We start from the raw sequence: 141,827 nt of genomic DNA on the forward strand, positions 1-141,827 counted from the left end.
ATTACTTTTCCTAGAAATGAAGGCATTAGAAGGCTCAAGACTGCCAATTATTTTATTGTGTCCCCAAAAGATGCAAAGAATCCTGTTGTAAAATCAGTTGGTGATTCATGAGCATCTCATCTTCTAACTGAACTACCAGAAAAAAAAGTCCCTGAATTATTAAAAATCTAACAGAAGAAAGTGAAAGTTCAGTGTTCAGTCTTCCCACTGAAATTCACAGGGAAACACTGATAGGCATTTCACACACCCAGCTTTGCGCTTGATCATTCTTTAAATACCTGTAAGAACCACAAATATATAGCGATATTCTAGACAGGTTGATGCTGAGGTACCAAAAAGTGCATCACAAATACTGACCCTTCATTTCACTGTCGGGACTATGACTACTGTCAGTAGCCTAAACCAAGTCTAAATTCTAATTTAGGGACCCTGTAAGAGCCCTCCTGAGGCTCTACAAGGTACAGCTGAGAGGTAAAAGGTGACCACACATAGCTCTTGTACAGGGAAATAACCCTAAAAAGGTGAGTTATCCCTTTAGGATGAATAATTCTGAAAGGCACAGCAGCAGGACCTTGTTCTTCCATTTCAACTCAACCATTTAATGAGCTCACATCGACTCATTTTTAATGGAACTGGGGCACAGGAGGGGAAAGGGGACAACTCCACACCAACACCCACAGAGCAAAAGAGCCCCAAGGTCAAGCATCCACTTGCTACAACCATACCAGAGACCACAGGAACAGGGTTTTTGGCACCAAGACCACTATCAGGAGAGCAGTGGACTCCACAGCTTCTACCTGCAGCAACTGCTGCTACTCAAACAGCGACCCACATGGATGGGACCACCTCAGGGCAGCGGGGAAGGGGTTAACTTCCCTCCACACCAAGCCTCAGGGCCACCCAGCCAGAAGCCTTGCCCTGCTGGGGCCACACTGGCGCCCACTGGGCCCTTTGGAATCCCCCTGGGGCAGGAGGACCTCATGAGGAGAGGACCCCCGAACACGCCACCCCACTGCCCCCCACAGAGCACACTGCAGGCCCCCCACCCACACCTCCTTATATACCCTCCGCGGCCATTAACAGCCAATCCGAAGACGGGGTGCGACGCCCCCTCCCCTAACTAGGCCAATAGGAGACAGGGGCGCGAGGCACGCGCCCAATCAGCAGGCGCGAGTGCCCCCCGCCTCCGCTCACAACGCCCGCTTCCCGCCGCCGCGCCCCAGCGCGAGGCGCCGCCGCGCCCCCCCGCCCCCGCCTGAGGGCAGCGGCGCCATCAGCCCCCCTTGAGAGCGCCTGGCGGCCAGCCGGCCCCAACCACTGAGGGCTTAGGGGGGACACGTGCGGGCGGCCAGGGCAGAGGCTGAGCGGATCGGATGGGATGGAATGGGCCGGGCCGGGCCGGCCGCCGAGGGCGGGGGAGTTGGGCTGAGCGCGGGGCGAATGGCCCAGAGTAATGGTGGAGGGATGAGACCCCCCACAATGCTGGGGGGGGGGCAAAAAGATGGCTCCGGCACCCCCCTCCAGCCGCTCAGGTGCAGGGGTCCGGACCGTACCACGCAAGACGGGGGGGAGCAAGGGTGGGCAGCCCCTTCTCCCCGTGTCCGGGGTGGGTGGGGGATCCCGGCTGAGGCGGGGAGGGGGGGAAGCGGACTGTACCTCTCCTGCGGGGTGGGGGGGGGGAAGGGGAATGAGTACGCCCTGCTTCCCCTCCCCCCCCCCCCCCCCCACTGGCGGGAGCGAACGGTTTATCCCGGCCCCGCACCGCCAGCTCCGGGCGCCATCTTGGGTGCGACTAAAACAACAAGTCCAAAACCCCCGGCGGGTCCCTGCAGCATCCCCGGGCCGCGCTGCCCTCCCGGACCGTCCCATCGCGTTACCTGAGGGGGTCTCGTGCGGGCGCCGCGCCCCGGCCGCCGCCGCCGGCCCCGCGGCGGCCCCGAACCCCCCCACCTGTCCTCACCTCACAATGGTAGCTGCAGAGCGGGAGGGGGGGCGGCCGCCCGGGCCTCATTACCATAATCTGCCTGGCAACAAGCCGCGGCGTCGCGCGCTGATTGGCTGAAACTCCTCCGCCAGCCACGATGGGGCACAGAACTCCTAAAGCAAAGGCTCGGAGCGTCCAGGTCAGGGGACCGGGGCGCGGGGGGGGATCCCGATCCGCGGGGAGGGGAGCGGGGGGGGGTCTTCTGCCCGGGTTTTTACTCCCCTCTTCGGGTGCTGGTGGCCAATCAGAGCCCCGCTCTCATCCCCGCCAGCGGTATCTCCGCCAATCAGGGCGCGCCTTTCATCGCGGCGCTCCGCCCCCCCACTGGGGGAGGCTGTGTGGGCGCCGCGGGCAGTGCCCCCTACTGGCGGGGCGGGGGAGCGCCAGGCGCCCCCTGGTGGCGGGAAGGGGCGGGGCGGCGACACCTCTCACACCCCTCGCTCCGAATTTTCCAGGACAGGTAGCGCCAGGCCCATCCCCCGCTCCGTCCTGGATAAGGAGGTGACTCCCAAACTGTTTGTGGGCTCCCAGCCATGATGCTCTGCAGCCCCTTCAGCCCCATCTTGCAGCCACTTGGAGCATGATTACCTACAATTGTGTCAAAACCAGTGGATTCCACTAGAATTTTACTTAAAGCTAATAAACTAAAAGCTGAAACGTGAGCTAGTAATATCTGTCGAAGGTCCACCCATGAGAAAATACCCACAAAAGGGCTCCCTCTGCCTAAAATGACCCTAAATGGTGCTATAACTTAATATTTTTCATGGTACGTGTGTCTGAATCCTAAATGTCTGCTCAAAGAAGGATAATAATTACTACCGTTCAAAAATGTAACTAATTGGTCATTCCAATGACCATTCCAACTCTAAACAAGTATGGTTACTGCCATACTTGTTTTGAGTATTTCTCTATTTGTATTATGGTGGCAAGGAAAAACATCCCTTTGTTAGCCCTCATTTGCCATTAGCACACACTCAGATAGCTCTTTAATCTAGTAGGTCAGTGCATATTTGTTAAGCCAGACAATCCCTGTGTTTAGGACCTTTTAGGTTTATTCTAAATGGTTTCATGGACTGTGTGTAAACCACTATTCACTGCAGTGTGGGCAGCTACAGATCTCACAATGGGCCATTGTGGCCAACTGACCTAAGCTCAGGAGGACAGGAAGGGGAAATTTGGGTTAAAAATGAATCACTACTTTTACAGAACTGGTTCTGCTCCGTCTCTACGTTGGGAGAACAGCAAGGGGGTCAGATCTTGGTGCCATTAAGTGTAACTCTTCATTAGGTCTGTCCTTTTAAAGCCTGGACTAGTCTTTCAAATTAAGAGCTGCTGTTGTATATTGAAATCATCCCCTGTTGTACTGACCCAGCCCCTTCCGTGAACAATCAAAATTTCAAAAACAGCCCACAGAAATACAAATTTTCTAAATTCTGTTTATGAACCTCACCTTAAAATGTTAGATATGGGTGTTAACCTCAAGTGAGCAGTATTAGTTTAATTTAGAAGTTTGTTGGTTTTTTTCCCCCTTAACTATACTTTACACTTCTGGGCAGTTCTCTTAATTTAAATTATGGGAGTCATGGAGCCAATTTATTTCACCGTCCCATAAAACCAGTTTCAATTTTGTTATACCATGCTGAAACTTTAGGAGAACAAGTACTACAAGGAAATACATAAGAGCAAACAAAACTGCTTTATTTCTTGTAAATTTTAACAGCTCCCTGCTGTGTTACTTTTTAAAAAATCAAAGTGCATTTTTATTTGGAGTTTCCAAGAGTCTCCCTAACAGTTTTGAAGAGTTGCTGGCTTCACCACAAGAGCTGTAGTCCCAGGATGTGATACAGAACAGTGCCCTTTCCTGAAACAGGGTTCATATTGAAAGTTGTTCCAGAGGTTATTTTTTTCCCCTTGTGGTCAAATCAGTGCAAGTTCACCATGGATGCAGCAAGGTGCCAGATGCTGGTCTGATTCATCCCCTGCAGTGTCCGGCATCTGATGTAATGCTTATTCCCACATTTCATGTGTTGTTTCTGATGCTCCAGTACAGGCTTTGTTTCCCCCACAGCCTTGTGCTGGCAGAGAGAGAGCTTATGTATTCCACATTTCATGTGTTGTTTCTGATGCTCCAGTACAGGCTTTGTTTCCCCCACAGCCTTGTGCTGGCAGAGAGAGAGGCCTTCACATGAGGCTAATTTATTTTTCTAATCTGCATAGTTCAAGTGAACTACACGAAATACCCCTCCCCCCCCCCTTCACCTCCAGTCTGGAATGTGCTGTAACCCTCCTGAAAATCCTCCTTTCCCCATTCAGCTCCTAGGTCATCAGATCCATGTCTCCATCCCTGCATCATCTCATTTGGATGCTGCTGTTGCAACAATTTCTCCCATCTTGCCTGTTCTGACTCTTCCCTCTGGCCACGCCAAGGTTCATTTTTCCACTAGTTCCCACATGGAAGCAAGTGTACTGACTGTCTTCTCCCCTCTTTCAGATTCCAGGTGGAAAAGCACACTGGAATTCCACCCTATTTAATTTACTCATGAGTATCTATTTGCCCTCTTTCCCTTGGTTCTCCTCACTTCTTCCTTTCACCCAGAAAAACCACTCCTAAGTCTCTGCCTCAAAAACAAGCCTCCCACACCCAGACCCACTCCCTAAAGCTGCTCCCCGACCCTCTCTTAGATCCCCTAGAAAGAGTTCCTCGTTTTTCCCCATCTATATGAATGTTTCAGGTTGTGTTGGGGTTATTGGATTTTTCTCCATGACATAATCCCATTTTGAGGAGCACATAGATTAAACATGACAAAGAAAAATGCTCAAGTGCTCTAAACTCATTTGAGTTATAGAAGCAGCCACTGGCTCCCCAGCCCTGGTGACCTCCCAGTCTCATTCTGTGCATGACAAGTAGGTACTTAGGCCTAGATTCCCAAATTAAACTGCACATGGAATTGGGCTATGCTTTGTGGCACCCACCTCCCGCCCCTTGTGCAAGTCAGCAGCTGGCTGTGATTTAAAACTCCAATCTAGAAGATGGAAAAACTTCAACTCTGTCCCTGTGTCTGTTAGAACCTGCTAAATTGTAATGCAACTGAAATGTAATTACTTTTCATCCTGCACAGAGAATATGAAACATGAATTCACTAGTTTAGAGTAAGCCACAATAAATTTAATTAAAGCAGCCTCATGTAAAACACATACAAGTACAATAAAGTTATTTTATTTTGGTTCTCAGGATCACTCCTCCCTCAAAAAATTAGTGGGTTTTTTTTAACATACTGAATTAATTCCTTTAACTGCAAGAAAAAAAACTGACTAAAACAAGTTTGAGGGTGTTGTAATAGCATCTGCATCAACTCAGATTTTTAAATTTTATTTTAAATTAAAATCATACCATTAGCTGAGACATTTTACCTCACACATTCACTATTGGCTCTTTTTTCCTGATTTGTCCCCAACTAAGTGGCATTTATCCCCCAATATTTAATAATAAAGAAGCACAGAAATAAGCCAGGAAACAACTTGCATCGCCCCCCAGCTCCCTAATCTTCACTGGGCATTGGTAAAAGATACAGCAAGTTTTAGGAAAGGGCAGCTTTTCAGTTCACTGGAAATCTATTTAGCAAAGCCCTGCTGGCGTGTAGGGATAGGAAGAGTGCATCCTGATGCCAAAATGCCTGCAGGGAAAATACTTTGCCACTCACACACCAATATCTCCCTGACTCCATCAGAACAATATTTATAAAGGCAGCTACTGGTCCTGTGATGCCTTGAGATCCCACGGTTTAAGAAGACAGAAATCAACTGGGAGTTCGGCATTTCACAGCTTTTGCTGCAAACTGTCTCTTTGCAAGATTCTGCAGGGTGAGAAGGGGATTTTTCCTTCTTGTGCGCAGCCTCTCCTGTGGAGTCCCAGCCTTTCAGCAGGCAGTGTGTTGTGGTTCCAGTCAGCCCAGTTTAGGCAAGTACAGGAACTCCAGTGCAACCCAGTTCTTCTTTCCATTGCCAGACTTCCTCATTCTTGGAGCATTTCCCAGAAATCTGTGCTGGACAGATGTAGTTCAACTTCAAATCCAGGTCAGCTCCTTCTTTAGCTGGGATTACTGTTGATTTAGTGCATACATGTCTTCTCTGGGAAGGATCTCAGCTACCATGATCCTGCCAGCACCCAACACCACTGGCTGATTTCCCACTGGAGTTCAGGTGTCCCCATGGCCCAGCCCTGGTTGTGTAGAAGCATTGCCATTAGTAAGAAATCATTTGTGCATTAACTGCAAAGTAAACACAGAGGGTGTTTGGGTTTCCTTTCCATTAAGCAGGCCAGAATGACTCAGGAAGCTCTCCATGCTTTGGGATATTTCTCAGTTCAGTAGGAAGTTAAATAAAGGTTTAATATTCTCTATTAAAATTATTCCTATAGTGCATTACACAAGATTTCTAATTTTCTTCCTCCTACTTCTGCATATTTGGTAGATGAATAAAAGAGGCAACATAAAAACACATTCAGTGATAACTTATGGTAGATGTTTAGACAGCAGCCACATTTTTGTTGAAAAAAAGTCATATTTTAAGACTTAATTTAGTACATATACTAAATCTATACTCTATCTTGGCTTTTTATAGAACAGCTAAAAGTAAGTCTTCTAGCTGGGAAAATTCTGTATCCTTTTTCAGTATGTATAAGGATAAAAATACTTATCTGTCAGATGGTCAACCTTCCTCCTTCTTCAGAAGTTAGAAATTAGAAGTCTGACCTTCTCATGAATGTAGGAGCTGGCAGAAGATTTCCAAGCTACCAAGTCTTCTCCATCACAGACACCTCAGTGTATAACCTGAGCAGGCTTTCCCTGATAAGAAATTGAGAATTTTATTCTTGCAGCTTTGAACAAGAGACTAAAAACATCACTGAAGACAAGCTGGGGTTTTTTTCTAAAGTTTATTTCTACTTATTTCATGCCATTTAAGTAGGGTCTTTACCCTTGCCCCAGTATTTAGTCTCCTGATGTATTTATAGACAGCAGTCACATCCTCCCTGAGGTTTGTTTTGTCAGACTACACAAACCATCTTTCTTTCATCTCCTCCTGTCCAACACATTCCTCATTCTCAGCTATCTGCCCAGCCCCTCTGCTCTAGTGGGGCAACAGGGCTTTTACAGAGAAGATTTCATCATAGATGATACAGTTTTAGAAACAGATTGATTTTAATGGTAAAAAACATCCCCTGGGATATCTCTAGCTCTTATCTAAAAGTCTGGATTTCCAAGCTTGTGGAAAGTCACCAGTTCCCATTCCATCCTTCAGCACCTATAGAAGATAACTAAAGTTAATCTAGAGATGGTATCCAGAGAGCATTCAAAAATACAGGTCTGCAGGCACATTCAAGAGGACAAGGCACACCCAAGTCCAAAATTGGACTAGAACTTACATATCGTGATATAAGCTGATAATAAAAGTAATACACAATCCATTAGTAACTTATGTAGCCCAGAGCAATAGCACAGATTCAAGAGCCACAGCCAGGTACAATTGATACTAATCTGAAGCCCAGTATTGGGGTGAGGGCCCTGAGCTCGGCTTAAATAGAACTCCTGGGCTTGGGGCAGGGGGGGAGGGAGGGGGTGGTCCCAGGTGAAGCTGCTCAGGATCAGGAGGATTTATTAGTGGCTTCGGAGGCCTAACTTGGTGCTGTACTGTTATGCAGGTCCTGAAGGTACTACTTAATCCCAACTTAGCCCTGGATTCTTGGAGAAGTTAGTATGGCTTTTTTTTTTTTTTTTTTCCCCTCCATAAAGTTGTAATCTGAGTCTGTCTTAAATCTAATATTTATATTATTACCCTATTTATTAACAGCCTGTAGGACTGGTGTAAAAAAAGAAAGTACTTGTGGTTGAGTTTTTTCTCAATTTTAAACTTTTACGTACCATGGTCTTAAGTCCTTCCTTAGTTTTCTGTCATAACGTGTTAAAGATTAGGTCTTTGAAAAGAAAAACACTGCTGACATTTTCTTACGGCATTCTGGGATTTTAAGTGGAAGAACCCCCCCTTATAGCATGTGAGTGGGGTTGTGTTGCTTGTTACCACATTGGGGACTGGGGTTTTCTGTGTGAGTCCTGACCCTGCAGCAAGAGCTGTCTGAGCAGATGCTGGGAGTGGTGTCACTTTGGACTGTATTCAAAGTATTTTTGCAGCATAGCTCTTTGCAGTTGGATGTGTCCTTCAAGAGGTGGTTGTCTGGGTAGAAGAGAGATGTTTGTTTAGTGAGTGATTAGTTTAAAGGAGGGAATGTTTTCCAACCTGAGTTGGAAGGTAAGTGTATTCCACCCACGCTATCGACAGATACCTGAATGCCTTTGAAAACAGCTGGTTTAGGAGAACGGGAGGAATCAAATGGAGCAAGTGTCAGGATTTGTCAGGGAGCTAATGCTGCCTTATCTCTGAAGCTGATAAAAACCAAATGATATCATCGAAGACAGTCATTAAGACTGCAGCTGTAGCCTCTGCCCTGATGCAGATGGCTACAAATAAGAAACTTCTGTAGTCACACAGAGAGGAAAAACCTAAGAATGTGCTACTCAGGGGAAAAGCACAGAGCTGCCCAGAGCAGGGAATGCTGGCAGGGCTTCTGCTGTGCTTCAGTGAAATGACACTGGAGGAAGGATGCAGATACTGTAGCCTGGGAAGAAATAACAAATTTGCTCCTCCAAAATCTTTTAGTGAACAAAACATAACCTAGTTATTTTGAGTCAGTCTATTTTTTTCTTTTTCCCCGGGAAATAATCCTCATTGTCAAAGCTCAGGTGATGTTATCCAGGTGCACCTGGATATGTTATGTATTGTAAATGTGATATGTAAATGTTATGTATTGCAGGTGTGCCCAGGCACCTGGCCAGCCTAAAAACAAAGGTGTTTTTTTAAAGCAGCAGATTTACACGGTGAAGCTATGATGAGACTTTGCATTTCTCTGTTATTATGGAATTGTTCAACTGTTGCTTTGAACTCCTGTAACCCCAGCCTGCACACAGTGGAAAAATTCCAGATTTGCTTGCCTGAGCATGAGGCTGCAGTTAGCAATAAAAGGTTTGCTGCAGTTCCAGCTGAGAGTGCTCATGTGTCCTGCATCATGTCAGGTTTGCTCTGCCTTCATTTTGCAGGGATCCCCTTGGAGACTTGTTTCCAGAGTTTTGCTGTTAAGAGTACAGCTGGTATTTCCCAGGGCTCTAAAATCTGTTTGCTTGGAAAGATTGTCTCTAAAGCCAGTACATCCCAGTGGGATCTCAGGTAGGATCTGGACTCTTCAGGTTTATCAAAAGATCCCAGACTTTGATCCCTGATTTCCAAATTCTGCTGCTTAGTGAATTTGCCTGAATAATAGAGGAGCGTGTTAATAACAATGGCATTTCCCAAAGCAAATTTGGAGTAATTTTAATCAAGAGACTTGCTAGCTGCAAGCCTGGCCCCTCAGTAGCTGATTTTTACACTGAAATATCTTTGCCACTGTGGTAAGATTATCTTGAAAGTTATTCTTATAGTTGCTGAGGTATTCAGGAAGGCAAAGGACAGGAATAGGCCTAAGATGACAAGGTCATTTTTCACTACTTGGATCAGCTTGATAAGGGCTGAATTCATATCCCTGGTGAGTTCTGTTTCACCCGAGAAAACCTTAAAAGTTGAATGAGCTGCTTCACATCCTTGTGGTTCTCCTCAACCTCAAAAGGTCGTAGATGCACAGAGGAGCTGTGGCTGCCCCATCCCTGGAAGTGTTCGTGGCCATGATGGATGGGGCTTGGAGCAACCTGGTCTAGTGGAGGGTGTCCCTGCCCATGGCAGGGGTGGAATGAGAGGGCTTTGAGGTCCCTTCCAATCCGAACCATTCTGGGATTCTGTGGTTTCCTGTATTCATCTTGGCACTGAATTCCACAGACTCCCCTTCTCTCCTCTTTCGTCATTAATTCCCTGCAGAACTCTTAGGAATTGTGCTGGTGATGCCTGTTTTCCTTTTTGTCCCCCATCACTTACCTAGTTTTATTTTGACCTGTTCACTTTTTCTTTTAGTGTAGAAAAAGTATTTTAAAATAATACTATTTCACTTAGTATAGAGCCACTGCAACACAGTGAACCCACATGGAAGGTGTAATTAACACTAGAAGTCAGTTCAGTATTTCTGTGACACCTGCTGGGAATTTCTCTCCTTTCAAAGTTTTTCACCAGGTTTTATTTCACAGCTGACATGTTGGTTGATAACAGAAAAATGAAATAAAAAGGAATGAAAGAGCCCTGTGCTGTACAGAATGCTGGTTTCTCTCAGCATGGAATACTCAATGGTGAATCCTGCAATTGTTGAAAAGCTATTGGCAAACACTGGAGTTGAAGGTGGAAAAAAGACATAACATGCAATATTTTTCCTTCCCTGACTTTAAAGAAACATCTTCCCAATGAAAACAACAACTTACATAGCCATAAATTCATTAGAATCATATTTTTCATTGCTGTACTTCTTGGATGTTCCTTTGGTAAATGATTTCCTGCCCTGTGCCAGATCCTGTTTCCATTCACAATGAAGTAACAGTCCTCTGTGAGTGATATCACAGTATCATACCACAGCCCTTATTGTGACTTCTCAAATTTAACACACTGAAATAAGTTCTTTGTTGATTGTTTGGGGAATTTTATCTCTAGGGTTTGACTGAAGTCACTCTAACTAAAAACAAAAAAAAAAAAAAAAGAGCAGAGCCTGGAGAACTTGGACAGTTTGCAGTGTGCAGAAAAACATGGAAACAAAAGAAGGGCAAAAAGGAAAAGTTTGACTATTTGATAAATTCTTGTACAGACAGAGGGAAAGCTTGAAATAAGGCTTGTGTAAGTCATTGTTTTTTAGGTTTTGAGGTGGTACGGATACTTAATTACTGACCCCACCAAGAGATCTACCTATGTGCTTTTGCTGGATGATCCAGCTGATGCTGGATCAGCACGTGGTGTTGGCCAGGGGAACACCTAGCTTGGGGACTGCTTCCCTTTTGCCCCCCCCCACATGTGCTCCCTGGCCACAGCTCTGCACCCATGTGCCAAAGGAAGTGTATCCAAATACTACTAATTTCTAGTTTATCAACTAGATCCTAGGTTTAGGCCCTTCTAACCATAGACCAGGAACTTTGCAGTTCCCCGTCGTGATCTGTAGTTTCCATCTCGTGCTGACGCACTTCCATCCTTTGCTGGGATAAGGTTTATGAAAACTGGTGTATGTGTCTGTGCTAGTGCCTGTGTGCGTAGAAGTGATTCTTTTGAAGGGTTATGTAAAGATATATTTTCCAGAAGACAGAACAAATACAAGGAATCTGGTTGAGCTACTTCAGGCCTGATCATGCAAGGAGTGGAGCACTCTGAATTTTAAATGCAGATTAGAGCACTTGCATCCCCAGGTCTGTGGAAGGTTGCAGGGGTGTATCTGTGTGTATATGTGTTTAAGCATCAATTGATCTATGGACATCATAATATATGCTTACTTTGGGGGGGGGGAATAAAATGGTAGTTATGAAAAAGAAAGGGAGATGGAAGACAGTCCTTTTGCAATTGGTAAGTGAATATTGATTTAACACCTTTGCTAAGCAGCTACTTTTTTGGGGGGCTTTTTAGCCTTCCCAGTCAACAAGGAGCTGGCAAATGGGTCTGTCATCCAGCTTTATTCTCAGGAAGTATGGAAAAGGTCTCGTTAGACTTCTTAACAGAAATGAGGGTGTTATTTATCATAACCAGTAGAATATTGATATGTTTAAATATGCTGATCCATGAGATTTTAAAAAATAGAAAACCTGGTCAAATTTTGCCCTTGTTGTCCACTGAGAGTGTACCAGGTAGTATGTTGAGGAAAAACTTAGCCAGAAGCAGTTTTGAGGGAAACTATTAAAATGCAGATAAATGAAGATGTCTTCTGACCCCAAGAATCTGCATTCATGTAGCGAAGGATTCATTACTCACAATGCAATGCTTTCTGAAGTGTATTTTTGTATCATCATTTCCCCTTTTAAATTCAGCTCTTAAATCCCAAAAGGGAATTAACTACCAGCCATTTGCATTTTAAAGGGAATACTCAAACCTCAATAGAGTGCTCTACTTAAGACTCCTTTTCTATAACTTAGCCAATGAGCTACATCTTGGTGGAGACCTTGGGGAGTCAACCAAGTGACTGGGACAAGGCAGGAAAGCCTAGAGGGAGGAAACCTTGTAATTTGCTTCCAAAAAACGTTGAATACACTGATATCAGTGTGAAGCTCTCCTGCAGAATGGTGTTTTTCATTATTGTGGGGCAAAATGTCTTTAATGTTGGGGGAGAAAAGAGATCTTCAAGCCTTGGCAAGTTGCAATGGCAAAAGGCACAGGCTCTTCTCTTCCCATGAGGGAATATCATGGTAAAATAAAAGGAGCAACTTCAAATTCAGCCCTTTGCAAGACATGGGGAAGAAACTGTTGGAAAGTTACAGGACAGGGGTTTTGTTAAAGATCTCTCTGGAGCTGACTCATCTTCTGAGAAAATGTGATTCAGAGAGAGGCTGTTCTCCCCCTCCGGCCACAGGTTTGGTGTGGAAGTTGTAGGTGGTCCCCTCCTTCCCTTGGAGACACTGCGATTCAGCTTCTACTCACATGTCCTAGTTCCTTTCAGCTGTGTCCTGCTCTTTGCCTTTATTCAACTGACACTGATTTCAAATACATGTTTTTCTTTATTTCTTATTGCCAAGAGAACCTGTACCCAACCTTCTTGCTGCCTTAGGAGTTTAAAAGCTGCCAAAGCACTGCTACACCTCACTTCCTTGTGGCCCTTCAAAGAACTCTGTGTCAAAGGTTATAAAAACCCTCAAACACAATATGAAGCCTCTCTCTTGAATGAGTTAGTAAGTCAATAGTGCTGTAGAGCCCTGGGTGTATTGGGGCACTGAAATAAAAAAACCTGTAGAGCAAGGTCTGCAAATATGAATGTCTGTGCCTGGGAATTCCAGTATCCCACTGATTTCCCCCTGACTCTCAGTTGAAGACCAGGCTGCTACTCAAACAAGACCCTAGAGATCCTTCCTGAGGTCGGGTCTGGTGATAGTGCCAGAAGGCAAAGCTGCAGGTCCTGTGTCTCCAGGTGTGCATTTCCAGCACCTAAAGTCACTATTCCTGTGTTGAAATAAGAAGGATGACTGGGTGTTTGGGAGCTATGAGGCCCAGTGATGATTGTAACCGGAAATGTTAATATTTGTTTAAATAGAATGATGCAAACTGCAGCCTTCTGTGCTGATACCGAATTAGAGTAAGGAGGGGATTTTTGGAGTCACTCTGCTTTTAAGTGCAACAGAAAAAAAAGCACTTAAAGGTACCGTGCAGCTGATGGAAAACTACAGTTCCCAGTAATTCATATTATCAGACATGATGTGTCTCCTGGACATTTTAAATTCCTTATTGCCTGTTCCTGTGTCATAAGTTCCTTCCTCACACACCCTGTTCTTGCAAACTGAGTAACTGCTCAAACAAGTGATTGGGGATGAAATAAAAGGCAACTTAGGTGTGCCATGAAACAGCTTGTTAGCACAGGCAATTCCATGATGCCTGATGGAACAGGTGCTGAATCAGACCTGATTGTGGAGGGAGGGATCAATTTTTTGCTGTTGAATTACACCTATCTTCAAAGCTGCAAATGATTCCACATTTATTCAGCAGGACAAGTTCTGAGGTTTTTATATTCCATGTTGTTCACTGCTGTGCCATTTGTTAAGATGATTTGGCTTTTAATCTACCAATGAATACTGAATGAAGAATTAAATCATGAATCAGATCTCTTCTTTTGCTTGCCAGTAACACAAGCCATTTTTATTTTCAATTTCAGGTTTCTTTTACAGTAGAGGCAAAAATAAATTATGAGTGAAAAGAAGTTAAAATTGTTCCTCTCAAGCAAGTCTCCTGCATCAATGCTTAATCCTTCCATTATGTCTGATGTCGTTAATCATTCTACTGTAATATTTGACACACACATTTGTGGGACAAATTAGGATCTAATGTAAAAGCTGCAATAATACTGACTTATGTGGAACTGCAGCTAATTATAACATATTTGAATTTTCATCTTTTATAAAAGACCTCTATAAAATGAACCTTTCACACTGCTGAAAAGAGACTGAGACAGGCAAGCAGAGGAGGGGCAAGAGAAGAAACATCCAAGGACAACAGGACAAATCTCAGCACCATAATGAGACAATGTCAGTTGTTTGTGGATTCTTTTTAATTGTGGGCTTTTTCTCTTTAAGATTTCAGATGGCTTCTCTATCACAGCTGTGGGGCTCAGCTTATTTAAGTTGGAATGGTTTGGTTGCCTTGATACACAAACAACTGATTCTGCCATTTTCAGAGATTAAATGTCACTTCAGTCTTCACAGGTGGACTAGAAGAGATAAAGAAGACAGGATGCCATTGCAGGAAGATATGTCTCACAGAGCAAATAGATGAGAGTTCACTAAATATTTTCTGCAAAGCAGCCTCTCCTTCCCCTCTTCCCACCGTGTCTTCACTGTGCCTTTACTTGTAGACCTCTAGACCCTCAGTCATTTGAGTTCCCTGTGTCAGGTTCAATGCTTGTGTTTAGTTCCTTGGAGAAGCATCAGGCTCTGCCTTGAGATCCTGCCAGTGCTCAAAGCCTCGGATCCATCTGGAGAGAGAAAATGAGCAGCAAAATTCCCAGTTTGTGTATTAGCTAAAAAGGTGGTTAGGCTGTTATATTTGCATTTGGGATCCTCAGTCTGAGTGTGGGCTCATTACTCATTACTGAATTATATATCAGATGTAATTTATTTTCCTGGGAAGTGAATCCTACATATGTGCAACTCTATTCCAAAATGGATTCCTTGTGTCTCTCAGATGTTGTTTTTGCCTTGGATAGTCTTCAGAAAAACAAATTTTCCAGTTAAGTTCACCATTGATTTTTCCCCCCATCTAGAAATAAGAGGAGATCATAGATATAGCACATTTTCTGGATGCTGAGATTCATATGCAGAGTGTTGAAGGAGAAGCAGCTTTCTTTAGCAGCCACTCTCTTGTGCTGCCCTTAAATATTCTGGATTGATGCATTTTTCATTTTCCAATGCATTGCACCTTTCTGTGCTGGTGCTTCATCAAAGCTGTAATATCTCCAAACCTAACAGAAGGGTTATTTTGAAGTTTTCAGTTACAGGAGTTTTAATGCCAGGCTTGTTTCCTTAACAGTCTGTTACATGCTGTAGGCAAGGATTGTGCTGTTTGAGATGAACACGGCACAAGCTGCTGTGCAGATCTGCCCACTTCAAACACCTCAGTGGAAGCTAGATGAGTGGCACTGTTTCAGGCATGGACCAGAGAAGTGGGAAAACAGCCATCAAGAGTTAAGGGCTTATTGGTATAATGAAGGGTAGATTTTCTCCCTTTCCTACCAATCCGTTTTAAAGATGTCTCTGAGCAGAAACAGAAAGGCTTGCTGTCCACCACTATCACTTCCTTTTCACAGATTCCTGGGCTGCTTTTCCTCACATCTGCAGTTATTCCTGTTTTTATGGTGTGGCCCCACTTGCAATGCATCTGTTCTTAGTTTTTCTCCATCCTTTCAGTCTTCTAAATTTCAGTGTATTCTGCTAGAAATCACCTTTTTGTTTTTAAGCTCCTGTCTGCCTCTCAAGGCTTCTGCATTTTTTGTCACCCTCTTTCTGTGGAGCATCTTCGTTCTCACTGTATATCTTAAGCCCAGTTTCTTCAGCAGTTTCCTTCATCTCACTGCTGCTGGATTTCTTATGTCTTGTCCCCAGTGTGTTGTCATTTTGAGTCACAGATGGAAGGCTAAGCTGCAAGGCTGCAGGAACCCTGGACTTTCACACAGAAGTGCTGCAGCCAAATACAGCTGTCCATTTCCAGACCAGGTTGGCAACCTTCTGATGTTATTTATGGGTCTGGAGAAATATTATTTCCCACAGGCACTTAAGTAGCTAGATGTTGGTTCAAGCTTGAGTTGGCTAATAACAGTTTTGCATTGCTTTCTGCCCCTTATAGAGCCTTGGTGACAGGTAGAGGTCTTGTCCAAAGGGCAGGATGTCTCCAGATGAGTTGGGGCAGTTAGCTGGGCATCATTTGTGCAAGTTGTGCACTATATTTTTCCTAGAAGCACTGCTTAGAATTTCTTATATTGCTGAATTGTGTTCAGCAGTAATAATATTGGAGTATGACTATGATACTCCAATAATAAGCAATAGGGAATTCATTACTTAATCCCACCACATTCTGTAGTTGTTTCTGATTTCAGTTTGCATACTACCTCCTAAAACCCAGACTGACTCAACTCTACCTCTGCAAGCTCTACCTGTCCCACAGAACTAGTACGAATGATGTGATCCCCCATTTAAATCTTCAGTCAAGTTTAGCTGTATAGGATTACAATTCACTGGCTAGACTTATTTTATGCTTTAATTTCAGGAGTTTAAGAGAGTGGTGGGAATATTCAAAGATTTCCTCACTTCTCTGAACTCATTCTCCAGGTAAGGGCAGGATCTCAATGCATCAGTTTGCTGAAGTTGCTGCTCCCGGAGATTTTAATGGTACCACATGCATTCCTTGATGACTTCTGTTTGCTCCTTTTATCTATCTTACTATCTAATAGTACTAATAGATAATATTATCTATCTAATACTACTCTTTCAGAGCGCATTTTTGCAATCATAAATATGTGCTTTCTGTTTACACAATCATGGTCTTGCAAGTGATAAGGGGCAGAGATGTTCACTTGAAACATTTCTTACAGGATAAACAGTGGCAGCCAAAGGTGAGGATGAGATTCTCGGTGCTTCAGTAGCACAGATGTCCTGGAAAAGGGCACTAAAAGCTCCAGAAGTTGGGTAAAATGGGATCCTTGGAAGTAAATGTAAGCTGTCACCTCCCTAACAGGGTTAACAGCAGGAGAGGTGTCCTAGGAAATGCTGCAGCCTTGCAGCATTGATTCAAACTGGTGCTGTTGTCACAGGCAACAGACAAGTACTAGTGCTCACCTAAAATTGAGCTGTACACTGAATTAACCATGGCTATCGTGAGTGTCACCATGCCTGCAGTGACCTGCTGCTCCTGTGTAGGCAGTAGGCACCTAAGAACAGCCATCCCCAAAGCCTTGCCATGCTGAAAGCCTTCGGGTTTTTTCCAACTGATGGAATTCTATTTGCATCTTGCTGGAGACTCTGATCTCAAACTCTCTCCTTGCCACCCTGCAGTCATATGAATTTAGTTGCATGTAGAGCTCCTGATAGTCACCAAGGAATGACCAAGATCTGGGAGATTAAACCTTTTTTTCTGGGGACTTTCTGTCCTGGGAGGACTGATCTCTGTATGAAGGGAAATGTGTTATTCTTCAAATTTTGATTTCTCACTTGCTTTTTAGGTAGTGAGCTGAGCACTGATGGCCTTGCTCTTGAAGAGGAATATCCTGTGTTGCAGTGTTGCTGCAGGACTTCAGCTTGTTATAAACATATATTATAATATTGGCTTCTCGCAAAGTATAGATATTATATAATGTTAGAAATGCTGTTTGCTGTGTGGATGTAGTTTTCTCTCTTTAGCAAGAATGTTAGCAAGTGTGAGCAAGTAAGAGAACCTCCAAGCGAGCAGAGGATGAGGCCCGAGGAGCTGCTAATCAACACTTTGTCCAGAGAACAAAAGGGCCCAAAGGCTGCTCTGCCCGGAGAACGGGGGCGGCCGGGAGGGTCCGAGAGCCGCTATCACCGCTCTGGCCGGGGGGCAAAGAGGCCCAAAGCTGCAATCAGCCCTGACTGTCTGGAGAATTAAGAGATCCACCCTACCATCGACTCTTACCTAGCGGGCCCAACCCCAAGAATCAAAAGAAGTAAAACCACAAGGCAGAAGACTACGCATGCTCTAAAAAGGCGGACCCAAGGAGTGGCCATGCAGAACAGCTCCAGGAAAAGTTTGAATATGAATAGAGAACAGACAGTAAAAATGGTATAAAAAGGACTCACCTCGGGCATCAGGTGTGCTCTTGGCAGAGCGCCGAGGCACCCGGCCGTTATCCTTTTGCTTTATTTTATGTGTCTCTTATTGTCTTTATATTAAACTCTTTAAATTCTCACAGGAGAGTGAACCTCGTTTTTCACAAGCTCTTACACCCTGGTGTATCTGCAGTGCAGGACTAGTAGCAGGAGAGAACGCAGCTGAGTTGTACCTCGTGCTTATCTGAGAGACTTCCCCAAGAGTCACCTGATTGAAAGTTTTTCAGAAAAACAAGGATAACACTGTTGGAGTCAGTGCTGTGAACATAAATTAATACTCACCAAGCACTACATAAATATAAAAGTAAATTAATTTATGTAGCACTTTAAGTACTATATAAATTCAACCTCCAATGAAAGCCCATCCCCAAAGATTTATAAAGAAACTTGTACATTCTTGGACTGGGGAGGAAGAAAAATCCCTCCTTTTTAAATAAAGGGAAGAGCCTGACTAAGAATGTCTTGTTATTTACTCATGCATTCATATTGCACAATAAAATACTTACATTAAAATGTGTCCGTTTTCAAAAGCAACTTGTTACTCCATTTTTCAACTGAACTTGGCCAGGCTAAAAAGAAAATTATATATGCCAGAGGACTGCAGTAAAAGAGATTTAAGGTTTTCAAATAGTGTAAGAAAGAGACTATAATAAGTGACCAGTGGACCAGTCAGCAATTTTAATTAAAGCTGGGCTGCTTATTGATCTATCATACAGATTTACCCCATCTGCAACATTTCAGCAATGTTCCTATTTCAGAAAATAGCACTTGTTAGAGCCAGTAAAGAATATGGAAGTTTAGAATGGAAATGTTTTATAACTGTGACATTTTGTACTAAGATCTTTTTCCATCCCATTTAAGCACCTCACCTATCTTCACACAAAGATGAAAGCAAATACATGGACTCTATAGGATATTCTATCTGGTGGAAGGTGTCCCTGCCTATGGCAGTGGCATGGAACAATGTGAGCTTTTCCAACCCAAACCATTCTGTGATTCCACAATACTGCTTTTCTAACTTAATGCCAATGGGTTCACTGCATGTCAGTGCTTAAAAAAAAAATCCAAGAAGTCTAAAATATATTGGTATTTTAAAAGATCTCATGTTCTTGAAACCAGTGGGATCTTTAGTGCTTGCATCTTCAAGGTGGGCATTTGTCATCCCTGAACTGATGAAAGTACTTTTCCATTGGAAAAACCAAGGAAAGTACTAAAAAGGGGCTAATAAATGCTCTGCACAGATGTGGAAGGTCTGTGGTAGCAGCAACTGCACTTGGTAGATCTGCTTTGGTCCTGAAGGGTTTGCTTATTTTAAAATTCTAATTATTTAAAATTTCTATTTCTAAGTAACATGGTGAAATTGAAATACCCTCAATGCAAATTTGACGCGAAAACCTGGTTTTAAAGCCAGAAATGTGTCCTGAAATAGCAGCACCAAGAGTGGCAGGACATCTGCCCTCGAAGGAACTGCTGCTGTGCTCTGGTTGAGAAGAAACACAAACTGGAGGTGGTGATGGTGATGTGTCTGTTGTTTAATTAAATATTTAATTAAATACATGCATGTTGTTTAAAGTTTATGGAGAGCTGTGCTGTGTTTACAGAGCAGCATGTGTGGCAGCACATGTGATGTCTTCTCTTCAGGTAGTGCCTGGCGAGCACCGGTGTTGGCAGCAGGATGAAGTCGTCAATGATTATCATTCTTTTCATTCAATAGCTGTATTTTAAGAAAAAAAAACAAAATAAAAAAGGACACGTGTTGAGTTACATTGCGAAACCCGAACAGCCGGGAACTTGCTGCTTGCACACGGGTCAAGGGCTTTGAGAAATCAGGGATAGATGCAGAGATGTTTTCTTTGAGTGGGAAACATTTTAGATGAGGAAAACGTCTCACTTGCCTTTTATTACCCCAGAGCGTTCCTGCTCACCGCAGTGGTGTGGTGAAGAGTTTAGCCCACAGACGGCCATACATCCCATGGTCTTTTCAGGTCCCCGCTATGCGGAGTTTTACCGGGGGCTGATTCTGTAGCAGCCGGCGGTGACAGAGGTGACAAAGAGCGGCCACACCCCCGGCCTGCCTCTCCCCCTCACGGCTCCCGTCAGCCCCGGCAGCCATTTCCCGCCGGGGGGCGGTCCCACCCACCACGCGCCTCGTCCCATTGGCTGAGAGCGGCGCGGGGGTGCGGCTACACGCCACCCTCCGATTGGCGCGCGGGGCTGTCAGTCTCGGCGGGGGCGTGGCCTGGCGAGGCGGGTCCCCGCGGGGGCGTTGCGGCCGCAGTTGCGCTCGGGCGGCGGCGGCTGATGGCGGTGGCCATGGGCTCTGCGCTTCTGCTGCTCCTGGCGCTCCTCGGGCCCGCGGCCGCGCTCGCCGGATACATCGAGGTGTGTGGGGGGTGCGGGTGCGGGTGCGGGCGGCGGGGGCTTCCCCGGGGGTACCCGATGCGCAGGTGGGAGGTAAGCGGGGTTCGGGGTGTCTCGGCTGGTGTGGAACCACCTGGAGCTTGTCCAGCCTTTCCGAGACCTTCCCGGGGTGGTGAGTTCGTGTTTTAAACGTGTTTTCGGGAAAGCCGCAACCCTCAGGCCGCGCACCTGGACGGAAGCTCCGTCTCACCGGGATGCTTGGGGCTGTTTTTTTGGGGACGTGACCTCGGCATTCTTGGCACGGGAGCAGGAGCGGCCAGCTTCAGATGGGTCCAGAAGCTTAGAAGACTGTTAGAGGGCAATTCCCTAGATAAAAATCTCGGTTAAACGAATCCATTTGGTTGCTGATGGATCCAAAATAAATCTTAGGTTGGAACTGGTACCTTGGCTTTCGGGGAGTATGCTTCAGCCGAATGTAAAGGCTATGCATTTCATATAGAAATGGCTTAGATGCCCGTAGGGGTCTGTGTGTGTATATATATATGTACATGCGCACGTATACGAGTATATATTCCTTTTGTATACACGAAATATGTATTGTGTTTGCGTATATGAAAGTAACTGGTCAGAGGAAATTCCAGCTTTATCCTAAATCCAAAAGGTCAGTGTAATCTAGCTCTCCAGACAACGAGATGGGTAGGAGAAAATCTTGCGGGTCTAAAAACTCGACACTATAAACCTGTCTTATTAGAGGGAAGCAGCAAAACAAGGAGCAAAGTACGTGCTGAGCTTCAGACATGTCATGTAAATAGAGTTTAATAATCTACGCCTGAATGTTGTTTCGAAATGCAAAACAGCTGCATCTGTCTTGTGAAGGTTCTGGGTTATTTAGGGCTGGATAAAGAAAAAGCTTGTGGCTGCTTATGAATGGCTTGATTTGAGAGTTTACAGTAAATTTTAATAAGCTTGGTTAAGCAGAACATCTACCTCAATGTGATGCATAAAGCTCTAAGCTGGTGGTAATTCCTAACTGGCAGTAAATGCAGTTCTTGGATATTTTTAATGTGTTATATGGAATTGGTTAGTCCATGATTTCTGCTTGTTTGATTGCTATTGAGGAATAGTATTCCACATACTTTGTACCAATCCTTCTGTTAAATTTCTGTAAATCAATGGAACATGGTTGATAACTGTTTGTGGAACAACTTATGCATCGGTTACCTTGCAGGAAGGATGGTGGAGCTGCTCTGAGGGCATGGAGCTAATGCCCAGATCAGATTCCTTGGCATTGCCTTGGTGGCAGGGGACTGTCCTGGCTGCTGGTGCTACATCCAATCTCTTGCACCTGTTTGGCAACTCCTCCAGCTGTAGGTCACTTCCTCTCTTACATCCGAGACAAATTTGGCTGCTATGCACATCCCTTCTGGAATCTACTGCTTAGGGATATGGGCCATGAAAAATCAGCTTGGAAAACAAATCTAGCTGTCATTTTTTTCCAAAGCCTGGTGTCTGTGTGATGAAGCAGATCCCAGGTTTTGCCCATCCCAGGATTGGCACAGAGGGGAGCAGCCGTGTCACACCTTGATGCTCCAGGAGGGGCCAGCAGCTCAGCAGCAGGAGAAGGGGGCACTGACCTTTTTGAAAAGGATTAAAATGAAAACATTCCTGCAATTCAATTTGCATCCTCTAAAGGCACGGTAGCCACCTTCATCTCCTGGCATAAATATCAACTGTGGCATTTTAATCATTATTTTTGCTGCGTCCTCTCCCATTGTCTTGTCGGTGGGGGGACTGCAGCTCTCAAGTCTTTATTGCTGCCAGATTTGCTCAAGAATAGCTCTCAATGTAGAGCTTAGGAAGTAAATGGTTACTGTTCAGGGATTTATACTGTGGTCGTTACTGGATTTTATCAGATAATGTGATGAAAAATATGCAAGCAATTGATTTTTTTTTCAATAATCAAGATGATATTTGAAAGTTATGGAAAACACGTAAAAATGTCTGCAGTTATTAGTTCAGTTGGATTGGCACGTTTGCATTAGGTAGATTTTCTGTCTCTTGATTATTTTAGCTCCCATTCCCTGTCCCTGGAACACCCGGTAATCTTCTTATCAACTACAATCTGTTTTTCTTTCTGTCCTGCACAGAGCAAGGGGAGTGGCAGTTTATTTTTTTCTCTTAAATTGGTGGTATCTGAACTCTTGACTAGGGCATTCCCAGGGGTTGGTGCTGGTGACAGTTGGTCTCCCTTTCACATCAAAGTGTGGGGATGGCTGATAACCTCTGACAGTTTCTCTTCCAAATGAATATGAATGGAAGAATTTAGAGAAATCATGGGTCCCAGCAGTTAATGTGTTTCTTTCCATAGCAGTATGTGTCTGAATTTTGCTTATTTTGCTTGTGAAGTCCCCAGGAACCTCAAACAGGACACTGATGCCAACTGGAAAAAGAAAATAAATCTATGCTAATTTGATTTGTATTCCAATGATAAACTGCTTCTGCTGTGCCCTCAAGGCCTTTAAAGGTGCAAAGTTTTTTTATCACTTGACCTTTTTGTGTAATCAAATCTGAGGCAATGGAGACCTGATACTGCTTTTTTTTAATCATGTTTGGTATTTTTCCAAAGCTCTCTTGAATGCTTACATCTGTTACCTGCCTGCTTGAAATCACCAGGAGTTGGGGGAGGGGAAAAAAAAGCGTGTGTTTTGCAGCAGAATTTCATGTTATTATTTTTGTCTTGTATTGCTTAAATTCTCCCTAACAAAAATACCAGTCTGTGCCATTTCTGCAGACCTTGGGGACTTCTAATTGCCTGCTGCATCGAACAAAGAACTCCACCTAGGGAAATTTCCACTTCGGTGTTCGAGTCCTGAGCAGAAACAGCCCAGGAAAATTCCAGTCTTGAGCCTGTGGCCTTTAGTTTCCTCTCAGTTCCTAAAACTTTGCTTCCCAGTGTTATGAAATACACCTTCCTATGAAGGTGGTTATATGCAGTGCCTCTTCTAAGCTTCAATAAAAGCTTCTCTGAAGCAAAGATATGGAAATAAAGCAAATCTGATACTGCGGAGAGGCTCTGGAATTTATGCTGTGTTGTAGGATGGCACATGAAGGTAAGTGCTCCTTTTTGGAGGAGGCCTTCAGCTCTCCTTGTTTCACCTGTGGAATAAATATCACCTCCTTAAATGTTATTTAGGCATTAATAGCTCTCCCAGGGATTGAATGACTTTTTTGTTAATGTGGTTGTTGCATCACCTGCAAGTTATTCAAAAGCTATTCTGTAGGTGGCTTTAGCTGTATTATAATTAGGCACTGCTGTTCCTCCAGCACCTGGGAGTGCAGGGAAGGATTACTGCAGTTCCCTGTGCTCTGTACCAGTTGTGCTTCTCTCTAGATGTGCCTTGTAAAACTTCTGCCTTTGCTTTTCCCTGCATGTGTGTCTTTTGGAGGCGTATGGACTCAACCTTGGAAGTATAAGTCACTTTGACTGCAGCATCTGCTTCTACACATGTACTTAAACCAAAGCCTTGTTCCTCAGCTGAAAATAGAAAGAAATACACCATCTCAAACTATTTCTTGTTAGAAGGCAAAGCCTTTCCCCTTCTTTCTACACTTGGGCATTTTACTCTCTGCTCATTAACTCCTCAGGCTTTCTAAATTGATGCCAACACCTCAGACTCTTGCTCTCTTGCTTCTTCTGTGCAGTAAAACTTGGTGTCATTGATTTTAAGTTCAGGCAGTCAGCACCTCTGAAACATGATGTTAATTTAAGATGATGCTTGCTCTTGATTGGAAGGCTTTGAATACTCACAATGGCCTAGAAACCCTTCTGGTGAGGCTCCTAACTCAGAACTGTACTTGAACTTGCAAGATTGCCCCTTTTTTTTCCCCAGAAGTGTTGTCTGCACCCATAATTAACATGTTCTGCTCTCTCTACTTGCAGTGAGTTTGTCACAGGGAAATGGCATCTCCTACCACAGGTTTTGGTTGCTGCGTATCTTAAATGGAGTACTTAGGGCTTGGTGACTATGCATTAACTATATTAATTTTGTAGTTTGCTTTTGGATATTTTCCTTTTCAGCCTTTTGCTGTAGGTGCCAATAAGTCTCAGGTTTGTGGGGAGAAATGGGTTGACAACATTGTGCAAACTCTTACAACTTTTCCATATGTAGATATATACTTATTGTATGCTTACTAGTGTGAGTTATAAAGCAGTAAGAAGGAAGATGCGAGTGGACTAAATTGTCAGGTTTCTCTTTATTGTGAATTAACCAAAATTACTTATTTTTTCTGGTTTGGGAGGACTGATGGCTCCTCCTCAGATACAATAGGATAAAAGTAACTTTAGCCTGTTAATACTGTTACTTATATGGGACAGGTGGTCGTTCATATATACACACACACACACATTTCATGTGGAGATCTGGCTTGTGAATGACACTTTTTTTTTTAACTTGTTCAGCACTAGATTTACTACTTTCACCTCCATCTGCCTTCTCAGTTGGAGTTAAATATATATTTGTGACTAAGTGTTCTTTAAGCTATACTACCTTATGTGAGAACATGGAAAACCCATGTACCAAAGAATACAGAAGTGAAACCCACCTTTTAGCCTGGCTTTCAAATGTCCGTAAGTTCTAATGCTTGCTCTAAAGGATTGGTGTTTGAAATGTAAAATTTTGTCTTTATGTGCATTTGTGGGAGTTTTAAGTTCCAACCTGAGATGAATGATCAAAACACCAATGTTCTGCAAGTGATGTTAAACTAATCTTTCTAGCAGCCAAACCCAGCCTGCTTGGCTTTATGTAATCAGGTGTCCACCTGATCAGGAGCATATTTGGCTAAGCTGCTTACCAGCTCTTCATTTGGAGGTATTGCAGGCATGTTTTGTATACAGCCAGTGGGGAAAAGGAGGTACTCCTTATTCTTGAAAGATAAACCTGTATATGGAGTAAATTGAGTTCTAACTCCTTGTTGTCATGTTTGCCTGCCGTGATAATGCTCGTGTACAAATGAATATATTGCAGACCTTCATTTTGGTTTATATCTTCAGTAGCCTCCTAGTCACTCTTAACTAGTGTGCACAGTCAAATGTTGCTGCTCTCCGTGGCATTTGGTGATTTATTTCACTTTCCGTTTCGCTGGTGACAATGGGAATTCAAATCACATGTTGGTTCTCTGTTTCCTGAGGGAGAGAACTGCTGGGTGAGGCATGGTCCAGAAAGCGTTTTGTTCTCTACAGGCAGACCTGGTTCATGTACGTATGTATGTATTCATCTGATTTAGAGATCTTTTCTGGCAAGACTGGCCCAGTAGTTTGTGAGGACTGGTGCAGCTGGGCTATGCTGATGTTGGTGTGTTTACTGCAAGGACAGTGGCTTCACTTGAGCTGTTTTTTTCCTGATGATTTGTTTCTCAAGATGACTGTGTTGGGCTGTGCAGTAACATCTGTTAGCAGTGGTTTGAAGGAATTCTTAGTGCTCAACCTGCAGATCAGTGGCTGCTTACAGAGTTCAGTCTAATCCTCTTTGCCAGTCCTTTCCTGGGGGATTCCTCCTCTGGACCTTCAAAAGTTTTACCAGTTATTTCTAGTGCCAGGATTTCCTGCACAGGTGAGCTGCGGGGTAAGATGCTGTGGTTGGACAAGGCCTTCAGTTGATGAAGCAGGGTCTGAAGTTGTTATTCCATGCAGTGTGTGACCTTCAGAGAAACTTATGGAAGAGACAAGTCATTAATTGTTTGGCTTGGATGGCTTCACTGTGCTTTGAGACAAACGGAAAATCATTAGCAAACGATGACTTTGAGCTCAAGTTTTTCAAGTTACCAAGTATGAAGGGCATTAAAATTGCCAGCATAACTTAGATGCAGCCTGAAAAAAACCCAGCGAAACCCACAGAAGGTGGGAGCTGTGCCTTGGTTCCCTGTTGTACTGGAGAAGCTTTGGGGTGAGGCCCTGAGTCATTGGTGTGTTACAGCTGTTGGCAGTGTCGCTGACCCATGGTATCGTGCCGAGGTGCAGCAGATGATAAACATGCCTCAGCACTCAGATCCCAGGCTCTGGCTCCGTGACAGGGATGCATTTAGGTAATTTCATACAGTAAGCTTCTCTCTAACAAAATTACAGCAGTGCAAAGTGTATTTTGATCCAGGTCAAGGACAGGGACAGGCAGGCACGCACAGGCACACTGAGCTGGCTGGGGCTGTACTTCCCTTGACTCTAACAGCAGGTTGATACTCAGTGAAGTTTCCATTTAAGAGTAGCTAATTATCATCTCCTTACAGATGACTTCGTGTTTAAATAAAAGCAGTGTTTAACCTTGAAAGTTCCTGTTCTCATTTAGGTCTCTTTTCCTCCAACAAACATTTTCTTGGTTATGTTACATTTTCAAATGGGAGAAGTTCTGAGATGTGGGTCAGGGGGTGGGTTGGTTTCTTTCAATTCTTGCATTAGTGAGAATTTTATTATTCTGTTAACTCTCTGCTATAGCAGGGCTTGCACTTTCTTATGAAGATGTTGTGCTTCTTTAACCCATCACCACAAAGCTCTAAATGCAGTCAGTGAGGACAACTCAAAAATCTTGCCAAGATGAAACAGAGGTTTAGCAAACTACTTGGTATTTTCTAGGAGTTGCCTTATGCTAACTTCAGTACTGAGATGCCTAAATCAAAAGCTGAACATTTGCATTTTTAATCTTTGGGCTTTTCTTTAAAGGCTCTTATGTTATTTTTAGCTCCAGCTCCCTGCCAAAAGCTTTGTTCCTTTTCTTTTGGATTTTGGGTTGATGAATCCCACTAGTTATGATGTCATTGCATAGTATGAAATGACAGTAACAAAAAGAAAAATCTTACCCATACCATCTGTTACAATAAATATTGTGCACTCCTGTTAGATTCCAAGTGGATTTGGATAGCATATTCACAACAGAAGCTGGTCTCTGCTTAGATGTGTGGTATCCTCTAGCATAAAGCTTTTAATCACCAAATTCTCTGTATGGTTTTGGATTTGACGTGACACATTGCCAGCTCTAAGTGTAGTTGGGTTTTTTATTGGTGTTTGATCTTCTCTCATTCATATCAGGCCTAGTAACTTGCCAAAAATGGAGGAATTTGCACAAATTAGGCTAATTCACTAATACCAAGCATTGGTTGACTTCTTGCACTGGTCAACTTACAGTAATTGTGGCCTGAAACAGAGAGGGGCAGATTTGCTTTAATCTCCTAAGTATTCCTCTCAAAAGATTAAATGCAAAATGTTGATTGAAACCTCTGATTGGTGTTCCCAGAGAGTGTATTGGCATTTGAATGTGAGTCTTTCCCTGCATAATTTATCAAAGCCCTCACTGAAGAAATTGAATTTGATAGCTGTTTCGTTTTACGCCGCAAGATCACAAACACGTTTAGAAACCCTGAAGAATGAAATGGTGTCAGGATCCAAGCAGAGCACGGAGCCTGCCTTAGCAGTCTCGGTCAAAGATGAATTCTGAAATGTAGGGTACAGCAGTGCTCGTGCATGGACTGAAATGTGCTGCCTGCCAGGAAAAAAGGAGACTGAGAAATTGTTGAGGGTGCATGTTATTGTGGAAACCGGTTATTACTCTTGAATGGAGCAGGATGCTTGCTCCCATTTGGACTTGGGGTAAGATTTAAGTGCCTCTAAGTAGTTTGAGTTGTAGGGTTTCAATAACCACTTCATTTCCAGAGGCTTTAAGTAGAGCCTCAGCCTCAGTGCTGGAAATGTCAGGCAGTGGAGGAGGTTTTCCCTTGGTAACCAGGCAAAAAAATTTGAGATTTTGCATTTGCAGTATATTGATGTATTAGAGCTCAGCCTTTGGGCATGGATGGACATGGTGCTGTGGCTTACCTGGGCAAGAGCCAAATCCCAGGAGAGGCTGAGGGAATTCTTGAGGGGGTCACAAAATGAAGTTGTGGTGTTCCTGTGGGTGTGTGAAGCTTGGGCTTGGGACAGAGCATCGTGTCACAGCAAGGGACACTCACTGGAGAAACAAGGGAAAAAACCCCACGTTCCTGCCCCCGTCACTCCTGATAAATGCTGTCTTGTTCAAATTGCATCAATACTTGCCCTGCAACAAAGCCAGTCAGTATGTGGATGTCCTGTTTAGGGCACAGCTGCTTTCTCGGAAACAATTTCCCAATAACAGAGGCAGAGATGAATGGCCTGCTGGGGCAAAGGCTGGATGCAGTGGAAGGTTTGCACTGCTGTATCCCTGCCTTGTCCACAGCTGACTTTGTGGGCTGGATCACAACTTGTCACCTGTTCTGTCCCTCTCCTTCTGCCTATGTGCTCATGCACTTTTTGTCTTTTTTTCCATGGTATGCACGTTTGAGTTTGTGAATAAAAACTTGTACTAATCACAAGAGCTGAAATCTATTATCTATGTTTGAATCCATAGTGCTGTGTTTTATGCATAGTGTTTTTAATTAATCCTTCATTTTAAATCCTTGCGTCTTGCTTCAGAATATATCTTTGTTTCTCAGGATAAGAGACAAAGAAATAAACCAGCTGATCACCTCGACATCCTTTTGCCTTCTCTCCCTGCACAACAGGTCCTTCCCTTTGCATCCTGGCTGCCAGGAGGAGGAACTAGAAGAGCTGGATTCCTCCTGTAGTTGGGCTTTTAAATGACAGGAAATCTTCTTTCAAATTTGCTTAAATGTAAAATCCACAGTACAGACAAAAGCTATTTTGAAGTTGAGGCTGAAATTCCTGGGTTTGGCTGGATTTGTTGCGCTCAATTATACTGAGCAAGCTTTTGCAACTTGCTTCACATGGGAATTAGCGTGATGAGGAGAATACTTTTCAAAGTATGACTGTATGGAGGCTTTCCACAGAGCATCTACAGCATGTTAATTCCCTCTTTCACTGCAGGGCCCTGAGTAGAATGCAGCATTGTAGTCCTTTTGTAATAGATGCTGATGGATTTCAGGAGCAGTGCTGTTCTGAAATGGCCACTGTCATACTTGTACTAGTGTGTGTGCAAACTGGTAAGCTGGGTGCTCCAAGGAAGAATACTGTGGAGACAGCCAGGAAAATTTTGGGCTGCAAGCTTCATGTGTGCTGTAGCAGAGACATGAGGAGCACTGCTTTCCAAGACCCTAAATGGCCTTTTGCTCCAGGCAAAAGCAAAGATGACTTTACTTCATCTGCTTTGCTTGTCCTTGGTTTCAATTTGGCTTTTTGAGCTTTATGTCACTGTCTTTAAAGATTTTTGCAAAAATTTGAATAATTGTTCCTCATTATGCAAGTGGCTGATAGCTTTCCTCATAATTTTCTGTTCTTTTATTTATTAGGCTGTGATTCTTACATTTTTTTTGATCTTATAACTGGGGGCATAACAAACATTTAGCCACAGCTGGCAGCAGCATTAGCTAAGATGGGTTTAATGTGCTAAACTTTCAGCAGCTCTTCCCCTCACGTGGACTTGGAGATGCATTGCGACTAGCAGTCCTTTGTCTTTTTTTTAAGAGGATGCTGCTGACCTACTCTAAGCTGTTTCTCAGGCCATAAAAGAGGGCTGATTTTTACTGTTTATAACAGCATGCTTTAAATACACCAGATCAAGCAAAGCAGAGATTTCTTTTTGTTTTGTAGTATTTGCTTTGGAATGATTTCTGTGCTTTGGAGTGGCTCTTCAGATAGATCTCTGAGCAGCATCCATCTCACAATCTGTATCTCCAGCATGTCCAGGATGACGCTCTTCACTGATGAAGAGGATTAAAATAGTCATTAAGCTGCAAAACACACAGTATGTCCTGTAAAATACAAAATAAAGATACACATAGATAAAAGATAAAAATACAGACAAACTGAGCATGCTGGAGTGGTACAATCTGTTGGAATGCATCAGGATGGGAACATCTTTAACTTGAGCCAGATTTGGTCTGCTCATATCACAGAAAGATGAAACCAGGGCTTAGTTTGCATATGGAGACACTTGGCCTGGTGCTGTCTGTAGACACTTTCTTGCTTTCATTTTTCTCTGCTGTGTTTGAGTGGATAGTTGGTCCCTTCTGCCCCACCTCAGATGAGGTCAGTGTCACCTGATTGACACTTAAAATGGTGTCACTACTTGTTAGGATGCTTCCTGCAGTGAATTAACTTTGGGAACAGCCCAAAGCAGGGAACTGTTCTTACTTATTCCCACCTCTCTGGGTTAACACTCACATCCTTTAATTGACGGGTGTAACTATGGGGATACAGACAGCCTCTAAAGCAGTTGTGTGACTGTGACTGAGTAGTTGCTCCATGTGCCTTTGCTGTCCAGGCTGTAGAGTTGCCCCAAAGCCTTGACACCCACAAATCCATTCATTTTGTGCTGGTTACCAAACCTGTTCTACTCCTCCAACAGGTACTACTATGAGATACACAAGTTCTCAGTGCAGTATTCTCAGAACGTTCCCAGCCTAATAACACAAATCCATGTAGTACTGGTCCCACTGCTGTCCAGGCTGGCTGGGAATTGTGCAGGGAGGGGCAGCCTCCAAGATAATTCAAATGTGGTCTGGTAAGGAACTCATTTGGGCTCTCCATGATTTTTTTTTTTTTTTTTTTTTGGTAAGATGTCCAAAGTAGGGATATGAGAATGAGGTATGTTTCTGGCTGTCTCATGCTGTTGCATCATCAGGCTATAATTTCAGCATAGCTTTTTGGGGTGCTGCTCTGTTATGATTTGAGACATCTGAATAGATTCTATAGAGCTAATCCACATCACGGATTTGCCAGATTCTGGCAGAGTTAATATTTGCAGCTGATAGCCGGGTTTCTGAATTAAAAAACACCATAGTGGGCCATGTCTGAAGTCAACCAGTGAAACAAAACCACCATTCCCCAGGGTTAGAACTTTATGCAACATTTGCATCCTTTGACTTTGAGAAAGAACTATTGAAATGACTCAGCCCATGGCTAGGAAAATGGTGAGTGGCCAATTGCATCAATAGGCAGATCAATCTACCCTCCAACTACTGTCCCAGTGATGGGATTTGCATGTTAAGTCAGCATTTCCATTGCTATCCTTGTCTGCTTGTAGGGTTAAGGAAAGCAAAACTTGTTTGCAAGGCTGACCGTTTATTTCTTTTTCATTCAAGCGTGTCTCCCAAGAGCATCTGAGCAGGCAAAAAAAAGCATCTCTAAGTAAAAGTCAATAGTCACTTCTTTCCCTGCCTGGTAGCCTTTTCCAAGCAGGAAAATAAAGAATTGTTTGGAATGCTTGTGTTCAAAATAACGTATCTTGACGGTTTTCTTTACAGTTCCTCCAGCTGGTCTTTATACCAAAAAAAAAAAAAAAAACCAAAAACCTGCTATGATGGACAGCCAGGGCAAAGGGTTCAAAAAAAAATTTAAAATACTAGTACATTTCAGAGACCTTCAAGAGGAATTTCAGTTGAGGCAATGGAAGTTCTCAGTGTATAGTGCCTCTTTAAGGCCTAACTGGATTGTTGAAAACTGTTCTGCCTGCTCTTTTTCAAGGAACGATTTCCCTTGCTGTTGCAGAACAGGCAGATTTTGCTTCCACCTTTGTAATAAAGATTTCAGCACCTGATGGCTTTGTGCTTCGAAGCCCTCAGTGAAGTGTCAGGTTACTTAAAACTCATCAAGGACCCGACCATCAGGTGGGTGCAGCTGCAGTGTGTAAATTCTTCCACTAACCTTATGGTCAATTGTATTTCAGCTAAAGCAGACGGAAAAGAACCATGTTCTCTCCCCTACCTTGAAATTTTTCAGAAAATGCATAAGGAAACATCAAGGAAATTATTATCAGTGTGCACAGGATCATTCTTCCCACTGAAACCTGGAAAAGGCTATTAACAAGTTAAAATCTCATTTTATCAAAGATAAAAATCACCTCTCCCATTTTGTTTTATTTCCATGCAGCGCTACACAATCTGATACAGCTCAGTAGAGTGAAGAGCAATAAAATTCAGCATAAGAAATTCAGGTTTTCAACATGCAAAGCCAGGTACATGTTCTGCAGTGATAGCCCTGAAATACTTCCTTCTGTGGAGGTAGTTTTACTTTCAAAAAGTAAAATCAGTGAAGGGCATCTCAGCACAGCCAGCTTGAGTCTGTTCTATAAATTACCACTTAATTTTCTAATAGCATTAAGCCGCTGTTCTAAGTAGAGCTCTGCTGCTTCCCGTGTAGGAACTGGTTAATGCATCCATTAGAGCTTGTGTGCGAGCCTGGCTGTGGGGTGGTGCTGTAACTGTTCAACCCCAGCTGATGAATTAATGCTTTGGAAATAAAATGCTGCTAAATTACTAAGGATTGCTTTTAAAGAGTGGAAAAAAGGGAAATACATTAGGCCATTGGTGAGGTTCTTTACTTTCTGTGACCCTGCTGCTGACAAGTTTTGGGGGGTGCTTCAAAAGGCTTTTTGTCACTTCTCTTGTATCAGACTGCTCAATCCAGGTGTTTTGAGTTCCAGGGAATGTATGGAAGTCCATTTTTCATCCTCTGCTTTGGAAGAAGGTAAATTGTGAGATTTGAGCCTGAATTCTGCTGATAGCCCCAGGATCTTTTGAGGACTGGTTGGCTGTGTGTGATAAGCTTAAAAACAAACAAATAAAGCTTTTGCCCTCAGACTCTTGGAAGTAAGAAATATTGCTCCAAGCCTTCTTCCTGCACTCCAGCCTCTTCCCTGCTTAACCAGAGTAGTGCTTGGCATTTTTTATCCTGCCCTTGTTTGTGGGCTTGCACTCTCACCTTCAGTTTGCCAGCTGTAGTGGAAGCCTTTCACCACTTTTATTGCTGTTTAGTGGGATCAGAAATAGCTAAAGTCAGGAAAATGAAAGACTGTTTTGGTGAAAATTTGAGATAGTTTTGCTAAGTTAGTTATCTTGTATTTGTTTTATTGCCATGAGTGGTAGGAACTTTTCCTGATGAGCAGCTAACGGTAAAGTTTTCACATTGAAGTTTTAAGGAAAACGATGTTGTTTACTGTAGCTGAAGAAACTTACAGTGTCAGTATAGGAATCTCTTTAAAGCACTGATTTTTGCACACTTAGACATTAAAGGTTCTTAAAAGATTTTGTTTTGTGTGTGAGCAGTCATGTAAGCTGCTGCCTGAAAGATGCTCCTTAACAACTCTGAATAAATAACAGGGGGAGGTGTATGGGAAGATGGTTTTGGTTTAAAATCCCAATTTTCATTATTTTCCTTATAGATTTACTAAGAGCCAGAGTTGCTACCTGTTCTCAATAACAGGTACTAACTGTTGACCATTTTGACAGACTTGAAATTTGTAGAAGTAACCTGTGGACTTAAAAAGTTTAAAGTATAAAAAGTTTTAAGTCCACTTTGGGTGGACTTAAAAAGTTTAAAGTATAAAAGTATTCTCAGTTTTTATGCTGGAAAAAACAAGGCTATTTCATAATTTTTTTGGTAACTTGTTAGTTTTGGTATGGATCAGCATAAGCTTGGCAGAGGTCAGAGAGCAGCAGCAAGGACAAAAGCAGCCCTGTATTTTAGCTGTGGTTTCCAGGTTTCAAAAGGTAGTCATTAGCATGGTTTGGAAACCCAAGACTTAAAAACCTCATGGTTTCCTCTGCAGATTTGAAGTTTCATCTGAATTGTTTGGAGAGGACAGAATTACCAATGAATTGGGTTGGGTTTTGGGGTTTTTGTACAGAAGATTGTGAATTTAGGAGTGGAAAGCAGTAAGCATGACCCGTAGACCTCCAGCGTGGTCAGAGCAGGACCTGTTGAATCATTCCCGTGTGCTGTCAGGAAGTTGCCATGTAGCCTAATTGCAGGACTTGAAAATCCCAAGTGTTTTATCATGTTCCAAAACACGTGCAGTCTGTGCACATAAATAACCAATCTGTGATACTGAACAACATCTGTAAGGGGATGGATACTTGAACCAAACTCAGGCTGCATTGCTAACTGCATTCCTGCTTGTTATCCTTCTTTATCTTGCTTTTTTCCCCCCCAGGTATTTGTCCTTGCCACTTCATATTCTCTGTGAAAATGTGCCCTTCAGTTTCCTGCTTGCCTTTTGGATCATGGTGTTTTAGAGAAAAACACAATCTCTGCAGCCCTTTTATCTGGAGTCAGCTGGGTGGTCAGACACGTGGATGGAGTGAGGAACCACAGGTTCCTGCAGTGGCTCTTTTGTGCAGTTCCCAGTGAGCTTTGCAAGATCTGTAAAACAAATGTTCATGCTGTTTTGAGGAAGGAATTTTGGTTTGTTCCCTCCTGGAATGCTAAATCACTTTGACTCAGTAGTAAAGGGTTTATTTTTCTGTCTACCTGGTGTTAACAGATTATTCTGTCTCCTTTCTGCCGGTTTTGGCCAGTAGGAAAGCTAGTGGAGAACTTGTGTGGGTGTGTGACTTGTGATGAGTTTTAGTCCAGGAGTTATTTTTGCCTTGAACAAATTGCTTTGAAGTGATGAAAGATTTTCTAAAAGTACTTTGCTGTGTATTATGGAATCTGTATCCTGGTAACTACAGTGATCATATTCCCTAATTCTTGTATAGCTAAAGTGCCTTAAGATGGCACAAACTCTCCTATCAAACTACGGAGAAGTCACTTTACAAAATAGCATCTCTCAGTATTCCTCCACATGTGCTGCTCTCAGTGATGCCTTTGTGCTATCAGCAGTGATGGTTCATATTAACAATCAGCTCAGAAATGAAAGATCTGAGAGTTAAACTTTTCAAACACTATTAAGCCATAGCTGCTGTCCTTAGGTTTTCATTTGGATTGCCCTTCCGGTTGTCCAGGAAGGCAAAATTGCTTCATGGCCATTTTTTTCAGCAGAATATTAGTGAATGTGAAAACATTAACTTGCTCTCAAGTTTTCACTTGCTGACTGGCTAACAGGACATCTTGGGTCTCTGTGCCTCAGATGCCCAAATAATTAATGTGGGAAAGCAGCAATTAGTTGGGCCTTGCAAGACAGAGTGATGACACAGATTGGAGTGAGGAGATGAGGATTAAACTGAGCTGAGCTCACTGCTGGGTGACCTTAGGCAAGTCACTTGACTTTGTGCCTCAGTTTAGCCCAGTGATAAATAGGTCTGGCTCCCTGTGCTGGGATAGGACTTCGGATGGTGCCATAAAAAGGGAACTTTAAATAGCGCCATGGCAGTGTTCTGCTGCGAGGGGAAGGAAGTGGCTGTGAGTGTCTGTCTGACACAGCTTGGAAATTGTCCCTGATGTCCTTGGGACGCGTGGAAGGCGACCTGGATGATTAAACCTATTTGGACCTACCTGTGCGTTGTGTGAGGATTATCAGTGTTTGTACTTTCCTCTTCTCTTGCCCTTGTTTTTAGGGTGGCTTTGTCTTAAACTGTTCCAGTCCCAGCCATTACATCCAAGCCATACTTTTGAAAGCTTGAGGCCCTGCAATTAATCTTTTTCAAAGGGCATAGTTCTGGGTACAGCAACATTTGTTCAGGGAATGTTCCACTGGAGTTATGAACTTTGTCTCTCCAGGGATAGAAAAGAGGATGCCAAAGGCAACCACGTTACACAAGCAACTTCAGGAAGCTGAGGCAGTGCTGACTCGTGGCTTTACCGGATTTGATCACCTCTCCCCCAGCCCGGCTGTGCACCAGCACTGCCTGCAGTGTGGCACTCCCTATGGAAATGTGGCAGTTTCCAGTGCAAATGTCTCCCAGGCAGGTTATGTGCCCATTGACTCATGTATGCCCAGTTTATGGAGCATGGATAAACTAGAGGAGGAGGGGGAAATAATCTGATACCTCCGAAGTACGAATTCCAAGGGCAGAAAGGCTGCCCACGAGTCGCAGGTACTTGGAAATCTCCCTTTTTCCTTGTAGAAAGGCAGTGGAATGTGCAGTAAGGAATGCTTCAGGCTGCAGCAGGTCTTTGTAATCCTGCGGTTGCTGTCGGCATGTATGGGAGTGCGTGGATTGTTGTCCCTGAACTTCCGAGCATTCAAGGCTTCATGTCAGCCATAAACACAGGCATCTAAATATAAACTGCACCCCAGCTACCACTGCAGCTTCTGCCTTGGCTCCCAGTTCTCTGCTGGTGCAGGCTCCTCCACCGCAAAAGTCAATAAAGGACAAGCAGATGAGGACTCCACCCCTTCCAGCAAGTTAAAGCAAGCCAAAGACTGCTTTAGTGAGATTTCTGCCATTTAAATTCAAAAGCAAACACAGGCTGGTATTATCAGCTCACACCAGATCTGCCTGCAGACAATAATTCTTCCTGTCTTGGACCCCTGCCCATGTGCATTATTGTAATTATCAGCAATTTAAAAAAAAATAAAGCAATAAAGCTAGGATGAGCTGCTAGTCTGTAGATTTACTGCCTGCTGTGTCAGGCATTCATTAGCCTTCCTGGGTTCAAGCCACCTATCTGCTGAATAAAACCCGGAAAAGAAGCTAAGTAAAACAAAGCATGAAACACCATTTGAAGCATGAATTGAGAGCTCTGCTCGTGTTTACAAGTTATAAATCCAAAACCAGGGGAGTTCTAAGTATTCTGTCCAGAAGTTCTTGTGTGTAAAGAACCTCTGCCAACATCCCTCACTTTTTAGTTGAAGTGTTGGTCTCCTGAATACTGACTTATCATTAATTCCCAGGTGAGATTCATGGCAATGAATGTGTGGCACGTTGTGACCCAGGAAGGTTGGGCTTTACAACGCCAGCCCAGCTGTTCTCCTTCCAACAGCTTCAGTTTGTGACTGCAGCTCTTCTTAATTTTTGTTTTGCCACGGCCTGGCCTCTCCATGTGGAAGGAAAAAGGCCCCCATGGATGTCAGCTGGAGGCAGTGATACTATGGAGTGTGCAGCTGAAGCAGTTGAATCCCTGCACAAACATTCATACCAATGTTTCAGTGCAGAAAGGGCAAAACATTAGAATCCTCACACATTCAAAAGCAGCAGCCACGCAGGGCTGTGTTCTTCAGAAGGCTGGTAAGGTAGCAGGGCTCATTTTTGTATCAAAGGAACTGGTAGAATTCCTCAGTGGTCTTGAAAGTGTTCAGTTTATGTCCTCCATATTTGTGGGTATTGCACTGACATGGGGGGATTTGCAGAGTTGCTCCAGATAAGAGTAGGAAATGTAATTTAAAAAAACAAACCCAGAAAAAGCTCTTCCTTTCCTTTAATTAAGGTGGGCAGTGTGATTTATCTGGATAAGGACAGTGCTGAGCAGCCTGTTCTGAAGTCCCTCAGGTTGTGGTTCATGTCCACCCTGATTTAATAACCAGTATTGGTTCTGAGGGTCTTCGCTTAATTAAAACCAAACCGTGCAAGTAATCTTTTCAAGTGCTGCATGGCTTTTTTTTTGTCAGTGTAGTAGCAACTGGTTGTGGAGTACATGTAACTCAGGAACAGGTAATCTGATCTGATCTGTCCTGTAGAGAATCCTGCAAAAGGCCCTGCCTTGTCACCTAAGGCAGGGTATGCCCTCAGCAGCCAGTAAACTCTTCTCTGGTCACCAAGTCAATGCAGTTCTCCATTGGAGCTTTCTTCAGCACCTTAAAATTCTAGAGGCTGGAGTTTCAGTCTTAAAACAGCTTAATCTTCCATGGTTTTGTGTGGAGAGCTACTCGTGTTGCTGCAGGGGAAGCCTGATGAAAAGCTTGGGCAGCGTGGGTTCTCCTCACAGGCTCTCCAAGCTTCCCAAGCTCCCTTCCACTCTGGTTTTGCTGGAATAAAGGCTCATTGTGGCTAATCTGATCAGATGGACAAGGCTACGGTCATGTTTGACCCCACCAAAAATGCAGAATTCAGTTAAATATGACATTTTGCAGATACCTTTGTGCTATTAAGGAAAGCTCTCAGGAACTAATTTGTGTGAATTATTATTATCAGCTTTTCTTCACAAGAGATAAGCTCCAATCACCCTTCAAGCCTCAAGTCCCCAGCAGCATGCCAGATGGTTTTCCAGAATAGCATTCCGTAGGGAGCTGAATGGACAGCATGTGAAATAAGTTATGTTGTGATGAGGTTTAACAGATCACAGCAATAGAAGGCAAAGGATATGGATGTGGTTTTCATGTTTAGATCTTTACAAACCAGAACTGCAATGTACTGCTTGTGTTTCAAGGGTAGATGTAAAATACTCTTTATTTTACTAAAGTCTCTAGCCTTGTGTCCCTCCTTCGGGATTGGGGATACTTGCAGGAGGAACAGATATGACCCTTTTTGGCACCTGGAGCCCAGGCCTCCAGGTGGGTTATGCTCACACATTAAACCCTGTGTCACAAGCTGAAGAGGCCAGTAGTAAATAAAATCCAGGATACTTGGGCAGACACTTCCATCAGAGAAAAGGAAAATTTAGGGTCTTGAATTCCAGTGTTTCAAGACCATAAATCAGGCACCACATGGCAGGGTGAGGAATTTAACTGACATTAACTGGCCAGAGATTTATGTGTTTATGGAATCAAAAACTTCTTTGGTCTTGGAAAGCAAACTGGATTACAGAATTATACCAAAAGGCAGAGCCCCGTTTCTCCTGAAACATCTTGTAAATTCAAGTGCTGGTGAGGAAAAAGTAACGGTTTACGGAACAGTCTTTTCCTAAATAACATTGTCTTGCTCTCATGTTATGGATATGTATTAATAGGATAATAGCTACTTTTTTAATGTTCAACAAGGATGTATACAACTGGATGAACTCTCTTCCATCATGTGTGTGTTGCCCCTCCTGATCTGTCAGGCTGCTTATTTAAAGGATTGAATAGTTGCTCCCCAGCACTAAAAGAAGCAGCTGCTTCCATTTATGGCTGGGAAATTCCCAGAGAAAAATGTGCTGTCAGTTTGTTCATCCCTTTGCAATGTGGAATGGGTGAATTCTCTGAAGTACTAAAGAGCTTAACTAAGGACATGGCTTTATCCCAAGCTTTGTGCTGGTTTGCATGTTCTGAAGCCTTCCTTTTGCAGAGTGATGTTTGAGTGTAGCCTGAGGGATCTGCTTCCAGTTTTTGATACACCGAAGGCAATTGTGGGAAGCATCAGAAAGTTTCTTGGTCCCAAAAGGCTCTTGTAGGTGACCTTTTTCTCTGTTTAAGTGTCAGTGTTAAAGATGTGGCCTCCATGAAGTTTGGAGGTGCTGTATTCTCTCATTACAGCTAAAATGAGATCAAAGTACTAGATTAAATAACTGATATGATTGAGGGCTGGAGTGGATTGCCAGTGAAGGAAAATTGAAGCCCATTGCTCAAAAATCTTGCCTTGCAGGTCCTGGGGTTAAAAAATTAACTTGTGTATCTCAAAGTTCATTAACTCACCCAACAGCGCAATTCAAGAGAAGATTTCTGCTGGTTGATTAAAAGTGATGAAATCAAGCAAGTAATTAGTCTCGTTTGTTCAGCTGTGAATTGGGGCTTAGCATGTTCTGGTAGCTACGGCAACAGCACTCGACTGATATGCAAACTATGTGAGCAATCCAAGGAGGAGGAATGATACCTTTGCAGGGATCGAGCCAGAGAGGCAGCAAAAACAAACACTGGCTCGAATCAGTATGTAAATAGGGGGTGGTCATGATTTCAGGAGGTTGGTATGTGTTTGAACAGGAGTTTTGCTCATGCAAGAGCTGTGATGAATGGATTACTTAGGGATGTTTCTGCCTCTCGATGGAGCCTGCACCTCTCCTGCCTCACGAAGTTCCCTTATTGTGCTGCAGACTTGTTAAGTTTGCTTTGAAGGAGCCAGATTTCAGGCATCAGCAGAGCCATCATAGCACATGCATTTATTCTCTTTTGGTGTCCTGTATTTTTAAAAGGGTTTAAAATGCTTCCTGGGTTCTTGATCTTGTGTTTCTTTTCGTTTTTTTCTGGGCGTGGAACTTGGATGTGGTTGTGGTGTTGTCATCAAACAAAATTGTTTTAGGGATTGTTTCCTTTAGCCTGTCAGGTCCTGTGCTCTCTGGAAAGTGGTTGTTGGTACCAAAGTGGTGTTTGTTTGGAGAGATAAAAAGAGCCTCTTAAAAAGTTTGTGTGTGTTTAGTGTTATGAAGGATCATTCTATGTTTGCCTCTTTCTTCTGAAAAGACAGCAGGGAGCAGGGTTGTGCAAGGCCTACCTATCACAGGTTCTGCTGTGTGCACTTGTAAGATGTTTATTAAAGGCTTGATTTCTGAAAGAACCGAGTTACTGCACCATATTCCCAGCCTCAGTCTATTCCTCAGAGTTCCTCCTGTACCTCCACTATGTGACTATTTTTTCCTTAGGACAGAGTACAACAAACGTACCTGCACTAAACTTGAAAATATATGTGAACTTGGCAGCATTTTGATACTGGGACATCGATGCTGCTATCTGTTACACATAGTTTGGTATTTCCTTGCTTTGTGGTCTGTGTTAAAACATGCTGTCATGAGCATCTGTTGATCAGAAGGGTCAGAGTAAATAGAAACCACTTGTATAAGACTGTTTCTCTTAAGTGATGCACGGGTGAATAGTACTTAAAATTCAAGGGGTCATTTTTCTGCAGTTAATACTTGAATTTATGCTTTTATGCCTCAGGTTGGTTTTCTCCCCCAAGCACTAGTCTCATGCTCAGCACTAAACAATCCTTGAGTTTCAGAATGTTGAAATGTCTTATCTCCAGGCAGTGAGATAAGGGGAGGGGGAGAAATGAGCTAATTATAATGGAGTTATTCTTTTTCCTAATATCCAGTAACTAGGAGCTGCACAAAGAAGTTGTCCAGTTGAATTCTACTCTTTATTCCTTTATTTGCTTTAGGCATACAAATATTGGTATGAATTGATGGGGGTCTGCAGGCAGTAGGGGATGAACAGTGACCACAGTAATTTATGCATTTTTCAGTGCACAAAAAGTTAAATATGAAGGCAGGACTGGTAGCCTGGGATTGTGTTGCCTGCCAGTGCAAAGCAGCTTAGGGCCAGCAGACTGCATTGCTGTTTCCATCTGGAGTAGTTGAAATTGATTTAATTCTCCTGAACACCTTAAAGAGCATTTGATTTAGTAATTCATCTGCTTTTTTGCCTTATGCCTCTTTCTCTTTTACAACAGGTAGTAGTTATTTAAGGAGAGCATGTTCAGCTCCCACCATCCACTCGGTCTTCTCAGAAAAAAAAAAAAAAAAAGGTCTGCAATTAATGCACTCTTCTTTTTCCTCTTTCGGTCAGCCAGCAAGATTCAGAAAGGGGCCCTGACCTTATTTTCATTGATCAGTCTGCAGTTTTGACCCAAATGTGGGCCTGGGCTGTCAGGTTTTTTGTCTGCTGGTGCAGTCTGGGAAGTGCGCAGAATACACATCTGAAACAGCTCCCCATAGGAATGCACTGAATGGGACACAACAGGCTTTGAGGAGCTGGTTGCCACAGCTATTTTTTCTGATTCAGCAGAAATCATCTTTATTTGTATGTTTGAGCAAAAATCTTGGGTATTTCTATCCCAATTATTCAATGATACTGGGATAAAATATAGCTTTTAAACTCTGAGCAGGATTCTTGCAGTGGGACGCAGTTATTTTATTAGTAGTAGTAATACCTGCTTGTGTGTAACCTCACAGAGGTCCTTCTGCCAAAAGTTATTAGTATTATTTAGTAAGTTTTTCAGACATCTGTTTTGCCCCCATATAGGTGCAGCCTTTTAGTGGGAATTATTCTTGGTTTTGGTAAGCTGTTGTTTCAGTTGTAAAAACAGAGTTTGTGAAAACAAATGCCTTGCTGGTGAAAACTTGGGGTTGGCTCAGCATCTCAAGGAATGTTGTTACAAAATAGTTTGCAAGACTCCACTGATATTCTGGATCAAGCAGGAGCTGTCTGAGAAGATGCCAGAGGGTTTCTGTTTCTGTGAGTTGTTGAGTCTTTGATCAGATAATGAATCAAGGTGTTTTGTTTTGGTTTGTCTTCACAGGCCCTTGCAGCCAATGCTGGGACAGGGTTTGCGGTGGCAGAGCCTCAAATTGCCATGTTCTGTGGGAAGCTAAATATGCATGTGAACATCCAGACTGGGAAATGGGAACCTGACACTTCTGGGACCAAGAGCTGCTTTGGAAGAAAGGAGGAGATTCTGCAATATTGCCAGGAGGTGAGATTTTCTGTGTAATCCTGACTCTTCACTGCTGTGAAGGAATTGGATTCCAATTTAGCTGCTCAGTAGCAAATTAACCCTGCAGGAGATGAGCTTGCTTTTGCCCATGTCCAATTCCCTGTACTGTCCTGCTGAGTTATTGCCCAGGAAGAGCAGGGAGGACACTGCAGTGGGATTTAGAAGCTACCTCAGATCACCTCACACTGCCACAGAAGGTCCTTGGTCTGTATGTCAGAGGTATCTTCATGTATGTTTGCAGGGCTCTACCCAAATGTTCTGCCTCTGAGCTGGTTAACCAGCATCTGCTCCCTGTTGTGTAAAATGGAACCTGACACCTATTCTAGGTAGAATGTGGCTGTGCTATTCTCAGTGATGTGTTCAGATCAGCCAGAATATTAGAAAAATATTTTAATCAAATTTTGATGGTATTTTTAAGCTCTTTATACTTTATTGCAAAAGATGTAATCGTCTTCTACTGTGTTTCAGATACTCTATAGCATATTGGCCTTGTCCAGTGTCTTTAATTGCTCCTATGAGGTGACAGGCACATAAAATACCACAAGGAATGTATTTTTTTTTTAATGGGAAAGCAACAGAATGTACCATGTCTGGACTGGAAAACTTTTTAAACTGTTTTACAAGGCTGATATAACTGGGGCTGCATTTTTTTCACGTAGTAGAAGCCTAAATATAAGCCAGTGTCTGGACTTGAGAACTTGAGCAGGGCATAAGGATCAAATTAATACATCATAAATGGACCAGGCATGAGGAAACCTGAGGAGGTGGGTGCTTTTTCTGACAAGTGTTGAGAGAGTCTGAAGACATTACTAAACCCTGTTTGTTGGTGATTGCTGTTCCAGGGGGTATTGTGTTGCTCCAGAAAGAATTAAACAGCTACATCTCCTCCAAACCTGAATACCCAGATGCTCCTCCTCCACTGCTGTGCAAATCCAGACCCCTTAGCTTAGTGCCAGTGAGGCCTCTTGCCCTGACCTGGCTTTCTCCTGCCTCAAAGCAGTGGCATATCCATTTCTGAAGCCCTGTGTGACAGACAGCTGGAGCTTTCTTTATGTCTCCAGCTGTCCTGAGTTTGATCCAGAGGAGAGCGTGTGTCCATGTGCAAACTCCAACTTGTTCCTGTGTAGAGAATCAGCCTCACTACTCTACTACACTACTAAGGTAGGGGCTGCTCTGCACATTCTCTGTCCTTTCTGGAGAAAAACCTCTGTCTGTGCTGTTCCCCAGATGTACCCAGACCTTCAGATCACCAACGTGGTGGAAGCCAACCAGCCTGTCAGCATCGACAGCTGGTGCAAGCGTGGGAAGAAGCAATGCAAGGACCACACTCACATCGTCGTGCCCTTCAAGTGCCTGGGTGAGTGTGTGCTGGGTGTGCTGTGCATTCCTGTGGGAGAAGCAAGGAATTGCCTCCTGGGTTCTTACAGAGAGAACAACTCAGTTTGTAAGACTTCTCTTGTATCAGGTTGTCATTTCCACATTCAACTTCCACTGAAACATTTTTCTTTCCACAAGATGGAACTCTGCCTTTCTGGAGCAGATCAACAGCTTGGTAACAGCTGTGGTGGAATAATGGTGCCTGGCATGAAAAACAAATCCCCATTCTCTCTGCAACTGCCATAAAAACCTGAAGGCTATTGTATCTGAGTATCACAAAGACATTGGGATTTAATATTTTGATCCTGTTTTTGTGAAGCTTTAATATTTTGTTGCCTTGGAGACTTAAATGCTCAGTGTGCTCAGGCTTCCTGCTTGGTCTTGGCAAGAGATCTCTATTCTATTTCAATGACTATATTTAAACGTTGCTGTTTCAAAGAGGCCCTGCTTCTTGCAGCTGTATCCCCTGTCCCCATTTTGAACTGTGAAAGAGTATGAGATAAACTGTGATGGATTTCATGGTGCTTTCCAGAATCTCCCCACCCACTGGAATCAGGCAGCATGTTTTAACTGGTTAACTTGTGACTTCTGACTTGTGGGTTGTGGCTGACACTGCGCTGCCCCATGCTGCCCCCAGCTTAGTTTCAGCTGGCTGACTTTCTTTTCAGTTATCCACTGGAAAAGACTTGTAGGAAGTCTTGGACGAGTCTGATTGCTGGGAGCATTCAGTAGGAACCAGTTTTCATAATTTCTATTTGTATCTTAGGTTACCATGCGTTTTGACAAGGAGAACTCCAGCAAAGAAGCAGAACCATGTGGGTGTTTTGTCCTTTATGTAATACCTTCCACTAGACAATCATAAAGCACTTCATTAAACATACAAGTTATTGTGGACACATCCTGGGAGAAAGGTGCTTGTGTTTATAGATGTGGAAATTCAGGTTTGGGAAGCAACCAAGCCCTGATCATAAGAACTTCTGATGGAAATAAGGATGAAAGCAAGATCCCTGGATTTATCAGGAGTCGTTCTTTTTTACAAATCCTCCCCAAGCCTAATCTCCAGCTGAAAAATAAACTGCTTTTACTGACACTGCCCTAAAATTTGATACTCATTAAACCATTTATTCAGGTTTTTTGTCAGTGTATTTTCACACTGTTCATGGCTTGCAGGCCCCAGCCTGTGAGGCTGCTTTGGTTTTCAGATCTGAGTTGCAAGTCTGGAGTCCATGTAATCTCTACAATCTCTTTGTCTTTAGCACTACACACATTGCTTGTTGTAAATGGATGTTTCTCTGGATTATAGTCAAACTGTGGGATTTTGTTCCCCATTCTTGGTTGTGTTTTCCTTGCGTCTTGGTTCTAAAGACAGGTGTCTGCTAAGGAAGGCAGGAGCCTCCCTGGAATGGAAAATACAGCCCCCTCCCCTCCGAATTATTATAATTTTGAAATTAATGGGCTTTCAGGCAAAGATATGAGAAAAGAAATAGCAGTTCTTTACTAGTGTGTGTATGTATAGCGAGGCAAACGACAACAACAGTGACAACAACAAACGAGAACAGCAAACCCAATGAACGGTCGGGCTCTTCCCGCTATTGAAGCGCTTTCCCCTCGGTGCAGTTCCGCTCACGGCCGGCAGGGGCGCTGGTGGCTCCCGGCCAGGCAGGGCGGGTGCGATGGTTCCCCCGCGGCTGCAGGGGGCGCTGTGGCGCGGCTCCGGCCGCCTCACTCTCACTCACTCTCACTCACTCTCACTCACTCTCACTCACTCTCACTCACTCTCACTCACTCTCACTCTCTCTCACTCTCTCTCACTCTCTCTCACTCTCTCCTCACTCTCTCTCACTCTCTCTCACTCTCTCTCACTCTCTCTCACTCTCTCTCACTCTCTCTCACTCTCTCTCACTCTCTCTCACTCTCTCTCACTCTCTCTCACTCTCTCTCACTCTCTCTCTGTGGTAAAGGTAGCGCAGCCAGCGGGGGGGATGGAGAAGGCGCTGCTTTTACAAACTCCCGGGGGAGCCGGTCCCAGTGCCCCGGCTGATAGCGAAAGCAGCTGTAGCAGGAGCCTCAGGAGAAGGAAGCTGGAACGGCAGGGTGGACTCACCCAGAGGTAGCAAGCAAGAGGCAGCAGAAACTCCGCAGCTGGGAAGGGCAGGCCCTCCTGGCAAGCAGGGGTGAAAGGTGCAGTGTAGCACAAACCTGGGAAGGGCAGAGGTACAGTGGGTGTTGGGCAGCAGCCCCCGGTGGGAAACTGAGGGCACTGAGGGGTCCCGGCAGGGCACACTCCAGCTCGGAGCTTCCCGACAGTAGAGCAGTAAAAGAAGCCAAGCTGGGAGGCTCAGTCACAGTGCTGAAGCAAAAAAACCCAAAAAAAACCAAAAAAACCCAAAAAAGCAGGCAAAACCCACAGGAACAACAGGATCCCTGGTCAGAGATACCAGCTGTGTGTGTCCAGTCGAACAGCATGCCCGAAAAAAGAAGGAGCTGTCCCCAGAAACCCCAGCCTGTCTCCCACTGCCGCAATACTCCCAGAGCCAGGGAGGATGGGGGGGGCAGCCCCCAGAAACAAGACAAAAGAAAACAGAGCAAAACCCCCCAAAATTATATGGGATAATAAACTATCCCCAAGACACCTTGATACATTAATGCAAAGCGTACCTTGAGGTAGGATCCTGCCACCATACCCTTTTAAATCTTCTCTGCCCCTCCCCCACAAAGGAAAGCTCCTTTGTATTTTAAAGGTGAAGAGAAGAATGCATGAATCTTCTGCCTTCAGCCTCCAGAACCACGGTCTCTTGGTTTTAAAGTTTGCTGAGTTTTACTTTTCTTATCAGAAGCATTGAAACCTTTCCTGATAGAGTAGGATGAAAGATTATTAACTCAAAATTCTAACTGGCCAGTTTTGAGATAAGAAAATGGGGAAAATACCATCTCTTTGTTAGTTTAAAATGTAAGTAATTGCAAAGGGATGCTTAAGGTTATTTGATTTCATTATCTTCAATTATCAGGTAATCTAACTCTAAACTATTTAACTTTTCTATACTGTATAGAAGTGTCCATAAGCTTTTAGTATCAACACTAAGGAGTTGCAAAAAAATTGGCCATGCAAACAATATTTAAAATATATTTTGAAAAATAGTGTGAAAGATTGGTTGGACAAAGAATTCTGCTTTGTGGAGACTGTGAGAAAAAGTCTTGACTTAAAAGCTTTTCTCCAGTTTTAACAAATGATGCCTAAAGCTGCTGGTCATGTGTGCTGGGAAAGTGCTTTGAAACACTTGTGCTGAAGATCTTTTTCCTGGTCTTCTTAGAGTATCTAGCTCTCTCCTTATTTTTAAAATCACTGAGTGCAGCATTTGAATCTGCAAGGAAGAAAGGAAAAACCTCAGCTTGGAGAACATCTCACATTTGGATTCCAGTGGCAGTGTTTACTGGGACTTCTGGGGTAAGAACAGGAAGTGATGCTCATTTAGTTCTGATCCTTATTCCGCATGTGTTGGTACCAAACTGAATGATGGTGGAAATTTATGGTAAATAGCTTTTAATTCCAACTAGAGTCTGTACAGTAGAGTGATTCTCTCTCTCCCATCTTCCTCAAAAGCAAATGTCTGGGTTTGGCACAAAGATTGTGCCAAAGCTTCCTCGTGCTGGTGAGCTTGTGGTTATCTAGATATTGGAATGCAGTGTATTTGCTGACTCTGGTTGTACTCTGATATTTAGGCTGTATAGTTTTTATTTTCCAGACCTCTCTGTTTTGGTTAGGGCAGTGAATGTGCTGCAGCTGATCTTGAATTAAACCATCTGGAAACAAAACAAAACCAAACAAGACTTGCTCAGATACTGAAAACATAGATAACACCCTCAGCATATAAAAATTTCCAGGCTGTTACAGCAGCAGACAGCATGAAAGAACTTTGGTATGATGCAGCTCATTTGGAAGTAGGTGATTAAGTGGTCTGAAACTTCCGAGTGCAAACACAATCTTCTCAAAGATTTGAGTGAAATCTCTTCAGTCAATCCTTCATGGAAGAACAATTGTTTATTAACTTGCACTGTAAACTCTGCCTTCAGTTCAGCTTTAGGGGTCAGCAGGATCACCCTGTGCTCCTGGTTTTACCTTGGAATCTCTGAGGCTCTGTTTTTCTTTAGATTCTCAGAGATAATTTTCACAGTTGGTGTGACTTGTCTCCTTTAAGAATATACCAAACCCTCAAGGCGCATGCACAGAGTGCTCTTTGGGGGACTTCTGATGGAGGCTTCATTTGCTGTTGGAAGCTGGACGAGTGTGAACTGTGGCCATTGTGTTTTTCAGTGGGTGAGTTTGTAAGCGATGTCCTGCTGGTTCCTGAGAAATGCCGGTTCTTCCACAAGGAGCGCATGGATGTGTGTGAGAGCCACCAGCACTGGCACACCGTGGCAAAGGAGGTAATGGAGCCACTGGGACAGGAGTTTGTTTATTCTGGATCTGTCCACTTGGATGCTTGTAGTGTTGGAGCATAGCAGTGTTTTACTCTGGGTTGCTATTCCCATGTTCCAGTCAATGAACTGAGGCAGACAGCAAGGAAATAAAAATTTAAAAGTACTCAAGTGACTTAAAAACGTGTGTAGCAGTTGAATTATTCTTTGTGAAAAGCTGTCCTAAATAGCTTATCCATATCATAGAGCTAGGAATTGAAATCAGGGCTCTGGGATACTGCTTTAACCAATGGTTCGTCCCTCTTTCTTTCCTCTTTCCAGGGAGATACTGTGGGCAGAGGATAGCTCGTATTTTTCTTGCACATTTTACTTTTATGTACCTGCTGCTGCTGAGGATTTGGCTGGGAGGGCTTGCCTGGGAGCAATCTGAGTTTCATTGGGACTGATTAGTGGAGGTTTTACATAAGAGATGGATTATATTCTCAAAATAAATCTAGCCCGTGGTTTTGGGGGGGTTTTGTGGTTTTTTATCTGACTAGCTAAACTGTTGTGAAAGCTCTGCACTCCCATTTGAAGCAGGGGTAATAGAAACAAGATCCTGACAGAATGTTCATGTTTTCCATTTTGTAGAAGCAACAATTGTAGAAACGGCAACACAAGAACCAGTTGTTAACCAGATGAGGTTAAGGATGCTCCACTTAAAATTCCTACTTTAAAATCCTGTGAGCAAAAATCTGTCTAAATAAAGCTGTACTAGAGGAATTGTCTTTTAATTGAGGGTAAACTTGTTAATGTCTAGAAAATTGAAAAATCGTTTGCTTTAAATGTAGTTGGAGAACTTTTCCAGCAATGTTTGGCTCATTTAAAATCTGTGCTGTAACAAAGCAAAGCACAAAAGTGTTCTGATGGGCGTAATAAAGCTTTTCTTCATTCTTTTCTGGGCACCTCAAAGCCAAGTATTTCCTTAGCTTAAGAGAAGTAAATAGACATAATGTCCAAGCATAGTTTACGTTTGGCTTTTTGTTGAATTATCTGATTGATTTTCATCTACAGCATGGTAAAATAATTCTGACGCAAAGTCCATCTGAGCAATTGTTCACTTGCTCTAATGTAAAGTTTAATAGATGAAGTTTAATGAAATGGCCAGCCCAGAAAAGCAAACAGCCTTTCTGGTTCTTTCAAGTGTTCTCTGTTGAGTTGGCACAAAATGTTTAGGTTTTTTTTCCTGAACTTTGCCAGGCTGACAAACCAGCAGTTGTTGGGGCTGGGGTGTGAAACGTTAACACCAGGAAGAACTGGGTGGTTCTGAATCTGGGACTTCTGTGAGGATTTTTTTGCACTGCAAGTTTCAAATCCACTTTCCTTTGATGTTCAGATTTAGGTCATATGTTGCTGTTGTTTTTGCTGTAAAATTTAAACCATTCTTGGGATCTCTGATAGGCAAACTTGAGCTTTATCCAAAGGCAGAGCATGATGCTGAGCTGACATGAATGGGCTCCCCTTTCAGGCCTGTCTGACAGAAGGGATGATCCTGCACAGCTACGGGATGCTGCTGCCCTGCGGAGTGGATCAGTTCCACGGAACAGAATATGTGTGCTGTCCTCAGACTAAGGTTGTGGATGAAGCTCTGTCCAAAGAGGAAGAGGATGAAGATGAGGATGAAGACTATGATCTTTACAAGAGGTAGAGTTCTTACTGGTGTAGATGTTGACAGCTTTGTACATGAAGCTGCTGCTTGAGAATGTTTCACAAGGCAACTCCCTTGTGGTGAGGATTGAGTGAACTTCTGTGCTTCTGAGTTTCCTAAAGGAGTGTCCTGAGCTTGAAGAAGACAAATGGCTTTGCAGTGCCCCTTTTACTGGAGGGGCTAAACACCCGCTCTCCCTTCATCCCTGCAAAGAGTTGGGGTCATTCAGCCTGGAGAAGAGAAGGCTTTAGGGAGACCTTAGAGCCCCTTCCAATTCCTAAACAGGCTCCAAGAGAGCTAGAGAGGGTCTTTGGACAAGGGCCTGTAGGGACAGGACAAAGGGGAATGGCTTTACCCTACCAGAGGGCAGGGATAGATGGATATTGGGAAAAAAAATCTTCCCTGTGAGGGTGGTGAGGCCCTGGCACAGGTTGCCCAGAGAAGCTATAGCTGCCCCATTCCTCAAAGAGTCCAACGCCAGGTTGGACAGGACTTGGAGCAGCCTGGGACAGTGGAAGGTATCCTTGTCCAGGGGAGGGGGTGGAACAAGATGGGCTTTAAGGTCCCTTCTAACCCAAACCATTCTGGGATTCTACAGTAGGAACCTGCCCCGAGGTTAGATTTTCACTTACTGAAAAATGGAAAGAGGCCGCATAAAGCCAGGGCCATGGAGAAGCTCTGCCTGTAGCAGCAGGAGTGTCTGTAATGAGGGATGTCCCATTGCTGTGGGTGATGGGATAATCAATAGTTGGTACACTTATTTTTCCCATTTCTGGTGTTTCTAGAACAGATGGAAAGAGAATCTTTATTCTGGTGCGTCCAAGTGATTAGCCTTAACTTTACCCCCTAATTTATCTGTGTCCCTCCAGTGAGTTCCCTACAGAGGCAGGTGTAGAAGACTTCACAGGAACAGCTGTGGAGGAAGATGAGGATGAGGATGATGAAGGGGAAGAGGAGGAGGACGTGGTGGAAGACCGTGATTACTACTATGACAGCTACAAGGTTGATGACTACGTTGAAGAGACCCCCACAGAGCCCAGCAGCGACAAAGCTATGGCTGAAAAAGAAGTGAGCAGCGACATGAAATGTAAGACACATCCCAGTCCACAGGCCTCCTGCTCCCTTGGAATCATTCCTGTTGGCTGTCAGTTAGTGATGGGGTTCTGATCAAGTCAATAAATGCCACTCAGAAGTTTTATGTGCCAGATAAGTTAGCAAACAGAGGAAAGCTGATGATGCTTATGTTTCAAGTATTGAAATTAACTCTCTAGAGCATGGGCCATATGTTTCCAGATAAGCAGCAGTTCTGCTGGTGGGAAGCCCAGTGTTTGGCATGTTGAACAAGCACCTCCATGAAGGTGCAGTGATGAGTCACAAAAGCCATATCTGCAAATTTTGGAAATTGTTAAAGGGACATTTGGGGTACACTGTAAATTTAAAATCTGGTGGTTTATACCAGCTTAAAATGAGGAAGCTAAAAGTGTTGGGCCATACTCTGCAGAGGTGCCATCTGGTCATTTAAGGATGAGGAACATCCTTGGTGCTGCCTTTGCATAAACACTTCCACAAAAGAAAATCAACCAGCACAACTGACCCAACTTTATTATATGTTAAGATACACTTTCTGCAGTAGTAGAATCTACTGTGCTGGTGGCAGCTTTTGTTGAGTGGTAGATGCCCTTGCAGAGGGCTCATGGTGTGGTGCCTTAGCATTATGTGATGTCCTACACTTTGAATGTAGACGTGTCTGCAGAAAAGGGAGGAGCGGAGAGGGAATGAAATTCAATTAGCTACAGATCACTGAATCATTGCCAGCAGTTCTCGCATCTTTTTGGTAAAATGCCAGCATGCTGCAGATAATTTTCCTTGCTGAAACAAGGCTTAGCTTATATGTGTACCCGGCTGTTACAGATCTGCAGGTGTTGTAAGAGGCTTGGAGGAATATGATTGGGGTGTCTGTTTTGGGGGTATACAGTCTTTTTTCCCTGGAGTACCACGAACAGTTGCTAATATATACGCTGTATCTGCTCTCTTGCCTCAAAACAGCCCAGCTGCTATTGCTGGCTCACCATGAAGCATTCCCTGTGCCATGGCTGCATGGAGTTTTAATATTTGGTGCATAGATGTTTCAAACCTTAAAACCTCAGTGTCTGAGGCTGGCATGGAGGTCACTCCCTTTGTTTAGCCTGCTTTTTCACTTACTCCTACACCTCCCCTGTAAGATGTGGAGTGTCTGTCCAGGCAGAGTGCAGTGAACAGGACATCCTTGGATGCTTTAAGCAGCCCTAATGGACTGGCTTTCCGTGCTGTTGGTTTTATAGAGTGGAGGCTCTCCCACTGGGGCACCCAGGGCATAATGCTGTGGCATCAGCAGAACAGATTCCTGCTTTCCCAGCCCCTGGCTCTGGAGAAATCTCTCACAGATGAGAGCTCCGTGTAGAGACGGAGTGAGCTGCTTGGCTAGCTCCAAAGCACCATGTGCAGGCATCTCCCTGACCAGCTTGTGATGGATGCTTTGGAGTGTTAAACCCCCCAAAACTGACAGAAGCCCTTGGGTCAGTGCAGCAGCGATGCTGCGGCTGGTGCCTCAGAGGAAGGGGTGAAGTAGAGCCACCTCTACATCATGTAAATCGCTCGGCAAGGCCTGTGCTCCTCACCAGCTCATGTTCTCACCCATCTCCACACAGCTGTCTGCTCCCAGGAGGCCATGACAGGGCCATGCCGGGCTGTGATGCCTCGTTGGTACTTCGATCCTAACAAGAGAAAATGCATTCGCTTTATATATGGAGGCTGCGGAGGCAACAGGAACAATTTTGAGTCAGAGGAGTATTGTATGGCTGTGTGTAAAAAGATGAGTAAGTCCTGCCTCCCACTGGCCTTTTGCAGCTGGCCACTGTCTGTCTGGCGTGTGGTGTCTCCTCCTCCTTGCCTTGGGCAATAGAGGACCTGTCTGTAGCTTATCCCTTTGGTTCTGGTGTCTGTCCCTTTGCAGCAGTCTCCTCCTGTCTCCACTTCCCTAGGTCTGTAGGGTGGTTGTTCCTGGGGAAAGTGGCTCTCATGATATGCTGTCTGTGCTCCCTGGTGACTTGCAGCTCTTGCTGAGGGCTCAGCTGTCCTCTTCCAGATCTACAGCAAGGACCAGGGGCTGTCTCTGACCTCTTGCCTCACTGGCCTTTTAATCAAAATATACGTAAGGAAGCCTTTGCGTTCCCCAGTCATGTTACCATGCATATGTTGGACAGTGGGTTCTGAAAAGCAGACTGTGCTGTTCTCCTGATAGTAGGCATTTTCTTGCTATTTTAATTTTGGAAAACATCGAACAAGTAGTATAGAATTCAGATTTCCATTTCCAGCTTGGTATGAAATACGAATCACAACTCAATCCCTGTGTTTTTGAGTGCTTAAGGTTTTTGGCACCAATTTCAACTGGCTTTTATGTCAGATGATAAAACTACCCAAAACCATTTTAGGCCTCCTTATTAATCTTATTGTTGAACTCCAGCACTTCCACTTCAGCTACCATTAAAGCCTTTTGAAAGGCTTTTTGTGTTATCTGGGGCTTGGCAGCCTGACTATACAGCCATAATCCTGTTTACAAAATGTGCCTCATGCAAGTGCTTTAGATTGGGCTATTCTAACTGAGGCAGTGAAAGAAAAGATGTGGATGTCAGGAGCTTTTTGTACAAAAGTTTGTCCTGTTACAGAAGGATTTGGGGCTGGGAAGAGAGTTCTCTGTGTCCAAGCCTGGTTCAGAAATGCCAGGAGCAGACCAAGAATATGGGACTGATATGACATTGTCCCTTGCACGCAACAATAGTGCCTGTGTTGTATGTTGTCATTATTTTCCCCTAGTTAGAGGGAAGGTTGGTGGATGCAGTGCATGCTAAACTCTTACCCAGTGTTCATGCTGAAGTGTCAGGTAATTTTTTTATGAAGCATGCTGTCTTTAATGATGTGTTAGAGGTTTTTTCCACCCAAATAACTAATATGGATGAGAAGTTGCCTTAACTGTCCCTTTGGGCCCTCCCTCAGGCAAAGGGCAACAACGGAGAGCATCATGTTTGCCACAGATCTTTCAGAAAGGCTCTGGGATGTGTAGTTTCTAAAACTGTAGCAAAGGAACGTGTTCAGCACGTCCTGAACTGCAGTGTATAGAATACAGAGCCCCTGATGTGGATTCTGCAGATGCTTGAAGTTTATCAGTTCTGAAATTTTGTTTTTCCCCTTGTCGAATTTGGATGTCTTGAAGTTCCAAACCGTCCAGTGTATTGGACGAGTCACTTTGTCACACTCAGCCTCCTTCTGTCGCTGTCTCGTCTAATATCATTGCCTGCAAGTCCTGCATGGTGCATCTGGTAGGAAAGGTAGGTTTGAAGTGTAAAATGCTGGTTTTGTGCAGATTTATTGTCAGGCTCCCTAATCATATTAATGATGTCTGGAGCCAGCTTGTCAGCGAACAGCTAGTGCACAGAATGTCACTTAAACCATCCAAAGCCAATGTGGAAGGGAAGGGAAAAGGAATTCTTTATCCTGCCACTGTGTTTCTGGAGCTGAGTGCTACAGTGCTGGGAGGTGTGGTCATCGCTGCCATTTGGGCTGATGGAGCTGATGTTGGACAGAAAATTGGCACCATAAAGATTCCAAAAGGGACTCTGGAAGGTGGCGGTTCAGTAGGCTCAGCTCGCCAGGCTATTAATGAGGCAGGCATGGAGATTCCTCTCCCTGCCCTCTGCAATCCAGCATCGCGGGTTTCTGATGCTCTGCTTACCCTTCTCTCTTCATGCAGTGCCAACTGATGATGTGGATGTCTACTTTGAAACCCCTGCTGATGACAACGAGCATGCCCGCTTCCAGAAGGCCAAGGAGCAGCTGGAGGTCAGGCACCACAACCGCATGGACCGGGTGAGTGTCAGTCTTCAGGCTTTGTGCTGGGCGGTTGTTCATGTGTCGGCTTGCTGCCCCTGTCTTACTGGAAAAATCGGTGGTGAAGTGACTTGCTTTCCAATTTCCAGCCTTCTCTGTGTTTCTTTCAGTATGACCACACCATGGCAGTCAGTTTTTTATTTCTCCAGTGTTGGGAGAGAGGAATTAGGTTAGATGCTGGGAAGAAATTCTTTACTCAGAGGGTGCTGAAGTCCTGGCACAAGTTGCCCAGAGAGGCTGTGGATTCCTCATACCTGAAAGTGTCTAAGGCCAGGTTGGACAGGGCTTGGAGCCATCTGGTCTAGTAGAAGGTGTCCCCTGCCCATGGCAGGGAGTGGAACAAGATGAGTTTTAAGGTCCCTTCCAGCCCAAACCCTTCTGAGATTCTGCAAAGCTTGGCTTGTTGCTCAGAGGGATTAAGTGCTAGGTTTAAACCCCACAAGAGCTCTTTTGTGCCTTAAAAAAGCCAGGCTGTGCTAGGATCTGCCTGTGAAGGCAAATCAGCTCATAAAGATGAGATACAAATTTGTGTCTTGTTCATGTGTTCTGTCCTTTTCCTGTCCAGGTGAAAAAAGAATGGGAGGAGGCAGAGCACCAGGCTGTAAATCTCCCCAAGGCAGAAAGGCAGACTCTGATCCAGGTAAGAATGGAAGGACCTGAAGAGGAAAGTTACTGAGAGAGATTGCAATAATCAGAGCCAAAAGACAGCTGAGATGCAAGAACAGCCTTCCTGCTCTGTCAACAGCAGCTTTATAGAGGAGGTTTGATTCAATTGCTTGCTTTGTTCTTAAAACTGGAGATGATCTGGTACTATGCCAGGTCCTTTCCTAGACACACTAGTAGAAAGTGATCTCACCCCTCAAGCGTAGCGACAGCAGAGCCATATTGTAATTCCAGACCTTTGGCCTGTTTTGCACTGACCGCTGGCCTCAGAGCCTGGTTCAGAGTCAGCCCTGGCTCTCTGGATACACATTTCCTGCTCGGGCAGACTTAGTGAGAACTGCTTAGACAGCAGATAAAGCTGGTGTGCTGCCAAAATGCCAATCTTGTGCCTTACGAGGAGAGTTCAGTTGGACTGTGAAGTTAATCAGGGATATTCGCAGTGTGGGATCATTAGAGGAAGGCTCTTCTGGCATTGACAACTCTGTGAATTTCTCTCAAACCAATATCCAAATAAGTGACTGACTCCAGCTTTTAAGCCCACTTTGGATTTTATCCTGGAACACAGTTTTCTCTCTGCATTTTTTTAATATAAATCATTGTTTGGAACTATGTGCAAATCCAAGAATTTGTCATTATCTCTGTTGAAACACAACACTTACTGGACTATTCTGGTTTGTTTGGAGATGAGGGTTATGACCTTTCTAAAAGAATAGAGAGAGATTTGATCTGAAGGCATGCGGATGGAAAGTTCCCTATGCAATACCTTTGTAAACTTTTGCAAATTCAAATTAATGGCTCCAGGCTGAAGGGATCAATCCTGTTTTCATATTGCAGGGTCGAGGGCAAGAGTTAATATTGTGTCAGTTGTTCAGCACAGCCTGGATCTCCCAACCCCAACATGGCTTTATGTGCAAGGTCATTTTCCCTCTTCAGACCTTTGAAATGGCTTCTGAGGGAAGTTCAGAAGGCAAATTGTCACCACTGAATTTGCAGAGATGAAATCTGCATCAGCATTTCTCCATGCCTTTCTCTCCTAACTATAAATGGGTTGCATATAGAGTTTGACAGTCTTTTTTAGTTCTAAAGGGTTACAGGAGTTGTTGGTCACATGGTGCATTTCACACATTACTTTCTTTGCTCTAGCACTTCCAGGCCATGGTGAAATCTCTGGAGAAAGAAGCAGCGAGTGAGAAGCAGCAGCTGGTGGAGACTCACCTGGCTCGTGTGGAAGCCATGCTGAACGATCGCCGTCGCATTGCCCTGGAGAACTACCTGGCTGCCTTGCAGGCTGACCCACCACGGGTGAGTTTCTTCCCAACACTTTGTCCAGTAGGATAGCACTGGGCAGGATGGCAGGTGGGAATGTCTTGGTGAGAACATTGCCTGTGACTTGCAGAAACTGGGAGTTGGTTCCTAGAAAAGCTTCTGTATTGTGGAAGTTGGTGCTGCAGACTTAGCAGTGGGTCTGTAATTGACTCTGTCTCCTTCCTGCCTGGGGAAAAAAACGTCTGCTTTGTTTGGTGTCCATAAGGCACAGTTCATAAGGTGTGGTGTTCTGAGTCATACAGACTTAAAATTAAGTGTTCTGAGTCAAACAGGCTTAATTAAAAGAAAAAAAATGTCTGGGGGTGAATGCAGGTGACAGATCTGTCCAGCACCAAAGTAGGCTCCCACCTGAAGTGCTGTTTTCTGCTGCGGGTTTGGGTTGACTCCAGTGGTTTGACCTGTTCCTGCTGCCACCCTGCAGCCCCACCGCATCCTGCAGGCCCTGAAGCGCTATGTCCGTGCCGAGAACAAGGACCGGCTGCACACCATCCGCCACTACCAGCACGTCCTGGCAGTGGATCCGGAGAAGGCTGCGCAGATGAAATCCCAGGTATGAGGGGTTTCTGTCAAGGGAGCCATTGTTTCCCAGCCCTGGCTGTTGGAGGCTCTGGAAGCTGTGCGTTGCTGGGTACTACAGCACCTTCATCCTTGTGGAGCTCTCTGTCTCTCCTGTGCTTGCTTCCTGTCACCAGATACACTCCCTGCAGGGTTTCCCTTGGTGCCTGACTCAGTATTAAGAATTGAAACTCTGATTTATACATTGTAGTCACACTAAGAAGTTGAGAGGTTTAGAACTAGGTCAGTATCAGTTCTGTGTTTCCTTTTATCAAGCACCCCTGAGATTATTTGCTGGGGACTTGGTTATCTTGAACAGACTTCACTTCTGCCAAGTGTCTACGTGTTTCTTTCTGTAGGCTTGTTCTTCATAGTGCCTGTATTTGGGGTTTGTGGGAATTCTCTTGTGCCTCTGCAGGGTTACTGCCCGGTTTCCAAAGTATAATTTGTAACCCTTTCCAAGCACTTGATCATTGTCATTTGCTTTATCAGAAAGTCTGTTTTTGATGAGTTTATGTTGTAACATTGCACTGTATTTTACTTCTGAGCAGCCAGAAAATCCTTTTCTTTCTGCTGGGTAGTGCATGTGAATATGCTACTTCAGACCTGGCCATTGTACTTGTAAGAGGACTTGCAGATACTCTGCAAAGTTTTGGAATTATGTCCTGATACTTGTTTTCACTGGTTTTAAAATGGGGAAAGATGTGCTGAAAGGCCCAACTGATGGAAAATTCAAATCAAGAATGGCATTTGAACATTGTTTGGAAGGGTGTGCCCTTTCTCAGGTTCAGAGAGAACTCACTGTCCAGTTGCAGCTTTAGGAATGTTTTCCTCGTCCCAGTTTGTGGTTGGTGTGCTGCTTTGGAGTGTCTTTGAATTCTGCAATGCACGAAAGATAAGCAAGAAGAAGAAAGAATGGAGAGCTGTAGGGAGACAGCGCAGTGGAGCGCATCCAGTGCTGCCAAGAGGAAGAAATAGGCACTGAGAAAAAAAATGCATAAAAAACTGTATACCAGGAGGTGGAAATATCCTGGGTTAACAGTAGGACAGGTATTAAAAAATGCCCTACGGTATATCACCCTGTCCTGCAGCCGTAGGGAGGAGGAGGAGAGAAGATCCAGCAGGCAGGAATTGTGCAGCAAGATTGATTTATTTAATTATTTTACAAACTCTTTTATAGACTTTTTTCTTCATAGTCTAATTGGACAAAGGATCAGTCACCCCTTGGGGTGATAGGCTAAAATCCTAAAACATCCATTGTCAAAATATTTTTCTACTGTAATATAAACAAGACTTTTCAAGGTTGCAGGTGGCTTGGTTGTTTACATAACTCTGCTGCCTCTTCTGTGAGAGAGAAAAGTCTTCTCACGGGCTTAGAAAATAGCAAGAAAATCCTTGCTAGCAGCATTTTTGTATCCACAGACAGGGACTGGAGCCTGTTGCTGTCACCTCTGGTGAGGGGCAGAGTGGTGGCGCAGTGATTTTCCAGAAGCAAACATCACACTGGGAGGTGGCAGATTCCATGGGGTTCCACCTTGTTTCTGGGTGCTGGCAGTGAACCTTCACCTCATGTCTCCTCGTCTCCCACTGCCTGTGGGATTCTTGTTAAGTTGCACGTCCCCAGGAGGAGTGGTGGCAACTGTGGTGGTTATGATGGTGCTTGGCTCTCCATGTGGAATTCACGTTCATGTTTTCAGACACATCAAGCACAGTCTGGCCCAGTGCTTTGTTCTGCTGCTGCCACAGCCCAGGAGGGAGTGTGTGAACTGTGTTCTTAAGCTAAACCTGAAACAGTCCTTAATTCATTCTGAAGGCTGCAGTGTCAAGAAATCAACATGCGAGGGATGTGGGTGGTACTGTTCAATTTCCATTCCCTTTACTTTTCAGAGGTACTTTAGGCTCCTCAGTCGATTCCCTTGATTGACAAGCTGCCACATGCAAAATTAAATTGTTTTCATCCTTGCTCTTAGAGGTCAGGCACACATCAGACTGTGAAACAGGTCCATCTGACTCTCTAGCTTTTTGCAATGTTTGGCCATCCATATAAATACTTTCCTTGCTCTCCATGATCCCTGATTGTGCAGCACCCTCTTCAGGTCAGGCCTGACTTCACCGCTGGATTTAATGTGCTTGGGAGGAGTGATTTGAGCTTGCCCAGAGCTTGAATGTATTTCTCAAAGGAAGGGAGAACACTATTACTGCAGCAAATATTACCGCAGGCCTGGGCCCTAGGGTGTATCACCGTGTCCCGCAGCCATAGGGAGGAGAGGAGAGAGATCCAGCAGGCAGGAATTGTGCAGCAAGATTGATTTATTTAATTATTTTACAAACTCTTTTATAGACTTTTTTTCTTCATAGTCTAATTGGACAAAGGATCAGCCACCCCTTGGGGTGATAGGCTAAAATCCTAAAACATCCATTGTCAAAATATTTTTCTACTGTAATATAAACAAGACTTTTCAAGGTTGCAGGTGGCTTGGTTGTTTACATAACTCTGCTACCTCTTCTGTGAGAGAGAAAAGTCTCTCGTGGACTTAGAAAATAGCAAGAAAATCCTTGCTAGCAGCATTTTTGTATCTACAGAACACTGCTGCCAGTGAGTGGGTGTAGGACAAATGTAATGCCACAGTTGGTTTGAAAGGCACCTTTGTTCTGAAACCAGAGCTGATAAAATACCCTGTCTGCTCCTTTTGCCTGTATCTTTTCTAACAGTCAGGAATGATAATCCATTTAATAAAGCACTCACTTGTAGCTGCTGCAGGAGATGAATTATGACTATGTATGGGAAATACCAGCTTTGGTGGCATTTGAGTGTTTCCAGTGGAGAGCTGGTTACAGTGAAAGTCAGCTGAATCCTCTCTCACTCCCAACGTTTCCCAAACTCCTGATACACTGTGTACAGACAGCCAGTTCCAGTGAAGCGTGAGAGCCTCAGTCCGTCCATTGGACTGGATGGATCTGTGTCCCCTATTGCTCTATTGCCATGGCAGATCCCCCAGTAATAGACATTTTATTGAGCAAGGAAAGAACTGGTACTGTGAAGTGACTGACAGTCTTTGCTCACTCCAACACACTCTTGTACATCTGCAGGTGATGACACATCTTCATGTGATTGAGGAGCGGATGAATCAAAGCTTGTCTCTGCTCTACAAGGTGCCATATGTGGCTGAAGAAATCCAGGATGAGATTGGTGAGTGTGTGTGCCAGCCCCTATGCTGCTGTGTTAAGACTCGCAAGTTTTTATATCCACTGAGCTCCCAAAAGATTGCTATCTCCTTTGAGGGGGTGCCCTCGACAACAAGTGCTTGGGCTCAGGGAAGGTACTCTCTGGATGTTACAAAACAACCAGTCAGAATAGCTTGTTCCCAAGAATTTTAGCTGTCCATTTAAAAAAAATCAACAGTGTTCAGAATAGCAAAGCTGTCTCTCTAAGGGAGATTAAAAAGATCTGTAAAAAACCCCCAGATGCTTTCTCCCTTTATAGTTTAATCCCATCTTGCCAAAACCTCTTGCCACATCAAACCTCTTGGCCCTTATTTGAATGTATTTCTAACCAATGCCTTTACTGAGAATTCCAGATGAGATATGCAAAATAAAATAACCTGGCATCCCTGAGCAGTGCTCCCCTGCAGCCCTGCCTCAGCCTGGTTCAAACCATCTGCCCCTCTCTGTCCCTGCCAGGTTTCATGCGGTTTGTGTAATAATTCCTCTTATTCCTTTCAGATGAGCTCCTTCAGGAGCAGCGTGCAGACATGGATCAGTTCACATCCTCCATTTCTGAGTCGCAGGTGGATGTCAGAGTGAGCTCTGAGGAGAGTGAAGAAATTCCCTTGGATGGCAAACCTTTCCGCCCGTTCCAGGTGAAAACCTTCCCAGCCTTGCCTGAAAGTGAAGGTATGTGGAGCTGAACATGGGGTTCACTGGTGGTTTTCCTTAGACAGTAGGCTCAGCTGGAACAGAGAAAGCTCCATCCCTTTGGGTGATGTAGAGTAAAGCAGTTGCCCTGACAGGACCCCTCACTCACTGGAGAAGCAGTGCTGCGAGGAATGTCTGCTGTGCTGCTCTCTTGATTTTCTAATTCTTCTCTTTGCAAAATTGTCCTCTTTTTTCATTTTGCAGCGAGTGTTAAGTTTTTACAGCGTGTCTTGACTCTGGAATTAATTTTCAGTCTTTAACAAAAACATTCTTGTGTAATGTTAAATCTTTGTGCTGTGACCTGCTGCAGGGCTGCAGGAATTCCCTTTTTTTTTTTTAATACATATATCTATTTTTTTTGTATCATTGGGTGTTGACAGCTGGTGTGTGCGTGTGTATTTATTTTTAAAATGCTTGAACAGAGTCCTGAGCTTAAAGCTGTAGACTAAAAGCTTTTCCCAGGGTCTGAGTCAGAAATCATGCACAAGGCTTTTTTCCTTTCTCTCTTAATCTCCTTTCTCTGCTATTTTTGTTTTTGTTTTCCCTCCTGCTAGATCCTCAGCCGGATTTGTACCATCCAATGAAAAAAGGTTGGTTCTAAGCTGCTCCCTCACAGTGCTTTCAATCACTCTCCTACCTCCTCAGTGTGTTTGATAGCTTCATTTTAGTTCCATACTCACCTTGATTTTCATTTCTGTGCTTTCGCTTAGGTCAGTAATGTTCACTTTTGCTTGTTTAGGCCTAGTGTCAAAGAAGCCGACTAGTCTGAGCATCTAATTGTGTGTGTGTTCCTCCCTGATTGGCTCACTAGGGTCTTGGAGTGCCTGGAGTGGCTCTTAGCCCTTGGGAAGGGTGGCCCTGGCCAGTGTCTGCAGTGGTGCTTTGCATCTCTCCATGTGTGACACTTCTCAGATTAAACCCTGCGGTGCTCGTGGGGAATAGTCCAGAGGCTCTTCTGCCTCTTGTGGAACCTGTCCTTGATGCCCCATGATGCCACTGAACTAGGAATGAGTGTTCTTCAGGACACAGGCTGTTTCCCATCTATATGTCCTTACGGAGTGCAGCTAGTACGGGAGAGATAAATCAGGAGATTCCTCCTCCATGTTTGTGCTTTCCTTGGCATCACCTTCCCACATGTAGCATCTCTCCATAGCAGCAAAGTGTGTGTGGTTTTCCTTTTCTCCCTTAGCTCAGGATTAATTCTGCAGTAGCTCAGTGCCTGGCTAAAAAGGGGCTTTAAGAGAAGCATAGAAATATTAGCATTAAGTAATGTCTCTGTTATTGACATGGAATCAGGGAAAGATGAGTAGAAATGGGAGGCTCTTGCAGAGTAGTGCTACGTGAGCTGTGTGTGGAGTAAACCCAGTGCTTTAATCTGCCTTTGGTTCCAAATATACTGTGTAGGTCTCAAAGGAGAGCAAAAGATTTTGCTAATAACCATTTCATGTGAGCACACGTAGTTTTGTAACACGGTGAAGGCTAAATAGCTTGAAACTATACTCATTATCTGTGTTTCTCTACAAATGTAAGTCACCTTCATCCCTCTTGCAGAACAGTATAGCCAATTCAGTGTGCTGACTGCTCTGGCAAGAATTGGGACAGACTTTAGTTTGATTTTTATTTATTAAATTTTTAAACAGCTGCTTTGTTGACTTGAAGATGTTAAATTTGTGCTAGTTCTTCCTGCCTGGGTAAATGAAAGAGTCTCTGATGACCTGGGGACGATGATTGTCCTACACGTGTTCCTTCTCTCCCTTCCCTTTCCATTGAATTGCTCGAGGGCTTCGAGGGAGTTTTGGATTTGGGGGGGGTTTGTGCAGGTGTGTGCTTTTGTTTTTGTTTTTTTCCCCTGGGAGGTGTATAATTTAAACCGTGCCTTTGAGCTACATAGAACTGGGTCTGTTACTTGGTACAGCACCCTGAGACAAGTAGCAGAGCTCAGTGCAGCAGCTGAACTCTCGGCCCTGGAGACTGCTGGGCTGGCTCCTGAGGCTGGAGTAAAGCAACCACAGGCCAAAAGCTGACCCAGTAGTTCTGTACAAACTATTTGTGGCTGGTCTCTCCCGAAAATCCCAATCATTGACTTCCATAATAACGTGACCTGCTTCGACAGTTGTGAGAAGTCAGACTGGCAGTCTTGGCTGTGCTTGGAATCTGATTACTGCCTCTAAAGAAAAATGTGATGCACTAAAACCTGAGATGCTTCATAGTGAAATGTAACTTCTGTGGCATTTTCAGGCAATAAAAGCTTGTCACTGTAAAAACTTGCCTTGGAGCCAAGTAGCCTTTCCTTGCATCTCATCAAAGACCATGCTGCCAATTCCAGCAGTTGACATGTCTTGGGAGCCTTGCAAGCTCAGCAGTTTGTGCAGAGGGGGTGTTTTGCAGTCACCAGCAAAGCCTGAAGTGCTGTAGTAGAACTTGCCCCACATCATTGGAAAGATCCCACTGCAGGTTTGAGGCTTCACTGTCCTGCTTTTGTATTGGTGCCTCACAGGTTGTTACATTGTCCCTGCCACCAGTGGAACACTGGTGTTCTCACATGCCGTCAGGTCAGGGCAGTTTGCATCAGACTCTCTTACTGATCTGATCTATTTATAAACACTTTGGATCAAAACAGTTTATGCAGAGCCTTCTGTTAATTGATATTCTTCTCCTGAGCCAGTGCTGGCTCCAGCCTGGAAATGGTGTAGTAATGTTCTGGTACAAAGGCTGGTGTAGTTTTCTGCTTCTCCCTTGCCCTGGGATTTATTGTTTCTGGGCTTGTGCCAGATACGGGACAGCAGCTCATTACAGAGCCACTCTGGGTGACCTTGGAATTCTCTTTCCCGAGGCACTTGCTAATGTGCCTGATCCCACCAAAATGGGTGATGCTGACAGCATTCCCTGTGTGCTGGCTTTTGGCAGATGGATGTGTGTCCACTTCATGCAGGGTCACAGAGGGGTGTTGGTGACCAGGGGTGACACCTGCACACGTCACTGCACTCAGTGTGTGTTCCACCTTGTCTGGGGCCATCTAACAGAAGCACTTAACAGTGCAGTTTGTCTGGATTGACACCTCAGCCTGATTTTGGTGATGAGTCCTATCTGGTCCTCTCATTGCCACCTCATTTCCCCTCATTAACAGCCCTCCTAATCATTTGTCACTGTAGCTTGTGAGCTGCCTTCTGACACAGCAGCATGAGGACAGGTCAATACTCAGCAGTCTGTGCAGTTAAACACACGAGCCATGGCAGCTCTACACAGAGTAGGTGACCCTTCCAAAATGTTCTTATGGACTGATGGGCTCTCCTTGCTCTTCTGGTGCAGGTTCTGGCATGACTGAGCTGGATGGGCTGATTGGCGCTGAAGAAAAAGTGATTAACAGCAAGAACAAGGTGGATGAAAATGTGGTGAGCTCTCCACATTTATTTTGTGAAGCTAAACCTGCTCTGGACACTAATTAATAGCAGTGGCTTGTTTCCATGTCTTGTTCCTGCTCACAAAATGTCAGTGTGTTCATTATCCATATGGTGTGGGGGAGTCGGTTTGGTGACTATTGTAGGCTCTTAATACTGATTAGCATCAGAAGGGTGGGAGGGGGAGGGAAGGAGCGAGCTTCAGATCTTTGGCAGTCTGAGTCTGAGAATTCTCTGATTTAGGAATGTTTTTCCCAAGCAGAGACCCTTTGATGTTCCTTTTACTTTCACTAGGTAGCTCACTGTCTGAACACACTGAGTGCTGGTGTGTTCCATCTGTGTTCCCACTTACTTTTCATGGCAGGAGAGGCCTCACCTTCCTCTGAAAGTGAGCAAATCAGCAGGAATTGTCTCTACCCACAGTGTTAAGAATTCTCTAGGTTCTAGTGACAGCCACTTGGCCTCCGTTCCATGGGTTTAAAAAAATTAAAAAGTGAGGTTTTGAGTTTCCTTTCAATACTGTTTTAAAGCCACAGGTTAGATCTTATGTGACAGAAATTCTGGGTCCAAAGTTAGGACCTATTTTTTAATTGTTTTTTTCTTTGGGGCTTTAGTTTGAGGTAGTCTGGAGGTTATTAGTTGTAATACTATTTCTGGTGGCTGTATAAGAGCTGAGAACATTCCATGCTGTTGAGAGCAGGGGAGAGATGGTAAGTGGTCCTGAGCCTTTGCTAGTGTTCATTAAAGGTCTCTTGTCCGTCTTTCTCTTCCTTCTCCTCCCTGTTTTGTGTGGATCCTTCCATAAAATGCTTTTGTGGCCATTTTTAGGTAATTGATGAAACCCTTGATGTGAAGGAGATGATTTTCAACGCGGAGCGTGTCGGAGGGCTGGTGGATGAGCCGGTACGTTTGTGGCTGCTGAATCCAGGGACTGGCAAATTCCTAAAGCTGGATTTTGATTCCCATTTTTACTGAATTCAGGGTTTGGTGCCTGGATGCTGCTCTGGGGGCTCATGCACAGTGAAACACAGTACAGCCCTTCTTCATAAAGATGTAAACAGTGAACAAATGTTAGATACTAACCTGACTCCTACTGCAAAAGTGTTTTGTGGGATAGGGAAGTGATGTGGGCCAGTGCCTGTCCAGAGGTACTGAGTGGGGAAAGAATTTTGTGTTCGTTATCCTTTCAATGGAATATTTAGAGGTGAAATATTTAGGGGTGGAATACTTAAGGGTGAAATATATGCACTGTCTAGTGTATAATCAGTCATAGCTCGATACCACAGATGGTCAAAGACCTTACTAGTGGCCATGGCTTAGGTTTCAGGTGGTGTTCAGCAGTGCATCTCCCTCGTTGCTCTTCCTCAGCCTGCTCTGTTTTCTTCCCTCCAGGATAACGACAATTCCCTCCGTGATGACTTCAGCTTCAGCAGCAGTGCCCTTATTGGGCTCTTGGTGATTGCAGTTGCCATAGCTACTGTTATAGTCATCAGCTTGGTGATGCTGAGGAAGAGGCAGTATGGGACCATCAGCCATGGAATTGTGGAGGTGAGAAAGAGCTCCACAACCAAGGATGAAAATAGTCAGTGTTGAATCACATGTTGTGTGTGGGGGTAGAGGATGGCAGGAGCTTCCAGGCCACGGACAGTTCTGCTCCTGGCTGGGTAGGAATTAACCCTGTCCCTGCTGACACCATCACCGCTTGTTCCCGTTGTGCCGTGCTGGCACCTGCCACTCCATAGCTGCATTTGCTTATCACTAGGATTCAATTAGGCTTCCCTGGCTGGCTCAGGGTAGGATTTAGCAGTAAATGAGCTTTTCAGGCGATATCTTTAGCAGGGCAGTCAGTCAGTCAGTCCATAGCAATTTGTCCCCCTGGCTAATTGACGATTAAGATGTTGTGATTGGCCAAATGCTAAAGAGCAGCTCCTTCTTCCTTGCACATTTCTAATGACAACTTAATGGAGCCCAGAGAAAGCTGCTTTTCCCTTTGCCCCACCCATGCAGGAGATCATAACAACCTCTTTAATGAGAGCAGTGGGTCCCTGATTTGCAGTGTTGGCTGAGCAATGACAGATTTGTGAGACCATCCCCACAGGGGATTGGGTGGGCAAGAAGCATCAGCTCTTGAACAAGCAACTTCAGTAAACAAACTACTTTTTGCAGTTTACCTTTTTTCCCTGTTTACTGCTCACCATGGTATTCATTCAGTGCTTGTCTGCTGCCTCTTGTTCTGTGGAATCAATCCTGGAAGTTTCTCCTTGACCAGTTTCGTGTGTTTTTTCCAAAGGTTGACCCGATGCTCACCCCCGAGGAGCGGCATCTGAGCAAGATGCAGAACCATGGCTATGAGAATCCCACTTACAAATACCTGGAGCAGATGCAGATATAAAAGAGATGAAGATAGAGTAGCCCTGATAGGAAAAGGTGCGGGGTGAAGGGCCAAAGTGGTCCAGTGTTTTGGATCAACTACTGACCAACAGTTGCTTCAAGAGGACTTCATCTTACATTCAGAACTCCTGGATCATTAAGACTATAATTACTACTGTAGAGTTGCAATTTCCATTCTTTTAAATGGGTGAAGAAATGATAATATAACAATATGATATATAAATCTCCTTAAATGGGAAAAATGGATCTATTGCAGATATTTGACTGAGATGTAGTTTTCTTTTTTTTTTTAATAATCTGAAAAATACCAGTTCTGTTGTACTGTTGTCTGATACAAGCTCTATATATATAAAAATGGAAAATGTTGATTTTTTTTTTCTGATAGACCACCTGTATATTGAGGGTCGTTTGTACCAAACCACCTTGAAAAAGGAGACAGTTGTGGCTCTTCAGTCATTTTGGCTTTTATATATAAAACAGTATTCTTTTTTTTCCTTTTTTTTTTTTAAAGTGAATTTCACTGGGAGTTGCAAAGAGATTAATTTAGGGATAGGAGCTGTTACAGCATAAGCAAGGAAGCAATTTGGAATGGTAACTAACAAAATTCCTTATAACGAGAAAAAAAAGAGAAAAAGAGAAAAAAAAAAAAGAAAAAAAAAGAAAAAAACCCATCCTCATATGCCAGTGGTGTGCACCCTGCTGCTTAGCAGCTCGGACTCTAGGAATCAAGACTCCCTGGAGGCAAGGAGTTAAAAGGCTTCTAGCATCTCTGTTTATAGTTATTCTAGTGGAATGTTAGAACATGGTTTGTGCATACTGGGGTCTGCACATTCCCCTTCCAGATTCAGTTCTGCTCTAGAGTTGGAAGTTCTGGTATTGAATTGAAATCCTCTGTTCTCAGCCAGTTTCCTTCAGTACTCACCTGGCATTAACAGCCCCCTCTCGCTACTACTTTCTAATTTCCCCAGCTCTCCTGCCTCACCAACATGGTAAGTAATTAAGAGCCGCAGGTTTTTGAGCCGCTGCATCTCTCTGGGTGATGTTGGGCCAGAAATGACAAACCACTGCAATAACTGGGACCTTGGGAGCTGACAAACACAGAGCTCTCTTAGCTGGGGAGGGAAGAGAGTGACACGTTGGGAAAGGGATGCTGCCTGCTTTAAGGGAAATGGGATGCATAGGCCCCAAGAAGACCAAAAGGGGCATTGTTCCACTCACCATCATGTCTTTGTAATGCTTGTATAGTTGGTGTTAATGCTCACGGCTTTTTTAAATCTGGAGGTTCTGGTAACCTGTGGTGTATTTTTTCTATTTTTCCTGTGACTTTATTTTTTCTTCCCCTTTCCGTGTTTCTTCCCACTATGCACAGATTTACCTGCAAACTCCTTAGTGTGGTCTGTGGGGAATGTACAAAGTTTAAACACATCAATAAACACTTTAACTTCCAGATAGTTTCTTCTCTTTGTTCATGGGCTCGCTTTAATTCCCCCTCTTCCCATCATGTCCTGCCAAACCCACGAGACCTTTCCCTGGCAGTGAGAAGGACTGTACAGGTATTGATGTATAACCATGCCTGGAGTCTTTTGTGGTATTTCCAGATCCTGATGACCTTTGTGGAGAGGAGGAGGCAGGATGCTAAACCAAGGGCCTGGATCCTGAATAGTGTTAAAGCAGCTGCTGGAACGCAGGTCGGGGAGAGCTGGGGCTGCTGCTCTCTCTGGCTGCTCGTGGAAGATCCTGTGCATGGTTCTCCCCTTCCCAGGATGCAGGTGGCTGCTGGCACAGCCTGTAGGAGTGAGCGGAGCCAAGGCTCTCTGCAGTGACAAGCTGTTCCTGTCCCTGGCCATCCTCCTGCACTTCCTTGGGAGCCACAGGGGCGGGCCTGGTTTGCAGCCTGTGCTGGCTGCATGCTCAGAGCCTGTGACATCCACAGGCCTCAGGACTGGGGCTGGGCAGAAGGACAGCAGGAAATCTTAAAATTCCTACATACAAGGATGTGGAAAAAGACCTCACAGTGACACAGTTTCCGTGGATGCTTCTTGTGGATGACCAGATCTGAAATAAATAAAGTCATAGAGCCCAGGGCAGGAATCAGCTAATTATGGCTAGTGTTCACTGTATTGCTGCTGCTGCTGCTGTTTTATGAGGGGAAATAACTGTTTGGTTTAAGTCTCTTCCAGAACACCTAAAACTAACAGCCTGTAAAGCTCAAAGCTGTTTCTGCTCCTGTGTGTCATTCCTCTCTATTCTTCTTGAGGTGTGACCTCAAGCACAGATTCCTCCTCTCACATGTCAGTGAAATGACCAAAACTCGAGTCATTGCCACTTGAATGTCGTTTTAGAGGTCAATAGACAGAATTAATTTTCCTCCATATCGATTTGTGCAGTTCCCAATAGGTCTGGAGGAAGAGAGGGAGAGGAGGAAACAAGAAGGTTTAGCAATTTTGAACAGGAAGCACTTGCATGTCCTGTTTCTCCTTTAACATGGGCTCCTTAAATATGGAACTTCCATATTCTGGTTAAATTATTCAGACACCAAGGAAAGACCAGATGCTGTCCTAGAAAATGCCGTCTGTTGGCTTGTCACAACTACTTGGGAAAGAGTTTGGATTTTAAACTAAATTTATTTTAAATTATGCCAAAGCATATCTGCAGCCCAAAGCAATTCTTGGACTGCGCCCTCAGGTAGGGTGACCTGCAAGAGAAACAAATTACAGAGGCTGCAGATTGAATTCCAGAATTGAATTTGGGTACTAGATTTTTCCTTTGATAAATTCTATTAGTCCTGCAAAATAAATACATCAGGCTGGAATCAAAGTCTATTAATTCCATGCTTTGGCACAGACTGCCAAGCACTTGGGATCGATTCTTTAGGATGGATTTTGACCACAGCTGTTGGAGTGAAAGCTCCTCTGGACTCAGGCCCAGAGGGAAGCCAAAGCACAGGGGTTGAATTAAAACCTTTGGACAAGCTGAGATACATGAAGTCACACCAAAGTGAAATAGAAATATAGATTTTTCACTTTAGTAGAAATATATGCTGAGTGCCTTAAACATTGAAAAGCTGTAGCAGAGGCCTTGGACACAGTTCTTGCTGCAGCAGTGTTACCTTTTCACAGAATTCTTTACTTTAGACAAAATATAGATAGAATTATACTGTTCACGTTTTTTAGATGGAGTGTTCACATAAACAATAACTGATAGAAACTGTATATGCAAATCTGTGTAATACCTGTGTAACACTGGTGTAAGGGTTACGACTGTTAGAATTAGACCAGGATAGGTTAAGAAAAGAAAAACTAGAATCGTGTGTTAATCTTATTGGTCAGTTAGCAAATATAATCCACACTTCTGCAAGAAAAAGTATAGAGTCTAGAGTATAGAGCATATAAAAAAAGAAGCAGCTGTTTTTGCCTGCTGCCTTTATCATGTAACCCCCTTTGAACTCTGCCTTCAAGAAAGCTGTGAGACCATGAAATAAAGAACTCAGCAGAACAGCAGCCTCCTCTGCTCTCTTACCCTGGTTCAAGAAAGAAGGGTACCCCATCAAAAGCTCAACACACCGCTTCTGAAAAGTCATGTTGAAACGTAGCTGCTTGAAGATGGATGCTAAGGCAGGTCCCAGGTGTTCCTGGTATCAGCTGTGCAAGCAAAGGGGCTGATCCCAGCAGGCTGTGGGGTAGTTTGGGGAAATATCAGCAGTTTCATGGCAATACGACACTTAAATGATTCAGAGCACAGTGCAGCAGGGTGTTGTAGAGAGCTGCATTCCAACCCAAAAACTGATTTTAAGGAAAAAGTTCTTTAAGAGGAGCAGTGTAGCTCTGGTGAGGAAACAGGATGTTTGAGAAGGGCCTTTGGGAATGCTGAGCAGAGGAAGTGCTGCGTCAGTTTGTCTCCCTTCTCCTGAAGCTGTTTGTAGCTCTTCTGCAAGGGCATAGTGATGGATGTCAAGCCCCTTCTGTGCACAGGAGCAAGTGTATGGAACGTGGGTGGATTGATTTTACCAGCCCTACTTGTCTCTGATGTGCAGAGCAACATTTGTGTTGTGTGGTTTTGATCATTCAGCCCCAGCCAACAGAAGAGATTAAAGGTGCTCATGAGGACCTCAAGGAGGTGGTGATGCACTGCCCAGAGCCTTTCCCTCTGTTACCCCATCAAAAGGTGACATTCACCTGATGGAGCACATAAACCCTCCTAATCCTTTGACCTGGGGTGTTTCAGGTAGATGTTTGAGAGCTGCAGGTGTCCTTCGGTCCAGCCTGAGTGTGGTGCTTAAAGTTGGTGTCACCACACGAATTTGGGTGGTGTCCAGAGCAGGTGCAACTCGGTCAGTGGCATCAGTGGCTTTGTGGTGGTGACAAAGGCTGCCAGAGGTGCACAGCGAGGGGCAAGAGTGACGAGCAGAAAAAGACAGTTTTTTATAGGGCAGAGTAAGGTAGGGAAAGCGAGGGTGAGTGGAGCCATTCCTGCTTTCAGGTCCCAGTGGGACCACATGCAGATCACCTGGCTGTGATCATCAGCAGCAGCATGGGATGGAAGCTTCAGGGAGCTGTAAGGCAGCAGGTTCAAAAGCTGTTTCTCCAGTGCAGGAGTCAGAGCATCCTTAATCTTCTGGGTGCCTCTCTGTAAATTCACGTTTTTATCCCAGCAGGCACTGGTAGCTTTGCTGCAGAGGTGGGGAGAAGATTCTGCTGAGCACAGCACCTGTGAGAAACAAGGATTTAATTCATGTATATGTGGTTCTGCAAGAGTGAGTGGGTTAAAACTGTGAGCATTTTGCTGTATTTACCAATGACCTGTGTGGAGACTGTGCTTTGTAGCAGCAGCACTTAACCCCTGGCCTGGAGGCTCTCCGTGTGTCCTGCCAGGATGGGTTAATGTAGAATTTTATTTCCAGCAGCACTGTGTTCCTGAGAGCAATTTGAGAACAGGCTGTGGGCTGAACAAGCTGGTTGTTAAATACCATCAGTCTCTGGATGGCATCAGGGAGGTTCCCTGGGCTCATCTCCAGACAGACTGTGGTGCTTGGAGTGTGGGGCTGAAGGTGGTGGGAGGGGCTGGACCTGAGGGAAGTGTTCCCATCTCCCCAGAATCTTGCCGTGATGTGTGTCAGTGGGAGGGGGTAAAGACCCTTAAGGGGAGGAGATGATGGGCCAGAGTCTGTGGAACTTAATAATCTTCCAGAATTTCTGGGTCTGACTGGAACAGCTTGGAGATATCTCAGTTTTCTGAAGGCTTCCTCATCCTCCCATGTCAGAGCTTCATGGAGGTCTGGGTCCCACAGCCTGGCTGTGCTGTGGGAAGGTAGGGACCTTAGCCAATGTTCCATTTCCATGCTTAGACTTCCCCAGATGATCCCTGGATGTGAGAGCAGAAGGAGCAAGGGGAGTCACGTTACCTGTGAATGATCCTCCTGGCATCCTCAACATCCTTGCAGTCTCCACAGCAACACAGGCTGGTCCAAAATCCATCCTCTGGGCCTGGGCTGGAGGCCACTCTGGAGGCAGGAACTTCTCAGGAGCGTCTCACCTGCTTTCATGTGAGAGCAGGGATTTTCTTCCTCCTCCTCATCTGCTCCCTGGGAACATTCCCTGGCAGGGAGCACATCTATTCCCTCCTCTGAGTCCCTGCCTGTGCACCGGGGGCTTTTCTCTGCCTGACTGTGCAGCAGGAAGTGAAACACCTGAGACTTTGAATGTGTTTACTCTTGGCTTTGACCTTTCTGCTCATCCCATGTGTGTGTGGCTCTGAAAAATCTCTCCCTGTAAAACATATTGCTCTGACAGCAAAGAAGCTGAGGGTGCTTCTAGTTCTGGTGCTCCAGACAGCGTCAGTGAAGGGTGAGGGAGATGCAGATGCCTGACTTGGATTTAATATCCCTTATGGATTATATTGTAGCAGCTGTCTGGTGTACCCTCCTGCAGGGTCTCTGAGAGGAAGGGCTCTGCCTATGGCAAGCTCAAAAAAGAGGGAAACTCTGGTCTCTTGGATGGTGCCAGGGTGGATTTATTCTTTTTAGCTGAAAGCACAGGCTCTTCAGAGAAAACACCTGCAGGGAGAAAGTGGTGTAAAGGCTTCTGAGCAGAAGGATTGGCTATCTCACCCACTCCCTGGGTGGCTGCTGGGATGGGGACTTGGCACAGACCTGCCATTCTGGAGCTGAGCTTGGTGCTTCCAGGGTGTGTTTGTGAACATCTGGCAAAGAGGGCCAGTTCTTAGAGCATCCTGGTTGAAAAGAGGCCTTTCAGATTGGGTTTTTAGTGTTGCTGCCTGGGTTTGCAGGGTGTGTGTGTGAAGGGGAGGGCAGGGGCTATTCCATGTGCTGACCAGGGCCTCTGCTTCCTGCAGTGGAGAACAGAGCAGGGCCTCTCCAAATGCAAGGTGAGGAATAATTGTTTTCTCCAGTGTGGTGGTTCAGCAGGGCATAATCCTGCAGCTGGTGCAGGCTCCTGGAGAAATGAAGGCTGGAAGGGACTTCTGGAAGGCATCACACTGACCTCCCAGCTTGGGTCAGAGCAGGTCCCTGGGCGGGCGAATGTAATGCTGCCTTTTTCAGCAGCAGCTCTTCTGCTTGTATCCATGGGTTTTGGGGCAGGAAAAACTATGTGAATTGTTATCTGAGGTCAAGAATGTCTAAAGGTGGATCCCTACTCCACCTTGACAGAAGGCCACAGAAAATATCCTTTTCTCCTCCTCTGGGCAAATTTATCTGTGTGTAGCCCTTTTTCTGGGGCTCAGCCCTTGCTGGGCCATCTTCTGGTGTCACTTTTTCGGCTGCAACAAGATCTTCTGCTTTAGATTTTGTGCTGTCTGTGAAGATGCAGTTAACGGACATGAGTTTTCAGCAGGGATGAGGAAAGAAACACTCCTTATGGCCGTGTGAGTATTTGGATGCTGGAAAAGAAATAAACTGCAGGCAAAGTCATGATCCAGCTGTTCTCTGCTGGGATGGATACCCCATAGTCTGAGGTTTTTTGAGGGCTGAATTTTGGGTTTATGCCTTGCTGGTGACACAAGTAAGTTACTAGAGCTCACTCCAGGTCCTGAGAATCAAGTAGACTGGGACTATCCCAAGGCTTGGTCACAGATCCAGCCTTCAGCTATTCCAGTTGCTTAATTAATAATCCTTTCTGTACAGATTATGTGTTTAGTGCCTTTCTCTGCTCATAATTCTGGGAATGTTGTTTGTTTTACCTTTTCCTAATTGCTTTCTGCTTGCTTTGAAGAGTGAACACCAAAACCATCTTTTTGGGTTGAACTTGAAGCATCCATTTTTTTTCAGGGTGATGCATCAAGAACTACAAGCCACAGATGAGAAAAGTCCTTGTAATTTAATTTCAGGCCTGAAAAATCAGAGAATATTTGAATTTCCAATGGCCCAAAATGAACTGTGGAAGTGAATGTTGAATCAGTTTTTGCTCTGAATCACACTCTGAGTTTAGATGGTGCATTTATTCCTGTGCTGTCAGTTCATATTTTTCCAAGGGTAGTTGAGGATGCTCAAGTGTTCTTTACTTTTACAGACTATACGTATATGTAAATATATATTTATTTATATATCTATTAACTATATATAACTTGGGATGTGTCCATCCACCACAACACTTTACTGGTATATTTGGAATATCTTGCTGAAAAAAGGAGCTTCAGCGTGGAAATCGGTGATTTTTTTCTGATGAAGGGCTTAGAATTTGGCTCACTTGAAAGAATTTTTGATGTTGGGTGTTTCTGGATGCCTAATTGTTGGGGTTTTAGTTCTCCTCCCGTTTTATTTTTCTCTTAAAGGAATTTCCCCCATACATGTTGCCAGGGGGACAAATTGCTGGGTGCTTAAGAAAAACAAAAGACCTGGCCACAGAGGGAGGGGGGCATCTCTTTCACCTGGGTGTGTGGGGAGTCAGTCCTCGGGATCTGGACAGAGAGAGAGGCTGCTTCTTTGGCTGCCTCCCTTCTATGGGAGAAACCCCGGGATCCCAAGCCCGCCTTTCCCTGCCCCGCTGGGAGCTGGGCCGTGGCCGCCCTGCCCCTGCCGTTGTTTCGAGCCTTCGCTGCGTTGTAGCCCTGCTCACCCTGCCTGCCCAGACCTCCGGGGGGTTCCCACCGCAGTTTGGATACATCTCGTCTGCCACCCGGGATTTGTGCTCGTCCCTGCCGTTCCAGCCTGCTGTTCCCGAGGGTCCGGCCGGACACCGGGATCGGCTGCCCAGGGTTTGTGAAGCCTTTGTCCCATCCCTTCCCGGGATCCCGGGGCACCGGTGCCGCGTGCTCCCCGAGCTCGCTCCGGAGCGCCCCCTGCAGCCGCGGGGGAACCATCGCACCTGCCCTGCTCACCGGGAGCCGCCAGCGCCCCTGCCGGCTGCGAGCGGAACTGCACCCGAGGGGAAAGGGCCTGACAGCCGAGAAGGCCGGCACTGGGTTTGGGATTGTTTGCTGTTACTGCCATAGGTATTGCTGTTTGTTTGACTGGTTATATATCTAATAGTAAAGAACTGCTATTCCTATTTCCCACATCTTTGCCTAAAAGCCCCTTGATTTCAAAATTATAATAACTTGGAGGGAAGGGGGTTGCAATTGTTATTTTCTTCCATTCCAAGGGAGACTCCTGCCTTCCTTGGCAGACACCTGTCTTTCAAACCAAGACACTAATAAACCAGAGGATCACAGTTCCAGGTAGGTGGTGTGTTACATCTTTTACTGGGGGGGGGCTTTTAAAAAAATGTATAAACTCTAGGGGAGGGGGGCTGCAATTTTCATTTTTACAGTAGTAAACGACAGTGGTTTGGAGTTTGGCTGGGGTGGGACAAGTCTGGGGCAGCTGATGGTGTTTGGACTTTTTATTTTTGTCTTAAAAGTATATTTAAAAAATAAAAAGTAGAAGTGAAAATAAAAATAAGTGTAAATGAAAGCAAAAATAAAAAGGTGAAAATTAAAGCAAATAACAGTAAGTGAAAATAAAAGTAAGCAAAGCTTAAAGCAAAACTTAAAGCAAAAATTGAAAGTAAAGCAAAAGTTAATTTTAAAAAATAAAAGTAAAAATAAAGTATTTTAAGGCTGTTGTGTTTTGCTTGTACAAAGATCCCGTGCACTTGGTCTAAATCATCTTCAGTTGTGAAGCTTCTCCCCTTCCAATTAAGCACAAAACATAGAATAAACGTTCTCTGCCCAAACAAGAACAGGAATTTCTTTGACCACAAACGAGCTTTATGGTCATGTTTACACATCCAGTGCTGCCTGAGAGGCTCCAGTTCTGCTGTTAAAGCTGGTCTAAAATATAAAACTGGTTTCTACAGAAGTTCAATCAAGTAATCAATGTGCTCAAGTGATAATTAATCAATTGATTAAATCAATTAATTAAACTGCTACAGCTGTGCCTCCAGGAGTTAAGATGGGAAGTGTATCTCCAGTCCTTATTTTGCCATTTAAATCTAAATTTTACCTGGAATTTGCTACAGAGCACCAGGAAACTTAAACTGTACACAGACATCTACATGGTAATTTAGTTTTCCTTCAGTCAATAATTAAAACCAGCAGCTGAGTGTTTTCCATGCTTCATTGAATCCCTAGGAAAGACAAGGATTTTGGGCCAACTCCTCTGTTCTGCTCCCACCTTCCAAAGGCTTCCGTAACAAAAATGTTTTGATACAACATTAAGTTAAAGAAGAACTACAGCACAACACAAAAACTTCTTAAACCTAAAAAACTCTCTGTTTTAAACCCCTGAGAGTTTTTTCTTTTAAATCCATCTAAAATTCTCTTTAAAACCCAACAAACTCACTCTTATGGCCCTGTGTAGAACATTACACATTCTAAGACAAATACTTTGAATATCAAGATAAACTAAATCAATTTCACATTTACTCAAGTGTCTTTCTGTGACACTGCTGAGGCCCAAGGTGTAGTTAAGACTCAGCCCCCACCTGAGCCGTGACACAGCTTGGCCAGGTAGAATTTTTTTCTGATAAATTGCAGAATTAGGTGGGTTTTGTCCATTGTGTTGCAGATAGAGTCTCCCAGTGAGGAAGAAACAAAGGAAGAAACAAGAGCTGCACCATGTCCATCAGATGCCAGCAGCCCACAGAGGGAAAAGAGAACCACCTAAACCCAGCACAAAAGGACATTTTTCCCACCCCTTCATGGCAGTGACAGCACTCACCAGGTGATGGAGCAGCTGGTGGAGCACTGGTAGCACATTGTAAGACAGCACATCAGGTCAGCAGAACAGATGTATCACAAATATGCTGCAAATCAAGTAAAAATTATGTTATTTGATAAGCTCAACACCTCTCTCCTACACTCACACATGAATGCAGGAACTACGTACTTTACTTTCCAACAGTATAACCCTGAGAAATGAGAGGCAATTAAAGTCACCAGTAGAGAAAGATGAAAAAGAGGCAACTGCTGTTCTTTCAGCATCCCAGCACCAGCTCTGGAGAGCAGCTTTTCCAGGTTTTGCTGCACTGTTGATGGCTTAAGTTGGGTTTCCAAGTAGTGCTGGCAGCTCATTGTTCAAATCCAGGTAACTCATCTTTTAATCCAGGTAACTCAGGCCCCCACCACAATATCACAGTAACTGCTGATCCCAATATAATTATAATAATATCCCCAGCACACACAATCCAACCAGAGGAAAGTATTGGATAATGATATTAAGCATTAGAAAAACCTTTCTTTATCTTTATACCCAACTTTCAACTGAAGCAAGAGGGCAGAGAGAAGCCTGGCTGCTGTTGCAGTTGGAGACTCCAAAGATGAGCTCAGGTTTGCTGAGGCGTCCTGAGGAAAAAAAGGTTCACCAGATTTTAGCAGCTGCACGAAAGATGTTTCCAAGTTGCTTTCTGGAAATCAGTAAGATGTGTAATCACCATCTCATCAGACTCCACTGTGCTGAGAAGGATGCTCTTTGTGAACTCGAAACACCTCACAGAACCAGCAGAAACTGAGCATGATGAGGCATCCTAACACCAGCCTTAGCACTCACACAGTGCATGAACCACCTCATGGCCTGCAGGGAAAAGAAATATTATTAAGGTTAATAAACAGGGAAATTTGTTTGGTGAAACACATTGGCACACCTGGATTTTTAAATTTTATTTCCCCCCACAAAATATAGTCACTGGTATCTATTTTCAAAGCAGTGCTGGGAAAAGAAACACCTACCTGACATTCATAGACATGTCAGGAAAGAGATGAGTGATGTGAGCACTATGAGACTCCACAGATGATACCTCTAGGGGAAAATTGTATCTTTTTCAATACTGCCATTCTAACTCTTAAGACTCATCATATTTGAGCATCTCATTATACACAGGCATTCAGCAAACTGTTTGCTGGTCTGAAGTCTCGCAAAGTACATGGAAATGAATTAACAATTAACAATGAATTTATCACCCCTGTTACACTGTTAAACTCTTGCTGGAACCCAGAGCATTCTGCAAGCAGGAGCAGCCTCCTCTCCACAAAACACTTCATGATCACCACTCAGGCACATCCAAGAACCTCCAGCCTCCCAAAAAAACTACTCCAGCCAGAGCTGGAAAACTTCCCCCTCCTTGGTAGCACTTCTCCAGTTCTGTTCCCTTCTCTGGACAACCTCCAGCACCACCATGCCTTTGTAGTGAGGGACCCAAACTTGAACACACTATTCAAGATGCAGCCTCACCACAACCTTGAATGAGATCCAAGTTGTGCATCCTCATAGAGGAAAAAACCATGTACTGCTGACTGTTGTTTCTTAAATCACTTGAGTTAATAGGCAAGAAATGCATTAAAAAAAAAAAAGTATGAAATATTATAAGTTCTGGAAGAGATGAATGACCTAGAAAATCCAATTGTCCTCTGAACAGCAATTGCATTAAGTTTGGAAGCTAAGTATAATAATTAAGCTGAAAGAGTAGATTTTAGTGGTGCTTGAAGTGCTAATTTCAACTCCTCTTCAAACCATGAATCTCCAGCAAGAGTCTCAGCAGTAACAAAGGTTTTGCATACGGATCCGAGTACAGAGGGTCTGTAAAGCACCTCAGCTCGTCCAGCAGCAATTTTCCATATGGTCTCAAGAATTTCTCTTCCCTCCAGCTGAGACAAGAGGGTTCCCAAATCACACCCAGCCATCCTCCAAAGGCTTCCATGGCCAGTTCCTTCAGGGTAAAAGCCCGTTCCTGACATTTACCAGCAGCAGAGGATTTGTGGAAATGGGAAAACTTTTACATCCCCCTTTTCATGACATTCTCCCAGCCCTTACTATGAGACAACTTGTGAATTCAACCTGGGAGCACGAGGGTCCCTATTCCTTCCAAACACTTCAGCACGTGTGTTCTGGATACCTCAATCAATTCTCCAAGTTTAGTTGTGCAGCAGAGAATATTTCTCATCAAAACCACCGGTCTTAGTGTTTCTGTGTGCCAATAGACAAGAAAAAAGGTAAAATGCAGGGAAGAATTACCTTAGATCCTGGCTTGTGCATCATTTAAAGCTTAACAACATGTGGAACAACAAAGAGACACAGCATTGCTTTCTGGCCAAGGTATTTTCAGGGAATCACAGCCCACAGTCCATGGGAAAAGAAAATCATCCACATCTCTGCGTCTCCCTGGGGATCAACAGCGCAGACATGCTACAGGAACTACACAAGGAATCGAATGTTCTGTCAGAAAATAAAAGGAACAGCACCTCTCAGGTCTGTGTATGATAAATAATGAGGTCTCCGGTAATTAAACTCACCCAGGCACAGATCCTAACCCACCTTGGAGAGGCAGGGACTCCAATGGAACAAGGTGTCCAGCTCTCACCTATTTCAGGGCCCCCTGTGTCCACAGCACAGGACCAGCAACAGTTTTGGGTGGACAATGGGGACTTTACCAATCGCTTGCACCTTGCCTACTCATGGAATCCCAGAATGGTTTGGGTTGAAAGGGATTTTAAAGATCATCTCATTCCAACCCCCTGCCATGGGCCGACTCTCTACTCAATGAGCTTTATTCCTTTCCAGCTTCACTGGGAGAGAAGATGTTCCAGGAAATATCAATCCCACACCCAGGCTAGCTGGGAACTGTTCAACAAACACAGCCACAGCCTCAACAACCTCATGTCTTCTTTCTACTCTGTTGACACAAGGAACATTAGTCATTATGTCAAATATGGGGCAGCTCTATCACCTAACATGGTAACAGGTAATTTTGGGTGCCCAGTTCAAAGAAACCCTCTTGGTCTTGGAGTGTGATCCCACCGAACCTGTCGAAACACACAGCAGGATGATTACTATTTGCTTTCCCATTTAGTCAAAGAAAGAAGAAACATCACCAGCAAAACCGACATTTTATGCAGCAAAATCCTCAGTAAGAGATTCAGCACTGCAAAGATAACATTAGGGCAGAAAAAAAGCCCAGGAAAAAAGTAACATTAGTTGATCAAAGGGGAAAGAGATTGTTTTCCCCCTCTTTTCAATCCGAGCTCAGTACACCAGCTTGTAACCTCTGCACTGAGCTTCCCATTAATGGCAGCCAGTCTGTAACAACTTGACACAATGACCCCACTTCTAGTCCCAGGAGGATTATTAACAATGGGAGCACATCACCTCAATGGAGCACAATACAAGCTCTCACTCCAGTACTGGAGATCCACATCAGCCCGACTTAAAGGCAACCAGATCCTGGAGAAATCATTGCTCAGGAGGGCAGCCTGCTTTAGAATCCCAATTAACCATCCTCTGTGTGTGGGTGCCAAATGAGGGAGCCCAAAACACTGCACTTGGTTTTTTCTGCTCCTCAAGGTTTTTTTCTGGACAGCTGCCAGCAATGCGAAGCATTGGTCTTCTTCCAGCCCTGCTCCAAAAGGAGAAAATATAAAAATAAAATACAAAAATAAAATTTAAAAATGCCAAATAAAAAATTAAATAGGTAATACTCCCTCTTCCAGGGAGCTCACATCGGGCTGGGAATTGCAACTGGTTTGAACCAGGGGGGGATTTTTCTTTCCTCCCAGCCTGTGCAGCCCAGGAGGCATGTCTTCAGACTAAACTGGCTCTTGCATTTCTTAGGGGAATACAGTAAAGGCGTTGGAAGATAAAATCAATGCTGTTTGTGCTCCCCTATTCACCCAGCCCAGCCCTCAACCAAGGACATGGCACAAACATTTTAGATGTTGATGATGAACTTTTGGATGATGATTAGTGATGTTCTTTCACTAATCCTCCTAATGCTATCTTTTAAATTCGGTTTTGTTCTCAATGGCAGGAAGGATTCCCCCACACTATTCTCCTGCAAACAAAAGGAGACACCGACAGCAAGGCAGACACCCCTAATGGGAAGGTTTTGTTTGGAAGTGACCAGCTCCAAGGGGGGAATAGAGGTGTTGGAGAAAAGCTGAGACCACTGCAGGGCTCTCAGAGACTTACCAAGGCCATCCGTACACCCACCCCCAGCCAGCTAAAACCATAATTTTGCTTCAAGGGTCTTTCTCCGAGCTGAGCCCCCTGCCCAGCAAATATCCCACCTCCCAGGACCACCACACCCCTGGATCACATGCCTAACTCAGCTTCTGATGAAAAACAAGCAGGAGAGCAGCTACCCTCCATCATTTCTGTCCACTGGACACCCACCCTTCCCTGGGCAGATTTGTCTGCATTAAATCACACATAGTCCCACCCCTCAGATATTTGATCCACAGCCCAAACCATTTTGAAGCCTTAGCCTGCAACATTGTGTTCAAGAGATCCACAGAGGAGGTGTGTTAAAGCACTTTATTGGTGAACACGGATACCCTGTACATTCAGTTGTGTACAAAACCCTCTCCATTAACACCAGAGTGAACGACAGCCACCAGGAGCTTTAAACGCTGGCTTGGCTCCCTTCTGAGGAAGCAGAAGGGAAAATAATTTTTAAAAAATAGATTTCCCACACCAGTTGGACCCCACCAGCAAACGAGTCCTGCAGTCTGCAGCCTGGGCTGCAGCTCACAGCATTAAAAACTTGTGGCTACCAAAGGGATGCACAAGAAAGGCTTTGCATTCCCTGCCACACTCTGCTCAGGGTCCTGCCTCCTACTTCTGAAGCTCCACTGTCAAGTGCTGCTGTAGTTTATCAAGACTAATTAAAAACCTCATGTCAAGTGCTCTAAAACAGCAGGGAAGAGATTTCCATGCCCGCCATAGCCTCATTTGTCATCTGAGCTGCCCTCCGGCAGCAAGGCACCACTGGAGCTCTTCTTCCCTCTGTGAAGGCACAAGCCACAGTCCAGCTCCACGTCGATGTCCCCAAATTTCAGCTGGCAGGACTCATTGCAGCTGCAGGAGAGACAGTGACACTGGTCAGGGATTTGTGGGTAGTGAGAGCCACTGGCTCACCCCACCCTGCTTGGAAAGGCTGCTCTGTGGTGGCATGGAGCCCACCCTTTCCAGCCAAGCCATGCTTGGATATGCAGGGACACCCACACTCCTTGTCCCATGACACACTGGTGCATGGATTTCCCACCCCAGTGTTGGGTCTAAGCATTGCTCTTGGCCACCCCAGCCCACGCCCTGTACCAGGACCCCTCATACCAGCGGGTCATGGCAGCGTTGGTGGCCATCACCACGAGAGCACCCACGTAGTGCCAGCAGAAGCACATGGTGAGGAACAAGAGGTTGCTGGGGTCGCTCTGATCCCAGCCTGGTCCTCCCCACGGAGGGGACAGCACAAACCCAATCTGATCACAGATGAAAAAGAAGTCAGGCTTTAGCACATCCCTCCTGTTTTCAGCCCACCTCCTGCAGCTGACTGTGGACTAGAGGCACTATAACCCCAAGTAACACCTGGGGCACTGCCCTTGGCTTCCCCAAGCACCCTTGCCCCCTCAGACTGACACAAGGGTGTCAGGAGGAGGTGGATTCTCTTCAGACAATCCTTAGGGCTTGCAGTGCAGCATCCTGAAGAAAGATGACGTCCCAAAGGTGACATTGCCAGTCTGTACATTTCCCCCTAGACCAAAAGCTGGGTGATTATGTGAGAGATTTCCAGATGTTTCCAGTTACTTGGAACAAACAGAGGAAGAAAATGGACCTAACGAAATTTAAAAAAATTCATGATTGCGGTTTCCTTCCCTTGGGAGCTCCGATTTCCACTTTCCATTCATTTCCAGGTCTGTCCATGCTGCTACACTACACATGCACTTCTTCACAATGGCAGCTCTGGCACTGAGCCTCATTTCCTCTTCTTATTTACAAAGATATTTGAACAGCCTACAAGTTTAACCCCAACAGATGTGCCTAAAAGGGCAGAGCAGCCCCACTCCACTTGCCTTCCTGGGTGGAAAGCTCTGAGGAGAATGCTGGATACACACTGACCTGCCAAAGCCAAGAGCCCTGGAGAAGGAAGGAGCTGGTCCTGAAGGTCTCCAGGATGATATGGTCTCGGAGGAACACCTCTAGGAGGGCACAGAAGACTCCGGCAAAGATAGCCATGGCCAGCAGGGAGTGGAGGTGGTGGTCCAGCACAGCATTGCTGTAGTCACGGAAACAGAAGAGCAAACCTGCCAAGATCCACCCTGTGTTAGCAAAGGACACTCTGGGATTTTTCTCTTAAAAGATCATCTGAAAACTCAGACTATGCTCCAGGCCTTGCCATGATCTACCTTGGGGGGAAGAACCAGAGAGCCACCAGCTGCAGTTACCACCTTCCCTCTGCAATGACCAGGCAGCCCCAGCACTGGCTCTGCTCTGCCCCAAGGAACCCCTGTGCCTACGGAGCTCCCTGTGCCCCTGTACCTGTGGGGATCCCTGTGCCCCAGCCAGGGCTGCAGGAGGAGCACAGGGATGTGCACCTTGAGCTCAAAAGATGGTGGGGAGCTTTGTCTCAGGGTCTGTCCCTCTACATCCAACCAAGGTGGGGAGATGACACCTTTTTGTAACTCCAGAGTGAGCAAGTTGCTGGCCACCAGGAGAAGCACAGATCCCTCAAGCATCCCCTGTGGCATCCAGCTATGGCTGAATCCATATTTAGGAGGAGCAAGGAGGGGGTGACAGTGTCACACAGCCAGTGCCATCGTGCATCCACACCCCTTCCAGCTCTGCCTTTGGGGCTCCTAGACTGCCCAGGAGCCGTCACACCCATGAGCACGGCAGCAATTCCTTATTCCGTGTCCCCTCCTCCCCCAGCACCAGGTGCAATTCACCTTCCACGAGCAGAGCCAGGGACAGCGAGAGCCGGTCCAAGCCCGGTGGCAGCTTGAGCGGGGAGTGTGAGATCAGGTCTGTGATGCCAGAGAGGAGGAAGAACAGGTAGATGGTGGAGTAGTGCCAGGGGGTGAGGTCAGTCCAGCTGTGCGTCTTGGGGCTGTACAGCTGCAGGTGGGGACCCGTGGGGACAAACTGCTCCACCAGTATCCCTGGGCAAAGAGAGAAAAAGTCACTTTTCCTTATACACAGGGAAATGACAGATCTGAGGGAGTGTTCCTTTGCAGGGATGAAGCCATAGTGGTGTTTGCCCAGGAGAGCAACAGCAAGGTCCCGTCCCAGGGCGTGCCACAAGCATGTCCCCAAGCCCTACTGTGCCAGAGGTTTCCCACTACAAACAGCCCCAGCGTCGTGGGGAGAGTGGCTGCTGTGTTAGTAGATATTGGGGCAGGGACTCACCATCGTAATCTCTTACCTACTAGAGCAAAGAAAGCTTTGACTGCCCCTTCGAAGAGCTCTGCGCGCCCGCGGCCCCGCTGGCCCTCGGCGTCACCTCTCCTTCTGAGGTACTTCAGGGGGTACCGCACTGACCACCACAGGCCAAAGGCGAAGAAGAAAGTGCCCCGGAGGGCACTGCCCAGAAAACTTGTTGGCATCGGGCTCGTTCTCCGGACCTGCAAGGACAAACAGCGCCTGATGGCCAACCTAAAGCATCCCCAAGGGAGTTGTTGGGCTGCTCAGCATCCCCAGGGATCCACATCCTGACAGAGCAGGTGCACATGGCTCAGCTCAAACAGGGAGTACCAGAGATGGATATCAGCACGGGGAAGCTGCCACTGTGCACCACTGTGTGTGTGTATTTGTATTCCTGTGGCTGCACATAAAATCATCAGGACTTCGTGCCACACAACAGTACATTAGTGCCCAAGAATGCGTAACAGCTATTAGGAGAAGAAACACAACAAAGTTTTTACCAATAAAAGCAACATGACAGTTATTTGCTTAGACCATGAACTTGCTCCAAATGAGGCAATTATCAGGGTGTGAATTCAGTGCTGGATTAGGACCTCCAGCCAGTGAAGGCTTTTCTGGGCTGTGCAGGAGGAGGCAACCCAGGAACCACTACCCCTTGGAAAAAGAGCCTCATGCATATTCCACGCAACCTTTGTGTGGCACACAAGTGGTGATTTGACACAAGAGATAAAAGCCTTGACTAAGTCAGATCAATGCCAGAGTACCAACCAAGAAGGATGGAGATGAGCAAAGGTACACCAAATTTATATCCTGCAAAGTATTTCAGCCCATACCAAAATTCCTGAGAAAAATCCCAGTGTAGCAAGCACAGAAAGGAATAAATAATGATCTAAGAGTTTCTAGCATTGTTTTACCTTGGGATGGTCTTGTTCCCTCCGGAAAGACCTCTCTCCTTGCTCTCTGTAAGCTTCTACCAGCTAAGGAGGACTCACTTTTCTCCTCCTCATGGGCTTTCCAGTCCTTTTCTGCAGCTCAGATGTGCACAGAGGAAGGCATTACTCATCCCAAAGCTTCCACACCGACCTGCCCTTGCATCACAAATCACATCCTCGTTGTGTTTATAAATACCAAAGCAAATTACAGAGGCTGGATGAACAACTCCAGCACGTTCTCCGAGTCCTCCCACACTAGAAAGTAATTAGGCACTGCAAAACAAGGGTAGGATGTGGTGTGGCAAGTGCCTGAGGTGAGGGAGAGATCGGCAAGACGTTCCAGGTTGGGTTTTGGCTGCAGAGCCGGCATGGGTCAGACTGGCTCAGCTCCGTGTGGTAAACACAGGACTGGAATGTAGAAACCATTGTCATCCTTTGCATCTCTGGGACACAGGCAATCTGGGAAAGGCTCAAATCTGTGCTAAGGCTTCCTTTCAGGATGGAAGTTACTAAACAGCCTTTCAGGTAGGTGAGAAATGCCCCAGCCAGGAGCTGGGGATCAGGGATGGCTCTCTGCTCTATTTTGGGTGCCTACATTAGGGTGAGATGGCTGATTCCCCAGGAGAACCCACGACTTTCCTGATTATAGCCTGGACATCCCAGCCAGGACACTTATTTTCCCTGCACAGACATCTACATCCGAAGTGACTAACAACAAAGCCCATTTAAGCACAGCACAACTGCGTGATATATAACCAAATTTTACCATTGTCCTACTTGTGACTGCAAGGGCAACAGCCTGAAGCTGGAGTGCACCCTGATCGAGAGACTTGTCAGGAACATTAATTTGACATGATTAACTGGTGGAGAGAAGGAGAGCAGAGACATCCCAGAGCCCAGAAACGACAAACATGTCCCACCTGCAGCTCCAGAGGCTGCTCCAAGCCATGCCAGCATCCGGGATTAACCCGGGGATCTGTCGCCCCACACCCACCTGCCATCTCCCCCTTCACCTGAGTTACCAGCAGACCCAATCTGCTGTTTCAGAGCTGGAATCTCCTACCCTGACCATCCCCCTCCCCAGCAGAGCAGCCTTGTTCTTCCTTGCAGTGCCAGGGACCCTTTTGCTTTGCAACCCCTCAGCAGCCCAATCCAGCAAGGCTTTGGGGAGTTGTCACGAGTCTCCTTTGCTTCCCGGCAACTGGAAACAGCCCTTCAGCAGCCACCATGGATCCCAGAATGGTTTGGGCTGGAAGGGACCTTAAAGCTCATCTCATTCCGACTCCTTGCTGTGGGCAGGGACATGTTCCACTGGATCAGGTTGCTCCAAACCCCGTCCAACATGGCTTTGAACAATTCCAGGAATCCTGCCATGTCCTGGGGCATCTCTCTTGTAGCAGAGATGTCCCAAACCACCATCAGACAAGCAGAAGCTTGCATGTAACTCACTAACTAAAAAAAAACCCCAAAAAACAAAACAACCCTCCTTCTTTTATGAAACATCCACTATTCTGCAGCAAAACCAGACGTTTCCAAGCAACAGTCCACTCGCACAGCTCACGTATTTGAGGCACAGGAAAACAACCCCCCACATTCACAGAGCCCCTCGACCAGCCCAACGAGCCCAGCCCTGACACCCTGACCCCACTGGCTTCCCCCACTCCAGCTTTGGAGCCCACGCTCCCATGAAAGCTCATTTAGCTCCAAGTAAGTGGCAGCCAGGAAAGAGCAGAGACACCAGGTTATTTATTCCTCCTGGGAGCTGGTCTGTCTGTCAGAGCACTTGAAATATGGCTGCAGTCAGAAGTTATTACCTGAGCTGCCTTTCTCCTTCCACAGCTTCCAGGCTGTGAAGCTCCTGCTTAATCGCCATAGGGGAGCTGCCTGCTGTCCTGACAGAGCCTTGTCTGACTGCTTGCAGCCTCCTCAGGCTTGGCTTGGGAAGGACAGCACTCCTGCCCCGCTCCCAGGCTCTCCCCTGGAGCCATTGCAGCTCCAGACCCACCACCATCCATGATTTTGACCTCACTTGCTCTCATGGGGGGATTGCTGCTGTCCCTCTGGACACACCAGTGTTCCATACAAGCACCCATGGGTGCAACCATCAGCATTCCAGGACAGCCAACTTGTGTGCAGAGGGCAAGCTCAGCACCTGGCCACAGGCATTTGGAGGGTCTTCTCTTTGTGAATCCTCCTTCACCCTTGAACACTTCCAGGGATGGGGCAGCCACAGCTGCTCTGGGCACCCTGTGCCAGGGCCTCACCACCCTCACAGGGAAGAATTTCCTCCTAATATCCCATGTAACCCTTCCCTCTGGCAGTGGGAAGCCATTCCCCCTTGTCCTGACACTCCAGGAGTCCCTCTCCAGCTCTCTTGGGGCTCCTCTAGGCACTGGAAGGGGCTCTGAGGGCTCCCCAGAGCCTTCTCCTCTCCAGGCTGAACAACTCCCATCCTCTGCTATGATGCGGCTCCAAATCACAATAACCTCCCCTAAAAAAGGGCTAAAGCCAGAGATTTCTGGCACCATCAGCACCACTTCCACCGGCCTCACCCACAGCTGTCATCAAGCTGAACCTTTGTCTCTCAGAGAGGTTCTCCCCACGTGCCTTCTTCCCAAGTTCCCACAGCTGTGTCCATTCCATGGCACAGCTGCTCACCAGTGTGTGGATGGAAGAATTTACCTGTGACTCCTGCCGGTCCTTCTCCCTCTCCAGATGTGTCAGCAAGGAGGTTATTACTCAGAAGAGGCAGATAAAGGGAGAAGCCACCATGGGGAGGTGCCCCTCAGACAGGATGTTTGGAGCTGAACATCCTGAGGGCCAGTTCGAAGCACCCTGAGTCAACCACCTTTCACAACCTGGGCCACCTCCCGTCTGCTATTAAAAAAACAGCAACAGCTCTCCTGGAGTTTGCCACAAAAATCAGCATAAGCAGCCAATTTCTGTTCCCATGGCAACCACGTATATTCAGTTGTTACAGTGGGGCTGGGGGTGACTGGGGAAAGAGCCAGGAAGAGATAAGGCGGCAGTGAGGTCTGACAGGGCTCTGCTGGAAGCCTCTGAGCTGGGTTGCCAGGGACACGATAACCCTTTTAGGGGGTCCAATCTTATAAAAGTTGCCTGAGGGCAGGAGATTTTGGGCCAGAAGCTCGCAAAGCAGAGCGAAGTCTTTGTGAGCTCCACCTCCCAGCCCACAGCAGCTGAGAAGTGGGGGGCCATGGCCCTCTCTCCCCCAAAAGATGGGCAGGCAAGACACAGCAGCCTGTTTCCACTCATTTTTTCCTCTCTAAAGCACAACGCTGCCCTTCACCAAGCAACCACAGACAGAAGCCACCTCGAAGCTGCTGCCCATCCCACTGATGGCTGCAAAGATGAACAATGCAAGTGCTTCAGGCAAATAAATACCTCAGGCCACCTGAGTGTCCCCATGTCCTTCCACAAACCTGAGCTGATGGTGCAGAAACACCCAGCATCACCCCAGAGCACTGCCCAGGCCCCTGACCCCAGGGCAGCCACATTCCCAATCCAGCAGTTCTCCAAGGAAGTTGTGCATTTATCTCACTCGTGCTGCCAAACCCACCCCGAGCAAGCCTGCAGGACCAGCCCTGCCTGGAGCCACACGTGTGAGCCAAGGTTGGAGCAGCACTGGAAGCAAAGCAGCCTCCCCAGGGTGATGGGCTGTGGTCCAGCACAGCCAGAAAAGCCACCAAGCCATAGCCAGGAGCCTTTTATTCCCATTATCTTCATATCAAGTGGGAGGAAGGAAGGAAAACAAGAGGCTGTGCTGTACATCCAGCACTGCTCACTTCCAACGGTGCCTGAGAAGCAGGATGAGTGGAACAGGGATGAGCACACCTGCAAAAGGGTCCTGAGGAGCCCACAGTAGCAAAGGGGCTTCCACTAATGCAGTTTCACCCAAGCTTAAGCTTAGGAAATTGGTACAACATTAGATCCAAGCATAGGGAGAAATACAACCCTCACAGGAGTTCTTCCTTACAGACCCAACCCTGAAAATAATGAGGACAAACCCCTTACCTTTCTTGCTGGAAAAAAAACAGCAGCACCATCTGCCAAAGTGGACCTCTTCCAGCTCAGTTTTCCTTTCTGCAACCACCCACCCCTACACACTGCTACCCCAAAGGGCAAGAAGCTGCTTCCCAAACAAGAGGAGCCAAGCCCTTGGAGAAAGTGGGGAAAAATGAGGTGGGAGTGCAGCAGCTGGAGAGTGATGGGAGGAAACGGGGCCCAGCTGGAAAGTATCTACTCAGAGGATCAATGTACTTTTTTCTGTAAAGGGCCAGCAAAGAGTAAAGGCCAGAGACAAAGCTTCTATGAAAAGGGCAACTTAAGTTACAGAGAGTGAAAGAAGTTTTCAGTGCCTTAAAAAGTTTAGAAAAAGGGGTTTCTTTTGAACCATCCCCATGGGGAAAATGGGGATTTAACTCTGATGGGTGGTTGGGAACAACCCAGTGAGGGGGACCCAGGAAAAGATGGCAAATGCCCCCAAATCTCCTAGCAGGTCACTGACACTCCGTGCATGGTAAAATCACTGTGGGCACAAATGGATGCAATTCCATTCAAATTCCTTAGGGAATATACCTATTCTTACTCCCAGGAAAAGTCTGGGGGTGGCAGAGCTGTGTCCGACCCTCTCCAGCTCCTCTAATGTCCTCAAGCTAAACCCTGAACTGAATTGGATTTTTCTTTTTCTCTTTCTCTTTTTCTTTTTTTCTTTTTCTTTTTTTCTTTTTTCTTTTTTCTCAGCTGTAACTGCAACATCTTTGCCCTGAAGGTTCATCATCAGCCTCAGTGCTAATGAAAAAATGTGGTAATGTTTGTCTCCTTCCTGGGGGTGGTGGGAGGCACAATCTAATTAAAGGTTTGCCAGCAGTTCGAGTGTTGCAGATGGATGGTTGTTTGGGAAGTGCAAAGTATTATTACTATTATTACGATGAATGCTAACACCAGCTTTCATAAACAGGCAACAGGAGGTAAAGCAGGTGGTAAAAGCAGAGGCAGGGCTTGTTCTGCTGCTACACCTTCATTTCAGCCTCACGCAGAAGTGGCTGTGAGGGCTGGCAGCGGGAGATCCTATCCCTGCCCCAGGAATGAGTGGCTTGTGGACGGGCTGTGCTGGCTCCTGATGAAGGGTTTGTCTTTCCAGCTGCAGGAAGTGCAGCTGCCCGGACCTTTGGCTGCTCTGGGGGTGTTGTCTGGGCTCCTTTGTAAGAAAAGGGGAGGATCAGCAGCTCCTTCCGGCCGAGGATGAGCAGGACGCCTGAGTGACAAAATCGAACATCAGGCTACAATTACACAAGGACAAAACATCCCTGAGACACCACCCAGGGCATCCTGGTCTTTTTAAAATCAGTGTGGATGTGGATACAAACACAGCCCCAGCCCACTCCAGCTGCATGGCCAATGGGTCCAGTGCAGAGACACTTGAACTCAATTTATAGAATCATAGAATAGTTTAGGTTGGAAAAAACCTTCAAGATCATCAAGTCCAAACATTATATGCTGAAAAAACATGATCCAGAGCATCTGTTTGATGTTAATGTTGTGTTAAAAGCAAGTCTTCATCTAGGCCTGTCCTAAAATATCCATCACGCAAGAAATAAATGTGAGGATGGCTTATGTTTGCACCTCCGTATAATAAACCATCTCTGTACCACTGGTCCAAACACCTTCATACCTTTTTTGGTACCTAAACTATTTACAAACTGGTTTTAGTTAAAATAAAAATGATTAATTCTCACGCAGAAATGAACCCCAACTGTATTTCCTTCCTTAATCACAGGCTGGATCTCTCCTCCTTTGCTGACCTTCATACCTTGGAAAAGAATGTGCTCCAGAGCTGGAAAACAAATTAGTGAGTGCTCTGCTGACAGGCCTAGAATGTTTGTAGGAGCAGGGAGTTAATGAGGCAAACAGAAACTATTCCAGACTCTGGGTGCTGTGGAGGGAAAAGGTGTTTTGTGGCCATACAGTGACAGGGGCCAAAGAAAGGAGGGGGGAAAGGAGACAGCAACTTGATTAAGAGCTGTGAAGAGTTAAATAAACACTATCCCACTTCCAAAAGCAAGGAGTGCTTTTAAAAACCAAAGTCAGCTCTCGTTTGTGTGCCCTGGAGTGGAAAAAACCTCCGGCTTTTGGGGGTGGGAAGGAGGAAGATGACTGCATCCAGCTTGGATCCGTTCCTGGTCCAGCTGCAGCTGCTGCCCTCCCCTGGCTGTTCAGTGAAAATAGGGATGCTTGGGCTGTTTCCTAAAAGCAAATAATTCAGAGAAGACCAGAAATAATTCAGACCATCACAAAAGGCCTTTTTGCTCTTCAATGAGCCCATCCCTGTCCTGCAGCATTCCCGTTAGCTCGGTTTGTGCCCTTCCTCCCGGGGGGCTCTCTGCCATTAGCATGTGGCATCTGCAGGATGGGCCGTGTCTCCCCACAGCAGCCAGAGGAATTCGTGGTGTTTGGAAAAACTGTTCTGCCTCGGCAGATAAAAAAAATATCTACAAAATACTCCTCATGCTCAGTGGTTACGACTCATGAGACCTAATCATGAGTTTATGGGATGGATGTACGGAGATGCAGCTCTGCTGCTTCATTCTCATCACGCCCAGTCTGTTTGCACCTCCCAGTATCCAGCCCTGCAAAATAAACTGGCTTAGCAGGGGATGTACAGGAAAGCTGGCATCAAGGGGAGCTAGTTAGTCTTCGTTAAAGGGCAGTACAATCCAGGCTGTAGTCTCTGCAGTCTGTGACAGGCTCTTTGCACAAAGGAAAAGGGGTTAAAAGACAAACTTTGATTTCCCTTGGACCTGCCAGGAGCTGCTTTTCTGTGCAGTCATGAACATGAGCACAAAAATCTCCTGCCATCCATCCCCCACTACACAGAAGGGAGAAGATCTCAGTGCAGAGCGTCCTTCCAGCCCTGGGGTTTGAGACATGTACAATTGCAATTTACTTCGTGCTGGTGGTTATTTTATTTATTTATATATATATATAAATACAATTTTTTTTTTAATCCCCTTACTCACAACTAGCATATTTTCCTCCTGTCTAGGAGGTGACATTTTCAGTCACTTTTTGCAAGAAATTAGCTAGCAAAGGCAGCCTAAAAACAAACCATGTGCTTGTTTCATCTTGCTTTCCAAGCTGAGGGGGTTTATTTTCAATGGAAAACTGGGACATTTCATGAATCCCTGCTGCTTAGCTATGTATCTTACAGTCCTTCAGGCTTTGCAGGTCTGAGGGATGGATTTTTCTAAGCTATTATTACACACTCTATAATTTATCAGTCTTAAATTTAAGGATATCAGCTCAGCAAAGATTTCTATTTCACATTTATTCACTCTCTTAGTCTTTAAGTGAACATGAAAATGATTAACAAAACCCCTCTTTAGTTCAAAACTTCAGTAATAATATTGTATTGTGTGCAACCAAGCCCTGGTACTGCAAAAATTGCCATAATCTCACATTCAACACTCTCTTACTCCTTCTCCTTGGGGTGATGCCTTGCTCCAGAGATGCATGACCTCAGCCTGGAGATTTCCCTGACTTCAGTCACAGCAGGTCAAAGCCTCGAGGCTCCTGGAAAAGTCAGCTGGCCAAAGGATGCCCTCCATCCCTATGGGAACACACAGGGGAGCCCACAGGATGAAGCAATCCTGTCATGTTGAATTTCCACGCTTTCTTTTGCTGCTAAAAATCACTTCAAGCTGTGCCTGTGTCCGAGCCAGAGATACTCAGGTATGGATGGAGGGCAGCCACCCCTGCGTGCTCAGCCTTCCTCCCAGCAGCACCGTGGGGCACTTCTCACTCTTCCAAAACATAAATATTTCATTAGATTTCTTTCTTCTGGAAAAAGGACTGTTCATGTGTTTGGAGCAGGAGTTTGCACCCTCTTCACTCTTCATCAGAGCCATTCAAGAAGGCAGCTTGGGAGCTGCTGTCACAGTTCTGCTGCCGGACCCCCAGGCTGATGTAGGGCTCTCCACTGCCTCTTCTGAACCTATGGAGACAGCTGTAACACAGGAGCAATAAATCATTATTAGAAAAATCCCCAACCTAATGCCACTCACCAAAGCCCTCATTCTAGAGGTCCTAAAATGCTGTTGATGGGGAATTGAGTGGTTTTTGTTCTGCATAAAATCTATTTGATGGCATGGACTGAACTCTCCATTCTGTAGCTCACACAGCATCCCTTAGAGCATCCCTAAAAGTGGGATAATCCTCCCACCCCCTTGGAAAAGCCAAACTGGGGGCTGGTGATGTTTTAGGTTTTGTACCTCTAATAATTCAGTGACCCTCAACTGCTTTGAAGTCCTTGTGAGGCAGGGGACAAGGTGTCAGGGGGTCCTGGTAACGCTTTGATGTCTCTATCAAATTGAGGTTTGACTTCAGCACTCAGTGCAGAGGAAAACAAGCAGTGTGACTTCCAGGAGCACCTCTAGGGACTCACTTGTTTGACTTCTCCCCATTTAATGCCCGTGTCTCTCACTGACACTGTTTTGCATTCTGTGCACTCAACAAATACTGGGCCCTGAAACCTGCAGTAGTCTGGGACTGCTTATTCGGCTGTGACTTTGCACTGCAGGAAGGCCTGGGCTACATCTGTGTCTCACTGCAGACACCCCGCCCTGCCTGCTCACCCCAGCCCTGCCCCAGTTCCTGTCCCAGCCCCCGTCCCAGCCGTACCAGTAAGTGAGGGTGTAGTTTACAGCCAGGATGGCCACAGCAGCTGCCCAGTGCCAGAAGAAGCACATTGTGAGGAACATGATATTGCTGTGGTCGTTCTCATCCCACATTGGACCTCCCCATGGCTGGAACAGCACAACACCGATCTGGGTGGAACAAGAAGTTTATTATGTTGGGAAAAAAATTATAGAATCCCAGAATGGTTTAAACCACCTGTGCCAGAGAGTCACCACCCTCACATGAATTACCTTTATTCATGTTGTAACCAAGGAACTTGAGCCCTGACCAGGACAGAGGTTTTTGCTGAGAGAGTGAAGTCCATCCTTGCAATGAGAGGTCACACAAAGCCAATCTGTGCCCAAGATACCTCTTTTTCTGTTCAATATCCAGATACAATTGTCCCTCAGCATTCCAAACTCCAAGCATTCTTTAAGAACTCCAGATTTAGTATTTTACAAGCTCAGCCCAGTTTTTAACCTCTGAATAAAGGCTGGTTTGAGCTAGTGCAGCCTTGAAAAAGAGAAGGGAAAGAGGTTTGGGTTTGGGGTGGGTTTTTTTGTTTGGTTTTTTGTTTGTTTTTGGTTGGTTGGTTGGTTTTTGTTTCTTTTTTTGTTAGTTTGGGATTTTCTTTGACAGCTTAGTTTTAAGAGCAATTATCTCCAACTGATTTCTTTGCTTCTCCAACTCCTACCAAAGCAAGCAGCTGGCTGTATTTTAACTCAGCTGTTTTATTGCTGGTGAGGTTTGTGTCTTTCCACTAAACCAGAGGGAGGGCTGCAGGGTGCATTAGACACATTAAGCAATTAGTACTTGGTCGTTAGATACTGCAAAATGTTGCTCACTTGCTTTCACTCTTCCCCCTGGAGGAGCAATAAGCCAAGACAAACAGCTCTTGCAGCAGGAGCAGCCATCAGAGATGACCTGTGATAAGTAAATTTTCATTCTGGGTTATGAGCTATTTATGAAGTGAGCCTGGCAAAATCATCCTTGGGAGATGTGTGATTGATACGTGATGTACGACTCCTTCTCCTCTTTTCCCTTTGCTTTGTTGCTCTGGGAAGGCAGAACTGACCTGCCAGAACCACGTTCCCTGGACGATGGTGATGCTGGCTCGGAACATCTCCAGGACAATGTTGTCACGCAGGAAAACCTCCAGCAGGGTGCTGCCAGCCCCGGCAAAGATGGTGATGAGCAGCAGGGAGTGGATGTGCTGGTCCAACATGGGGCGGTGAAGGACGTGGTAATAGAAGAGACAACCTGCCAAAGCACAAGCCCTGCTCAGAGCAGCATTCACAACAACAGCCATGGCCACTGAGCCGAGCAAATCACCTGTCTGGATGGCAAACTGAGACAGGCCACCACAAAAAGAAGGGACTCCACATAGAAACATCCCCTAGGCCTCCTGGCATCCCAACATCCTGGAAGGATGAGATGCCCAACCTTGGGGCAGGAGGATCTGAGCAATACAGGGACCAAGGACAGGGTAGTTTTCTTCCCATGTCTGTGCCATCACCTCTTCAGACAACCCCTCCCTTCTAGCCAGGCTTCTGCCATGTCCTTCTTTCTTATTGCTGAACTTCACCATTTTTTGGGAGCTGTAAATGATAGATTTCCTTACATGCCAAACTGTGCATGTGGAGTTGCCCCTGCTGCTGCTGCCTCAAAAACTGCTGTGATCGGGAAAGTAACAGGAGCTGTGCCTTCATTAAGGAGGTTTCCATATAAACATGACCTTCTTTTCCCATGGCAGGGGGTTGGAACTAGATGATCTTTAAGCTTCCTTCCAAGCCATGTCTTTCTATGAGTCTATGATCCAAGAGGGGTCTGGAATCCCGGCTGGCAACTTGCAAGGCAGCCTGAGGACAGAATGATATTCATGATGTGCTGAAGCCAGAATAAATCACTTCAAATTGCCACGTGCCACACAAGCAGATGAGGCTGATGCTGCCTGCAGTGCAATTAATGGCTCTCGGGGGGAACGTGGGGCAGGAGAACAGCCTGTGGATGGCAGAGGAATGCAGAGTCCACCGGCTGTTTGTCATAACAAGGAACCTCATTCTGCTGCTTTGCCCCAGAGATCCCAAACCTGAATCTATCCGTGGCTGTATTTCCCATCTCATTCCCTCCCAGCCTGCCATAATACATCCCCTACAATGTGTCTTATCTCCAGAGGCATCTGGAGCAATATCTCAGGCAAATTTTAGTCCTTCTCTGACTTGGTCCCCAATATCCCTCCCCAAATTAAGCCCCACCTTCTACCAACCTTCAACGAACACGGCCACGGCCAACATGAGGCGATCCAGACCCCGCGGCACCGCCTGGGACATGTAGGTGAGGACATCCACCACCCCGGAGAGGCCGTAGAAGAGGTACATGGTGGTGTGCTGCCAGTTCATCAGCTTCACCCAGTTGTGCCTCTCCCCGCTGTACAGGTACAAGTGGGGCCCATCTGGGACAAACTGCTCCGCCAGCATCCCTGCAGGACACCCAAGAGCATGGAGTTTCTGGGAGTTTATTTGCAGTGGTTGAGACCACTCCTTGCTGCTGGGGGTTCTGAAGCAGGAGCTGGTGAGTTTGCATTTGGGAGAAAAGACTGGATGGAAAAATCAGGCCTGTGTTTAATGACAGCTCAGCTTTGGGAAGGGGTATGAGACTTGCTTTTCCACATCAAACTATACCAGGGATCAAGGCAAGATGGACATCAAGGATGCATCCAGGCTGCCCAGGCGAGTCTGTACTTGGAAGTGTTCAAAAACATGTAGATGTGGTGTCAGGTTCATGGTTTAGTGGGGGACCTGGCAGTGGTTAATGGTTGGACTTAATGATCTCAGAGGTCTTTTCCAGCCTTAAAGATTCTCTGGCCTTCCACATCTAGACCAGTTTCTCTGGAGTCAGGGCTCCTGTACAGTCATCACTGCAGGCTAGGTGAATACTGGCATAGCAAGTGAAATATAACCCTTACCTACTAGAGAAAAGAAGATTTTGATTCCTCCTTCAATGGCATCCACACGCTGGAAACAAGAAGTCCGGTAGGATTTCTTATTTACTTTCTGGCTGAGATACTGCAGTGGGTATTTCACAGACCACCAGAGCCCAAAGAGCAGGAAGAAGCTGCCTGGGAGTGCGTGACCCTTAAAATTCGCCATCCTGTCAACCTTCTCTGACTACAAGGCAAAGAAAAGCAATGTCATTATTCAAGTTACACAAGTTATTTAGCATAACACTGGAAAAAAAATAGGATTTCCCTTTCAGGGAGAACTGGAGAAGGCTTGACCAAGCACATGGGAATAGGAAGGAGCATTGGGAACACCTGGGACCTCTCTGAGGTCCTTGCCCCAAGATTAGGAAATGTCAAAAAAAGCTACAGTTGTTTCAAAAAGGCCCCAAATCTGCTGCAATTTCTGACACATCCCAGCCTGAACCTTTAATTCCAAGGATCCCTCCCAGCAGTAGGTTCTGCTTTTCTTGCTTTTCTGCAAGTATGAGCATAAGGACCTGCAGCAGACCAGGGCAGGGTGGGCTTTTGGGGACCAGGTAGGAGAGATAATACACAGGGAAAACAGGAATGTCTAGGGGTAAACACCAGTGTGTTTCTTTAGCTCCTTGAACAGCCACGGAAGTGGTGTGCAAACTCCAAAATTTTTTAAAATCTCTGGAATTATTTCAGGCCATGGAAGAGGTAAAAAATACCCTGCATCTATTCCACAAAGCAAAGCATTTTGTTAAAAATATACCTTCAAAAATACCCCAAAAGCTGCCAGAAACAAAACATTGTGGGTTTGGGCAAACAAACCAACTTGTTCCCTGCATCCTGATCTGCTCACACTCCTTCTTCCCTCTCCTGAGCATCCCTAAACCAGGATTTGCAGCAAGCTGCTGGAGCCTCTGTGCTGGAGTGCACACACGCACGGTTTGCAGGATGCTGGGGGACCCATTTCCTGGGAGAATTACAGCAATTAGACCCAGCCAGCTCCTGTGTGCTGTTTGCTTAATTAGGTTGAGAACTGATCAGCTCTTTCATGTGAGCTCGACCATATGTTTGAGGGCTGCCTTGATGTGAAGTGGTGGCAGGCCGGGCAATTAGGAATGTTTTAACTGATAACAAAGGCTGTGCTGCTGGTGCCCAGGACTTCCTTCTCTGTTTAGTAACTTCCCTGTGCCAATCCACACTTAATGCTGGGCAGAAACCATCTCCCTTGTGGAGTGGATGCTCTCCCTCCACGTAGCAGGAGTTGCATGGTTTGGAGCTGGATCTGACCTCCCCATCCCAGGTGCCCTGGTTATCCTGAAACCACCTTCCCCAGCAGCATTTTGGGCTTCAGTCCCCACTTGCTGAAAATATAAACCAAAAATGTTCTTATTCTGTTGTTGCACAAGGGATGATTTGCATGTGGGGTTAAACATGAGTTGTTGCTGTCAGCCTTGGAGAGAGGGAGTTGCTTCTTTGGCTTTATTAATATCTGATTTCAGGTTGGTTTGTCCAGGGACACCTTGTTTCATCCCTTGAAGTCCACGGCTTGTGCAGATACCATCTCCCAGAGGAATCTGTCCCCGAGCAGGAAAATCCACTGGGTTAGAACTAATCTCCTAAATCCCTGCAACCAACCTGCCTGATCTGAGCTGGTTTAACCAAACAGCTAATCCAGCAGCTCGAGCTAAGCAAACATTGGCTCCATGTGCAAACATCACCCCGGTACATGCAGCCACACGTGGCAGCGCATGGGGCCGATGTCCCTGCAGTGCCACCAGGCTGGTCTCCATTCCTGCCTTCACCAAGCATCTCTGAGCTGTCCCAGTGGGCTCATGAAGATGAGTTTAGGGGGGGTTTAATCCAAGAGTGGAAAAGCTGTGCATGGCAAGGGTATGGTAGGGGCTGGCAGCTTTGCAGGTCACTATTAGCACTGCAAGGTTCTGCCTTATTTCATGACTTAAAAGGAAAGATTTATTGACAGTGGGTGCATTGGGTAATTAAACAGAAAATCAAAGCAAGATGCTGTTTACCAGCAGGGCTGGCACAGTCCAGTGGGTTAATACAATCATCTCTGTAGTCCTTTGAAAGGGGCAACTGGGGAATGGGAGCATCCACCTGTTTCCCTGTGATTCAGGGAGCAGCATTCCCAAGCCATGGAGAGGGCTGAAAAATCTATATTTTCTGGGTGAGTAGAGAATCTCATCATAGACATGAAATGGGGATAATGGCTTTAAATGGAAAGAGGGGAAATTTGGATTAGGTACAAGGAAGAATGGGATAACATCAGGGTAATAACTGGAAGCAGAACCAAACCCATCCAAGAATACCACAACAAGAAGGATTGCAGCCATATCATGCCATATTGATGCTATAACACAACCACAGCAATATACAGTCAAATATGTAACTGATGGCTGATATCAAGTGGGGCCTGCTGGTTTCCCACCTGAGATCGATGCAGTCACACTGGGATGACCTGAAGATTATACTGATCAATCACAATAGAAAGATCAGCTAAATGGGGTATGCACAGCCACTTTACAGTGCTTATGTGATCTGGGCTGAGCTCAGGGGGTGATGGGGACTCTTTTGGGGTTCCTGGTCTCCATTCCTGCCTGACAGCAAGGAGCATATGGCACGTGACTGTCGCTGTTGTACCAAGACGGCGCAAAGAATGACACGGATTCAGGGTCGGGTTCGAAGTCCAGAGAATGGCTCTATTTAATGATATAATTCAGTTTTTATAGCTTTATTCACAAGGGTGGCATAACACCATTGGGTGCTTGACCCTCCACCTCCCAGAGGGATTGGCTGAACAGCATATCACCCATTTTCAAAATATTTTTCCCAGTGTGGAAACAAAGTCACGAACAGCTTGTGCACCTGTGAGATAGTTTACAAAACACAGACCTCTTTCCCAGCTGGTTAGAGTGAGAAAGGAGACTTTCACAGGCGGCTGTAAAAATAGGAAAATTTCTCTGCCACCTTCTCTTAGCATCTACACGTGACCAGCAAAACTATTTCTCCTGCTTCTCTTCCTCCTCTGAAAGCATGCCATGGGTAAGCACAGGGGGAAAAACCAACCACAGTTATGTTTGTGCCCTGGGGCATACAGCTCTTGTTTATCCCTGTAGCTCCAAAGGAAGTGAGACATGCTCACAGCCAGCAGGGAAAAGAACAAGCTCAACGTCCAGTGGGTGCTGGTGTTGGTGGCCACAGCCACCATCCCAGGACATCCCTGTTGAGCCTGACTGTGTCCCTTCCCCCACCACCCAGCCTGCACGTTTGGCAACACCTCCGTGTCTCTGCTGGCTTGTCATTAGTGCTCTTTGCCCCCTGTTTATTATGGTGCTCTACGCTGTGTCTGCTTAATGATTTACTGTTTCATCTGCTCTTATCACCTCCCAGAGGAGCTGGCTTTTCTTGGTTTATAGCTAATGCACCCAACCACCTGGGGAGGCATCTGGAGGATGGTAAGGAGCCCAATTAGGCTTTCACCTCCTCCTCTCACACTACCCTGGCAGCCACAAATTCTATTTTCAGCTAAAACCTGGGACATTTTACTATTCCAAATGTCTCATTTGCTTTCCTGAGATTTTTTTGTTTCGTTTTTTTTTTTCAAGTCCACTGAGAATGTATCAGTCAGGGCATCACTTCAGTTTTCCCCAGCTTGGAAATTACAGTCTAAAGTTCACCAGTGGGAAGAGGTCACAGCCATCACCCCTACAATTAACTTTGCCCTTCAGCCTCTGTGAATCAGGCAGTTCAGACACACCAGAGTTGGTTTGCTCACCCTGGGACCTGTGCTTGACTCTCAGGGCATCTGTGGGTGACAGGGATGGTCCCCAGGGAATGGCTGACTCAGGGAAGAGGAGAAATGTCTTGGCTTGCAAAAAAACCACCCAGGCTAAGCTCAGGCTGAGCTGAGGAATGCCACTGAGATGTGTATCTGGAAATGAAGCTATTTCCAGCCTTCCAGAGGGGCTCTCATGTTGAATCTGCAACTGCAGGAGCACATCAAACCCAGACCTACAGACCAGCAGCAGCTGAGGTGCTGTGCTCAAAAAACCATCCTCAGTCAGCCCCTTCCCCATCCTGCATGTCCTCTGTGCATATCCCTGAATACAACACAACCACACAGCCCAGAGCTGGCACCTGATGGGGATGGCAGTGGTCTAGACACAGGGGTGAGATATCTCTGCCTCTGAGCACAGAGAGATGGTGGGAGACACCCAAAAGGTATCAGGAGAGGCATCACTGACAGTGATGAGCTCTCCTGTAGCCTGCGCTGCCTCACTCATTACCAGCATTGTCTTATTTGCCTGCAGAGGCACTTCTAATCACAGCAGCACTTCCATTAGCTCCCGCAGGAGCTGGATCCCTAATGCATTAATGTCAGGCTAAAACCCCACTCTGAACCCTTTCATCCCATTATTGTCAGGTTCTCTTTTCCCTCTGTCTCTGGCTGCACCAGGGAGTGTTAACAGTGACACTGAGCAATCATCTTCCTCATACTGGTGAGCTCAGCTGTGTCTGCAAAAGCAGGAAAGCAACTTTTCTGCCTCTAAAGGATCCTCAAGGGGTTTGGACTTAGGTTAAAAAATTATCATCATCATTGGAAACTAGGCTCAATTGCCAGGAAGTATCTGAAGGACCATCAGGTACTGCAGAAGCTTGTACAGCAGCTACAGACAGAACACAAACCGAGATAATCCATCCTCCTGGAACGGGAAAGTTCAACTTGGAAGTTCAAACAGGGATGAAAGCTTTAAATTCAGGATACTGGACTAGAGGTCTATTTAATAGACACAATGGATCCACCTGGAAAGAGACACTGAGGGAGAGAGAGATGTAAAAGCTAGTGATGGAATTATACAGCTCTCTGCTTCCTCTTCCTTGTGCTGCCTCCTTTTGCCTCCTGTTTTATAAGCCCCTGGTTTGAATCCTCCATCCCTGTTCTTGCTCTGAGCCCTACCATCAGGGAAGCAGCGAGAAACTACATCCCAGCAAAGAGAGCTGAGAAATAAAATAAATTAGCCAAAGCCTAATTACAGGGGCTCAGAACGGGCACTAGACCAGGTTGCTCCAAGCCCCGTCCAACCTGGCCTTGAACTCTTCCAGGGGTGGGAAAACCACAACTTTGCTGGATTCCACAACTTCCCTGGGCATTTTCCAAAAAGGAGAAGAATGTTTGTCCTCAAATCGTCCCAATAGCCCCAGAATGTGATACAGGTTAAGCACTGTGTGTCTTCAACACCCCTCAAGGAAAACTATCCAAGACAAAGAATTAAAACCAATTTCATTGCAATATATACCCAAAAAAACACATAACCCTCAGCCTGCTGAGTATCACAGCTTGTTCCTGGGTACCACAGAGCTGTGGTCCCCAACATCCCCCTCCTGGAGCACCTGGAGCCTTGGCCATCGCGCCCTGCACTGCCAAGGTGAGGGGTCAGTAGTTTTTAATGACAAGCTGGTAGGAAGAATGGAAGAAAGAAGGAAAAAAACCTTCCCCTGCAGCAAAGGTGGCAGCAAGGGATGTGGCACGAGATGAGCTTTAAGGTCCCTTCCAACCCAAACCATTCTGGGATTCTATGATTCCAGTCTCTGCAGCTTTAGGCACTAGAAGTGACTTTTCCAGGCATTTCTGTGGGTAGAGGAAGGTGGGGAGGGAGTTTTTGGTTCAGTGCACGCAGCAGTAATTTCGGTTTAGCTGTGAGGTAGAGGGTTTGCATTTAATTTGGCTGGGAGTGGAGCAGGGAGCCAGCAAGGGCTCTTGCAGAGTGGCCAGGGGGTTTTGGGGCCCTGCTGCCACCAGGCTGCCCTGCTCTCACCTCTGCCTGCTTTTGGGCCCCACATATCTTGTTTATTTTTCAACTTCCTCCTTGGAAAAAGTTGCTGTGGGTTTGCTGGGCTGTCCCATCGCCTCCCAGCCCGGCAGGGACAGCAGCCAACCCCCCCTGAGCCCCTCCAGGGGGACCCCAGAGCAGGGGGACACCCCGGTGGGCTGAGGACACTTAAATCTCTCCCAGATTTGCTTTCCTAAGGGGAGCTTCCCTCCCTATGGAGTTTGGATGCCAAATTGAGGGGTCCCTAAAGGGCAGGCAGGGGGTTCCTTCCCATCCCATGGTGTAGGGTGGCCTCCTCCCTCCCCTTCCCAGCAGAACCCCCTTCCCTTGCCAGCCCTGGAAGCAGAGCCTTACCTGTGCTGGTGATCCCGGTGCTGCACCTGCTCCCCGGTGATCTGTGCTCCTCCCCTGCCTGTGGCACCTGCCTCCCCGGCCTCCTCCCTGCCTCCCGAACCGCAGCTGAGAGGGAAAAGTGACCCCAGACACAGAAATCCCCACTCCTGGGCACACCAGGTGCTTTAATTTGCACTTTTCTCCCACAACAGTCATCCATGATTTGCTGAATTCTGGCTGTCTCAAGGCTTTTCCCCCCCTAAATCTTCATTTTCTTGGATTTTGTGCAATGATTAGATTTCCTTCTATCAGAGTTCCCCATTACCCTCCTCATGCAGGGTGGGACACAAGGGAGCTGTGGGATACAGGGGAGCTGTGTGGGGCATTACCCCCGCACCCCTCATCCCAGAAACACTGCATTAATTATTAACTGGACTAATTCCTCCAAAGCACTTCATTTTCCATGCTTCCCAGGTTTGATGGATGCCCCTCCTAGCATCCCCACTCATAACCCATATTTCAACTCCAAATGCAATTTTCTGGCCAGGCCTCCTATAAAACTGAGTTTATCCTTAATAATACTTTCCACTTTCATCTCCAGTCCTGCAAGTGCTTCACAAATGTTAAATAATTAACCCTCATGACACCCTCGGGAGGGAGGGAAGCATTATTATGGCTATTTGTAAAGGAAGCTCTGACAGGGCCTTCTGTGCTCCAGCCCTGGGTTTTACTCACTTTTAGGGAGCAGTGCAGCTACTTACAGCACTGAGAGCAACTACACCTGCCACAGGGAATTTGTAGTAAGAAAGCCAGATTTTAACGTTTTAAATATATCCACCCTGATTTATAAATGACTTGAGGGTTAGAAGAGCTGTCTGGCAATCCCCTGTCTTTTTCTTTTATTATTATATTACCATTTTGATTTATTGACATAAAGTCTATTCCCTCTCCTGGTCCCACAATGTTGTTTAAACAGATGGGTTCCTAAATAATAAATATTTATCAATTAATCCATCCTTTCTCACCTCCCAGAGAGGTAAGTGCTGCTGGAAGGGAGGAAGCATCTCACAGTCATCCTCTCCTTTATCAGTGGTGGGGCTGGATGCCTAAATCCTCCGGGTTTTTCAGGTGGGATGATTCATATTTTCCAGAGGCAAAAGCCAAGCTGCAGGTATTTCTTGTCTCTTCATTAAATTGCTTCACAAATGTCCCAAGAGCCTGATGACATTTTGTGTCCCACAAGCCCTGGAATAAATCACCCTGCTCCAGGCACATAGAAGGATTTACCCCCAGAAAACTACCCCCAAAACTGAGGCTGAGGAATAAATGGAAGGAAAACAACTGGTGAGATGGAGGGCCTGGGAAAAATGAAGAATTATTTAAGCTGGGGAGTTGCTACAAGCTCATGAAGAAAACCCCAAGGGATGTCCAAAAATGCAAATGAGACCCCAAAAAATGCCACGGAAAAGTCTTGGTCATGGGTCATGAAGTTGCTGTATCTGTTACATAAGAAAGGCTGAGTTTAGCTAAAACCCAAACCTTCAGTTAAACCTGACTCTGAACTGGGAACTTGTTCCCACCCAAAGCTCTGCTGAGTCATGTTGGTGTTTCTTGGCTACCAGGAAATTTGCACCTTCAAATATTTGCAGAACAAAATCACGGGGTGTGTAAGGGGGGTGGATCTAACTCTAAGGAAACAAATAACTTCTCTGGGTGTATTTATTGTAGTAAAGACCATCCCTGAGCCGGGGCTATGCAGAACCCTAGCAGAATGTCTCATTTCCACGTGGTCCTGAACAATCATTTCCTCATAGGACACAGCAAAACCTGACATCATCTCCAACTTATAACTTCCCGAAGCTCAGCCACCCTTAAAACCCTCACAGTTCCTTAGACAGCCCTGAAACAATATGTAAAGGCTGTAAATTCATCAAAGCTGTGTCCAGTTCAGGCTCTCACCATCCACAGGCACTGGGCTGCCACTGGAGGTGGGAATTCTGCTCAGCACAGCACATCCAGCCTAAAAAACCAGTCCTGATCAGCAACTTTTCTAAATCTTACTGCCTCCCCATGAAATCAGTCCTGAAAAAAAAATTCAGAATTCCTATTCTAGGAATTTTTGAGGCCTCAAGAAAGCTCTTTTTTGTCCTGCCCATCTCTAATTTTCCACCTCCTGATGTCTATTTTCTCCCTGCTTATCTCACGCAGAGCTGCAGCTCCTAAACATATCCACAGGAGATCTGGCAGCACATAACACCCTGGCAGTCTGTTCACATCAACATGCAAAGCTGGGAATGACCAAGAAAACAGGAGTTTGCTGCTCTGGGAGTCATCTCAGTATGCTCTGTAGTTAGACAATACCTGCAGTCTCCAGGGATGCATTTGGGCTGCAGGCTGGAGCGTGCCGTGGGAGTGATGCTCAGAGAGAGCTCAGAACGAACGGCTCAGAGAAATGGGGGAAACGATGGAGTGTCAGAGCCAGGAAATGATTTCCCTCATTCTCCTGTGCTGGCAGAGGGGACGGGTGAAGGAGTCATTTGCCATGTGGTCACACATCCGGAAAGAGAAGCTGCACAGGCTGCCTGCAATTTTAAGAGGCAGGAAAATGGGAAAGCAAGCTGGCACGCTGGCCAGACACAGATATTTGTCCACCCATCGCTGGAATATCGATGTATTTTCCAACCAAAGTGACGATGTCTCGTTTTCCTTCTCCTTCCCCTGCACCCACAAAACCTGCCTGTGTAATGCAGGCAATGGATCTGCAGGAAAAAGATGCTCCTGTTTCTAAGTGAGCCACCTCCTGGTACCCAGGGAATGATCCCTCGCAGTATCCTCCCATCTCAGTGTTCTTTGTCACTTGAGTGCTCGCCCATCGCGTGCAACCCAGATCTCCAGTGATGCTGAAGTACCTTGGAACAGGGGAAGGGGCAGAGACCTGCAGCTGCTCCCCAAAGCACCATCACCTAAATTTATTCCTCTCCGTGGGCCGCTTCAGTCCCCGCATACAGTGAGATGGGGAGTTCAAAGTGTCCTGGGAAGGCACAAACTGGGAAATAACAAAGCACATGGCAAGGGACCCACCAGACTCTGCCCAAAACGTGACCTAATTCTTGCAAATGCCCTGTTCCCACGCAAAGAGGTCCAGGAAGGAGTTTGCCAGATGGCAAAAGGAGGAGATGAATAAATTCAATATGGCACATCTGCAGCTGCAGAGAGCAAATGGCATCCGTGCACAGCCAGGAGGAAAAGGGACTGCTTTGGTGCAGAGCTGGGCAAGGAAAGGTGACATAAGCAAAGAAAACCCCCAAAGGTTTTTGTTACACCCCCTGTGAACAGATCTGGGACCCCAGCTGGGTAAGAACAGGCGAGAATTAAATAAAAGCAGGGAGGGCTCAGCCCTGACATGATTCCAACTGCATCAGTCCCAGCTGGAGGCCAGCACTGTAGCATGGACATGGCAAAAGCATTAATAAGGGACAGAAGATCATTAAAAGGAAATTTGTGTAGCCAGACAGTGGAAAGAAAAGAAAATAAGTGGAAGAGAAAGAGAGAGAGAAGGCAGAGTGTGAGAAAACATTGACAGGCAACAGAGAGGGAGGTTCAGTGAGAGGTGGTGAAGATTAAAGATGAAAACAACAGCACCTAAAAGGAAACACGAAGTGGCCAAACTCCGTGGGAAATTTTAACAGGATAAAAAAAGAACTCACAGTTGACAAGGAGTTAAAAAATGTAAGTGGGAAGGCAAGGAAATGCTCCCCTAAAACACCTCGCGTGGAGAGCCACCCCTCCGGGAGAGGTGCAGGGGAGCTGCGCAGCCCTCAAGGCTGCGCCATCAACATTGTCCCTGGCAGCCAGGAAAGATCGAAGCTTCACATCCTGGAGGTTTGATCTGGGGATTCCCCCCCTCCATCCGGCTGCCATTCAGCAGTGATGGAGCAAGGGCACATCTCGGTGGCAGAGGGAGGAATGTCACCTCCCCAGCCGGGCTCACCCTTGGTACCCGTACCCAGATCACCCAATAAAGCAAGAGGAATTTGGGGGGAGGAATTTGTTCATCTTCGACACCTGGAGCTGGAAGAAGTGTCTCTGAGTGATGGTGGGATTACTGGGGACATGAAGCTGTGAGGGACCAGAAGATTCAGATGTGGTGGGTAGTTTCATCTGAAAAGAGAGAAAATCAATTCATCACCTTGACATGTTAACACTGAGCCCTTTGCTTTTGAAATTAGAATTGAGAAGTGTCATTCATACTGATACTTAATTTTTTTCTTCCTTGTATTCATCATCTTTACAATCTTCCCCACTCTTATCCTCCTCTCCAGCACTCCTGCTCCAACTACCTTTCCCAAGCAAACATTTTTAATTTCTGCTACCTTTCATTTAATTTTCAATCCTGAAAGTTGAATTACCATAAAAAGTTACCATGAAAAACCATACAGGGAAGAAGAGCAAGTTCAAATCCGGCATCTATTGACCTTTAAGCAATGGAAATACAGCTCTGATGTGCTGCAAACGAGCATCTCCCACACTCTGCAGAAGCAACTTTGGATGCCAAAGCATTCCAGCGTTCCCTGTAAATCCATCCCCACAGAGGAGGATGGTTTGTGAAGCAGGTGCTGAAGCTTTTTGGGAGCAGCCTTCACACCTGAGAGCTTGCACTGGGGATTTGTGTTGTTAAACGGCTGAAGAGAGGCGGCAGCTGAGGGCTGGAGGGGTTCCTTGTGGATGTAGAGATGTGGGATGTTGCCCCCGCCTCGGGGACCAGCTCAGGCATGTCCCGGATGTGCAGAACGGAAACCCAGGAATATTTGGGAACACTAGGTGGTGCTGAGGGCTCACGGAAAGGATCCCACGCTGTCACAAAGGGATGCTCCGGGGTGCGAGGGCGAAGGCCTGGGGGGCCAGGGGCTGACAACCCCATTTTGGGGTTGGTTGGGAGCCCAGCTCCAGGGGTGTAGGAACCCAGAGTGCCGAGAATATTTCTCTGCCTGTTTTTAAGGTGAGCAGCTCCTTGTGTCACTTTGTCATATTCCTCCCTCTCCAAAGGCACTTGGCAGCAGCTGGACTGCCGCACAGGTTTCAGGAAGACCAGCTCTATCCCAGCCCCTTCCCCTACTTTCCCGGGGTTATACCAGACCGTACATCCCTGTTTTGCCAATGGTAAAACGGAGGCCCAAGGAGGTGCATTACCCAAGGCAATTCCCAACCCACCTGGCAGCATCTCTTTTCCAGAAAGGAGGTAGAAATGCCTTTTGGGGAGCCCTGAAACAAATGTAAAGGGTTCAAACCGTCCTTTAAAAAATAAGGATTGTGACAAAATGCCAGCTTTCACCACGGATCTCTTTGCTGCTGCAGATTTTACGTGCATGGATGAGTTTTCCAGCACCCGGTGAGAAACAAGGGGGCTGCTAATTAGGGTGAAACCCACTTAGGGCTGCCGCCTTCTCCCCCTTCACCCCCATTCCTCCTCCTCCGCGGGCTCCGGTTACGCCGCGGGTCCATAAACAGCGTCTGAAATAATTGTGCAGTTGTCACCGCCGGGCAGGGGAGGGGGGACTATTTTAAAACGCCCGGCTTAGCCCAAAGGGCCGAGGGGATTGTGGCACGCCCCAGCTGTCCCCGCCGAGCGCGGGCGGGGACTTCAAAGTGGCAGGCAGGATGTGTCAGCGCCAGCCTGTCCTGGCCCACTCGGCCGGGGGAAGGAGCCAGGCTGGCCCGGGACGGGCTAATGGTGTTTTGACATGTTTCAAGAGCAATTGCTGGGAGTCGGGAGATGTGGGGAGCAGCTGGAAGAGACCTGGAGGTGATGGAGGGAGAATGGGTGGGAGGTGGGAGGAGAGGGGTGGTGAGATTGTTCATCTCTTTTGACTTTAGAAACTGGGGAGGGGGGGGAGGAAGCAAAGCAGGGAATGCTGCAGTGCCTCTGCTCTGGTGCTGCAAGTCCCAAATGGGGCAAACAGGGACATATGGGCTTCAAACTGAAAGAGAGAAGGTTAGATTGGCTATTAGAAAGAAATCCTTCCCTGGGAGGGTGGGCAGGCCCTGGCACAGGGTGCCCAGAGCAGCTGTGGCTGCCCCTGGATCCCTGGAAGTGCCCAAGGCCAGGTTAGATGGGGCTTGGAGCCCCCTGGGACAGTGAAAGGTGTCCCTGCCCATGACAGGGGGTGGCACTGGATGACCTCTAAGGTCCCTTCCAACCCAAACCATTCATTTTAGGATTCTATGAACCCAAAGGGAAGCACATCTCATCAAAACCTTTCTCCTTGTCCTGTACCACTTCTGACAGTGACACAGGTGACATCTCTGCTCACTGGGGCAAAGCTCAGAGTCTGGAAGAAGAGAGAAACACTAACAGCTCATAATCTCATGGGATAATCAAGCTTTGGCCATGCCTTGGGCCTCCAGGCAGGGCTTCCCCATAGCTCCAGGAGAAGAGAGAAAACTTTGATGCTGCCTCTAATGTACGAGCCGATGATTAAAATATTATCAGTGCCCAACATGCCATTCCCTCTGGTTAGCAAAGGGCTGGATGGCTGAGAAGACAAGGATGGTGTTGTCTTTTTGGCCTCTTCTTGTTCTACTGCTCTGCCTTCATGTGAGCGGGCCTGTCCTCCCAGGGTCGGCATGGTCACTGAGAGCTGAATCACAGAACCACAGAATGGTTTGGGTTGGAAGGGGCCTGAATGAGCATCTAATTCCCCTCCCCTGCCCTGGACAGAGCCACCTTCCACTAGACCAGGTTGCTCAAGGCCACATCCAAACTTGGGCACTTCCAGGGATGGGGCATCAGCCTGCTGAAAAGGGGATGCTCAGCTGGGACAACTCTTCCAGATCTATCACCCAGCTCCCTGTTTGCCATCACTTCTCTGCAAGCCACCAAAGCCCATTGCCTGCACACTTCCCACATCCAGCTTTCCAGAGATGGTCAGCAGCAGATCCACCCCAGTGATCTTCCTCTGTACTGTGTGGCACCACTGCCTTGGCCATCACCTTGAATTTACCCTCCCAGTCAATCTCCCCAAGAGCTGAACAGATAATGTAGAACAGTTCCTCTTGTCCATGTGCTTCTTGTGCCTGCAAGTGCTGCATGCCCGGGCAGATGTGCGGGATGCCTTCAGCCTTGCACCCATCAGGAACAGCTTCCCAAAGCCATCTCTCATCCTTCCATAAATAATCAACTATTTCAGATCTCATCTAAAGACCATCAAAGGTTCTCCTGCATGTCTTGTACACCCAGAATTTCTGGATTAATGCTATGTCCTATCCTAACCATTTGGTTAAATAGGCGGAAGTTTAGCAAACTGAAATGGGGCTTTGCCTGAAGCCAGGACAAACCACTTAGGAACTTCATGACATCTCAGAGAGGCTGAAGAGTCAGATCTCCTGCAATGTGAACTCTGAGGATTCCCAGAGCCAGCCAAGAGCCGTCTTTCAGCAGCTGTGATCCATTTATTAGGCGGGTTTGAACACCTCTGACGAGGGGATGGAGGCAGAGGGGGCAGACAAAGGTGGGAAAAAAATTGTGTTAATTACCAGTCCATTTGTATGACGTGAAGCTGCCCCGGTCGGTCATCTCATCCCCCTGAGCTGTGGTTTGCCAGGTTTAAGCTTTCATTCCGGGATCCCAGCGGGACCCGCGTTTCTCCGCATGGCCACAGGGACGGCAGCTGCAGCCGATGGCTCCCGTTAGAAGGGACCGCCGGCGCTCCAGAAACCACTTCGGCAGCATTTGCCGCAACAGCCTCTGCTAATCTCTCTTTCATTTGTAATTATTTTCTCACTCCGGCGCTCCGACACCGGAGCCGCCCTCCCAGCCCGCCCCTGCAGCCGCGGGAGCATCGCCGGCCGCGCTCGGGGATGTCAGGGCGAGATAAAAAGGGATGCGGGGGCGGCAGTGGAGACGCTCCTGCGAGCAGGACGGAGGGCTTCAAACGGGCTGGGGCTCCTCCGGAGGCGATTGAAGTGGGCCGAGGGATGGAGCCGACAGCTTTGAGGCAGCCTGGGCCAGCACGGCCAAGAATAATTGAACAAATAGTTCATCTGGTGACCCAACAGCTGTAGGTAACAGGCGATTTCCAAAGGATTAGGGGGGAGCTGTGAAAGGGAGGTCCCACGGGAAGCCTAAAACCCTCATCTTGAATTCAACCAGCCAAGAACACATGCTGGAGCCTTTGACTTACTCTTTAAGCAACTTTTCTTCCTTCACCCCACCTCCTTTTTATCCAAACTATTCCACAAACCAGGATGTTCAAGCTGTTGAAGCACAAGGCAGGAAAAATGGGGTCCATGGCAATGAGATGAATTAACAGGTGGTAGTTGATTCCTAAATGGGGTTTTCCTATTTTATTTTGATCTAATCCTGGCAGTAGCATTATAATTTTTGCCCAGAATTTCCACTTTGAGTGTTCACAGCAGCCACCAGCAAAGCGAGGAAAGATTAGAGATTTGTCAAGCAAAGCTGAGCCCTGACATGAAGCTGGGTTGTGCTTTACCTCACAGCAACTTCACATTGCAGCCTCCTCTTCCTCTGCGATGGCACAAGCACCCAAAACAAACACTCTACACCCAGCTGTTGCTTCCCCCAGGGTAAGTCAGAGCAGGTTTAATCCCTAACCCTTCTGCTTTTGATTGCATGTGAATAGATACAGTGAGAGATGAAGATAAGGCACGTTGGGAGTGGGCTGCAGCTCAGCTATGGAAACTGCTTCTGTGTCCTGTCCCACGGAGTGCTCCAACCTCAACCTGAAGGATCATGTCTGGGAGAGATCATTCCAACTGTACCTCAAGTTACTCTCTCTAAAGACAGAGGCTGCACTGGCTCTGAACCAGGCCCTCCTAAACCTGTCTGAAAGACTGCTGGTTCTGACTCGGACCAAGATTATGGATTTTTCAGGCACAGTTTGCAAGGTCAGGAGCCTTCAGTAGCCAGGTCTCACATTGTTCAGAGGTCAAGTGACACAGAGATGTCACTGTAGAATCGGGGATTGCCCAGGGAAAGCCTCCAGCACACCTTGTGCCCATTCTCAATGCACCTGCAGACCACCTCAAAACATCTGAATCCACTACAAACCCATCTCAATCCACCAGCAGACACCCAGAGGAGTGAAATCCACTGAGCATCACCATGGCCAGACAGACCCAGGATGTGCTGCTGGCTTAACCTCCCTCTCTCTCCCTTTGCTGTAGAGTCAAGACAACCAATTTTGATTAAACAACTCATTTTCAAACAGCAATGAGATGAAACCCCATTTCCCAGCCAGAGGCAGGCTCTGGTCACCCACATGGCACAGCAGACCCTCCAAACCCAATGCCAAAGTCATATACATGTATCCACCCCAAAACAAATCAAATCTGAGGTTCTCCCCATTTCCCTGCTTTGCCTAAACCAAACCATAGGAGGTCACTGCAGGCTCCCTTCAAGCCCTGATCTGCAGGAGACGAGGACAGAGCTGTGGGAAGTGCTCAGTGGCATCTCCTCATCCTTTCCCACCACTCCAGATCCGTCCTCAGACTTCATTTGGACCAAGAGAGGGGGACAAGAGTTAATGACCTAATCACTATTTTTAGAAAACTAGTCCTCTGTTGGGTATGTGCTTGGCAATCCACAGAGCTGCATCACCAGCAAGGAAACCTCTGGGGATTGGCTTTGCCTAACTCCAGTCACTCGGCAAGAAAATAAAACTTTCAAGCCCTCACCTTGCTGGTATAAAACTATTTTTTACTGCCTTTTCACCAGAGCATTATTCAGGCTAGTTTAAAATTCATAGGCAGTGAGAGCTCCCTGTAAAATTATAGCAATTTCAAATTTATTTTTATTGTAGAGGGAAAAAATATGACAAATTCTGGAGGAGAGATTTGCTGGAGGTTATTAAACCCAGAGCTCTGCAGGCAAAGTTTGGTTTAGGGAGGCTGTAAAACACTGACTGCTGAAAACTGCACAATTTACCAGAAAAAAAAAAATTGTTCTGTGCCATATTTTACAAGGATGCACAGCCCAAAATTGTCCATTTTCTTGGTGTTCAGTGAATCTGCAGTTTCTGCTGGCTCTCAGCTTGTAAGTAGAAGGGGTATTGTGGAGGGGCTAAAGATCCTCAGAGCCTTGGATGAGTCACCCAGCACTAAACCCATTCTTGTCAACTTCTACATTTGTGGATAGGGGTGATTTCTAGAGAAAGCCAAGTTCAAGGCAGTTCTAGCAGACTTCAGTACATAAACCACAGTTCAAGTGGAAAAAGGGGGTAAACCCCCCCACTTTTAAATTATAGGCTGACAAGAGCTAAATGATAAATCTCATTTGTTGGAGGTTTGTTTTTTTTTTTTCAAGCACCATTCAGTCATTCCACTCACTGGAAAGACCTTAAATTGAATCTCAGCCCTAGAAAATGCATTACTTACTGCTGAGTTGATGTCACTGCCAAAGAATTTTCTCTTGGCTTAAGCTGTCTGCAGCAACACGCCAGTGGCACGTTCAAGATCTTTCCCTGTTTGTGGAGTGAAATTCCTTGTGTTGGTTCCTCACTTTTTCCCCTTTCCCCACATTTTTATTGAATTCCTTTTTGAGGGTGGGATGTGCTGCTAGAGCTGAGGGGATTGAAGGAAGCAGTGGTTCCTTGCAAATTTCTGTGGTTGATACAAATGGGAAGTGTTCATGTGTCATGGAATGGTTTGGGTTGGAAGGGACCATGGGCAGGGACACCTTCCACTATCCCAGGCTGCTCCAAGCCCCAGCGTCCAACCTGGTCTTGGGCACTGCCAGGGATCCAGGGGCAGCCCCAGCTGCTCTGGGCACCCTGTGCCAGGGCCTGCCCACCCTCCCAGGGAAGGATTTCTTTCTCATAGCCAACCTAAACTTACGTTTTTTGGTTTAAAACCATTCCCTCTGGTCCTGTCAATCCAGGCCCTTGTCAAAAGACCAGGTAAACTGAAATAATTTGAAGGCTTCACTTTAAAGCACGCTCAGCTTTGCTTGTGCTTCAGTAGAAACGAAGCATCCTCATTACTTCATAAGCCCAAATCTTAATTTCTTTGTTTCTCACTGTGGATTTTTCCTGTCTCCCCATTCTGGTACCCAAACCCCAGCAGTGTCCCTTCTTACCATCTCCCTTCCTCTTCTGCCAAAAGGCAGCCAGGACACTACTCACTACTAGTTTTCCCTTGACCCTTGAGACTCATTATCCACTTCTCTTCTTGTCAGTACTTTCAGATCAGGACTTTTCCACATTTCCACCCCAGTTGTTCCTTTCTGCAGCTGTAATTGCTTTGCTTTTTCCCCCTTTTGCATCAAGTGAGCAAAGAATGGCTTTTTACCATTTGAATGCAGAACCATTTCAATCTTTTGAGCATTGGCTTCATCCAAACATCAGTTTTGTTAAAAAAAAAAAAAAAAGGATGAAAAAAAAATTCAGCAGGTGTTCGTTGGGAACTTTGTGCCACCAAAACTGACAGAGAGGAAAACTTACCACAATCCCACAATTTGCCTCCAGGGGATGACGGAAGTACATGAACCCAGTGTGGGGACCAGAACCTTTCTGATTAATAAAGTTAATTAACTTCAATAAAAGGAGAAAAGGAGGTCAAGAAACTTTTGGCCCAGGATATCTGACAAAGCCACTGAATTACCTCTAAAGGTACTTTCAGCTTACTGAGGTCTGCAAAACACAAATTCCAGCCAAGCACAAGCAAGGAAGGAGCAGACAGAGGTTCCCCTTCCAGTCCCAGAGGTGCCCTGTCTGGGGAGTTTTCACCCTGGGCAGGGATGAAACTGGCTGCCTACCAGGTTTCTTTCAGCTCCTGCAGGAAAGGCAGCCTGTAGCTGACTCACATTTTAGTAGCTGCTACCACAGAAGGGTTTCACTTGGAGGTACTTGGAAACACCAAGGCCATCGACCCTGCTCATCTCCCATCCCCTCAAAGCCATGCTTCCCTGGCTCAGAGAAACCCCTGGAAATCAGCTAAAACCGCTGATATTCTGGGATTATTGCATATTTTCAGCCTAGTAGGGGACAGGGGGTTTAGTCACAATACTACCTAGTGTTTTTATAACACCCCTTTCACCCACCCCTGCTTAACTTTTAAAAGGACTCATAAAATCTGCCTTGACTTGGATAATTTTCCCTATCTCCCAAGCCCTAAAGCCTTGTACCTCATAGCCATTAAACAGGGCCAGCATGGAGGTAACCCCACAGGTGCCAAGGAAGAAGCTCTGAAGAGCAGTTATGCAAAGCCCAGGAAGGTTTCACATCCTAGTGAAATTAGTCAGATCTACCATCACAGCAGTGTGAGCACCTGGTGTCTGGCCCTCAATACATATTTGAAGTATCACATGGAATAGAGGAAAGGTGCTGAACCATTTCTATAGTGCCCTGGGCTCTTTTTGTGTTCATTTCCTGAAGCCAGATCAATAAAAGTGCACAATAAGAGGGTGTCAATCTACTTTTGGTAACGCAGCTCGAAGCCAGGGCTTTGCAAACCCTTTCTTCCCATCTCCAAGGAGGACAAATGCAGCAAGCCAGCATTTTTGCCAACCCTTTCACTCCCATCTTATTTCACAATCCCTCTGTCTCCCTCCTATCATCCTCTCTCCCTGCACGTACAACTGCTGGTGTATTCCCAAACAGATGCACACCTGCAGGAAAAGTTGGCATCTTCTCTTTCCAAGCTGTCATAAAGTCAAATAGTTTATGAGTCTATTGATGACAGATAAATTAATTGCAGAAAGTATGAATGACTTAATATTTTGTGTGCTGATATCTTTTTTTCCCCCCCCTTCTCTTAAATCCACATCATGTATAAGATATTTCTCAGGCTATTTGGGTCGTGTTCAGATTCCCATGTCTCACAAACTACTTAAGGTGGCAGAAGATACCCTGTGGCTTTTGAGCTCCTGGATTTGATGTTTTAAGCATGCAACACAACTTTTTTGGAAAGGTTCTTAATGAACTTTGATAAGCCTAGACCAAGGATGAAAGGAGCAGGGACTTTTGGGGAAGATTTTTGCTGGGTGTGAAAGCACTCCCAAATCCCACAGTTCTCACCAGGTTCATGCTACCCTGCTTAACCTCAAGGCTTGGGCTCTCTTTGTAGCCAGCAGATGGACAGGAGGTAATTCAAACTGCCCTGATCATCTTTGATATCAGCAGCCTTTTTTTGGTGGCTATCAGGTTTTGGTTTATCCCCATCCCTGGGCAAATCCTTGTGGACTCAGAGAGAACCCAAATCATTGATGTGGATGACCTGGATAAGATGGTGTAAGCCCAGGTTGGATCTGGCCACAGCTGCCCTGTCATTCCTGCATGCATCGATGACTAACCCATTACTACGCAGATAGAGATCTCTAGTCAATATATTAGATCATTGCCTGATATTGATCCAACAAGCCTCAATTATCTACTTAGATTTAAATGAATTTCAGTGTGTGGATTGAGGACAGTCAGCTGTGTGTTTTGTGCAACCAAGTATTGATGAGCAGTCAGAAAACATGACATCTGAAGAATGAGTAAGATGGTGTTGCTCAGCTGAGGAAAGAGTGGCTGCAGAGGGAGGGCTAACTAAAGCCATGCAAAAATATTTAAGTGAGGTAGTGAAATAACTTCTATTGACTCTCAATAAGCTGAGTAAGGAATAAATTGAAAATGGAACAAACGGGTTGAGTCTGAACTTTGAAAAACATCTAAGTTCAATGAAGAAACAGAAGAGATTCATCACAGAAATACGGAATTTGAACCATTGATGGGTTTTAAGGATAGGAGAGACACAAGTGTCAAACACAGGGCAGGTAGGTTAGGTTGTGTTTCAAGGCTGCTCTCCATCTCTGCTTTATAAAGTGGCTAGAAATCATTTGGCCACAACACTGCCAATATTGGGACTGAAGTGGATATTTATAGCTAGACATGTTCTTAACTGGTCTGCAGATCTTGCACTGCTAATATCAATGGCAGATAATATAAGAGCAGCCCTCCTCTTTCCTTTGATCTGTCATTAACGTAGGAAAACACAGCAGGAATGTTGCTGAGAAATAAGAACTAGGATGGTTATGTTGCCTCTGACCCCAAATGTTCACTGGACTTCAGAAGAAGTTCTGAAACTGAACACCCAGTGATGTATTTGGTCTGCAAATGTGATTCTTTACTCGAACTGAATGATGTCACCCTGCCATTAGGGACAGAACGAGTTATGAGCAGTCACAAATGAGAGTGTTGCTCCTACACACCAGCACAAGGTTGTTGGCTCTGCAGTGCTCTACCCAAAGTGGACTCTGAGATCATCGCCAACTCTGTAGCTGGTGGATTTCCACTGAATTCTGCCACTGATTCCCACAGTCCTTGTCAAACCACTTCACTTCTCCCACTTTCCAGACTGGAGGTGCATTATAAAGCTCAACACAGCTCCTGGTTTGGGCAGCACTTTACCAACACCATTTGGACTGAAAGGAATCTCATTGCTCTGCATTTGCAACAGATTTTGCTCAGTGTGGTAATGCACCATGGGTGAATTCCACAGTTTTGTTGGAATAACTGTTAATTGGGTCTGGGCTTTTCCAAGGGAATAAGTATTTAAACGAGAAGCAGGAAGTTCCTCCCCACTTGCTATTTAGCCTTTGGGATGTCAACAGAAAACAAGTCCCAAGTGGCAGAGGCCAAAGCACGAGCCAAGCAAGCACAGCAAGGTGTCTGCCCCGCTTCCAGGAAGGACAATTTGTTCTGGTAGAAACGTACTGACCTTAGGGATGTTCATTTGGGCTTAGGCTGGGGCGGTCTGGAAGGAAATAGGTGTCCCTGCCTCTAAAGCCATTCCACCTTAAAGGAAAATAAATAAAGAAAAGCTTTGTAATCGGATGAGAACAAAGCCAGTGGAAGAGAATCTGGAGGACCTGTGCTGTAGAAGACACCCTTGCTATAAAAAGTGACTTTTGATAATTGCTGGAAAAGTGCCTGAGTGTATTTTGGGAGAGAGGGGAAGAAAAAAAATCTATGACCTAATGTTTCTGGAACCCATCCACCAACCTGGGTGCCCTGTGGCTGTTTAAACTTTTTATCTGCCTTTCCAACAGGCGTTTCACAATGGGGATTGTTTTGTGTGTGCAAAGCAGAGAGTGTGAGGCTGCACCCTGTCAAGGGCCCACTCTGGTCTCTGGCTTGGATGGCTCTTGCTCAGGTGAAGAGTAGACAACACCTCTCCAGCCACTTCATCAACAACTGTCACAACCTGAAGACCTCATTAGGATGGAGACATGAAGAAGGATGATAATTAAATTGAGATGTAATTAGAAAGATGCGCTGTAGATTTACTGCTACTACTCTGCTACTATTGTAAAACAGCAATAAAAGGAGAAAAATTCCAAAGGCAAAGTATGAGTAATGAGAGAATGCAGTTATTTATGCAAGCATATGTCATTTCTGCTATGTTTTAATATATAAATATATCTGGGATGATCCTATGAAGTCTGTGTCTGGATGAAGTTTCCTAGATGTGTTTTCCCATGGGGAATGATGCTGTGATCTCAGCTCCTACTAGTAAATGCTGCTGTCTTTGTGCTTCATGCCATGCAGGATCATGATCCGAGTTTCTTGAGGACAAAAAACTGAAGCAGGAGTAGCAATAAGATGTAAGTGGTAAAAGACAAAGTAATTCAGTACTCAAGAGTTCATGTAGCACAAGGTGCTTCTGCCAGTTTCCAGAAAAATCTTCTCTTCAAATGTGCTACTATAGATTAATTCAAAGCTTTTGGCTTAATGTAGGAATTAATATTTTTCCTTGCTGGTTGGAGCCTAGCAAGAAGCTGGTCTTGATGCCAGTTACATTTGCTTCTGGCTGTAAAACCAGTGTGACCATACTAACCACCTCCTGCTCCCTGGATTGCAAAGTCATCTGTGATCTGGGGAGGTTCGATGCACTTAGGGAATCTGTGCACTTTGGAGTTGAAAACTTTCATCTTGTCTGACTTGTCCTGGCAAAGAAATATCTATAAACTGGTGGTCCAAGTAACTCCATTGGTTATAACCTGCTGGCCCAAACGTGCTTCTCTGTTATCTGCTACCCTGTTTGTAGGAGGGGAGTGGCCCAACCCAGGTGCCCGGTACTGTTACTGCTCTTGCCCTCTTTGCTCTGGAAAGTGGCATTCATCTCCCGTACACTCCTGCTCCAGGATGAGGGCTGTTCTGGAATTCTTCCTGTGGGACAGAGGCTCTCCCCTACTCTGCCCTTATGAGACTCCACCTGCAGAGCTGCCTGGGGTCCCAGCATGGAAAGGACATCAACCTGCTGGAGCAAGTCCAGAGAGGCCATGGAGATGCTCCAAGAGCTGGAGCCCCTCTGCTCTGGAGCCAGGCTGGGAGAGCTGGGGGTGCTCACCCAGAGAGGAGAAGGCTCCAGGGAGAGCTCAGAGCCCCTTGCAGGGCCTAAAGGGGCTCCAGGAGAGCTGGAGAGGGACTGGGGACAAGGGATGGAGGGACAAGACACAGGGAATGGCTTCCCACTGCCAGAGGGCAGAGATGGATGGGATACTGGGAAGGAATTGTTCCCTGGCACAGGGTGCTGAGGCCCTGGCACAGGGTGCCCAGAGCAGCTGGGGCTGCCCCTGGATCCCTGGCAGTGCCCAAGGTCAGGTTGGACATTGGGGCTTGGAGCAGCCTGGGACAGTGGAAGGTGTCCCTGCCCATGGCAGGGGATGGAACGTGATGAGCTTTAAGGTCCCTTCCAACCCAAACCAGTCTGTGTTTCTGCCACCAGAAACATGTGTGTAATAAATGTTAAAAGTTTTTTTTTTGTTAAAAAGAAGTTAATAGTTACTTGTTATATACAGTTAATAAGTTGATTATTATTGCGACTGTACGGGTGTAATGCTGCTATGTGATCGCTAGATGGTGACACCAATGGGGGAAGAGTGGTGGGTCTATAGAAAACAGGGGAACGTTCTGGAATGTTCTTAAGATGACTTAATAATTTATGATGTAAACATCTTGAGGAATTATTGGTTAGGGGGAAAACCAATCACTCGACGCCCCAGAGATTGATGGAGCTGAACACCAATGAGGACCCTGGCAACGAGCCACCAGAGGGAGGATCGGAGCTCCACCAGTCATAACATCAGAGGGACTATAAAAGTGCCCGGGGGCCCAGCCCCTCGTGGGGTCTTTGTGAGGAACCTGAGTCCGAAGGAATGGCCTGTGCGCCGTACTGTTGTTTTTTTCTGGGTTGCCGAGTGGGACTCGGGCTTATCTCGAGTCTCCGCTCCTGGTTTTTCTTTTTAAATAAACGAGCAGACTTTTATTCCACCCAAAAAAGTCCAGGCTCCGTTTACAACATGTGTGCTCTGAACCAGCCTCAGCCCCTCCTGATTCAGCTTTACGGAGGTGTCTCAGGCTGAAGCTCTGCTTTAGGGATGAGACTGCTGAGGGTTTTCTGTGTGGGGTGACACAAAGCATCTTCAATGCCTAGTGCCTGCAGTGGGCCACTCTGTGATTCCCGTGGGGCTGGGGGACACTGGCACCATCCAGATGAATTTGTGGGTCTCAGGGGTGCGGGGCTTTGGACCTGGTTTCCAGACATCTGTGATGGTTCAGCCTGGACATGTGCAGAGACAACTTGGAGCACAAATCTTTACCTTGTAACCTCCCTGCCCTCCCTGTCTTGCCCTTTCAGCTCAGACTTGAGCTGTGTGATCCCACATTTTCCATTTGATTTTACAGCCTGTGGGGCTGTTTGTACAAGATTGGCTGGTAAGGATGTGAGTAGATTACAAATCAAAGGGAAGGAATTTGCTCCAGAAAACTCAATGGCAGTGGTAGCCCCCACTGAAATCTTCATCAGATGTAATTAAACAAAGCTTCATATTAGGAAAATGCTTGTACTTGCTGGCTCCCCTAGGCTGAACTGGCTCTTGTTTCCCCATCAGTTAACTCTTTTGGGCTCAATCCATGCACAGACAACCAGTGAATCCCCCTGGTAAAGCACAGAGAGCTGCTTTCCTCAGCCCAGGCACCGCAGCAAGCTCAGTCCTCTGGTCTTCCATATGAAATGGGAGTGACAGCACCAGCTAATGCAAGGAGCCTGAAATAGCACCTTTCATCCCATTTTTAAGTTCCATGACACTGGTAAAGCAACAGCACTGATGGCAGTTTCAGCCACCACCGAAAGACACAGGAGATGGAGATGGCGATGACACCGGAGACACTGGAACCCACGCCTAACTCTGTGCAGCTGATGGAAAGCAGCCAGGACATGAATTATTAGGTGCAAATGTCACATTTTCCAGCTTTCCAGCACTTAGTTTCTCCTTGCAGTTCCACGGTTTTCCCTGTTAAATGGGGGCAGTAGCTCATTGCTACAGCAAGCTGTCCTCTTCCTCCTCCTCCTCGGGACCTGCATCCAGGGGATGCTCCAGGGGAAGGCAAAGGCTTCAGGCAAATCATTGCTGTTGGGAGAAGGACAGGAGCGCTCAGGGATGATTTATGAATGCCACCCGGTGAAGAGGATGCTCAGCATCTGCCCACGGCCAAGAGGAAAAGTAAGCTGGGAGAAAACGACATCTCAAAGTCACCCTGCAGCAAACGACTGAGGGCTGTCACTGAGAGACCTTAAGGGCTTCCCATTTCCCTCACCAACCTGCAAAATTTGGGTCAAAAAGGGTTGAAAGTTGAAGGATACAGAAGATCAAAAGGATGACAGCATTCACGAAGGAAGAGTAGGGACCAGAGATGCTTGGGGAGCAGGCTGGGACCAAAGCAGCCCTGAAACATTGAAAAAAAGTTGACAGGCAGTGAGAACAAGTCTTTTTTCCTCCCAAAATACCTTTTCTCTAAAAAATTAAATTGATAAGTAAATGTCACCTTCCTGCCAGAGCTCCTTGCTGCTGCTGGGTCTGGCATGAGTTGCTGTGGTGCAGGACTGGGGCTAAGAGTAGGAGAATTAAGCAGCAATGGGCTCCAAATGGGAAGCCCAAATAGGCCCCAGGTTCAAGCAAGTGCTTGTGAGGGGGATTAGTTGTGTGACATGAGCACACTGACCCTGATAACCCCTGGGAGAGGGGTCAGGGCCTGCGCTCCCATGGAGCCCACGTGTCCCTGGTTGTGTCCCCACTGAAGGAAAGGAGGCTGTGGGTCAGGTCATGGGTGCATGACCAGCCAAGAGACCAGAAGCTAGTCCTTAATTCATTGCAGGCTTTTCTGGGACCTCTTAATCATTTCACCTCATCCCCCCTCCATATTTCAGTTACTTTTTGTAAACTGGTGGTGCAAAAGCATTTTCTACCTCAGAACCATTTTGCCTTTCTGTGTGGTCTGGGGCAAACCATGTAACCTCTCTGTGACTCTGTTTACCAGCCGCCACAGCAGTGAGCACAGCATTTACCTCATCAGGGGTTGAGAGGCTTAATTATTCCCAGACGGATGGATGCTGCATAAACGCAAAGTGTTACAATGACTAAATCTTCCTGGAGGTGCCTCGAATATCTCTGATTAGTTTGTTTATTCCCCAGATTCTGTACCATGGGCATGACAAAGATTACAAGGAGCATGTTTAAGCAGGGGCACTGCTGCCGTGCCAGATACCTTCAGGTCAGAGGGAAACAGATGATGGAAAACCAATTAATTTTTTACAGCAAGAAAAATAGCTACAGGATTGAGAAACATTAATTATTTATTGAACTGCTGCCTTTGCAGAAAAAAAAAAAAGAGTTTATACATACCTATGTCTCTCTACATATAAAATAATCACTCATTGCACATAACAGGGTAATAACTTCAGTAATCTGAGCTCCTGTTTTGATACCGCTCTTTTTTCAGAGGTCAATTAAAATAATGACAGCAAAAATACTTAGGAGCCTCAGGAAGAAAAAACTAGCACAATAATGGCAGGGGGTTGAGTTATGGAATATTTAGCCCACAGTGCTTGGTTCTAGTCTCCCTGGTATGAAGTGCTGAACTTCTGTGTGTGTCTAAGTCAGTTCCTGGTAGCTGTGGATCTGCCCCAAGATGCAGGTGAGATCCAAGTATCAGAGATGGAGAAGAGCCATGGCAATTTAGCAGATCAGGCTGCAAGGTGGACACTGGCCATGAGTACCTCATTGTCCCAGAGATGGGATGCAAACACTGGATGTAATGGATTTGCTGCAGCCACCTTCCTGCTGGTAATCCTGGAATCCCAGAATGGTTTGGGTTGGAAGGAACCTTAAAGATTGTCTTGTTTCAACTCACTGCCATGAGCAGGGACATCTTCCACTATCCAAAGTTGCTCCAAGTCCTGTCCAACCTGGCCTTGGACACTTCCAGGGATCCAGGGGCAGCCACAGCTGCTCTGGGCACCCTGTGCCAGGGCCTCAGCACCCTGTGCCAGGGAACAATTCCTTCCCAATATCCCATCCATCCCTGCCCTCTGACAGTGCAAAGCCATTCCCTGTGTCTTGTCCCTCCATCCCTTGTCCAAAGTCCATCTCCATCTCTCTTGGATCCCCTTTAGGCCCTGGAAGAGGCTCTGATAGCACCATCCCTGCCCGGCTCCGTGGGCTCCTGCGTGCCCCCACAGAAGCTCAGTGTTACAGTCGAGAAGGGCGTTTGGGTGCGTTCCACCAGGAGCATTCATTGCTGCTACACTGTCGGAGGGCACAGAGGCAAACACGAACATGATCCCAAAACTCACAGTTTTATCCGGGGGCGGGGAAAAGGCAGGACCAAGGAACAAGGACCAATGCAGAAGCTCTGGGGGAGTGATGAGGGATAGAGGCCAACAGCCGACTGGGGAACCAAACTGGGATAGATTACCATAACAGAACAAGCATCCCAGGAGAAGCCTTTTTGGTCACCCTAACATTAAGTGGTTCTTGTGGTACTAGGGACTTGTCTTACTGAAAACTCTCTGTCCCTTGTAATGTATGTTCACTGGCCACCACACTCTAAGATCTCCTGGAGTTTTCTTCAGGCTGAACCTTGGTAACTCAGCATTGCTAAAGCTTAATCATCTGATTTCCTGCCTGGATGTACCTTGAGATGCCACTGGTGTCTTCTACAGATCCGTGCTGAGCACCTTATGCTGCGGTTCACAGGGTGCCCAGAGCAGCTGTGGCTGCCCCATCCCTGGCAGTGCCCAAGGCCAGGCTGGATGGGGCTTGGAGCAGCCTGGGACAGTGGAAGGTGTCCCTGCCCATGGCAGGGGGTGGAACTGGATGGGCTTTAAGGTCCCTTCCAACCCAAACCATTCTGGGATTCTGAGTCCTGCCCACATATCTGGGACAGGATTATCTGTGCAAGGCAGATCCCCTGGGGATCCTGTTGGTGTTCTTGCCTACTATATCTAGGTGCAATTCACAAAATGCAAACTTAGAGGGACATGAGAAGCAGAATATGTTTTAATCCAGGTCCAGACTGGAATTTTCCACATGCACACATGCCTGGGGAGAGGGGCACCTCCAAGCATTTTCCAGGAATGGCCCTGTCCAGAGGAAACTGAGCAGCAGAGCCAAGCCAGGGCCATCACGACAGTGACTGGGCACAAGACTGAGGTGAGCAGCAATTCCCTACAGATCCCCAGCAAGCACACCCAAGCACCATTCATCTCAGAGGACCCCTCACCCATTAGGACTTCTCAGGCTATGTGGTAATAACCCTTTTATCCAGGTGCCTGGTGGATTTGGAGGCTCTTCCCCACTGGAGCTCTTGTCTGAGCTTCAAAGAGCTGCACTAAGGTCACCTCTTGGTCCAACCAGTGAGTCAACAGGTGGGACTTTGTATGATCCCACCCCACAGGACAAGAGTACATCAACTAGGTTCCACAGCCAGGGCTGACCTGTTCATAGATAAATAATTTATTTGCAGAAAACCTTTTTTCCCCCTAATGCAAGAGAGGAAAAAATTCAGATTTCCTTTTCTGGGCATCCAATGGAGCCACTTCAGCAAATTCAGTGCTTCAAAGAGCTCAGGTGTCTGCAGAGACCTGTTGCTATGTTTTCAACCCAAAACTCCACGCTGCATCCTCTCTCACGTGCCAAGCTCACCATCCTCAGCCCTGCCCGTACACTCCATGACATGAGCAGGAGGCTTCTCTTACTCTCTTTCACTGCCTAAAAGGGCTTAAACTAATCCTCCCACTGACCCTGATTATTTTTGGACAAAAGTAACACAATAATTTGTGCAGTAACATCACTAATTATCAATACAGAACTGCAGTAATTAACAACCAGGGACAATAATTAGGCACTTTCCTCCCTATGATGTGAAATGGCAAAGAACAACTGGGTTTGCTCAGTCAAGTTGAAGACCATGAGGATGAAGGTTTGATGACTGGAGCAGAGCTAAACACTTTGGCACTTGGGCACTTGGGAACAAACCTGACTTCTGAATTTTTGGAAACCAGATCCACATTTTGGCACAGTGTCTCTGACCACAGGAACTTCAAACTTCCTTCCTCTCCAATCAGGATGTGCAAAAGCCAAGGAAATGCCCTGAAACTCTTAATCTGTTTTTGGCTTTTTTTTTTTGCAGAGACACTGAGATGGTCTGATTTGAGCCTGGTTCAACTTTGGGCAAAGCTGCCGGGAGGTGGAGAAGATAAAATAGGAGGAATTTCTGATGGCTCTTCTCCATGAGCCTTTCCAGCTCTGTCTTCACTTCCCTTGCAGTTATGCAGCAACAGAGGTTTTCCTCTGTGGTTTTTTAATGCACTGCCAGGACCAGGGCTGTGCTGAGCATGGAAGTCCCTGTGACCACCTGCCTGTCACCCTCTGTTACATACAGATTTTGCATTCTGTAGTGCCAGGTTTTCCTACATGTGACCAATCTGTTTTCCAATGTGCAGGCAGGGAACCCACCCACCCCCAAACCTGCCAATCACACCAAGCTCCCAACAGCTTCTGCCAACAGTGTCTGGGCAAGGTCCACCCTGTGCTGTTGGCCAGGGTCAATGAAAAAGCCAACAAGGAGTTTTTTTATCATCATGAGGCTCTGAGTTATCCCAACAACCAGGGGGGCACTCAAAAGACTCCCACCAGACTTTTCTGGGGGGGAAAAGGTAGAGACTGGGAGGAGGCTGTGTCCCATTAGAAAAAGGAATTAAATGTCAGACTATTTCTTCTCCCTATCAAGAAGGATTAATTTCCTAGGATTCCCCTGCAGGGAGAAGCAAGTCAGTCAGAGCAGTCCCAGTCTTGATACAGAGGCATAATCCTGGGGTTTCCAAGGAAACAACAAAAGACAAAAGTTTGATTCATAAAAGCTTCAGGAAGAAGAGGGGGGAGAGGAGATGATGATTATGGTGATGATAATAATAATAATAATAATAAATGCCTCAGGGTGATTGCATAACATTAATAGGTAATGTAGTCAGTTATGTAGGCTTATTTTATTTCAGCAAAGCGCAGGTGGTGAGCTGCATCTCCTCGCAGGTGCTTTTCCAATTAGCTGTACGTCTTCTAGGTGAATAAATGGCCGAGCGCCAAAGCTCCATGCCACTGGCAACAGACTAATCCAAACTAATCCCGAGGACTCATCTTGCTTCATGTTAAAGCAACGAGAGTCTATTTTATTTATTATCTCTTGAAAGATCTCTCCTCTTCTTGGAAAAACAAGGAGGACTATTTCACAGCGGAGGCCATAAATGCACTTCACTCGGCATTCGGTAAGGGCTGGAAGACTATCTCTGCCTGGATTCAGTTGCTTATTACCATTATGTAATAGCAGATGAATGTCCTGTTCTGCATTTGCTAAATGTTTTCTTTTAATAATCAACTCATATCCACATAATGGGGCAGCTTATGCAATCGGCCGCCTCATGAGCTCTTCGGGGAGACATCTGTTTTTCAGCATTGTTAATTACCACCACTGGATCATTAACATGTATTTATTTACTTTTGTTATTACAACTGGGCGAGCCCTACTGCTTAGCAAAGGGGCCGGCTGGCAAAACCGCCTGGTGTAGGCAAGGTGTGGGCAGGAATTATCCCAGGTAGCCACACACACACATACACCAACATCCACCAGGCCCTTGGGGCTTGGTGTGACGCCTCGCTCCTCCCAAAGCATGGATGGTGACGTGGGTTCAGAGCAGATGGGCAGGAGAAACAGGGGACAGCCATCCCTGCTGACATGGTTGTTCATTTTATATTCAAACCCAGTAGAAACAACCATGTTCATCCTGTAGGATGGATTTTATGGTGCATCACTACCAACCTTTTGACTTCTGGAGGTCAGACACTGGTAATTCTCACAATGACAGTTCAGTGCTGAGGGCTCAGCAGCTCCCTGATATTTGACCTGAGGAAAGGGCTGAAAATGCTCAGTTTTTACCTGATGCAGGGAATTTTACCACCTACCCACATCTTTGGATATTCTTTGCCAGACCTCTGCTGTTTCTTAGCAGCATCTTTGAGGAAAGGAAAGTTTTCTTCCCAGTTTTCCAAAGGAGCGAATTTATCCTATGGCTAAGCAAGTTGCTGCCAGAGGCTCTCAGAGGGCCTTCAGTCCCTAATTCCCATTAATTTCCCTCAACTATCAGCCCCTTACATGGTGGACCACTTGCTCAGTGTTGAAACCCTCATGCTGGAACCACAGTGCTGGGGGTTGGAATGAGATTCTCTTTCAGGTCCCTTCCCACTCAACGCAGTCTAGGATTCTGTGTTGGTCACTAAATCCTCCTTCTCTCAGGGTTTACCCAGGCACCAGCTCTGGGTCACCTGCAAATCCCCAGGGACTCTACCCAACTTTGGACACTCCTGGCAGTTCCATCAGTTCTTGGAGAACCCTTTAAAAAATCCAGCCACCTCCCCAGGCTTTTGAAATGATGACTCCGTGTTGGTGGGGAAGAGGAGGCTGCCAGGATAAGGCTGCCTGACATCATCTGGATGTGGTCCAGGACCATCAGACACCTGTTGAGCCTCCCAGTGTAATTCCATGGCAGCTGCTGCCCTAACCCACAAGTGCACAAGCGGGAACATGAGTTGTTTGGATCACCTGCCTCCAACATTGTTCTCTGAAGTGTTTGAAAAAGGCCTAATGAAAAGTGACTCAGAAATAACTGCCAAGTGCCAGCCTCACCTTTTTATTGTTTCTTCAAAATGGGAAAGACAGTGAAGGAGAAGAGTCAACCTTCTCTATAAGAACCACTGTCCCAACTTGCCTGCAACTTGCAGGCTGAGTGAAATGTTGACACAGGGTTGACAGGGCTGCTTGATTTATGAACAGCTCAAAGGAGGGGGAAAGAAAGGGAGAAGAATTAAACATTATAAATCAATGAGTAACATCCATAACCCTGAAGTACTTGTTGTAAACAATACAAAACACCAGCCTAATTTTTATAAGAGTAATTTATGACAAGCAATTCCTTCCAAATGAGAGAATTTAAAAGGAAAAAAACGTCACTTGTTAGAATATCATTAATTCAATCAGATGAGAACTAAGCCAGCCATTGTTCCTAATGGTGGAAAATTTCATGGGAGCTAATTGCTCCTCTGTGGTGCCTCTCAGGGTGTCTGCATTGACGCCTGTTGGTGCTGGAGGAGAACCAGGCTGGAGGTGAGAGCGATGAGGGCACAGCCAGACCCTCAGCTCTGCCCAGCCCTTGGGACAGCCCTGGGTACCACCCTGCCTGGCTGGAAACCTGCTCCCAGGTGTGCAGCTGGCTTTATCCCAGCATCTCCCAGCTCGCTTTCCCTCCAGGGACTTCTCCAGAGCCTGGAGAAATATGCCCATGTGATGATCCAACCTCTTGGGCAGTGAGGGGATCAGGGTAATACCAGGTCAGCTAACTTCCAGCACAGCCTGAGTACTGTGGGAAAGCCAAGGGTGCTTAACCCATTTCCAAATTCAGGAGTGATGCCCATTCTGAGAGTCAAGGGGTACTTTGCAGCTGCAGCTGCGCTGTGCAGCTCAACAAATCCTGCTGACATGGGAATTAAAACTCCTGTGGCAAGGAGATGACATAAAGTCAACCCAGATAATCCTGCTGTTACCCCTGCCTGCCTCACTGCTCACCATCAACCAAATCTTCTCCAACTGGTACTCGCCACCTTCAGTGCTCAAAGCTGGAAGATTAAAGCAGCAAATGGTACCATGGAGAAACAAAACTATTTTCCATGTTGTGCAAGCACAGAATAAGGAATGGCCTCTTCCCATCCCAAAGACCTTTCAGTGCAAACAGCAAAGCGAGAGATGGAGAGAAAAAGGATGTTTTCACACAGACTATCATGCCAGGGATGAACCAGTGATCTGGGAAGTTACTGTCCCAGCTGTAGTTTAAATTAATCTGTTTGAATTTGTGCCACAGCACATTAGGAGAGCACATCACAGCACTTTGGACAAGGGATGGTGCAGAGCACCATCATCCTCTCCAAAAAAACATGTCCATTTACACCATGGCAGGATTCAGGTGACATGGTTTGCAGAAGCAGGAATCAAACCCCAACTGGATTCCTAACCCAGAGCTTTCCTCACAAGAACGTCTTTGTATTTATCCCCAGCGTTTTCACGGCAAAGCTCATCTCTCCAGGCCTGCTGTTTGTCTTCAGGTGATTAACAGAGGCCAGAGTGCTTGGGGATGGAAAGTTCTTCATATATGAATACAGGGATCTAACAGAGATGTAATGAGACTGTAATTAATTAACGTTTGCAGAACACCGTGAGAGGCACAATGAAATGCCTCGCAAAATGCAAGGTACTGAGGCAGAAAATGTATTATTGTTGGCACTCTGGGGAGCATTAGTGCAGCTCTTTGAGCTCTATCTTCTCACCTTCCCTGCTGTTTCACAATTGTTATTCCTCCCAAAGGGAAGTGGGGTGCGAAACCTGATGATTTGCTTGCCAGCAAACTGCTCCTTCATTAGGGGAGGTAATGACAGAGCTGTGCGAGGACACGGAGCAGGGAGGGTGGTGCTGGGGCACGGAGTGCTGGGTGTGCAGAGCTCAGGTGTGTGGCAGGACCTGGTCTTGACTGTGGGAAAACACACAGCCAGACCAGGGCTATTCCACTTTAAAATTAATCCTCAAGAGAGCAAGAAATGTCTTACCAGGGACATTGCTGACCTTTGCCAGAGACATCTTCACTTCCAAATCAGCAAATCATCTTCAAGCAGCAAATTCAGTACCAAATTTTAGGGGTTCGGCCCTTCTGTCTCTGATCCCCTGTTTAATACTCACAAGCTTCAGGCACTGCAAGTGATTTACATAGGTCCCTAAAGGCTGGACAGCCTCAGTACACAGAATCCCAGAGTGGTATGGGTTGGAAGAGATCTGAAAGCTCATCCAGTCCCACCCTCTGCCAGGGGCAGGGACACCTTCCACTGTCCCAGGTTTCTCCAAGCCCCATCCAGCCTGGCCTGACCCTGCCAGGGATGGGACAGCCACAGCTTCTCTGTGCCAGGGCCTCACCTCCCCCCACCCCCTGCCCCAGGGAAGAATTTCTTCTCAATATCCAACTTAGACCCACCCTCTTTTAGAATCTCTTACCCTTTTTTTACAGTCAGACATGACAACGGTTTAATGCAGGGCAGAAAGCTCTAGAAATTGGGGATTATCTAAGTTGCTCCCACACATTCAAGTGCAAATATCAGGACTGAGCCAATCATGACTGAGTATCAAGATGGATGGAAAAAACCTCTACGGACTGTTCAGCTGCACTGAGCCAGAGTCTGTCCTTGTGCAAAGCATAGAGGCACATATATAGCAAAGTTAAGATTAAAGATTTCCTACAAACAGCTAAGACTAAATATTTGTTTCACCAGGAGTATTTGGAGAGTGGATGAAAGCACTCTTAGTAGGTGCATGGACACCTTACACACATACACAAATACACACATAGGTGCATTAACACTGAAGGGGGGGACAACTGTGACCTCTGGAGGGTCTTGGAAAGCAAAATAAATCTGTTTCCACTGTATCTTGGAGGGAAGGAACTGACAGAGCAAGTTGCATTATAGACACTTCACAGATTGAGCAATGACATTTGTTTTTCTGGTAAGCTCATAAATGCTTTGAAAGAGGTGAAACATGATCCATCTAAAACACGAGCTTAGAGTCATCAACTCTAAAGCCACCCTCTCAATTACACTTACAAACAGCATTTTCCTCCACAGAATTAGAAGCAGTCTCCATAATCCCTTGGTCATTGCAGCACAGTGATCCCACGCCTGCATGCAGGGTGGGAGATTACTTGGATGAGGGAACTGCACAGAGATAACTCGAGATGACACCAGAAATGCTGCTGGCAAAAGAGGGAAGACTTTGCCAAAAGAGATGCGCTGACCACGGAGCCTGGTCACATCCTCTTGCTGGGTATCAGGGAGCTCCTCTGCCAGCCTGATCACACTCTGCTGGCCCTCATCCCTGCCCTGCTATATTTGGGAGGGATAAAGTAGGAAGGCAAGGAGGAATCCACCCAGACAAACTAAAGCATTCTGTGCTGTCAAAGCCTTTACCAAGCTGCAAAGCCTTCAGTTCATCTTCCCAGCACTGGTAAGATGGGGCTTGGAGCAACCTGGTCTAGAGGAAGGAGTCCCTGCCTGTGGCAAGGGGGTTGGAACTGGGTGGTCTTTAAGGTCCCTTCCAACACAAATTGTTCTAGGATCCTATATACTGGGAGGTAGCAGAGGAGCCCAACAGACATGGTCAGAGGACCAGGGAACATGAACTATGCATAGAAAGGAAAGAAACTAATTTCCACTGATCCTCAATTTCAGACCATGAAGCTGCAAAAAAGCCAACACCACAACCTGGCTGCCAGAAGAAATTTCTCCCATGCAGATGTTGCATGGGAAATCACAAAACCTAAGAGCTGCAAGAGCTTAGTGGCCGCCGCAACTTAAGCGATGGATTAGGATGAGTAACACATCCAATGGCTGCACCTGGCCAGCCTGGGACAGCAAACCAACCCCCAAATCCATGTCTGAACAAGCCTCATGCAGCCCTGCGTGGCCAGCTACACCTTTCACCCATGAACTACACCTTTTACCCATACATTTCTCCTTCTCACATGGGTCTTGTGTCTCACCTACCCAAACAAGCCTGTCTTTGGCAGGCCAGCCCCAGGAGGGAGAGTGGAAGACAGCTTGATTGCCAATATCTAATCATAATTTGTGATCCAGAAAGCTACTTATCTTAGGAATTGCTTAATAATGCACTTAGCGTGTGAAGTATTATCACTGTGTATAATTAAATACAGAGTTACAAGCAGGGAGATAAGGATCCTGTGCAAACGGACAAGGAGGAAGGTAATTGAGATTTGGGCTTCTGTTCTGCCAACTCCTCACCTAGATCACTGCGAATTGCCCCAACATGTGTGCCTGGAGAGAGGACTTGGAAAGTGGGAAGGAAGAGGGGGAAGTCACTCCCTCTTGCCCTATCTGTCCCCACTCTTCCGTTTCCATGAACAGTGCCCACAGAATCCACAGTGTGTTGGTTTGGCACGGCCTGGTTTTAGGCAGCAGGAGGGCCACAGAGGTGGCTCCTGTGAGAAGCTGCTGGAACCTTCCACCATGTCCGGCAGAGCCGATCCCCGATGGCTCTGAAGATGGATGTGCTGCTGGCCAAAACTGGGGCAATGAGAGAGGCTGGTAACGCCTCTGTGATGACACAAAGTCACAAGATTTTGGGATTCTAGTCAGAGAAGAGGAGGAGGGGAGAACGTGTGAGGGAAACAACAGGGAGACACCAAGGGCAGTGGAGAAGGAGGGGGAGGAGGTGCTCCAGGAGCCAGAGCCGAGATTCCTCTGCAGGCTGTGGTGAGACCATGGGGGAGCAGCTGTGCCCCTGCAGCCCCTGGGGATCCCCGGGGGATGCAGAGATCCACCCGCAGCCCCTGGGGATCCACGGGGGATGCAGAGATCCCCCCGCAGCCCCTGGGGATCCATAGGGGGATGAGAGATCCACCCGCAGCCCCTGGGGATCCACGGGGGATGAGAGATCCACCCGCAGCCCCTGGGGATCCACGGGGGATGCAGAGATCCACCCGCAGCCCCTGGGGATCCACGGGGGATGCAGAGATCCCCCCGCAGCCCCTGGGGATCCATAGGGGGATGCAGAGATCCACCCGCAGCCCCTGGGGATCCACGGGGGATGAGAGATCCACCCGCAGCCCCTGGGGATCCACGGGGGATGCAGAGATCCACCCGCAGCCCCTGGGGATCCACGGGGGATGCAGAGATCCACCCGCAGCCCCTGGGGATCCACGGGGGATGCAGAGATCCACCCGCAGCCCCTGGGGATCCACGGGGGATGCAGAGATCCACCCGCAGCCCCTGGGGATCCATGGGGGATGAGAGATCCACCCGCAGCCCCTGGGGATCCATGGGGGATGCAGAGATCCACCCGCAGCCCCTGGGGATCCATGGGGGATGCAGAGATCCACCCGCAGCCCCTGGGGATCCACGGGGATGCAGAGATCCACCCGCAGCCCCTGGGGATCCCCGGGGGATGAGAGATCCACCCGCAGCCCCTGGGGATCCATGGGGGATGCAGAGATCCACCCGCAGCCCCTGGGGATCCACGGGGGATGCAGAGATCCACCCGCAGCCCCTGGGGATCCACGGGGGATGCAGAGATCCACCCGCAGCCCCTGGGGATCCACGGGGGATGCAGAGATCCACCCACAGCCCCTGGGGATCCACGGGGGATGCAGAGATCCACCCACAGCCCCTGGGGATCCACGGGGGATGCAGAGATCCACCCGCAGCCCCTGGGGATCCATGGGGGATGAGAGATCCACCCGCAGCCCCTGGGGATCCATGGGGGATGCAGAGATCCACCCGCAGCCCCTGGGGATCCACGGGGGATGCAGAGATCCACCCGCAGCCCCTGGGGATCCATGGGGGATGCAGAGATCCACCCGCAGCCCCTGGGGATCCCCCGGGGATGCAGAGATCCACCCGCAGCCCCTGGGGATCCACGGGGGATGAGAGATCCCCCCGCAGCCCCTGGGGATCCACGGGGGATGCAGAGATCCCCCCGCAGCCCCTGGGGATCCCCGGGGATGCAGAGATCCACCCGCAGCCCCTGGGGATCCATGGGGATGCAGAGATCCCCCCGCAGCCCCTGGGGATCCCCGGGGATGCAGAGATCCACCCGCAGCCCCTGGGGATCCACGGGGGATGCAGAGATCCACCCGCAGCCCCTGGGGATCCACGGGGGATGCAGAGATCCACCCGCAGCCCCTGGGGATCCCCGGGGATGCAGAGATCCACCCGCAGCCCCTGGGGATCCATGGGGGATGCAGAGATCCACCCGCAGCCCCTGGGGAGGTGCCCACGCCGGAGCGGGCGGATGCCTGCAGGAGGCTGGGATCCAGGGGCAGAGCCGGTGCAGAGGGGCCCTGCTCCCAGGCTGGAGCAGCCTGGCCTTGAAGAACTGACCCCATGGAAGAGTGACCCACGCCGCAGCAGTTTTGGGGGGCTGTGTGCCCGTGGGAGGGGCTCACGCTGCAGCAGGGGCGGTGTGGCTGCTGCTCCTCAGAGTGGGCCCACGCCGGGGAAGTTCAGGAGAGCTGTCTCCCGTGGGAGGGACCCCACGGCCTCACAGGGGAAGATTCCTCTCCCGGAGCAGCGGAATGAAGTCTCGGTGATGAACTGAGCAAACCCCCGTGCCCTGTCTCCCTGCGCTGTCGGGGGGAAGGAGGGAGGGGCTGGGAGTGGAAGGTGTTCTAAGGGCGTATTTTACTTCTCATTATCCTCCTCCGATTTTGTTAGTAGTAAATTCACTTAGCAACTTAAATTGAGCCTGTTTCGCCCTTGAAATATTTCTCACGGTCCGTATCTCACTCATGAAGCGTTTGCTAATTGTTTTTTTTCCCTTTCCTTTTCCCCCTGTCCAGCTGTGGCAGGGGAGGTGAGCGAGCGGCTCTCGTGGTGCCTGGCTCTGGGCCACTGTCAAACCACGACACGCAGGAAGCCCTGGAGTGCAACGGGGAAATTGGTGCACAGGAACAATGAAGCCCTGGGGTGTGAATTATTTAGTGCTGTGGAAGAACAATTAAGCTCTGTGAGGTATTTAGTCCAGCCCTATGGCAGATGGAAGTTGGAAAGCCCAAGCAAGGTGTGACACACAGAGGGGATGAGGTGTGACACACAAAGGAGATGAGTCTTACCCAACCTCCAGCAGCCCCAAATTGCTGCTTTGACTCAAGGGACAAAAAAGTATCTATTGTGATGCTGAAAAACAACCCGAGGATTTGCACAGGGGGTTAGTGCCAACCTGTAGTTGAGCCTTTCACCCCCTTTAAGAAGGGGTGACGTAGAATCATAGAATGGTTTGGGTTGGAAAAGACCTTAAAGCCCATCCAGTGCCACCCCCTGCCCTGGGCAGGGACACCTCCCACTGTCCCAGGCTGCTCCAAGCCCTGTCCAACCTGGCCTTGGACACTGCCAGGGATCCAGGGGCAGCCACAGCTGCTCTGGGCACCCTGTGCCAGGGCCTGCCCACCCTCCCAGGGAACAATTCCTTCCCAATATCCCATCCAGCCCTGCCTTCTGGGAGTGTAAATGCAACACCGCAAGTCCTGCTGCATTTGAGCTGAGCTGGCAGGTTGCAGGAGGTTTAACATCCCTTCTTGAGGAGAGAGGAAATGCCACCAGTGCTGATTTATTTTGTTGCTTTGCTGGCAGGGGATGTGGAGAAAACAAGAAAAAAAGAAGGGAAAAGAGCAGGAAAGTGGAGGAGAATACAAATGAGAGTAGAGGTCCCAGCTTGACATTTCTGCCACAGAATCACCTACATTTCTGCAGTGGTGCTGCCAGAGCTTGTGGTAACATTGCTCAGCTCGTGGCAGAAAGGGGTTCTCCTCATACCCCAATTCTTGGTTACATGAGCATTCGCAGCACTATGAGTTATGATATTTCTTAGGGTCTCTAAAGGTTTATGGGTTTGTGAGACAACACAAACCCAAACAAGCAAATCCTTCTTCAGAGGGACAGTGCAGAGGGAGCAGACAGCCTTCGCATGTGCAAGGAGAAGAGAGAATGAAAGGAGAAAAGCAGCTATTGCTCACAGTTATTTTCCAGTCTTTTGTGCTCATGGAAAAAAAAAATTAGAAAACGTGCCTGGAATAGCACAAGGAACAGTGGAAATGCAGGAAACAACCTGAAACTTATTTCTTCAAGCCCTATATTGTCTCCTCCTCAATATTAGGATGTGTCTCAATCGACACCTCCTAATTGCAGCATCCAGCTGCAGCATCATAATCAAGGTGAGCAGTGAACCTGAGAGAAAAGCTCTTCAAACGTAGAGGCTCTTGGCCAGCCTCCCCAGACATCCCTGAGAGTGGTTTGGGTTGAAGGGGACCTTAAAGCCCATCCAGTCCCACCCCCTGCCATGGGCAGGGACACCTTCCACTGTCCCAGGTTGCTCCAAGACTTGTCCACCCTGGCCTGCAGAAGCAATTTGAAAGCCACAGGATTGTTCACCTTTTCCTCACCCAAGGACAATGAAAGAATAAGCAAACAAAAAAGTCAAGGGAGGAGGAAAATAGTTCAAGACCCCTTGACAAGACAAGCAGTAAGTGAGCACCAGGCTTGTACAACAAATGCATCAAGGAACAAAACAAAGGTGTAAGACAGGAAGGAGAAAATATTTATTTGCCTTTTTTTCTAGAGTCCTTTTCCCTTTCAGGCAAATAATATTCATGCTGTGGGGTTTTGACAGTCCTCTGGAAAACACACAAAGCCTTTTTGTTCCCACTTGCCTCCCAGGTGGGAGGACCGGTGGAGCAGCTCTGAGGAATGAGGGTGAAAACTGATGACCCAGAGCCACTATTTGAAGGGAGAAGAGGAAAAGGAGTGAGGAGCAGGGCAGGAGGGCCAAAGCTCTGCAAGGGAGGGAAGAGGAGAGTTTCAGAGCTAGGATTCCTGGACATGTCCTTTCCAAACCACTCTAATTTGGATCAGCATTCCATCCCTTCTGACTCCAAAGGACCTGCATTGCCTCAAAACCCACTCCTGAGCCACCAACTAAAATTTACCTACAAACATCATTGGGTCAGCATTTCACTTGCACAACAAATTCCTGGGAATTTTTAATGGTGAACTTTAAGGATCTGCAGGAAATCTTGAGTGACGACGTTGGTTCCTTCCAACCAGGCATTTGGGACACGATAAATTTGGTCTGAACTTAAACTTCCTCCCACAGGGAGCTCAGCAAGCCAAAAAGCACTTTTAAGACAAATTTAGATATGTAATGGATATATGAGTAAAGTAGTGGGGTTTAGGTAAACCTTAATCCTTAATAAATTACAGATAATCCATATGTAAGGGGTTATAAAGACTATGTAGATGCTTCTATTAACTAAATGGCTGAGTGAGAAGAGGAAAGAAGAGATGAGGAAACCAGTTAGATGTAAATTTAAATAGGAGACCAGCTTAACAGCCCCTAAAATGCTCATTATTTTGGGAAACGCTGGCCTGATGGAATTAAAATGCTCCGTGGGAAGAGGACAGGTTTTTAAAGCATGGAAGAGTTTTGAGGCGGACAGAAGGAAACGAGGAACTGGCTTGAGATGAAGTTTTTTCCTTTTGTGGGGAAAATAAAAAGATCATTATATGAAAGTTAAGCATTTTGAAGGGTTCAGATCGATCCTTTTTCAACATTTTAAGGCTTTTTCTACAGCAGTGGCTTTTAAGAAAGTTATAGCTAATGGCTTTATCAGTAAAGCACTCACTTATCAACAAGGATTTCTGCTTAAAAAAGGAAGCTTTTGGTGAAAAACCAGGGCTGTTAATATTGAGCATTCATTTTTTTTAAAAGGACGTTTCAATCTATTTTTTTTCAGCTTGATTGCTCAATAATTCTCAAATGCAACATAATTCAATTATCCCGGACTCCTGGCATTCCTTTATGAAGTGGGATGTCTAGAGCATAAATGGTCATGGGCTGTTTGCCCCAGCAAACACCCACTAAGGAAAGGTTTTCCACTCATTAATCCACCCTAAAGTCCCTATGCACAGCAGGGGATTTACTGTAACCTGGGCAGGACATCACAAAGGGGTTTGCAGGATTTGGGATGTGCCACTCAACATTTGACTTTCACCCTTGGCATGCCGGGCACCCATCCGGCCCCACGCGGGCTTTGCCTCACTCGCGGCATCCAGAACCTGGAATCTCTCCAGTGCCACTGAACCAGGTTGGTCACCCCATCATTCTGCAGGAAAGTTGCTCTGAGGCACTGACCCATCTGAGACTGGCAGGAAAATAAGCACAGGATTTTCAAAAGCACCAGACTTTGCTTTCTGAACACGGTATCACACTCAAAATCCTGAAATAGTTTGTGCTGGAAGGGATCTTAAATCTCATCCAGTTCCACCCCTCTGCCATGGGCAGGGACACCTCCCACTGTCCCAGGCTGCTCCCAGCCCCAATGTCCAACCTGACCTTGGGCACTGCCAGGGATCCAGGGGCAGCCACAGCTGCTCTGGGCACCCTGTGCCAGGGCCTGCCCACCCTCCCAGGGAACAATTCCTGCCCAATCTCCCATCCAGCCCTGCCCTGTGGCAGTGGGAAGCCATTCCCTGGGTCCTGTCCCTCCAGGCACTTGTCCAAAGTCCATCTCTGTCTCTCTTGGATGCCCTTCAGGCACTAGAAGGGGCTCTAAGTTCTCCCTGAAGCTTTCTCTTCTCCAGGGTGGACAATCCCAACATGTCTCCGGACTCGCTCCAGCAGCTCCATGTCCCCCTGCTGTTTGGGGTTGCAGAGCTGAATTGAGCTTTGCAGAATCCCCCCTCATGTGCTGCCCATGCTGTGGGATGAGTTCAAGTCATGGTCAGATTTCTGGGGTCACATGAAGTCTCTCACCCACCCAACATCCCACTCCTTCATGTTGCTTTCAAAATCCGCCCCTTTCCTTATGTGTTATAAATCACCTTCTTTCTTCCAGGCTGCCCCTCCTGCCCCTGCCAGGGCTGGGGAACCCGCCACCAACACAGACCTTGACACTGCAAGGAAGGACAGTCAGCGCCCCTTCCTTCCTTCCCTCCCTCCCTCCCTCTCTCCCTCTCTCTCCCCCTCCCTCCCTCCCTCCCTCTCAAAACTAATCTTTCATGACCCGCTGGTACATTTTAGCAGGTGATGGATCTGGGGGCAGATAATTCTGCTTTCTGGTTAATGAATCGAGCATTAAAGAGCAATGAGAGTCTAATGCCCAGTCCTAATCCCCCTGCAATAACATTGCATTCTGCCTTCCGAGGCAGGCCACTTGTTGGGCTGCAACTGGGTATTTTGGATCATAGAGGCTGCTGGTTCCTAGTGCCATTCCTGCTGCTCATGCTTTCTTAGCCATAATTTGATATGTTACCCGCCCCGTACACTTGATCTAAGCCCAAAATATTGTTTTACAACATTAATTTAAAAGCATTGACACTGAATGCTTGGTTCACATGCTCCAATGTGATTTACGGGTTGTGTTTAATTACCTGACAACTGTGATTTACCACATCTACCTGGTAGGTACCATGTGGGATTTAAATCAATTAATGTTTGGTGGCTTTAGCATACCTCGCTGGAGAAGGAGGGAGGGTATCTCATGAACACTAAACTCCAGACACATGAAAAAAAAAGATATTTCAGGCATCTAAACTGCAAACAAGATAATGTGACCTGGGCAGAGTCCCACAGCAGCTGTTTGTGGAGTATTGCTTTATTAAGGATCTTGGTGACTTTTCATGGAAGGTTTAACTAATTAGTTGAGTAGGCCTTCAATAAACGAGACACCAAGTTATGTTTAGCTTTAATTACACAGTAGCCCTGTTCAGTTGCTCAAAGTCAGACATGTGCTTAACTGTTTTGCTGAATTAGGGTCAATGTGAATACACAACTCCTGTAAGCATCTAGGAAGGTGTGCTGACATTCATTAATGAATGCAGATTTGCAGCTGAGGAAAAAAATATCCAGAAAAATAATGAAGAAAGAAAGCAGCTGGAGCCTTGGCTCAGAATGGGCACCGTGAGAGGCACCTCCTGTTGTTGATCCCAGTCACTTTAGCAGGACAACATTCAGATTTGGGGAGAGGGGCAGCTTGTTCTGGCATATGCCCTGGTGCAGTAAGATTTCCTGTTCAGGAAGAGAAGGTTATTGCAGAGGGCCTGGAAGGATGGAGAATTTTGCCAGATGTCCTCCTACCATCTTCGTCTCATCACAGTCCTCCTCTTTGTCCCTCTCCTTCCCCTTTCCCACCTTGTCCCCGCCACAGGCTCTACATTCTCCCACTCACATTCTCTCCTGCTTCTATTTCCACCTCCAGTCCAGCCCTCTCCTTCCAGCACAGCAATTTTAAGTGCAGAGCTCTCTCACCCCAAATGCCAGCTACTCCTTCCAGTGTACCTCCTCCATCTCACATTGCAAATAGCAATTTGCTCCTTCTGATTTTCACCCTCCACTTTCCTTCCCTGGGAGCTTGTCAGAGCAAGTGGGTCACAACCAGCGTCATAACTCTGTCCTTTCTACACCCAGCTGCAGGGATACCCTTTATCCTTCTTTTACACAGGTGTTGGGTCCTAAATCCAGCCAGGACAGAGGGAATGGGTTCCCCTCACCACTGCAGATAAATCTCTTCCTTGTCACTCCTCCACCCACTGTCTCCAAAGGACCCCTGTGTTGAATTAATCCATTCCCCCCTCCAGCACAAAGTCCCAGAACCCATTCCCAGTCCCCCTTATATTTATTCTCATGTTCCATTCTTTAGACCCAAATCTGTCCTGGATTTTCCGTCCCAGGTGATCTTTCCAGCCCCTCACCTTCCCTTTACTTTCAGCGGCTCTCACTTACCTTCTCTGCTAGATCTTTCCCAATTATTTTCCCCCAGTCCAAGCACACCCTAATTTATATCCCTTGTCCTTCCCAGCTCCCACCCGTCCCCAGTTCCTTCTCATTAAAAACCTCCTTGCACACACTTTTGGCCATTGCTGCCCCAGCTCCTCTCTTCCCTCCTCTGCCATTTGCCCTCCTCTTCCTGACTCAAAGTGTTTCAATCCCATTAAATCAACATTTCCCAAAACAAAGAGGGTCAATATTCAGGTGGAAAATTCCTTTAAAAAACATCTTTGCTCTCCACATGAATACGTGTTACCAAATTGTTCCTCAGCTACTCTGTTTATGTAACCTTGAAGCTGTTTTGTACAATCCTTTAGTTCTGACAGCTCAAGATTTGTTATGAACTAATATTTTAAAATCAGAATAACGCAGAGGTACAAGAGATTGTTACAGATCGCTCAGACAATCTGTTCAGGGAGAAGCAACATTTATAATTTATATTTTTTTAAGAGGAAAGGCTTTTCCTGGGTTACCTTGTCTTCAACTCCTGAGTAAAGCAAACCCACTCCCTTTCCAATTTGATGGCCTTTAGGAAGTTGAAAATATACACATGGATACACACATATTGTCTTTCTACCTGGTGTTTCTATGTGAATAAAGGGCTTTGAG

At 46.4% G+C, this 141,827-nt stretch overlaps 4 protein-coding genes and 1 long non-coding RNA gene across 16 annotated transcripts in view; 1 reads left to right on the forward strand and 4 right to left on the reverse strand.

Moving 5' to 3' along the window:
• The window catches only part of LOC116455604 (PR domain zinc finger protein 10-like), a 17,580-nt gene extending 15,465 nt beyond the window's left edge, over positions 1–2,115 (reverse strand). Inside the window, exon 1 of one of the 3 annotated variants that reach the window (XM_032133656.1) lies at positions 1,961–2,049. The gene's annotated coding sequence lies outside the window, so the exon portion shown is untranslated. Of the gene's footprint in view, positions 1–1,877 lie in introns of all 3 variants that reach the window. The other 2 variants (XM_032133658.1, XM_032133657.1) reach the window with 2 other exon arrangements.
• An 18,172-nt stretch (positions 2,116–20,287) lies between these two features.
• Positions 20,288–68,497, forward strand: APLP2 (amyloid beta precursor like protein 2). 7 transcript variants are annotated; one of them, XM_032134048.1, is made up of 18 exons: positions 20,288–20,400; positions 42,205–42,378; positions 43,627–43,756; positions 48,089–48,201; positions 49,700–49,875; positions 50,749–50,966; positions 52,567–52,734; positions 54,666–54,781; positions 55,368–55,442; positions 56,609–56,767; positions 57,213–57,341; positions 60,437–60,536; positions 61,070–61,240; positions 61,816–61,851; positions 64,571–64,653; positions 65,488–65,562; positions 66,052–66,207; positions 66,950–68,497. In XM_032134048.1, the coding sequence occupies exons 1-18, from the start codon at positions 20,320–20,322 to the stop codon at positions 67,049–67,051; spliced, it is 2,262 nt and encodes a 753-aa protein (XP_031989939.1). In that variant the 5' UTR covers positions 20,288–20,319; the 3' UTR covers positions 67,052–68,497. The 7 variants fall into 7 exon arrangements, with proteins under 7 accessions (XP_031989939.1, XP_031989941.1, XP_031989942.1 ...); XM_032134050.1 differs by having other exon boundaries at positions 64,571–64,650; XM_032134051.1 differs by having other exon boundaries at positions 64,571–64,638.
• A 2,762-nt stretch (positions 68,498–71,259) lies between these two features.
• Positions 71,260–78,828, reverse strand: LOC116455785. Its single transcript, XR_004244476.1, has 4 exons — positions 77,919–78,828; positions 77,207–77,829; positions 72,452–72,585; positions 71,260–71,757 (listed from the first exon to the last, which is right to left on the reverse strand). It is a non-coding gene; the product is annotated as an uncharacterized LOC116455785 (long non-coding RNA).
• A 2,947-nt stretch (positions 78,829–81,775) lies between these two features.
• On the reverse strand, positions 81,776–89,098 carry LOC116455784 (transmembrane protein 45B-like). 4 transcript variants are annotated; one of them, XM_032134056.1, is made up of 6 exons: positions 89,011–89,098; positions 84,675–84,873; positions 84,199–84,411; positions 83,372–83,556; positions 82,589–82,734; positions 81,776–82,333 (listed from the first exon to the last, which is right to left on the reverse strand). In XM_032134056.1, exons 1-6 carry the CDS (start codon positions 89,032–89,034, stop codon positions 82,204–82,206), a joined length of 897 nt encoding a protein of 298 aa, XP_031989947.1. In that variant the 5' UTR covers positions 89,035–89,098; the 3' UTR covers positions 81,776–82,203. The 4 variants fall into 4 exon arrangements, with proteins under 4 accessions (XP_031989947.1, XP_031989949.1, XP_031989950.1 ...); XM_032134058.1 differs by lacking the exon at positions 89,011–89,098 and adding an exon at positions 88,288–88,393; XM_032134059.1 differs by lacking the exon at positions 89,011–89,098 and adding an exon at positions 88,158–88,230.
• Positions 89,099–92,593: 3,495 nt separating this feature from the next.
• Positions 92,594–103,753, reverse strand: LOC116455760 (transmembrane protein 45B-like). The gene is made up of 6 exons (XM_032134010.1): positions 103,480–103,753; positions 97,268–97,469; positions 96,569–96,781; positions 95,378–95,562; positions 94,306–94,451; positions 92,594–93,631 (listed from the first exon to the last, which is right to left on the reverse strand). The coding sequence occupies exons 1-6, from the start codon at positions 103,672–103,674 to the stop codon at positions 93,514–93,516; spliced, it is 1,059 nt and encodes a 352-aa protein (XP_031989901.1). The 5' UTR covers positions 103,675–103,753; the 3' UTR covers positions 92,594–93,513.
• Positions 103,754–141,827: the final 38,074 nt, after the last annotated feature.

The sequence above is a fragment of the Corvus moneduloides genome, chromosome 25 (assembly GCF_009650955.1).
Source record: "Corvus moneduloides isolate bCorMon1 chromosome 25, bCorMon1.pri, whole genome shotgun sequence".
NCBI classification, from domain to species: Eukaryota; Metazoa; Chordata; class Aves; order Passeriformes; family Corvidae; genus Corvus; species Corvus moneduloides.

Excerpts from the sequence above, each read along its gene's own strand:
- APLP2 (XM_032134048.1), top strand. The coding sequence starts at position 20,320 with ATGGCGGTGGCCATGGGCTCTGCGCTTCTGCTGCTCCTGGCGCTCCTC. Across the intron at positions 57,342-60,436 it reads CTGCGCAGATGAAATCCCAG|GTGATGACACATCTTCATGT; the intron begins GTATGAGGGGTT and ends GTACATCTGCAG. Across the intron at positions 65,563-66,051 it reads GAGGGCTGGTGGATGAGCCG|GATAACGACAATTCCCTCCG; the intron begins GTACGTTTGTGG and ends TCTTCCCTCCAG.
- LOC116455784 (XM_032134056.1), bottom strand. The coding sequence starts at position 89,034 with ATGGGGACACTCAGGTGGCCTGAG. Across the intron at positions 82,735-83,371 it reads AGGGCTCTTGGCTTTGGCAG|ATTGGGTTTGTGCTGTCCCC; the intron begins GTCAGTGTGTAT and ends ATCTGTGATCAG. Across the intron at positions 82,334-82,588 it reads AACGCTGCCATGACCCGCTG|CTGCAATGAGTCCTGCCAGC; the intron begins GTATGAGGGGTC and ends TCTCTCCTGCAG.
- LOC116455760 (XM_032134010.1), bottom strand. The coding sequence starts at position 103,674 with ATGACTGTTGTGGGAGAAAAGTGCAAATTAAAGCACCTGGTGTGCCCA. Across the intron at positions 94,452-95,377 it reads AGGGAACGTGGTTCTGGCAG|ATCGGTGTTGTGCTGTTCCA; the intron begins GTCAGTTCTGCC and ends TGTTCCACCCAG. Across the intron at positions 93,632-94,305 it reads AACTACACCCTCACTTACTG|CTGTCTCCATAGGTTCAGAA; the intron begins GTACGGCTGGGA and ends CCTGTGTTACAG.